This window comes from Ictidomys tridecemlineatus, unplaced genomic scaffold (genome assembly GCF_052094955.1).
Source record: "Ictidomys tridecemlineatus isolate mIctTri1 unplaced genomic scaffold, mIctTri1.hap1 Scaffold_54, whole genome shotgun sequence".
NCBI lineage: Eukaryota > Metazoa > Chordata > Mammalia > Rodentia > Sciuridae > Ictidomys > Ictidomys tridecemlineatus.
The window spans coordinates 2,018,073-2,161,089 of NW_027523576.1; the positions used below are offsets into that span (position 1 = coordinate 2,018,073).

At 47.7% G+C, this 143,017-nt stretch overlaps 1 protein-coding gene and 1 pseudogene across 2 annotated transcripts; both read right to left on the bottom strand.

Annotated features, from left to right (window-relative positions):
* Positions 1-16,398: 16,398 nt before the first annotated feature.
* LOC144373987 (uncharacterized) lies at positions 16,399-78,032 on the bottom strand. The gene is made up of 6 exons (XM_078036965.1): positions 77,954-78,032; positions 75,954-76,184; positions 19,504-19,598; positions 17,778-17,851; positions 17,045-17,247; positions 16,399-16,923 (listed from the first exon to the last, which is right to left on the bottom strand). Exons 1-6 carry the CDS (start codon positions 78,030-78,032, stop codon positions 16,880-16,882), a joined length of 726 nt encoding a protein of 241 aa, XP_077893091.1. The 3' UTR covers positions 16,399-16,879.
* A 17,632-nt stretch (positions 78,033-95,664) lies between these two features.
* Positions 95,665-136,797, bottom strand: LOC144373957 (endothelin-converting enzyme 1-like; annotated as a pseudogene). The gene is made up of 17 exons (XR_013433508.1): positions 136,287-136,797; positions 131,450-131,661; positions 123,012-123,133; positions 121,849-121,995; positions 120,769-120,834; positions 119,627-119,818; positions 113,369-113,511; positions 111,805-111,918; positions 108,137-108,247; positions 106,383-106,481; positions 105,605-105,682; positions 103,820-103,923; positions 100,530-100,640; positions 99,833-99,900; positions 99,242-99,415; positions 98,730-98,825; positions 95,665-97,991 (listed from the first exon to the last, which is right to left on the bottom strand). The product of XR_013433508.1 is annotated as an endothelin-converting enzyme 1-like (transcript).
* Positions 136,798-143,017: the final 6,220 nt, after the last annotated feature.

A 143,017-nucleotide genomic window follows, 5' to 3' on the forward strand; every position in this document is an offset into this window, starting at 1 on the left:
AAAACCATATGGTTTTATTTTAGCTTCCAGTTGCTCATTTTGTACCCTATTTCTTTCATTCCTATTAGAATATATCTTTGGTTTAATCTTTGTGGATATGTATGTATCTATCTTATCTATAACTGGTACCTTCCACACCATTAATCCATCTGTCTACCTGCTGACCTATTTATCTATCATCTATTTGTGTATCAATAGATAAATGGACAGTAGGCGACAGATACACAAAGACAGAGATCATAAAATCAGGAACTACTCTTTACTTATCTGATTTTCCTTCCAACACCAAACATGGTGCTGAATTAACATCATGCATTTCAATAAATATGTGCTGAATGCAATTGAACTAAGAGAAAGAAATTCACCTGTTGCAGCAAGGAGGAAGGGGAAACTGAGGGACAGGAATAAAGGGTAATTTCTGAAATCACTTAAATAATGAAGACTCATTTGAATGGCCAAATAGGCTAAGTGGTAAATTAAATTTTCTCTGGCCCTTTGTTCATATATATATCTCACTGTATTATCTACTGTTGCATAAGCCACCTCAATTGTGTAGATAAAAACAGCTGTGTGGGTAAAACAATAATTTAGTATATTGGGTTGTGCAATTTAATTCCTAGTGTTTATAAGGCCTAAAGTTACTGTAGCTCTGTTTGTTATATCAGAATCAAACAAAAACATGAAGACCTGTTGGATTTTCACCCAGTTCAACCGGAAACCTTTCATTTCTAGACAGAATTTAAAGAGTCAAGGAGGAGGCAAAAATAATATTTGTTTTTAATTATGCCATTCATCTCTTACCTGTCAAACATGAATTTTGCCCCTCCTCCTTGAAGTGATTGACAGCCATGGGAGCCACATTGGTGCTGCCCTGGGATTCTGGAGAGAGTCCTGGTAATAACCTGCACTGAAATGAAATGTTAGTTGGTACAAGCCAACTAACACTACAAACTACACAGTCTAAGTCTCAGGACTCAGCCTACTTCTCCTTTCACTTAAGAAGATGGACAAATGGGTGCTGTTGCAAGAACCACACCTGTAATATATATCCAGCCATCTCTGGGGGCTACCCCAACCAAACCCCAGGTACCATGGAGGGAGGTCAGATTTCATAAAGTAAGAGAAGCACACTCTACAATGAGCCCTCACTTTTCTAAGATCCTGGTAAACTAATTATTCCAAATAACCTGATCACACATCTACTCTGGGTCCCAGGATCCCCTTTCCATTAAAAAGGAAAACTAGTCAGACCACCATTGTATCTCCTTCCTCAAGGACCTATCAACCCCAGACTGGGAAGATTTGTTTTCTCTAACCTCCCCAACAGCATCTTTCTAAGGGAAAATAGAGGTGTCATTAGCTGGGGGAGCAGGTTCAGGACTTCTCAGGCTGGACTAGGGAGAGCCAAAGAGAAGGCAGTGACAAAATTAAAAAATTGAACCTCTTCTCAACTTAAAAAAAAGGAAAACTTGATTAATAGATCCTTGGTAGGCTGGGTCTCACTGCTGTTATGAAGCATGCAATTCTATGGTATATTACTATTAAATAGCACACTGCAAGGATATCTGATCAGCAATAATTGGTAATAGAGTATCAATCAGCAAAATAGTAAAGTTCTTTCATTGAATCCTCTATCCCAGATGCATTTACTTCTAAGATCTGTAGCAAAAAAAAAAAAAAGCAAACATTTTAACAAGGTATGAGCAGATGTTCTTCCTTTCCCTCCACTTCCCTTCTCACTTGCCCCTCAGTCTAACACCTTGGGAAGGAAGCCCTGGAAATGACTTTCCTTTGCTGTTTGGTGGAAACCCAAAGGTCGAGTGGAGCAGAACAAGTGTATAAAAAATATACATGTGCTAGGGACTGGAGATCGTTTAATTACTGCAAGAAGTAGGAGCAGGCAGGCGGGAAGAGCCATCCAAGAGGGAGAGGGAAGAGGAGCAGAGAGATTATACTTCCATGGACCCAGATCCTGAGAGAGACCTCCCAGTCACCCCAGTTACAGAAACAGAGCCCTGTTACCCTAGGTACAGAAACAATATCCCATTAGGTAGTTCTGTGTTCTTAAAGGTTTCTATAGCAAAAGGAAAAGAACATCTTGCTCCAGTCATGACTCTTCTTGGCATGGTTGTTTTACAAAATGAAATCACAAAACAAAATGGAGTCACTTTTGCTTTTACTATCACAGTTCATGTAGGCCATATCTTTGCATCTATTTTTTCTCAATGACCCTCTGAAAATAAATCCTCTGTATTCTGATTTGGCAAAACGTTGGTTTAGTCATGGAACACAATTAAGGCTCACCTATGGCATCAATGTGGCTGGCTGGTTCTAGAGATGAAGGCTGAGATAGGATGGCTTTTAGGGCCTGGTTACTCTAAGTGTGGTCCATGGACTTGCCGTGTTGAGATCACCTAGAAACTTACTAGGAAAATAATTTCCCAAGCCCCTCCCCACGCACACTGAATTAGAGTATCTATGTGGCCCAGGAATCCATTTTAACAAGCTCTTGACATGATTCTGATACCCACCAAAGTTGGGAAACACTGTCCCATGTGAGATTCTGGTCCTTTTACTGGATACTATGGTGCATAAGGAATCTGGAAGCTGGGAAATGAACTCTGGAAAATGGCTTGGGGCCTGGATTGACATAGGCCTGTACAGAGTCCCCACAGCTCATGATGACACTCAGCTTTGCTAGGCCCATTTCTTCATCTGTAATGAAGTATTACATGTCTAGCAAATCATAAGCACTCAATAAATAGAAGTTCATTTGTTAATGTTAGGTGGTCTATGTACTTAATAGCTGGAAAATGCATATATGGGCCCTAAATTATACACATTAGTTGTCTAGAGTGACCACAAAGGTAATTAATGGCCTTTCTTTTTGTTGATCTTCCAGGTTAGTGAAAATGAGACAAATGGATCCCTGGGTATTAGCCTCGGCAGATGCCTTGATGCTGGTATCAGGGCAAGAGATACCAGGGCCTGAACCTTCCTGGTGGTAGTAGTTTCCTATTGTTGCTATAACAAACTTCCAAACAAACCACATAAAATTACTATCTTGCAATTCTGGAGGTTAGCAGTCCAAAATGGCTGTGTGCTAGAATCAAACTGTTGGCAGGGATGGTTAGAAGGAAAAATGGAGGAAAATTCATTTTCTTTTTCCAGCTTCTAGAGGATTCAACACTCCTTGGCTCATCAAAGTGAACAATCATTTTCCTTCATCCAACCTCTGCTCCTTTGTCATGTCTCCTCCTCTGGCGCTTCTATTTCACTCTTCTATCTTTTAAGGACCCTTGTGGTGACATTGGCCCCATGCAGTATAGGTTCCAGGGACTGGACAAGGACATTTGGGGGAGATCATTATTGTGCTTACTGTATTGTTCTTAACCCTATGAAGCATTCAAGGAGATTCCCAGGATGGATTTTGGAGTACTGCAAAGGATCCAGGAGTTTAACTAATCAAATCATCTTCTTTTGCAGTTAACAAACATTTGGAGATTTGCTCTGGAGATTCATCAGAAGCTAAGCAACCCGAGACCTTGGTTTTAAACCTAGATTTATGGAATCTAGCTCCATGGTGCCACCCAGATTTCCTCGAAAATAAAAGGTGACCCCAAAGGCTGAATCATCCCAAGGATTCTTCTCTAAAACTGTCTCTCTACTCCTTAAAGTCCCTGTGCATGGATGGAATATTTGCAAATCAAAAGCCTGGTCTCTCATTAGTCACTGCCACTTCTCATGAAGCAGGAGACAGCGAGATTTCTCACACACAGCAATCATTTCTTTCTCTGGTAAAGACAGTGATCTTGGGAAGAGCAATTATCTCAGCAGAATTACCAACCTTGCAGTGTGACCTTATCGACTGTTTGAAATTACATGGTGTGCATTTGCTGCTATTTTAACGTCTGCCTTCTTCTGTTTCCCCCTGCCCTAGCCCAGTGCTGAATCCCCCACACTCCCACCCTCTTTCTTTTTTTTTAATCTTGGGAAATAACTTTCTTATTTTTAGTGGTTTGATGCCACTTGTGAGAATATGATAATGAGGATCAGAGTAAGGATTGTCACACTGAGCTGGGGCTCAGCCATCACCCACTGGTTTTTTCAACTGAGTGTTAGAGCTTTTGTCTCTGCAACAAAGACATGGATGATGAAAGCCCCCAAGGCTGCTGGCTTCATGAACTGCCTGGCTATTCTCAGCTCCCCAATATTGTTCAACTAGACTGAGTGATCTTGAAAGTCAATTATCAAATGGTATGGGCTGATATTCTAGAGCTCAAGAGTAAGACAAAATTGGAAAGAGAGAGAGAGAGAGAGAGAGAGAGAGAGAGAGAGAGAGAGAGAGAGAGAGAGATATGAGAGCTTCTGAATGGCTGAACCCATGAAGTTTAGAGTCTGCCCCCAGGAGAGTCTGGAAGCTCCGTGTCCCCTCCCCCAATCATCACGCTGTTCATTACTTCATCTGTATCCTTTGTAATGTCTTTTATAATAAGCCAGTGAATGTGACTAAGTATTTCCCCAAGCTCTGGGAACTCTGAGTCAGAAACACAGGTGAAACAAACTGGGGCTGGTGATTGGCATCTGGAGTAGGGGTGGAGTGACAAGTTTGGGGAACTGAGCCATCCACCTGTGGGATCTAATGTTGTCTCCCAGTAGACGGTGTCAGAATTAAATTCTGGTATTGCAGCCTTGATTGCTAGCTGGATGAGCAAAACCCCACCACACTCAGTGTCATATGCATGTTGTGAAAGATGAGACTGAGTTTGGTTCTTTTCCTTATATTTTCAGAATTATGTTATCATAGTAGTTAATGATAGATCGCAGACAGACATGAGCAATGGGAACATCAGGTTAATGGATGATTTTACAGATTGGGCTATTGGGAGCTGCCACATAGGGGTGAGCGCGGACCCTTACCTTTGAGCAATGGAGGTGTGAGACTGGTTTCCTGCATGCAGAAACAGGTGAATCTCACCTCACTCTGAAGGGGAATAAAGCTCTGGGAGTAGGCGTCACACAATGAGACTGGGCTATACCCCCCACAAACCCAATCTCTTGCTTCATTTGGGTGGAACTTTCTTGAGTGTCTTTCCCCTCAATAAATAGGGCTTCAGGTGTGCTCGCTCTCTCTTTTGCCAGCTTCCCTTGACTCCCTTGTGGGAGCTGGGGCAGAGGAGCCATGGCTAAACCCCAAGAAAAAGGTACTTTCTGTCCCTGAGTGATTATTTCGTGCCAGCCCAATTCACCTGGAGTGACCCTGACTAATTTAGTCACATGTCACGGCACTGGGCCTACTGTGCTGACCTCCCCCCACCCCACCCCCACACACACATGCTTTTTTTTGTAAAAAGCACTTTACCGGACACCACTCGGGACCCTAGCTGACTTAAGTCAATAGGATATGTTGCCTTCCTCAGCAAACAACCTGTTATCTGCAGGAGAAATGCAGACCAAACACTCTTCCAAGACAGTAAGAAGAACAGAGAGTACTCTAAAGGGAGACTTTTGTGACCTTTACACAGACCAGATTCCAGGACTCAAGGAGATGGGATAATTAGAAGCAAAGTCTCCAACCATAAAAATCTGTAAGGACAAGTTCCAATTAGAACAAGTCATCATGGGCCCAGCTGACTCAGAGTTGCCTTGAGTTTTCAGCAGATCTTTTTTTTTTTTATTGATTGTTCAAAACATTACAGAGCTCAAGACATATCATCTTTCATACATTCGACTCAATTGGGTTTTGAACTCCCCAAATACATAATACAGACTCACTTCTGTTACATACTCACATTTTTACATAATGGCATATTAGTGACTGTTGTATTCTGCTACCTTTCCTATCCCCTACTATCCCCCCTCCCCTCCCCTCCCCTTCCATCTTCCCTCTCTACCTCCTCTGCTGTTGTTCAATTCTCTCCCCCTTTTTTCCCCCCTTCAGCAGATCTTATAATATCAAAATCTCCCCTTCATGGGATGAGACCCTATGCAATGGGAACTTGAAGTTCTGACTCGATCCTGCTGTCAGTCAAAAATTACATGGTACTCCTGGGAGGGAGTCTCTGGAAACTTCCCTGAGACCCCCAATAAAACTGACCTATTAGAGAGACACACTGTCTCTCTCTTTGAGAGGAAATGCTCTCTCCCTTTCACCCTTGAGTGTCCCTTTATCCCTTTTCCTTTCCCTTCAAATAAACTCCTGCCTACTATTATGTACAACTTGCTCAAAATTCCTCAGACAAGATTAAGAACTGATGGTTGGTGGTTGCAGACCCCGATGGTCAATTCAACTTTGCAGGCACAGGCAGATCTTGCTGTATATTGGTTAACATTTCTTGAGCTGTTATCGTATGCCCGAACTTTTACATACACGGTGACATTTAATCCCCCCAAACAATACTGGATGATAGTTGCCATTATCAATCCTCATCTTTAGATATAGAAACTGACAGCTCATTAAGTTAAGGAGACTGTTGAAGATCTATTGAGCAGTAATGGCAGAGCTCTTCTAGCTGCAGATTACTGTGCATTATTGGGACATCCCTTTGAAGAGCTGTAGGGGAGAGGACCTTTTCCACTGGGTTTCCCTTCCTGTCCCTCCGTGGTCTTCCAATATGCCCTTGGTTTCCTCAAGTCCCTGACACAGTTGGAGAAAAACCAGGGCAAGGTGTGAAGGACAGCTCCAGGTCTCTGCTTTTTATCACACAACAACCTCTAAAAGGAGGGAGGTCCAGCATCTTGTCAAAATGAAGTGACTCAAAGAGGTGGAGATCTTTTATCTGGTTTTCTGTGACTTCTGATGTTGGGGCAGCCACATTGCTTCTCCAGGACAGAATTCTTCCCACCTGATGGCTTCTCTCTCGCACAGTCAGATCCATGCACATGGCTGAGATCAGAGGAAGTGAGGTGAGAAGGAAGCTATCAGGAATCATGGTGGGCATGGTGGCACGTGCCTATAACCCCAGTGACTCTAGAGGTTGAGCAGGATTGCAAGTTGAAGGCCAACCTCAGCAATTTAATGAGACCCTCTTTCAAAGTAAAAAACAAAAGGGGTGAGTGGGGCCATCGCTCTGTGGTGAGTTGCACCTGAGTTCAATCCTAATACAAGAAAAAAAAGACTCTCATGAATTTGGTTTTCAATCTCAAAAGAAGGATCCTCCTAGAGGCTGTGATCATTGTTTTAGAGAAAAAACTCAGTGGCCAGGAGCTATAGATGGACCATGTTAGCTTTCCCCTCATGATGAACTTTATAAAGACTTATTGTTTTTCAGGACCTTCCTTTGGGGAAACTCTGGATCCTTGACCCCATCACCCTCTCATCATTGAACAGGAAGTAGGAGATGGGCTAGGATGGGAAGTTCAAATCTTTGAAGGAAAGAGACCTGTGTGCATGGCTATAAGTGTGAAACCTGACTTTGCAGAATGTAATGGTTGTGTGATCTTGGGTGAGTCACTTAACTTCTCTGTGCTTTAATTTTCTGTATCTGTAAAATGAGAGGAATTATGATGGCTTCTTAACCTGTGGGGTTTTTGGAAATATTAAATAAGTTAATATTTGTAAATTGCTTAGACCAGTGTCTGACACACAGCAGTCACTATGTATAAGTTTATTAATAATGACACTTTAGGGTGGAGGTACCTTCCATACCAGGAGAAGAACCCAACACATTCCTCCTTAGGAAGGCTATTATTAGAGCCAACCAAAGACACAAAAATTTCCTGTGAATTAGGGAACCATGGTAGCTAAGCAGTAAGTCAGAATGTAAATATATATACTCTAGGATAAGATAAGTCTGAGTTTAAATCACACTTCACCACTTACTGTCTGTGTTACCTTGAGCAAGTTACTTTACCTCTCTGAGCGTCACTTCTCTCATTTGTAAGAGGAGATGAGGATACCTCGTGTACACGGTTATCCCCCAGATGGTGATATATGTATGAAAGTAACTATGACTCAGCCAGCCCTCAATCAGGGGGTGCTGTTGTCACCACTGTCCTCATCTTTTCTGCCTAGAAATAAGAAGAAAAACACAGTAAGAATTAAGAGTGTGAGTGTAAGCAAAGACTCCAGGTAGCACATCAACATTAAAGGGCTGGGGGTGAACTTGAAGGTTGAAAACTGCATTCAATATCATAATATAGATTAATAGTTAGAAAGAGAAAAAATCACTATTATTTTTAAAAAATAGACCAAATAAAGTGATGAACTTATCTCTCTGCAGAAAATGACTCCTTGGAAAATTGCCAGATAGGAAAGTCAAGGTGAGGGGACGGGCTGGGAAGAGTTTAATTTTCAAAAGGTGTCATATCTCTCTGAAGCAGGCACTTAAAAAGATCAAAAACTAAGGCATATGGTGGCTATGATTTTGTTTTAAATCTCAATAAATTTTTAAGGCCAAAGTATTTAATGGATTAAAGAGGGACATTTTCTGATTCAATGTAGAATACATGAAAAAAAATGAATATGATCAGTTTTATTTATTTATTTATTCATTCATTCATTCATTCATTCTAATTTGTTATATATGACAGAAGAATGCATTTAAGTTCATATTACACATATAGAGGACAATTTTTCACATCTCTGGTTGTACACAAATTAGAGTCACAGCTATACATGTACTTAAGGTAATGATGTCCATCTCACTCCACCATCTTTCCTACCCCTGTACCCCCTCCTTCCCTTCCCTTCCACTCCCTCCCTTTTGCCCAATCCAAAGTTCCTCCATTCCTCCCATGCTCCGCACCCCACCCCCCATCATGGATCAGCATTATGCATCAGAGAAAACATTCAGCCTTTGGTTTCTGGGGATTGGCTTGCTGCATTATTGCATTTTCAGGTATATTATGATAATATTCACTTAGCATAATATTAGCATAATATACCTGAAAATGCAATAATTTTATTCTCTTTTAATGCTGAGTAATATTCTATTGTGTATATATACCAGTTTCTTTATCTATTCATCTGTTGAAGGACATCTAGGTTGGCTCCTCAATTTAGCTATTATGAATTGTGCTGCTATAAAAATTGATGTGGCTGTGTTACTGTAGTATGCTGTTTTTAAGTCCTTTGGGTATAAACTGAGGAATGAGATAGTTGGGTGAAATGGTGGTTTCATTCCAAGTTTTCCAAGGAATCTCCATACTGCTTTCCAAATTGAAAACCCCAATAGATTTATATGTAAAAATATTAATTTCTGATCATTATATATATTTAAATATTGAGTGTTCATTTACAGAGGCAGAAAATGAACCCAGTCATTGGTAGGTAAAACTAGTCAAATTCAGCAGTGTTGACATGATCCCCCTAGAAGTTTTAAAATTTCATTACAGGTTGACTGCTCAGTGGTTTTAAGTACATTTCTCCCATTTGCTTTCCTTCCTTCTGAAGTTGATGCCAATCTTGAACAGGGTGGCAAACGGTGCTAATGCTAAGGTAGATGTAGCATTCATGAGGAACAGGCATGTAGACCCACATAAGCTTGGGCCTTAGACTGCTGTCTAAAGAGATCGTCATTTCTCCAGTGGTTCTTGGACAGGTTCCTTCTACCCTGGCAATCTGTTGATACATCTATGTCCTCAACCAATCCCTGGGAGGGCTATCCACGTCACCTCTGATATGGTGTCCCTTCCTCTCTCTGAATCCCCTGGTAGTCCCCCTACATTCCTTCTCCCCCTCTTCACTATTTGTTTCCAGTATGGGAATGGGACACGAGAACTTTTAATTGCCCTCTTTGTAGGATGACCAGCCTTTACCAATAAAAATAAAGAGGCTTAGCTACAATCCAATTCCACAGAAATAATAAGTACTTTTTTGGCATTAGTATGTCCCAAATACTGCCTGTGACATGTTCATGCTTGAAATTATTCATTGTTTACCTCAAATTCAAACAAAAGAGTCATCCTGCATTGTCATCTTGCATCTCCACCTCCTGGACTATGACAAAGCCATGGGACACCAGGGAACTATTTCCAGCACTCCTCAGCGTAGGCACACCCTCCCAACACCTAATCTTAAGGCTGCTACATGGTGCCAGAGGCCTCCCTTATATAGACCTCAGTGGAGACCAGCCACATGGGAAAAGGAAAGGCTACGTATTTAGAGCTCACCAAAGCAAGGGAGCCAGTCAGTGTCATTTGTGTTTTTGCAGAAACTCAAAAGCAGAAACAAGAGTGGGAAAATCCTTATTGGAAAAAAAAGGAAGACTGCAGGTGTACCCTGGGAGGCTATTCGCATGGGAAGCTGTAGGTGGTGTAACTAGAAGTAGGCATCCTATGCCATCCGTGAAGGGTTCATATTTGACTCATTTGGTTGGTCCAAAAATAGAAGCAGAGACAAAAATTAGGAAAGAGGTCAATTAATAATTAAGTCCTGGCCACTTGAGGTCAGTTGTTACATGATACTGTAGTTTGGATCTTCAATATAACCCAAAGGCCCCATATATTAAAGGCTTAGTCCCCGAGAAGGTGCTTTTTAGAAAGTAGTGGAAGCTTTACGAGGTGGGACCTAATGGGAGGTCTTTAGGTTATTGAGGATGTGTCCTTGAAGAGGATGGTGAGACTCTGGTCCCCCAGCACTCTCCTTTGCTTCCTGAACATGAAATAAGCAGTTATTTTCTGCCATGTGCTACCTGCTACCTCACCATAGGCCCAAAACTAATGGGGTCAATAGATAGATCATGAACTGGGACCTCCAAACCTGAAAGCCAAAATAATCTTTTCTCTATAGGACAATTATCTCAGGTATTTTGTTATAGTAACAGAAAGTTGGCTATCTTAGAGGAGTTATTATTTTTGTTTCTGGTCCCAATTGCTAGAAATAGTAGTCTGACCTCCTGCGAGACTGCAGATAGCAGGCTGATTTCCTGGGATGGCTCCTATAGATAATGGGTTTGTTTTCTGGATGGGTTGCTGCCAATTGTGGGCCAGAGTTGTATTTTCACTCATGATCTGGCTATTATTGATTTGTATATTCAGTCCCTCAGCTACAAAGATTTGTTACCTCCCTAGCCTTCCCTAAATTCTCTCCCCACTTAGATTCCAAACAAAATGAAGCATAGTTGCCTAATCTCCAGCTCTTCTGTCTTCCTACAGCTTTATAGGGTGGAGGTAGGAAGGGATAGGAAGAAAATGGAAAGCCCTGATCCCCTACACATTCTAATCTCTCCTTACAAAACAACTTCTCTTCCTTTTTTTCTCCAGAGATTTTGGGGGAGTTTGTGGCACTGGGATGTGCCACAAGGACATTGTATCAGCAGGGTTCAATCAGAGAAGCAGAACCAGTGGGAAGTGCGGAATTAGTTTCAGAGACTTGACTCTGCCATCGTGGGGGCTGGTCGAATGGTCTCTGTGATGCTATCTTGGCCTCTGGTGATAGAGCTCAAGGTCTCCTGGGAAGGCAGCAGAGAGGGGAGGATGGATGTCAAGTGGGAGGAGGCAAGGACAAGCGGAACCCTTGGGACCCTCTGGAAGAATGGAGCCCAGCTCTGTTCTCTCTGTCCTGCAGGAGGAGCTGGTGTCCTGTCTCAGAACTAAGCACAGGCCTGGCCTGGGACACACAGGCTGAAGAAGTTTTCAGGGGAAAGTGGTTAGCGACAATGGGCTGAGCTGCAAAAGCACCTGCTGCAACCCTTTAAGAGTGAAGAATAACAGGGCTGAGGCTTCACCTGTGCCCTTAGGTCTCAAGCAAAATGACTCCCCTCCCCCACTCTAACTGGAAACACTCAGGCAAAGGAACTCTGGGAAATTTATGTGACCCTGGCTGACTCAATGCCTGACAAAGATGCCACAGCAATTGTTTGAAACCGTAGATGAGCCCTGTACAGTGAGCCACAAGGTTTGCAATTAAAATATACAGAGCAATTTTTTTTTTCTAACTAAAGGTTTCTCCTTATTTATGCTGCATTGGAGCCCCACAAATTCTTCTGGAAGGCAACATCTGTATAGTGTATATGGAGGGACCTCTCATACACTTGTGGGTGTTTAATTAGAATGCAACAGTGAGATGATTAATTAATTAATTTTAGGGAACTTGGAGGAAATGTGTTTTTCCACTAGGCTGAGCATAAAGGGCATAGGAATTCACAAGTGACTGGAGGAGGTTTCTACAGGACATCTATGGCCTTGAGACCAGTTGCAGAAACCAGCTTTCAGGAGAGCAGAAGTGCTAGGAGGCATGTGCAACAGGGATGTGGCTGTGCCACTGCGGGGGCTGGCTGAACCTGTCTCTGTAAGGCTGTTGTTCTCAGATCTGATGCGGCAGGTCTGGGAGATACCCTGTTTCTTTTGTGACTCCCTGAGAAGGTGGACACTGATACAGACCGTTTCCCCTCTCTTCCTTTTAAAAATAGACTATTTAAATTTCTTTCCTTTGTGTCTTTCTCTTTTCTACTTTTTCCCATCCTGATCCTATCTTGATATTTCACAACAGAGTTAAATGGTAAATTTAATCAGCATAGAAGGTGCCCCCCGCCTCTCTCTCTCTCTTTTCATGTATATATTTGAAAGAAAAGAGATACATGAGGGTGGGAGGTAATAGAAAATAGATGTCTATTATCAAGTTTTCCAGATGGATGAGCTATATCAGAAGCTGAGATTCAGATCCAGGATATCTAAATGACCCTGTGTGTAGATATTCTTTTCACCTTGACCCAGTTCTAGAGGACACAGAGCACTGGTAAGAGAGTTATGTGTTGAGGTCCCAGTTCTAGTCTGTCACGCCATGGATTCTGGCCAAGTCTCTTCTCATCTATAAAAAACATTTTCTTCATTTCTCAGAAAAGTTTGTAGATACAAAGGTCATTTTTAACTTGAAAGAGCTAGTTCAAAGATTGCCACCCTTCACTACTGTTGAGGATCTGTTGTAATATATATGAATATAGTTGTCAAGGCTTCCCCTGGTAAAAGTTCTTTGCTTGGCCAAACTTTGGTTAAGCTCCTGACCCTTCTCCTAGGTCCATCTGTGCACGTCCTCATATAAAATACAGTTTTAGCAAACAAAAATATAAAATAAAATGCCAGTCCTCACTATCTCACCCTCCTCCCTATCTGATCAGGTTTTTAGTCCTCTACCATCTCCCAAGTGATCACCCTGGCCCATCTACAAGAATACTCCTATTAGGTCAGTTTAGCCAGAATTCCCCTTACCCCAGATGTTACCTCCTAGTCATTTTCCATTCACTGACACACTAGCTCCTTGGCTATAAACTCCCATGCGGTATTTGGAGTTAAAGTTTCCCCCATTGCAGGACCCCACTGCAGGGGTCCCTACACTTACCTTGATGTCCTGAGTAATCTTCCTTGCCAGGTTTCAATAAGTATCATTGAATATTTTTTCTCTAATATCCCTTGGATTCTTACTCCAAGAAACCCTTCCTATGAAGCCAAAATGGGCCCATGATCTGTGCAAGTTAGTTTTTACATGTGGATAATTTTAAAATTGCCTAACATTTCAGTGGCCTTTAAGAGGGAGTTTTAGACTTGTACTTGGCTGTGTGCTGATGTTCTGGTGTCCTGGGAGCTCCCAGAATGGAGTCACCATTCCATTCTGAATCAGGTCCACTGGACCAGTGGTAAGCAGCCCCATAATCACATTTGGTATTTTGTTTAAATCTTTGTTCAAAGATTTCACTCCCACACTGGGACAAGACTGGCCTTCTTCCTAACTTTCCCCAGAGCAGTAGATATTGTTAAATATCTGACTTTCTAAGCATTTAGGGACCTTACAAAGGAAGCCAGGTTGGGCCTGTATCTAGGTCTCTAACACCAGACTCAGAGTAAGTCCTTAATATTTCTATGCTGAATGAACGAAAGGTTAACAGTAGGGTAAAGTATGTCCTCTATGTCAAAGATGAAGACCTAATGAGCAGATCAAATAAATCCTTCAGTAATTCTCAGGAGGAAAAAAAGCTGCCTAGGTATTCTGAATTCATCAAATTTTAATATTAAAATTTTATGACTAAAAAAAGAATAGGCATTATAGAAAAAAAGGAAAACTACAAAGAAAATTTCAAAATATCCATAATTTCACCAGCTACCATATCCGTGTTTACAGTTTTATTTATAATTATTTTCAAAATGGGCATTTTCTACCTTTTTGTTTAATATTATATTTGCTAAATTGTGTTTTTTTTAAAGAAAGGATTTGTACTGACCATGTGTCAATGTTCCAACTCTGTCAGAATTTGTTAGAGCTGAAATCACCTCTTGTTTCTGAATTCTGCCAGTGAAAAAGTCTCCAGCAGATGATGTTAGCAGCACCCCACTCCTTTATCCAGGAAGAGGAAGGATTCTGAACTCAGGGGTTCTGAGACTCCAGGGATCTCTGATTTGAAGATGGGTTGGTGTGGTATGCTTTAAATAAATATTCCCTGATTTTATTCATGAGCCCTTGATCTCTCTACAGCTACTAAAATGTATCCCTTTGGTCCCCTATCCCTCCTCTTCCCACCATACATCCTTGATGCATCTGGCTGACCACCTGAAGCTCTCACACCCACAAGACACCAGATCCTGATAGTGAGGGTTTAAATTTCTAAAACAATAATTACACCCTCCATTTCTTTTGTAATTTATATTTTACCCAATGACTACTGTTCTGTTTTGGATCTGGAATGTCCTCCAAAATTTCATGTGCCCAGAGGTGGTGCTTTGGGGAAACGTTTAGATCATGAGGGCTCTGATGTCATTAGTGGATTTGTCCATCCATCTCTTAATGGCTGAATGGACTATGGGGACGTGAGACCTAGTCAGAGAAAGCAGGTCACTAGGGGCATGCCCTAAAAGTGTTTATCTTCTCCTCAGACCCTTTCTCCCCCCACCTCTCTGCTTCCTGGCTGCCGAAAGCTAAGCAGATGTCCTCTACCATGCCCTCCCACCATGAAGGTCTGCCTAATTCAAGCCCAGAGCAATGGAAACAGCCAACCATGAACTGAACCTCTGAATTCATGGGGCCAAATGAACTTTTCTTCCTCCAATTACTGTCGTCAAGTACATTGGTCATAGAAAACCAAAGCTAACTAACACAACTATTCAAGGACGGAGGACAAAAGACAGAAGTTACCTTTGTTATAAGTGGGTGTTTCCACGTATAAGGAAACTGCAAGAAAGAGAGAAAGCAGGGTGGGGAGGGAAGGCAGGGAGGGAATATCCTTACAGAATACTGAGCTGGAAGGGCCCCGTGAAACTGTTCCATTTAGGGTGAACTGAAAAGTCCATCAATTAGATGCACCCTGATCTGTGAGGCGATAGCTAGGACATCAGCTATTGGACCCTTCTGGGAGATGGAGGTAAAGGGGCAAGTCCTCTTCCATCAGAGGGACCTCCCCTGTCCCACCTGTTACTCTGGGCCCCCCTGCCTTGGCAAATGGGCACTGTCAGGCAATTTAGCTGAGCCCTGTTATAGTGTATCTTTAAAACTCCAGCCAGCACCTTTCCTTATCATTATCTACAGTAGTCCATAGAGATGAACTTCTACTTTGGGGAGGAATTTGACTGTTTTGCCAAATGCAATTAGCTTTCTGATTTATAATGTGCACACTATTATCCTGATAACCTGAGGTATAGTCTTTACAACCCAAATCCATCTACCACACTGTCCCCCCAGAGTCATATTTCAGTGTCACCCAGCAGAGGTCACTTCCGTTTGTGCTGCCCCATGAGGCAGAGGTAGCCACAGGCACTGAACAATATTAGCTCTGAACTCTGGAATGACTAATTTCCCCCTTATCCTGGCTGCCATGCCAATGAACAGAACTTATTCCTATAAATTGACAAAAATAAAGTTTTCCTTGAAACAGGCAGCCACCTTTGGAGGCACTCAACCTGGGCTGGAAAAGTGTGTGGGCTGTGCTCACATCCTGTGTAACTTATGGGGAATTTTCTGTGAGTATTCTGTCTACAGGATGTAGCCCTGGGTGGCCTTGAGCTGATTACCTGGAATGCCTGATGAATAAATAGTCCCCAAATAGCACTGTGTGGCCTTTGACAGGTTTTAAAACTTTCTTAATTGTTGAGGCATCAAAAAATAAGAACTTACCTAAAAAGAGCCAAGGGAACTGATTATAAAGAAAAATAACAATACTGGAGGCACAGAGACCATTCTCAGGCCAACTGCTTTCCAGGTCCCATCCAGCTCTAGGTTTAAAGAGCTCAGTAAATGTTCACTTATGTCATACCATGTGATCTTGGTCCTATATTCCACTTTGGAAGAGTATGGTTATGCCCATTTTGATCTCATTTCTTCTTCATCCCTGTCTCCCTTTGAAGGTTCTTAGCATGTGTTCAAAGATTTCTTAATGGAATTCCAAGTCCCCCAGTGAGACAGGAGAATCACAGTGGCTTTTATCTGCCAGCATGGCACTTCCAGAGACTTACAGAAGAGACAAATAACACCAATGAAGAGAAACACAAATGGCATCATGTTTATTTCAAGATGTGTGTTCAGATATATGCACATGGCCCTTTCCCTGACACAATTTACATACACACACACAGAATCATACAATTACGTAAATTCACAAGTAAGCAGGGCAGTGGACGGAGGGAGGATTCAGCACCTTCTCATCACCACCACCCCACATCATGATCTTGACCCACTAGGTGCTGCAAACCCTCTGGATTTGCTATTGGGGGAAAATGACTACTTTTATGCAGGTGAATAGATGAACAATGGGGACTCGGTGGAAGCCTGTAGCAGTGAGATGCTACATCAGTCCCTGAGCATCCTTCCTCAGTCAGATCCTAGAACCAAGGCTTTACATCCAACAGGGATGCTGGAGGAAAGCATTCACACTGGGCAGGTGAAACACCGCCTGAGACCTGGCTGATAGAACTGTAAAGGAGCCAGTGCTTGGGGAGTCTCACCTTGCCTAGAGACTCAGCAGCCTTTGAGTAGCACCACCAGCACACGCTCGCCATCTGCTGGGCATGAAGGGGAAGTTCCATCAAACTCTGGTCCTGCTGGTGGCACAGCTTGCCCAGCAGGGCAGGATTCAGCCCTCTCTGTTCCTGCACACTTTGTGTTCCCAAAGTGCCTACCTACCTGTTTGCTTGTTAGCCCAGGAATAAGGTGGCACAGCTTTCGAGTGGTCAAAGGAGGACTTTCCAAATATGCTCAGCTCAATCCTAAGCACATGCAGATCTTGTTTATTGAAAAGCAGATTCTTAATCCATGTGCTTGCTGCGTGAGGTGGGGCACAGATTTTGCTTGTTGAACAAGCTCCCAGTGATGCTGATGCTGCTGGTCTGTGGACCATATTTTGAGTCGCAAGACTTTTAGCTCCTTGTTGGAACCCCAGTGACTCAACATCCCTATCACTACTCGGTGACCTGTCAAAGCTTAGCTTTCTTGCTGCTGGGAAGCCTTTTGTTCTACTTCCAGTTGAATCTGAGAACAGCTAGCAATAATGAAATAACTACCACTTAGATACCAGTAATATGCACCTGTCTCAGAGCTAAACACTCAGACATTGTCTAATTCAATCTTTCCCCAAAGTTTCCTTTTATAAAGTAAGTGTTCCTATCCCCATTACATAGATAAGAAAATTGAGATCCAAAAAAGGTATGTCACATGGCCAGTAACTGGCAGATCTCATGTCCAAACTGAGGTCTGAGCTCCTCTGATTCCAAAGCCTGTGCCTAACCAGCCAGTCCCCAGCCTCCCATCAGAAAGCTTGGTGACTTTGTCTTGATTTAGTTCTGCTTGTTATATGAGGGTCTTTCCACCAACCCTCCCTCTTCAGCCTTAATTGTCCCACTTCCTGCTATACCCTCACCCTGAGCTTGCTCGGTTGTAGTCCACTGGCTGGCAGAAGTAGTTACAGTCAGCCAGAAGCAAGGTGGCCATGAACTGGAAGGGAAAGGGAAAAAGCAAATTATCGAGTCATAAGGCCACTTCACCATGAGATCAGACACCAGGGCCCATGAGGCTGATTCTGGATTTGGTCATGTTCCCCACAGCACTGTCCCCCTCCAACCCCTAGTGATACTGGGTTAGATTTTGCTAACCCATACTATTCCCTGAAGTGGATAGATCAGAGACAGCATTTGCACACATCTCATTAGTCTCTATTTTTTTTTATGTGAGTAAACCATAGACCACAGATATGACTCCCCACATGTGAGATACTAAGTTAGGCAGTGAAGGGCCAGGGTGAACCCAAGGCCATCCACACATGTGCCCTGCCTCCAAGGAGCTCAGAGCCCCACAAAGAATGGAGGAAATAATCCTAATCTTTAAGGTTGTTACTACAGAAAGACAGAGGGTGTTCTGGAAGTCAGCAGAGATGCAAGAGTGAAGAGGCCTTTGGCAAATGGAGGGGAAGGAGAGATGGTTTTATGGTGGTGCTTGGCCTTGGGTCCTAACCCTGTGTGCTGGTGAGAGGATCAGTGGGAGGATTCCTACCCAGAGGAAGCAACTACAGCGACTGAGGGAGAGTCGTGTGGTCTAGTGAAGGGCCTGAGAGTTGTGTTAAGGAGCTTAGATTTGATTACTTATTGACTCATTTGGTAGTGTTGTACTAATCACTTCTCCACACCATTCACAGGGACAAAACAAGGCAGATAAAAAATCCCCTGCCTCCAGGCTTTAAATTCTGGTCTTACAGGCAAAGGCAGCTCCTAAGTGCTTTAAGAAGGAAGTTGATAAGGGTGTGGCAGTGTTTGAAGTATGGGGGTGGGAGGCAGCAGAATATACTGTCATCACAATTTACAAGTTTCCCAGGACAAGTCTCCTGTCTGGCAAGTTATTTCTCACTTAATACCAGACATTCGGCTGGGCCTGCCTTTACAAACAGGAGTAGGACCCAGCCCTTTCCTTTGATGGACTTGCCATTGGGGAGGAGACAAACATGCCAGCCAGGCTCTCAGGGTGGGAGAAGAAGCACTGATCTGTGGTGTTGTGAATTTGTGTGGTGTAAATACTGCCGGGGATGACTTAAAGCTATTTAGCAAGACATCCCTGAACATGGACTTGGGAAGAGACCCACCAACCAGTGCTCCGCAGCTGGTGGAGTGGGCTCCAGCGGCCCGCTGCTGAGGTTAGAGGCCTGTAGCGAGAGTGTGGAAACCCAGCAGGAAGCTAATAGCCAGGCCTGGGAGAGAGAGGAAAGGCTTGCAGAGAGGAGACCACTGACCTGAGTTTAAAGGCTGTGTGGGCATTTGTCAGGGGGCCAGGGGAGAAGGGCAGCTGGGGTTGAAAGACTGGTAGAAAGACAGCGATGAGCCCAGATCTGGGGGCCTGACCACACCCCTGTATGAGGAGGGAGGCCGGTGAGGACCTCTGCTCCTCTATTTAAGAAAATAGAGGACAGAAGTTGGTAACAGGGATGGAGAAGTGAAAGACCAACAGAATCCCAGCCCCTGCCTATGTCCCCGCCTAGGCTTTGGAACTTTTTGTGTCAGAAGCTCATGGCTTTATTTATCCTTTGGGCTCCCCAAGGAGTAACAGATGCTGGAACTCTGCAGAAAGCGCTGATCAGACTTACCTCATAAAACATATACCTTGAAAGAAGCACCAGGTCCAAGTTGTAGGCAATAAAGGGTTCTGTCAGCTCCAGAGAGTCCCATCAGGATGTGGAGCAGGAGCCCACCATCACCTGAAGGAGGCAGAGAACAACAAAGAGGGTGACAGGGAGCAGCCTGGGCACCAGGAACCAGGAATTTGTTTGTGAATCTCAAGAAGCAAAGGGGAGAGGTCACAGGCAGACTGGCCACCCACCTGCCCCGAGCCCTCCCATCAGCCAGCTCCAAGGCCCATTCATCCCCACCTCTTGTTTCCCAAGCATCTGACATTAAGGCTGTGGCAGGTGAGAAAAATGAAACCTTTCATTACACGATACCATCTCCTACCTCCACGACCTAAAGCCCAGGTATTTTTATTCCAGAGCTTTCCAGGGTACTGTCATCGTGAACACCTGTAAGTAGAAGCAAAATCTGGGTCTTGTCCAAAATCACCACCCCTTCTACTTACTATTACCCACTGAGGGCCTGTAGAACCTGGTTCCTCAGTCTCCCCAGCCTGACCACCAGCCTCAGGGTCACCCCTCCATTCTTGCCTTCAAATGTTGACTATGACCACCCACCATTCACCACTGGGGAGACCCCATGGGCCACACTGGTATCACACCTCACACCCTTCCCTCCTTTATTTGGAATTTCTGGCCCCCGGCTGTGGCCTCTGAATTGCAGGGCCCAAGGGACAGAGATGAAGATACTGTGCATCAAGCCACAGACCGAGGGCACGAAGGTCTCCTAGTTTCCCTTTTCCTCTTCTCTCTTGCTCTGTGGGTCCAGATCTTTCTGAGCATCCCTGGCTTCTCCCACCTCTCACTGAGCCCAGCCACACCCAGCCCTTCAGAGCCTAACTTACTCCTGAGGCTCCTCCCAGGCTCCTCGGGGTCTCCTCTGGTCAGTGACTGAAGATGCTCTGGCTTCTCGGGGTCTTGCAGGCTGCTGCCGTCTGAGTGAAGAGTCCTCTGGGCTCCAGGGTACAGAGCTGACCTAAGGGCAGCCTCACCTGCCAGAAGCTCTCTACTCCTGTGCTCTGACCTGCTGTTAGCCCCAGCCCCTACACACACACACAAACACACACACACACACACACACACACACACACACACACACACACATGCACAACCACACACATCCATGTCCATTCCCTCCTGGCTGGGCACTCTGCCCTTCTCACAGCCCAAGGGAGAAAGAGAATAAAAGGCACCCAGGAGTGGGAGGTAGCCACTAATAGGGCAAGGGATGATGGCGGCAGCTCTCAAGAGGGGACAGGAGGAACTCAGGTGGTCAGTACTATGGGGAGGTGACCTCAGAACACATGGCCTCACACTCCTCCCTCTTACCAAAGACACTTCTATCCGAGGAACACTATGCACTGGGACGTCACCTGCATCCCCAGGTTCGGCCACCCCCTATCACCTAAAGTTTAAGTCTTCCTCCTTTTTCTGTCACCCTTTTCCATATGGTGAAGTGTTATCACCTTTCTGAGCCTTCTGAGTCCTCTGCAAGCCCCCTCCCCACCGCACTCTCCACTCGCTGATGGTCTAAAGGAGTACTGGGGTGACTGGAAACCCCAGGAACAACCCTCTCCCTCCCAGCCCCCTCCACCAAACTGCACCACTGAGAAATGATTAAAATGATTTGTCCAAATAGCCTCTCTCAGGTAACACCCTTCCCTGGCTTTATAAGAGATGAGGGAAAGAAACCATTTTAGAAGCCAGACTGCTGAATAAAGGAGTCCCAGCAGCCCCCACGTGAAATCGGACTCCACAATAATTCAAGGGCAGCTCCTAGAACCAGCTTCTTTAGAATACAGTGCCTTGTTTTCACCTTCTTTTAAATTTTTTTTCAGTTGTAGATGGACACGATACCTTTGTTTTGTTTATTTATTTTTAGTAGTTGGACACAATACCTTTATTTTAATTATTTATTTTTTATTTGGTGCTGAGGATGGACCCCAGAGCCTCACACATGTTAGGCAAGTGCTGTACCACTGAGCTACAACCCCAGCCCCTTGGTTTCCCCTTCTGACATGATGGCACCCTGTGGTCCTGCTAAGACTTATAAAGTCATTTGTATGTAAGCCCCAGATCACAAGCTCAGAGCCAGAAGGATTAAGAGACTGGAAAACTCAGCAGAGATAATGGTTGTGTGCAAGCACACCTGGTCACACCTGTAAGCTATATGTGTGTGCCTATACACGTGCTGAGACAGACCTCACTCCAACTGCCCTTGACAGTGTCAGGGAAGATTCCCAGCCAGGATCAGGCAGAAGACAAGGCCTTCCTTGTGAACTCCTCTCCCAATATGTCTGTCCTGTTTCCTAGAGTATCAAGCCAAATCTATTCCAATGGGGCTTCTGGGTTATCCATGCTCCAGGCAGACCCTCCTCATCCAAGATCCACACGCCATTTACTACTCCCATCATCCTGGTCTCCTCTCTCCCGGCCCAGCACACCCTCATATACCCATTCCTGCATCCCTGATATTCCTAGCTTCTTCCTTCACTTCCTGCTCAAACAGAAGTCCCACTTCTGACACCAAGTCTCCCTCTCCTCCTTTCCTCTTTGCCCTCCATGGTGTGCACTGTCTGTTACCACCGACTTCAGCCTGAGAGTTTGGTCTTGCAAAGCAAATTGCAAGTCCTTTCAGGTAATGATAGCTTGCCACCTGGACAGACAGGTGGAACCACAGGAACCTTCTAGCATGACTAGAAGGAGGTTGGGGAGGTGTGAACTGTCCAGCTCCAGGTTCTGGCTGTGGCCCCTGCCAGCTCTCAGGGGCCACTAACAACAACCTTGACATGCATGTGGCCCCTTAGGATTCTTATGGGAGACCCTGGGAAGTCCCTGCAATGCCATCTTGTCCCTAAGAAGCAGGTCAGAGAACAGGACCGGGAACTTTAGGTGAAACCCACAGCAGTCCAGGGTTCTCTGCTCCAGCCCAGCCTGGGAAACTCTTAGGAAGAAAGCATTCGCTGACCACCCTCTCACCCAGCAGACACCCTCTGGACTTACAGATCATATAGACTAGGAAGGAGTTTGCTATAAACATCCCACAACCATAAATTAAGATTGGACCTGGATGCCTCCAGAGTTCGTCTTCCCCAGCAAAACAGCAAAAGGCACAGAAGCCGCCCCACCCCATCCTTGCCCAACCAACCACATTCACAGAACTCGCTGCAGCACAAATCCCTGGCCATCTGCTGAGTGAACAAGCCCCCTGTGGGGTCCTGAAGTTAAATAGGATACCTACCGGAGGGCCAGGAATTATATGTGCAAAAACTGGTACTGCAAGGAATCACACACTTCCACACCCATAACAACAGCCAGTGTTGATTACATCATCACCCTGTGTCATACATGATTCTAAACCCACATACACACTAGTGTATTTTATGCTCACAACAACCCTGCAAGGTAGGTACTATTGACACTCCCTTCTACTAATGAAGAAACCGAGGTACAGAAAGAGTAAGTAGCTTGTTCAGTATCACGCAGCTAATAAGTAAGGGCCAGGGTTCAAACTGAGGCAGTCTGGTTCCAGAGCCCATATGCTTAACAAGGATAGTACCCACTGAACTCTCTCTTCAATCTCTTGACATCATAATTTGTTTTATTTGGATTTAAAGAATCAAAGGGCAGTTTGATGCACATGAAAAGGAAGTCCCAATTTACCAGATCAAAGTAAAAATATTCTTGCTGGTTCTTACTACAATGTTATAAAGTAGCAATAAAAATCTTTCCTTCCTTCTGCCCACCCCCCCAGATCCTCCCTCTCTCCCTCTTTCTTTCCTGATGTCCATCCATTCACCTAGAACAGAGAGGGGTTTGCAGACCCTTGGGATCGAGCAGTTCCTATGTAGGGAATGAGAGGTCTAGAAAATTGGCCAGTACCCAGCCCCATAGGAACTTTAAACAAAGTCCCTACTCTCCATTGGATTTTAGAAGAGCATCACTACTCTGTAAACAATGTTGAAAACAGCCACTCTTGATAATGAAAATGAGCTGGGCGGTATCTGGCTCGCATTGATAAGTGCCAACAAGGAGGAAAGTAGTCCTCACCAGGCCCTTCTCTTTCTCCACCCAGGAGTGCCACCAGGGCACCACCCTCTGCCCCCACAGATCCTCTTGATCAAAACCCAGGGAAGTGTCTATCAAAATCAGGAAGGGCTGTGCCTCTCAGGGTTAAAGGTGCAGCCTCTATGGTCTCATAATTTTCAGGTATTGATCTCATCTTTAACTTCACTATATTCTTCACTCAATGTGTTCCTCTCACATAATTTAGTTCTTCCTTTGTTTCATTATTATTGTTGTAAGCTGCATCAAAATATTTAGAAAGGGACATGTGGGTAGCTGTCAAAATAAATAAACACGTAGCTCTACAAGTATATTTTGAGCACCTACTAAATTTTGCTGTGGATCAAGTGGCTTATCCAGAGCCAAACCAGTAAGAGGGGTGAGGTCAGGTCATGTACAGACACCAGCTCCTCCAACAGCCCCCAGTACCCAGCTCTCTTGTGAATAGTCTGCTGAATGGTTCTGCTCATTTCATAAAAGTCCCTTAAGCAAATTTCCAATCACAACTCTGGACAGCTATTTCCCAGACTGAGGAAGTTACCCCTGAGTAGAATCTTCCAGAAGACCAGAGGAGGAGAACTGTGTGTGTGTGTATGTGTGTGCACGCGTGCGCGCGCGTGTGTGTGCGCATTTATGTTTGCAACAAAATTTTCTTCAAATAACTATGCTTATTTCTCTCTATGTACCTTGATCAGTTCCAATCCCCCAGCTGTACCCTCTTCTCTCCATTTCTTGATGGTGATGTCTTTCTTTAGAAATCAGTGAAAATGGGCAATAGAGCTAGAACCTGAGGGTCCTGGATGGTCCTGCTGGGAAGCAGGGGAGTGGAGGTCTGGCGCCGTGGGAAAAGGAAAGGGTGCTCTTTGGGTGCCAGGGTGGGAGCCACCCACTGTGGGGTCCCGGGAGGGGTGTTTCAGGATGCAAGAAGCAAGCCTGATCTCCTCTCTGCCCCGATGCAGCCCCAGTCTGCCAGTCAGCCGCTTTCTCCCTGGACCGCAGTAAACCTGGCAGATTGCACATCATCACAGGCCTCCTTCACCAGGTGCGGGGAGGAAGCAGCCTCAGACTTTAGTGGGTCACAATCCGAGAGCAGAAAGCTCATCTTGGGTCTGTTCCTGTTTTGCCTCTAGATGCTCCCAGCTCTTGATGCAGCGTGGGGAAGGTGCAGGGACCAGGCTGCGGGCACCCTCCCCCCCCCACCCAGTTAGCCAAGATGAGAGAGTGACTGTAAGGACTGCAGATAAGTGCCTCCCCCAGCATCCCGGCCAGCCTCACAGATGCCACAGTGGTCTTTGTGTGAGGTGGGCTATTACTAACCAGGATAACTAAATCATTCATTTCATTAGCAACAGAGTTTTGCAGATAATTGTGCAAGAGGCAATTATCAGTCATGCACATTCCAGGAAGGAGTGTGATTGGCTGATTTTCAACAGAGCTGCCAGGGGAAATATGAGACATGGCTGAAACCACCGTGGGGCTCTCACCCCAAGATGAGCTGCTCTTCAAAGCTTGTGGCTTTATGGCTTTGAGCTGAGAGAGGAAGAGTGACAGACAGGAAAGCTGAGAGATGCAGAGAGAGAGAGAGAGAGAGGGAGAGAGAGGAGATCAGGCTTGCTTCTGGCACAAACGTTCCCAGGTGACCTTGATATTTCTTTCCTGTCTAGAAGAATAACCAACAACCAAAACCCATCATCCTTCATCTCTGCCCCTGTGGCTTTCACAGGCCTGCCTTAGCCATCTTCCTAAAACACTGATTTGATGAGGGAATAGAAAAACATGTTAATTGTCTGTAGGCTTCAAGTGCAGCACAGAACAGTGCCCAAATTCTCCTTGATTACATCAACATATAATGGGATAAATAAAATGAAGTATATTCGTACACTGGAAGACTACTCAGTCATTAAAAAGGAATGAAGAGCTGATACATGCTACCATGTGGATGAACTTGGAAAATACTCTGCTAAATGAAAGAAGTCAACCACAAAAATCACATATTATATGATTCCATTTATACAAAGTGTCCAGAATGAACAGATCTAAAGAGACAGAAAGTAGATTAGTGGTTTCCAGGAACTGGAGGGAAGAAGAAGGGAGGAAATTGGGTGTGACTGCTAGTGGGCATGAGGTTTGTTTTTGAAGTGATGAAGACGTTCTAGTATTGGTTAGTGATGATGGTCACATCAATCCGAATATACAAAAAGCCACTGAATTACATACTATAAAAGATGATCTTTATGGTTTATGAATTAAAAATGTCTTCTCTGAACCCAAGGCACAGGGCACAGTGAGGGCTGCACTTAGCAGAGCAGGGAGAGCTCTCTGTTCCTGGGCACAGGCTCGCAGCACTGTCCCCAAAATAGGACTCAACAGACCCCAATGAAGCTCAAGTCTCGGGGTCCCTTCCAGAGGATCGTGGAGCCAGTCAGCACACAAAACTAGCACTTATTGCAAGTTGGAAGGAGAGAGAAAGCACTCATTCTCTCTAACACTCCTCCCATGCGTTGGATAATCAGATTAGCTCAGAATCCTGAATGGCCCTTCTCCCCAGGCCTGTCCTCAATCACTCATGAGTGAAGGTCCTGGGGCTCTCAGTGTATTGCCACACAGACTGGCAAGTTTCCCCCAAGGGCTGGGCCAAGAAAATGCCCAATGAGATGTTTCTTTATTATTTGAACTCACTCCCACATCTCCAAATCCTGTCACTGTCTGATAAATCACTTGTCCAAAACGAATATTTTCTTAAGCATAGATTCCATGCTTACCTGTAAATTTCACAGTATTATATAAATGCTATTGGAGCATCTCTGAAACCACAACTATGATTATCCTCAAGGCACATTGGATGCAATTCCAGGAACTGTTGCTCTGTGCTGCAGGGAACAGACATTTACAGAGGGATGAAGCATACATTGGTGGCTCTGGTGAATAGGATAATATGGACTGGTGTGTGTGGTTTTAGATAAATGTGCTAAATGATTGGTTCTCGTTCCTCACAGCCACCCCTCGAGTGCCTCTCTGGCTCCGTTGCTCCATCTGAAGAGTGAGGGAAAATACTCGCTGGCAGAATTCTCTAGAACATGACTCACTTCTTCCATCACTGAAACTTTACCGTTGAGAAATGTTCTGATTATTATGATTTTCTTCTGCCTATTTATTTTATTTATTCTTATTTTATTTGGCTGTTTATTGAACTGAATTGGGAACAGAAGGAAAACTACCAATAAAGTCACTTTATCATTTTTGAGTATTTCTAAAGACCAATCTGGGGAAGAAAGGAGTTCAGCATCAAGAACAAAGTTTGGGGTCGTCTGTGGACTTGGGTCCCTACAACCCTGGCTGGTGGGACAGGAGCAGGCCCATGTTCTCTACCGATGAAAGGAAGTATCTAGAACAGGTGACCTGCTCTAGGCTCCAGGCTGTCTTGCATCAGGGAAGCATTTGTTGACTCCACACCTACCAACAAAGAGGACAAAGTTTCGGAGCACTGAGTGGCTGTCCTCTCATGTGTCACCTGTATGTAGAGGCAGCAGCAGGCTTACTGCTGAGATTTGTTGGGTACGTGCAGAAGAGGTGTGAGGATCTCATCTTCACCGAGGTCCCAGTTGCTTTGGTGGATAACACTATCTACACATGTCTGAGGAGGGCAAGCTGGGTGGGGACATGGGTGCATGTGGCCCAGGGATGCTGGGGGCTTAGTCAGGTTGCCTAGGACAACCCAGAAAACCCAGGTTCACAGAGGACCTCTGCCAGGGCTATAGGGCGAGTAGCATCACAGGGTATTTCTGAGCTGTATGGCCATCTTCTTCCAATGGTCAAGCCAGGGCTGCTTAGCACCAGAACTTTCTCTCCCTCCCTAAAAGTACCCATTAAAATGCAATCCTCTGTGTCCTCCTCCCCCAGCCTCCCACCATTCTGCTTTCTGCTCTATGAGCTTGATGACTCCAGGTACTTCACCTAGCTGGAACCACATGGTGCTTACCCTTTAATACCTGGCTTATTTAACTTAGCAAATATCCTCAAAGTCCATCCATGTTGTATAGAGTGTCAGTATGTCCCTTCTTTTTAAGACTGAAAAATATTCCATTGTATGTACACACACACACACACACACACACACACACACACACACACACACACACCATGTACACAACACTTTCTTAATCCTTTCATCTATTGATGGATATTCGGTTGATTCCATATCTTCACTAATATGAATAAAGCTGCAAAGGACATAGGAGTGGACATCTCTCTTTGTCATCATTTCCTTTGGCTATTACCCAAAATTGGATTGTTGGATCATGATAGTTCTGGCTTTAATATTTTGAAGAGACTCCATAGTGTTCTCCATGATAGTTGTACCAATTTGCATTCCCACCAACAGAACCCAAGGGTTCCCTTCTCTCTGTGTCCACTCCAATTTTTGTTAGTTTCTGTCTTTGATGATGGTCATTCTCGTAGATGGAAGGTGACAACTCATGTGGTTTTGATTTGCAGATCTCTGATGATTAGTGATGTTGACTGTTTTGTTGTTGTAGTTCATTGATCTCTTGGCTACTGTAAGTCTTCTTTTGAGAAATATCTAATAAGGTTCTGTGCTCATTTTTTAATCAGATTATGTTTTCTTACTATTGAGTTGTTCAATTCCTTTTATATTTTAGATACTAATCCATTATTAAACGTCCGCTTTAGAAATATTTTCCTTTATTTTTCAGGTTGTCTCTTTCACTCTGTTGGTTGCTTTTTTTAAATTTTGTTTTATTGTTTATTTATTTATTTTTTTCTGTGCAGAATTTTTTTTAGTTTGATGCAATCCCATTGGATCTGTAGATCACTTTGGGTGATGGAGACATTTTTCACAGTATTATTACTTCCAATGACACAGGACACTTTCCCATTTGTGTTTTATAATAATTTTCAGTATACAGATCCTTCACTTCCTTGGTTAAATTTATTCCTAAGTATTTTATTTACTCAGGTCTTCTCCCTTTTATTCTTGGGCTAGGTAAAGGTTCATCTACTTCCTTTATCTTTTCAAACAACCAAATCTTAGCTTCATTGTTCTTTCCCATTGTTTTCTACTTTTTTCAATGATCTCTTTTCTGATATTTATTATTTCCTTCCCTTGGCTAACTTAGGGCTGGGTTTTTCTCTTTTTCCTTGTTTCTGTAGGTGTATGATTAAGTTGCTTGTTAGTGATGCTTTTGTTGCATCTCATAAGTTTTGGTGTGTTCTGTTTTTATTTTCTTTGTCTTAAAATGTCATTTTTTATTCCCCTTTTGATTTCCCTTTTTAAATTATTTACCTATTTTTTTTTTTTGGATGTGCAGTGCTTAGAATCAAACCTGGTCCTCACTAGGCAAGCACCACCCCTGATCCACACCCCCAGACCTCCTTTTGATTTCTTCTTTGCCCCACTGGTAGTCCAGAAGGACATCTTTTGATTTCCACGTTTGTGGACTTTAACTTTTCTGCCATTATTGACTTCTAGTTTCATTCCAATGTGGTTGGGAAAAATACTTGATAGGATTTCAATCTTCCTAAATGGGTTAAGAATTGTTTTGTGGTCTCATATATGATCTATCCTGGAGAATGTTCTGTGTGCACTAGAAAAGAATATGTGTTCTGCTGTGGTTGAATAGAACGCTCTGAGTTTGCTAGGTCCATTTGATCTATAATGTTAACTCCATGCTTTCTTTATTGATTTTCTGTCTGGATATTCTATCCATTATTGAAACTGGAGAGTTGAAGTCTCCTATTATTATTGCATTGCTATCTATCTCTTTCTTCTATTCTGCTAATATATTCTTTATATATTTAGTGACTCCAATGTTGGGCACATATATTTATGACTTTATCATTCTATAATGACTTTTTTTTTCTCTTGCAACAGTTTTTGTCTTAAAATCTGTTTTCTCTGATGTAAGTGCACTCACTTCTGTTCTCTTTTGGTTACTATTTCGTGGAATATCCTTTTCCATTTCTTCACTTTCAGCCAGTTGTGTATCCTCAAGACTGAAGTGAGTCTCTTGTAGGAATCATACTGTTGGATCCTGTTTTTTAAATATCCACTCAGCCCTTCTGTCAAACTTCTGAGGCTAGATCAGCAGGAACTGTCCAGCACTGAGACTGACTGGGGCTCTCCTTCACCCCCACACAGAGCACCTCTCTCCATAGTGAATGGCACAAGCTATGGAGAGGTTACAAGGATAATGTGAATCCACCTTCCCTTCCTCTCTAATGTGTCTCTTCCTATCCAGGCCTTGTAATCCCTCACCTGGATTCTTAGCTCTTGTGAAGGAATTTCTGTGTCTGGATGGTTGTTCAAATTCAAGTTTCAGTGATGGAAAGAGTGCTGCAAAGTCATCATCACCATCTTGCTGAGACCATTCCTTGTTGCCTGGCATGATCACCCACATGATCCCACTACCTAGAACCACACATACTTGGTAGACACTCCAGTAAAGTTTGCTGATTGAATGAATCCAGGTGATGACTCTATTTATTGTCTTACCTTGGATTTGTACTGGGTCATGCTGCTGGGCGTTCAGCAAGCTTAGCTGGGAGCAGCCAATGCCTTTCCCTCTATGGCCACTAGGGGGGCAGATGTGTCATGTGTTCAGACAACACCAGTTGGTTTGGCGCCGCCTATAAAGTCACCTTGGGTGTCTGGGCAGAACAGAATACTAAATGGCTCTGTCAGGATCCGTCTACCTCACAGGTCACCATAGAGGTACGAGGTGCAGAAAGGGCATAAAATGCAAGTCCTGTATGCTCATGCTGAGTGCGAAGGGTGAAACTAGAGTGGGCTCCCTTTCTCTGTTGCCCCTGCAGTGGGGATCCCAAGTCATGTCACCTTTGGGGAAGATAGTCTTGGGATCTGCTTCCTCCATTTCACTCCCCAAAGTGAAAGAGGCAAGGATTCCTTACTAAAAAATTGCCAAAAAGTAGCAACAGGCCTGAGCAGTGGAACAGAAGGAAAAGGACCCCTTTGGGGGCCCATGAGTGGGTAGGGGTCAGGATAGGCAGGGCCAGGGCCAAGCTGAGCTTGTGTGTGAATCCTTGTCCCATCTCAGCTGATCCTCCAGGCACCTCTGGGAGGTGAGAATCATTAGTCCAAATTTTCACATCAGGAAACTGAGGGTCAGACTGGTTAGGAAACTAGTCCAGAGTCTCACAGCTGACATGGGACCAAGCCAGGCCTCCAGCACAGGGTAGGCTGGTTTCACAGTTTCTGCCCTGCTCCCCATAGGTCTGCCAATCAAGAGGAGACCAAGGCTTTGGAAATGAGCAAACTCTGGTGGTCTGGGGGAAGGTAGTGGAACCCCCAGGGGAGATACTGGTTCACTGCTAAACATCCCTCAAATCTCATGTAATTCTCATAGACAGTCAGCAGAGGTGGGCAACTTAATCAAGGAAATAAGGAAAGTCAAGGAAACAGGAGTGGTCAGGTAAAGTGCACTGCCCAGGGCTGACCACTCATAAGCAATAAAATCTAGTGACTTTTTTTACTGGGGGTCAAGCAATGGAGGAGAACACATGCCATCCATCTCCTGAGTCCCAGGGGCACTAGACATGCTCAGGACTTCTCTGTTTCTTACTCTAGTTCCTCCTGTGTACGGTGGGAGGCAGTCACCTCCACTACCCTTCACCCGGTCTTCAAGATGCCAATTAGCCTGCTCCACTCAGGCCTCGAATGAAAAGGTTAGAGACATAAAGAAAACCAAACTGTGGGCCTAAAAAAAGAAGGGTGTAAATTCTGAGTTTTTTTTTTTTTCAAGGATTTTGATAGAACATGAGGGCTTTTTGGTGGTGGGGTTTTTTTTGTTTGTTTGTTTTGTTTTGTTTTTTGCAGTGGGGAGGCGCAGGGTACTGGGGATTGAACTCAGGGGCACTTGACCACTAAACCACATCCCCAGCCCTATTTTGTATTTTTAAAAATTTTTTAAAATTTTTTTAATATTTATTTTTTAGTTGTAGTTGGGCATAATATCTTTATTTTATTTATTTATTTTTATGTGGTGCTGAGCACTGAACCCAGGGCCTCACACATTCTAGGTGAGTGCTCTATCACTGAGCCACAACCCCAGCCCCCCTATTTTGTATTTTATTTAAAGACAGGGTCTCACTGTGTTGCTTAGCACCTCACTTTTGCTGAGTCTGGCTTTGAACTCATGATCCTCAGCCTCCTGAGCTTCTGGGATTACAGGAGTGCAGCACTGCACCCGGTGAAGAATGAGTTTTCATAGAACAAATGCTAAGTATTTTCCTTTTTTCTTCTTTCCTCCTCAACCCCTACTCATTTTGATTCCAGGAAACAAACAGAATCAGCCGAGCGCTGGCCCCATGCTAGGCAGGGGTGAGGCCAGGGGTGGGGAAGCTGGGCCCCCGGATGGGAAGAGCAGCAGCACACAGGTTAGGTGAGAGTGAGGGTCATGCTGGGACACGTTCTTTCCACTTGGTAGCTATGAGTGACCTCAATATTGGGATGAGGCTGTCTGAGGAAAAGTCTCCCATGTCCACCATGGGCTCCTGGTCGGAGAAAGTGACAGGGCACCTGGAGCCACAGAGTCCTCACTTTCTTAGGGCCAGGTTTATGTTTCCAGGTGATGAGATGGCGATGGGGCTTCATCTCCCTGTGCCAGTTCCCTTCCTGTGGGCTCACATGGGGAAGAGACAGGTGGCAAGGGACCGTGTCCTCCTGCCCCATTAACTGACAAGCATCTCTCCTGGATAAGAAAACATGGATTTCTTTATCTGAAGCACATGCTCGGACCCCTGCCTGCTCAAGCCAGCACCATTGCTTCTCCTACTGCACCTGCAAGAAAGCTTTCTTCAGCTGATTCTCCTTCTCTAAGGCTCTCAGAGGTCTCCAAGAGTCCTCCTGATCACAGAGGTCAGCAGCTCCCAGCCCTATTCTCCCTAATTAACTGGAAAAGGGAAGATCAGTTCATTACGGATCAGATGGTCAGGAGCACACAGGTATCCCACTTCTCGGATCCGGGTCTTGCTCCTGAGACAGAGGTTACTGCATTTTAAGGATGGGTTTTCATTTTAAACTTTAACACAAAATTTTCCTTTGTGTAATGGCTCGGATGGGAGGTGTCTCCCAAAAGTTGCTGACACGTAGTGGGTGCCCCCGACACAGCAGTGCTCAGGAACCTCCACAGGTGCAGGCTGTTGTTGCTCCCAAGTGTGATGATCTGTGATCCTCTTTCTCTTGCAAGAGGATTCTCTGACCCTGACAGAAGCAGCGCCAGCCCCTGATGTGGGGAAGAGGGGAAGAGAATGCAGATAGGAACAGGGTAGAGCCATCAGGGTGACCCCTTGAAGGCCCTTCAGCATATGAAATCAGTAGCCAATTAGAAAACTAAGCTTCAGGTGGCTTCTGATGGGGCTGGACGCAGATGATAGGTACTCTGCTTCCTGTGTGTTATGGCTTGGGTGTGAGGGGTCCCCCAAAGGCTCCCAGGCGAGGCAGTGTGAGAGGGTTCAGAGGGAAATTACGGGGTTGTAAGAGCCTTAACCCAGTCAGTGTGTTAATCCCCTGGTGGGATTCACCGAGTGGGTACTAGAGGCAGGCGGGGGTGTCTAGAGGAGGTGGGAATTGGAGGGAGTGGCTTTGGTATATATTTGTATCTGGAGAGTGGAGATCTTGCTCTCTCTGCTTCCTGGTCATCATGGGAGCTGCCTTCCTCTGCCCTACTCTTGTGCCTTGGTGGTCAACCTCGCCTGGAGCCCCGAATGGAATGGAACCTGGTGTCTATGGACTGAGACCTCTATAACGGTGAGCCTCCAAGTAAACTTTTCCTCCTCTACAATTGTTCTGGTCAGGATCTTTTAGTCACAGCAGGAAAAAAAAAAACCTGACTAAAACACTTTGTGACCCAAAGCTCCAGACCACTGCCACCAAAACTCTGTCTACCCCAGAGGTCATGGAGGGCAAAGAGCACCAGGCCTGATACCATGAGAGGGGTTCCAGACAGGGGAAGGGAGCTCACAGCAGAACCTGGGCATCTTCCCAGGGGCTCTGTGGATGGTGCCCCTGGTGCTGGGCATCAGCTGCCTCAGCAGGCGGCCCTGGGGCTGTGCTGTGGAGAGCCAGGGCTGAGAGGTGGATGTTGTTCCTCCAAGGGCTCCTGTGTTGAAAACTCAGACCCCAGGTGACAGTATTGAGAGGGGTCTGGTGGGAGGTCCAGGGTCAAAAGTGATTAAGGGATCTCCCATGGAATTCTGATTACTTTGTTTTTCCCCATTGATTCTTTTTAATTATACATGACAATAGAATCCACTTTGACATGATTATAAAAGCATGGGATATATCTTGTTCTAATTCCAAACCCAGTACCTCTTCTTTTCCTTCCCTCTCTCCACCCCTGGCTCCCTTCCCTATATTGATCTTTCTGCCATTTACCCATAGTTTGTTTTTAATTAATTTCTTATGGATGTACTCACTGTCTGATTAGTACTTGTGAGAGGATTGTTATAAAAGCTGAGCATGACCCCCATCCTACCTCTGTCTGGCTCGTTTTGAGATGTGATCCTCCCCTGCTCCCACCCCACATATGCTCCCATGGCCTGCCAAGGGGACTTCACCAGAGTCTGCTTTGTGCTGCTTGGACTTTCAACTCTAAAACTGTGGACTTAGTAAACCTCTCTTCTTTATAAAATTATCCTTCCTCAGGTATTTTATTCTGGCAATGAAAAGCTGACCAATACAACCAAGTTCTAGAGGTGAAACTTATTTGCCTGGCCCAGAGTGTACCTGGGATGCATGGAGTTTTGATGAAGCATACAAGCTCTACACTTCTTCACCCCAAAGTCAGAGAGAAAGAGGTCCAACCAGTCTCCAGACCTAAGCAAACCATTTCTCCTAAGGAGCCTCATCTATAGCAATAGGAAATGCCCATGGGTGACCTGCTCAAGTGATTCTATGACATTTAGCACTGGTATGTAAGTTGTCCACAAAATGACCCCAACTATGATAGGCTACTTTGGAAGTCTGAAACTCATCAACACTTGACAAGCACACTTTGAATGTATCCAAGGAGAGAATGGCAGGTTCCTTGAGTCATGAAAACTTAAGTGAGTCTCATCCTCAGGGATTTCTTAGAGTGGCCATTGTGTGAGCTCACCCAACGTCTTGTTCTCTCTCCTCCCTGCCTCAGGTGCATAACCCTCCTCACCCTAGAATGTTCAGGTGGGAGGAGGCCTTGTTTAATTCCCTCATATCCCATGCACACCCAGACAGGGCAGGGGCCAGGCTCAAAAGTTCACACAGGACTCAGAGGCGGAGAAGAGACGGGAGCATAATCCTGCTCTCCCCAGACACACTCTTCTGACCTGTCAATTCCCATCTTTCCTTTTCTGTCTCCCTTTACTGCCACCTCTACCTCCTGACCTCCACTGAAGTGGTCTTTCCTCTTCCTTCCAAAAAGCATGAGAATGGAAGGACATAAAGAAGCAGACAAATAAAAAGATGGGGAGAGGAATCAAATTAACATTTTATATGATAAAATGTGCCATTCCACATCAGAGCAAATCCCTAAAAGATGGAAAATGTATTGCCTTTCTGTTCTGCATGAAATGATTGAGGGCGCTGTGGAAGGAAGAGTGAAGACGTTCCAGACCCTCCGCCACTGTTTGTCTCCTGCATCACATGTGTGTGCAGATATATACTCATGAAGCACGAGGCTGGGGGAAGTCAATTGACCTATGTCTTCCCCAGAGAGAGACCTTCAGAGTATCACTCATGGAAGCAAAGGACTTATAACTGTTGCAGGAAGGTATAAGCCCAGCCTCCAGGGTCACATAATAAAACTCCATTATAAACAGATTTTAGGAAGACAAAGCCCGGAGAAGTGAAGACACTTGCCTAAAGCCATCAGAGGAAGTTAGTTCCAAATCCTAGGATAGAAATCTGCTCTCCATGTACTGTCCAATGGAGTGATTAGTACAGTTTAGGTATGATTTTTCCCGTGTTTTCCACTGGTGGGCACCAAAATCTTTAAAATAAAATGAAAACAGAATGGAAAAGACAGAGTAGAATAGAATAGAATGAGGTAGATGAAATTAGAAGGCAGGATAAGTGTTATTTCCCAAAGCATGTGTTTCACATGTATGCCCATGTGGGCACATGGACACACATGTATATTCACTCACATGTACACAGGTGTGTGCCCTCTGCGTCAATGGATCTGCATCACAAAACATTTGAAGGCTACTAGTTTAGCCTGGAGGTAAAGTATATAGCCCTGGTTCAAATCCTGGTTCTCAGTAAACTTTTGGACAATTGATTTTACCTTTCTGAAATTTGGCTTTCTATAAATTGAGGATAGTGATAGAGTCTATCTAACAAGATGCAGGAAGTGGACAGACACAATCCATGTAAGGTGTGAATCCAGTTCAGGACACCATGACATTGTGACACTGTAAATGCCAACTATTAAATACACACAGGCTGGTGTAGATGTGCGTGTGGGCATAGACATGGGATGTCCAGGTAGGTGTGAACATAGGGGTAGGTGTAGGGAATGTATCTACACATGCATATAAAGGATCCAAACTCCAAGGGAAATAAAAGACCCCAGCAGTCGGCCCCCATAAAGACGCCAGCTATGTGGGAGGAATCAGTGATACTAAAAGAGACACCTGTCCACGAGTAGGGTACGCACCTGAAACCCATCATTCCACCATCCGTGTTCAAGTGCTGCCTGGTGCCTGCTTATATAAGCGTGTTTAAAGGGTTGGTTCCCTCCACAGGAGAATGGGCAGTTTGGGGGTCACCTGATCAAGAAGGGGAGAAGGGGAGATCCTGAAGATGAATCTCGCCTCCTTACTTACTCTGCAGGGCTTAGGGGTCACTGTCTTCCTCCATTAGCTGCTTTCTCCCAGGACAGCTGGAGAAACGAGGGACTGGGGAATTTGCTGCCTCGGGAGACCCGCAAGGGGGAGAGCTGAAGGGCAAGGATGCTGCTGCTGTCGCTGCTCCGTGGTATTTATCTATTTTCTGTTCGCGAGTAAATTCTCAGCCCCCTGAGGAAGGATGGAGTTGGGGGAAGGATGCGGAGCTTGGAATCTTTTGCATCCAGGGACGTGAGTGGGATTTTATATTTAGCAGATGACTCACCTCCAAGCTCATTAGTCACTGCCTCCCAGCTCCATTCTGGCAGGCGGGATGCTGGGGAGCTCAGTGGGGTGAGATCAGACAGGATGTTGGGAGAAAGAGTGAGAGAGCTCCGGGGGGAAGAGACTGGGAGACCCAAAGGAGAGGAAGGGAGATTAGGGCCCCAGAGCTGAAAGCACAGAGAAAGTCAGACTCAGCAGAGAAGTTCCAGGGCAGCAGGGGACACGGGCTCAGCATGGCCTCATGCACCCCGCCCCAGGGGAGGGAGAGAAGATGAGGGCAAGGCCCAGGACACCTGGATCGTTTCCAGCTCTCCAAGTGGTCATCTCTCGCTCTGCAGGATGTTCATGTGCTCAGGCCTCCTCTATGGGCTGCCCACAGCAATGACTGTCTAGTGGACAGTCTAGCACAGTGTAGTGACCAGAGCAGAGTGTCCCTAGGCTGTATCTGGGTCAGAGGCTTAAACAGGGCAGATAAAGACAGCATTGTGAAGGATGCTCTGTGTCATGAGAGGGAAAGGAGCCTGTGGGGTTTAGGGCCAAGGATCTCAGCATGGACTCGGGCCACCTGTGTCAGAAGACCTGGAGAATTCCAGCACCTTGAAGTGCCAGCCCCCATCCAGGCCTTGTTCCACCTGACTTCCTCTGGGCGGGTCCAGAGACGCTGCCCTCACGGAGTGTAGGTGCTTCTCAGGCATATTCAGGGGCAAACCCCGGGTCTCCCGCTGCATTGCAGCCTCCAGAGGCTCAACTTCTGGTGGACGTGGGATGGGAGCAAGTTGATGGGCTTCTCTGAGCCTCAGTTTACCATGAGAAATGTGAGGTGCCCACTTGAAAAGGATTGTTTTGATTTTTTCAATAAAGGAAAGGAATATAAAGTTAGCTTATTGTGTTTTTTTTTCTCCAGAAGAAATCTACATACTTCCTCATAGAACGGGGTCAGGCCACGGGAGAGAAAAAACAAACTTGACCAGATCCCCAGCTCCAGCAATGGCAGGTGTTGTCCTGAAGCAGACTCCCTTTCTCACTACGACCCTCATGGTAGGTATCTCACTGCCAAGGACAGGAGACAGAGGCTGAGCCGTATCCATGGCTGGGCAGCCATCACTAACTGTCAGGACTCGAATTCAGGCCCAGAGCCCATGTGACAGCCCTTCCAACCCTCACTTCCTTCTGTACTAGGATCCTCGAGGTCACTTAACAGACCTACCAGGCCCTTACAAATATAGTCAGGTATCAGCTTTGCCCTCAGGCCAGCCCCCTCTTCGTTCTCCCTTTTATCCATCATGCCCCTAATTTTGAAAAGGCTCCTTTAGGTTCTCCCTGGACTTTTGGCCCATTTCCTTTAATTCCTGGAGCTTTGTAAAGCTTTATAAAGTTTCTTCCTGACATTCGTGGTTTTCCTGGACTCTGGGCTCCTGAGACCCAGGGTTGTGACTTTTCACTTTTCTGCATTTGTCATAACTTAAAGATCTGTACCTAGAGAAATAGCCCTCATTGACAGGTAGACCAGCCATGCAATGAGCATTCTGGAAGGGCCCCAGCTAGAGCTACACATCCCACCTCAAGGAGCAAGGACCCAGTGCTGCCCTGGAATAATTTCCTTCTCTGCAAGTCTTTGCTGCCTTCTGCTGTCCGTAGAGGTGACTGGCATGAGCAGCTTGCCAGGCACAGCCCTGGGCTGGGTGCTGAGGACAGGAGGTCCTGCAGAAATAGAAAAGCACAGTCCCTGCCCTCAACCAAGTGCATGCAGTTCTTTCTCTCTCCCTTTCCCTTTCCACCAACTAGACTGCAAGCCCCTGGAGGAGGGGGCCATGTGCTGAGCCCCAACCCCCAACCCACACTGCCTGCTGGTGCTGAGGACATATATATGATAGACCAGATGTCGTGAGATAAGCAAATAATCCCAGAGCAGATGTGAGAGATGATGGAGGGCTGGAAGACTCCTCAGAGAACCCTGTCCACATTCCTCATCCCCAACCTCAGTTATTTGATCTAGAAAATGATGAAAATAATAGCTACCTCACAAAAACAGGAGGATTCAGTGATCAGCCAAGTGCTGGCTCACAAGACACATACATAAAATGGCAACTGATGAACAAGATTTACTTTATGTTAGTTCAAGCTACATGTGTACCAAAAACTGAAGGTGGGAGTGTATTAAAGGTTACAGCCCCCTACGATATGCCATGGTGCTTTGGCCATGTCACCCTGTAATGTTCACATCAATCCCATTTTACTGAAGAAAAGATAGAAACTCAGAGAGGTCAAGTTATCTACCCAGAATGACACAACTGGCAAGTGATCAAGCCTTACCTTAAACAGATGCTTATCTGTCCCCATAGTTGGAACTCATTCCTTTAAATAACAATGCTTCCACACTCAGGGAGATTTAAGGAAGAAGATTTTTATTTTTCCACATGAGGTGTGGAAAGTTATAGGAGGGTCACAGAGAGAGGAAGGAATGATGAGCTACAAAGCAACCTTGGGACAGTGGCTTATCCCTAGAGAGGAGGCTGAGCTGTGTACAATTATCACAAGAAAAGCAGAGGCCATGTCAAGGCTAAGCACATCCACAGGTCATCAGGAAAAGATTCTCATCATAACAAGCATGGGCAATGCCCAGGAAGGCCCTTTCACGTTAGAGATACCACTGGCTAGGGGACAGAGTAGGGCAGGGGTCCCATAGGAGGCAGGTGTGGGCAGCACCCCAACTTTTACTCCATGTGCATGAGTGTAAGTTGCATATGCCCCATTCACAGAGCTATCTAGTGTCATGAACATGAAGTCCCTGGAGCAAAAAGCATCACAGCCCTTCCTCCCTGATACATACAGGTCCCTTGGATCAAAGATTCAAGAGGGAAAGAATGTCCCCTCCCCACTTGCATCTCTCTTGATGCCTAAAAAGCCATTACTGTCTGGAAGCATTGCACATCCAGTTGAGATTTCTCCTACTGAAATCATTGCAATGAAACACAGGAGAAGACAGATTCCCAACTCCTTTATTCCAGGTGCAGGGGCCTGCTGAGTCTGGCCGGTTGGTCCATCGCCTCGCACTGACAATCACGGCCTGGCACTGCAGAAGATTTCTCCATACCCTCTGACTTCCCCACTGGACTGAGTCCCCTAGAGGAGCTTGGGACATGGTGCTTCTCTATGATTTGGACGTGCCCATCAGACCACCTGACACACAGTAAGCAGTTAATTATACTTAATTAGAGCCTATTAAGGGGACTGCCTTTTAGCATTCTAGAAGAACTGGAAGACAGTGTAACATTTTCCTATCCTTTATTGTTTGTCATTTCTAATTTGTGAGTCATTAATCATTGAAAATCCAGACTTAAAAGCAGAATGGGCCCAGGGGACTGGGTGCTAGATATCTTGGTTCTCTGTCTTCTGTTTTGTGATGTTCTGAATAAGAGCAGGAATGGGAGGAATTTGAGCACCTCAGTTCTTTTCTATCACTCTGAGGTTTTGGTTGCACGCTGCGACTTGGCAAACATGGAGCGGATGGAGGGCAGTTCTGTCTTAGGACTGTAGTGGGGCTGTGATTCTAGGAGCCACTCTCCCTCCTGGTGCAGTTTTGTCACCTGCCCTCATCTGGATTTGCCCCCTTGAGTTTTCAAATTCCTGGGATTGAGAAGGTGGTTTTCTTGCAACTCTGCTGCCAACACCTTCTTTCTTGAGTTTAGGTCTATGCATCTTTTTTTAAAAAAATATTTTTAATTGTAGGTGGACATAATACCTTTATTTAATTCATTTATATGTGGTGCTGAGGATCAAATCCAGTGCCTCACACATGCAAGGCAAGCACTTTACCATTGAATCACAATCTCAGCCAAGCATTGCCATCTATATGTCCGTGGTTATCTGACAATTCATCAAAATGTCCTCTGCCTTAAAAAACTGTAGGGGCTTACAATGCTCAAGGAACAATTTTGTTTGTTTGCTTCTCCAAGTTTTTCTCTACTCAACAACAGGAAATTCTGCCAGATGTAATCTACCCCCAACACACTGAAGGCAGAATGGATCCTCCCACAAGGCTTGGGGACCAGATAGTCAGATCTGGGGTAGGGAGTCAGAATCTTCCTCCTCTGTCCCTCTCCTGTGTGGCTGAGGCCACAGGATCCAGTCTTTCTGCTCTTAACAACCTTCCCTGGTCCAGCAGAGCCAGGAACAACAGGTAGAACCCCTTCCCCACACACCTGCATGGACCACTTACATGAGCAGCCTCCCTGGGGAAACTTGGGATATTTTTCCACTATTCACCAGTTTAAATGTCAAAGAGAACATCGTTTGGACATGCAGTTTTTCAAACAAATTGTCTTGAGGACAGTCCAAATTTGACTTGATTTTGTTTCTCACATATTTTATGACTATAACTTATTCTGATATTCTGGAATTATGAATGACAAAAACCACCTCAAGCAGGACACACTCAACTTCAAGATCTTCACCTACACTATCCCTAACTCTCATAATAACACCACAGGATAAATAGGATCTTTTTTATTTCTGTAGACCAGTTTTCTGTCCTTCTAAAGTTTTGGGGCCCCCAAAGCTATATCCATGTGAGTGAATGTGTGTGTGTGTGTGGATGTGTGTGAAACTGTGCAAAAGACAGTAAGAGCAGAATGCAGACCTAATCTAATCATGTGACTGATTTAACCAAGGACAAAGAAATAGATCATATGGCAAAGTATCAACAGGGTGGATTAGATGAGCCATTAAGCAACTGACGTGTTTCTTGGCAACTGAAAAGCATGGTGCCAAAAACAAAAATAAATTGACTTGTGCCCATAGAACTGGTTGTGCAAACAGGCATGGTCACGAGTACGAATGGGTAACTGAGGATGAAACAAGGGGTGGGTTGTGGTCCTTTATGAAAGGGGCTCCATACACCTTTTTTTTTTTTTTTTTGCAGCATGGCTCTCAGTTTGTAAACCCATTTAGCTACCTGGGCACACCCTAGGTGGCCTTTCTGATTTCTTTCCCACACCTCACCTGCCCCTGTGTCACTGACAGCTTTCCTGCTGAATAATGAGGCCCGTGCACTCACCTCCAGGTTTGGACACAGACATTTATGGGGATGGAGGATGGAAGACTCTAACTGGCAGACATCTAAACTCTTCTAAACAAGTAATTTGTCAATGACTACGTCCTCTCATTCTGCTTCCCCAAATTAGGAGAGGTTTTTACAAATGGGTGGATGGAAAAAGAACAAATGGGAAAAATAAATGAGTAAATAAAGAAATGTACATATAGACACAAAGCATGAATGAGCACTTCTCTCAAGCTATCCATCTGCTTATGATATTGAAGACCAGCATCTGGGCCCTTGTATGGAAATATTATCTTAGATGATTTGTTAAAGAACTCCTGCTGAAAAACCTAGCCAAAGAAATTGTACTTAGGGAAGAGAACATAAGGAACAGGGACATATGTACTCCTCTGGATGTTATGATGCCCTCTCCAAGTGAATGTTAAAAGCAAGGGCCCTTCAGGAGCTTCACAGAACTGTCACCCTAAACTGTGTCTTAATGCTAGACTTCAGCTTTAATAGAGATTTGTTGTGTGACAAAGTTAGTTCTGCATGTGCTGTAAAATTATGGTTGAGAAAATTGTCCACTTTGTTATTCAAAGACAGCTATGAACATTTTTGTTATGTAACTTTTATCCTCTTTCCTGTTTTATCTTGGCTGGTAAGAAGCTCAGTGACTAACAAGATGATCAATCATAGTGAATAGATTGGCCTACAGCAACAGCACAACTTTCAGTCACAATAAATAGATATATTTACTCTTACTTAGACCTATACCTTTATCTACATCATGTAAAACCTTATTTTTGCCTGTCTCAGATAAGAAAAATAAATGAATAAAAGCATAGTGTTTATGTAATGCCAGCATGTTTATTTCTAATGCAGGCTAAGATGAATGAAAAACAAAATAAGACTAATCTTCAAAGCACTTGTGTAGGCTCTGGGAATCAAATTCATTTGACTGATTGGTCTTGCACACCCAGCCATGAACACGTGCATCCACCATGGTGCCCATAATATCCAGTGAGGCACACTCACTGTGAGCCCACCCACCCGCACTGCCACCCTCATCCTCACTCAACATTCTCTGACTCAGACCTTAATCCAAGACCCAGCATGTAGATAGATGAGCAGATGATTTACCTACATGCAGTCAAGATCTAACTGGTTCTGTTTAGTTTCAATCCTGACTCTCTCTCTACCTGTGATTATTGCTATCTTCAGTGAGTATGGAAAGTATCACAAGGAAGACCCTGGCTTTCCCCTGCTTCTCCTGCTGTATCATATCCACATTTTAAAACCATCTTGAGCCTGGTGTGGTGGTGCATGCCAGTAATCCCAGCAGCTCAGGAGGCTAAGGCAGGAGGATGGCAGATTCAAAGCCAGCCTCAGCAAAAGCAAGACACTAAGTAACTCAGTGAGACCCTGTCTCTAAATAAAATTCAAAATAGGGCTGGGGATGTGGCTCAGTGGTCAAGTGCCCCTGATTTCAATCACTGGTACTCGTCAAAAAGAAAAACATGTAGATGTGGGAAGAAAGACCTGATGATAACTTGAAAGGCAAATAACAGAGACAGGTGGCTGAGAGAGCCTGGTGTGGAGCATCTTGGATTTAAGGGGAAGAATAAAGCCAGCGTGTCTCGCCCTAAGGCAAGGACTCCAATAAATTTCATCCTGGCTTCCTGCCTATCTGGCTCTCCCAGGACAGCTCCAGACCCCTGAGTATTTGCCTAGAGCAGGCTTTCTCCAGCATTTGCTGGATCTTCCTTTCTTGTAGGGGCTGTCCTGTGCAGTGTAGGATATTGGTCAGGATCTCTGGCCAAAGCCCACTAGATGCCAACCACGCCTGCCCCAGCTGTGACAGCCAAAGATGTCTGTAGACCTTGAGAAATCCACCAGGTTGAGAACCACCAGTCCAGGGCATGGGGGAACACCACAGAGCATGGGAGTCCATAAGCAGAGGCTGTCAAGGGTCCGTGGAGGTTGCTAGATCACTATTGCAGGGCACATGGTTTGGCCCAGAGAAGCATATGGACTGTAAGAGGATTTCAAGGAGCCAGGTCAGTGACCAATTCCCAGCCCTTCATCCTGAGTGCCATCTTCCCAGAATAACCTTCCAGCCCCCTACCCTGAGAAATGGGTTGGAAATCAATGGTGTAGGCCCTTTCCATTTTCTGGGTGTTTTGTTGTTTGGGCCCTCATGATTTGGCACTGGTTGACAAACAGACCCAGCTGGGGTGAAATTTACTCTTTTCCTCAGCTGAAGGGGGCTAGCTTTGTGATGAGTGTTAGAAATAAACAAGATGGCCCCAGGAGTGATCTTCACCCTGCCGCCAAGCACTTGACACATGTACTTCCTTGGCTCACTTGTCTGCTGGCTGCAGATGAATGATATCTATGAGAACAGATGTCTTGGGGGCTATCAGGAACATACCTCTTGGATGTCTCCAAAGGAGAGTTACTGACAAGCTCTGTAATCTAATTTCTCATGAGTTCTGAATACCAGCTCTTCCCAGACCCCATTGACCTTTGTAAGTGAAGCAGGAAATTCATGTCCCCAGGAAGTAAAACAAGAACTATTTGCCCCTGGCCCCACTCCATGAGGTCATGCCTTGGGTCCTCTGGAGTTGAGGTCAACCTGACTCCTGATGGACAGCCATGACTGACCAGCAGTCAGAGGCTTCCTGCTGGGGAATGGCTGGTAACCAGGGCTCATCTGTTGAACCAAGCCCTTAGGCAGCCCTGGAATCCCCTCACACAGGCAGAATCTACACTTCCAGGCGTGGTCCTCACCTCTTCCACTCCCAGAGAGACATCTCAGGATATTTGTGTGAAATACAAATTTGAAAAGTGACACCTGAGAAGTAAACCTTCCTGCTTCCGAGGGAACCCTGTGGAGGCCTCCCTGTCACCTCATTCCCCATATATAGCCTTCAGCCCAGAAGTAGCCACCTCCATTCCTGAGGGTTGGTTAGACACAATTCTGCAACCTTAGGCCTCACAGAGTATCTGAACTACAGTCTGCATTTGAACAAGATCCCCAGTGACTGGGTGCCCAGTGAGACCTGAGGGTATGTCCCTAGAAGCCCAGAATACTGTCCCCAAGACACCTGACCATGAAGAATATGCCTTCTGGATTTACCACCCTCACCTCCTATAACCTGATAAGTCTGTCTGTCCTGGTCATAAATGGTCACTGGAGAAGATACCTCTACTGCCCTGTCAGCCTGTTCCAACAGCCTCATATTCCCACCAGCCAGGTAGGCCTCCCTGTGGCCTGCCCTCCATCTTACCTACAAATAATTTCTGCTAAATTATGCTTGCTTCATCCTCAGTGCCTCACTACTTCAATAACACTTCATCTGCTTAATGACAGTGAGTCACTGGCTGTTTCATGGCTCACTTCTGGTTATATTCAGAGAGGATCCCTGAGCTGCTTTGCTGTAGGATGGCAGGAGGCTGGTCCTAGGCACACAACCAGGCACAGAGCCGTTAGAGAATCAAAGTCGGTTTGTAGAAAAGGTGAGGGACAGGATGCCAGGACCTTGCATCTCCACATCTGGTCCTATACCTGCTTTCAGAGAAGACACTTGGGAATCTAGAACAGTGGTTCAAGTGCACTTGAGATTACAATATGAAGATTCTGTGTCATATGGAGGAGCCAACCGCTCAAGGAGAAATGGAGGGTGGATGGAAAGTAAGCTGGCAGGAGAAAGCTCTGGAATCTTTTCCTGGACATGCCCCCTTCTCCCCTCCCTCCAGGGAGTGAGCAGACCCAGGCTGCTCCAGGGTTCTCCAGTTTGTTGCAGGCAGAGCCCTCTGAGGACATGTGGATAAGTTCTCCTGTGGGCCCTGGGCTCCATGCCTGGGAGTTTTCTCTAGACCTTACCAATTCTGAGCAGGGCTTAATAATTCCCATTGGCAAAATGGGAAGAAATAACTCTGCTCTTTATAATAACATGAATATCTTTGAGGAAACCCTACCTAAAAGAGCCGACAAGATCAGTGAGGGGAAACATGAATGTGTTCCTCCCACAGCCCAGGTGGGCTGCTTACGGTTCCATCTCAAGCAGAGTCTTCACCTTCATGAAGTCACATTCTCCAGAGTTCCTCCCTCCTGCTTCTACCTGTGGGGGCCTTGATATAGTTTTAGGGACCAGCTCAACTTCAGACTCATCCAGATAACTCTCCCAGGCTCTTCCACAAGAATGACACTTTGCCTTCCTGGGAACTTCATTCGTGACTCTGGTGTAGCCCTTTCCAGGGTTCTGGCCTCTGTTTGCATTCTTTGTGCCAGTTATTATTACTCCTGAGCTCATTCCTTACAAGTGTGGTGCCTCAGCAGGTGACTTAATCTCTCTGAGACTTGAGTTATTTGACCATAAAAAGGGTTTAACAGTAATAATGCCTGTCCCTTAGATGTGGTAGAGAAATAAATGAGACGATGTCTGCCAAGTACTTTGTGTACTGGCATAAACGTGAACTCAGCCAATCACGAGGACCATCCTGCAATGTTGCTACTAATGGTAGTGACTGTAATGGTGGTAAACCATGATGGCCACCAGTCTGAGCTCCAGGAGGGACAGAAACATTTTTAAATCACTTTGACCCTTGCAGTGTCTAATGAGATGCCTTTCTTATAGTAAGTGACCACATCATACTATGAAGATTAAATGATATAATAAGATAAATGAAAGCAATTAGCACGACGCTCCCCCACACTGTGCCATTTAGCTCTCACCAAGGAGCTCATGAAATTTATTATTTTTTCTCAAAAAATCATTCGTCAATCTATCTGCCTTCCTCCCTGCCTGCCTGCCTATCTGTAGTTCAACAACCTAAATCAAGGATACTAGTTTAAAAATGCTTAAGGTTTAGGGGTTGGGGAATCCCAGGAACTAATGTGATTTCTAAAGAGGCATTAACTTTATAAACAGTGGGTTGATTGATTGAGTCAATCCCAGCCGTGTAGCTATAGTTTTCTGATTTGAATCAAATCCTCCATAGCTAGGAGTTCATGTCACCTACAGAAACACTAAATGTAGCTGAGCGTGGTGGCACATGCCCATTAATCCCAGTGGCTTGGGAGGCTGAGGCAGGAGGATCACCAGTTTAAAGCCAGCCTCAGCAAAAGCAAGGCGCTAAGCAACTCAGAGACCGTTTCTAAATAAAATTCAAAATAGGGCTGGGGATGTGGCTCAGCGGTTCCCTCCCCCTCCACCTTTAGAAACACTAAAGGTAGATTGATGAAGAGGCAGACATACTATAGGAATGTTTGGAGGATATGGTGGTGACATGAAAGAACTTTGGGAGACTTGCTGTAGGGACAGAGCAACCCCAGGAGAGCCCAACCTGACACCAGGGAAGGGAGTGAAGGCATCAGGTTGTTTCAGGGGCCTTAGGAGCCTGGACCTGGGGGAGAAGCTGAATGTTCGAATCTCTTTCCCATCGTGCCTTCTCCAGCTGGAGATCCACAGCGCCTGGAGGTGGAAAGAAGCACTGGTTTGTGTTCTCCACCTTGGAGAAAGCTAAGCTTAAACCAAAGAGCAGATGCATACCTGAGGCAGCGCACACACAGGCCCACTCACCCCCGGGCTCCAGAATCCGTCCCTGCTGTTCTCTCCTTGCAAGCAAATATTCTGAGTGGTGGTGCTTATGCCAATAAAAATAAACAATTCCATGACAGAGTCAGAGGAAAGCGTGACTGGCAGGCAGGGGAGCAACAGAGAAAAGACAGCTGGGACTCTCCCCCTCTCCTGTCCCTTCTCCTCCCCAGAGGCCTGTCTGCCATCATCTGCCACTGCCAATAACTAGTGCCAAGGTGTGCTGCTGTCAACACCTTCCGCTACCCGCAGGTGCTTCTTGGAGTCTAGACCTCCTAGGTTCTGGAGCTGCATGGTTGGCTAAGACCCTGGACAGGTCTCTGGGTCTCAGTTCCTACCTGTGCAATGGGCCATGGGGAAGGCCCAGGGGAAGGAAGTGATGGCTCTGGGGTAGACACCAGGTAGGCATTCAGTTGACTGCTGTTAGGGTGCTCTCATTGGAATAACAGCCACGACGTGGACTTGCCCTACGTTAACTGTGGCATGGGTTGGTTGGATGCTCACTGAGCCCGTCTCAACTTCCTGGTATGAAGCTAAACTGCTTTTCTCAGCCCCCTGGCTTCTAAGTGCACTCTATGGTTGTTGTCGCCACTGGGACGGGAGCAGCAATGATGTGAGTCCTCCCAGGTGAAGCACCTAAGAGTGGGTGTCTGTTCTCCATCCTTCCTATCACAAGACAGAGCCCCCACTCCCCTGTGTAACTGCTATACCCCCGTGCTCCCCAGCCTCACATTGGGTTGTGATGAGGGTCAGACCTGAATTTTTCTTGACTCCACAATTTCAAAGTTACCTATCCATAGCAACTGGAGTTACTTAGATGGCTGGTATAGGCACAACCCTCCCTTCTTGGAAGAATAAATACATAGTCCTCAATTACTACTCTTTATCCTTTTAGTGCAAAGAGTACTGAGATCTAAGTTGAGAGACGTAGGTCCTAGTTCAGGCTCTAGAACTAACCAGCTGTTGATTTTGAGGGAGTCTTATTTGGACTCTCAGTTCCTAATTTATAGGATAAGAGTGTTGAACTGGCCATGCATGAAGATGAGCCAGGGGGCTGGCTCAGTTCCACTGACTAATCCACCTGGCACTGAAATGTGGGTGAGTGGTATCTCTCAGGTTTGAAGAGTGCTGACCTTCTGCTAGACGGTCCTCAATAGGTCCTTCTTCCTTGTGTGTGAAGAAGTTAAAAATGGCAGAAGTAAGGTAAACCCCCAAATTCCCAACGGTCGTTTAGTCAGTGTTTGCTGAGCAATTGCACATTGATGATTATGGAAACAAATGAAATGGATGTGGAATTTCTGATGATTTGTCACTACACTCCTATCCCACCCTTCTCTCAGGCCACCATGTTGCCTGACTCTGGGCTGCATCATTCATATCCCAGTCCTGCCTTACTGTCCTCCCCTGCAGTTGGGCAGTGCACAGCTGGTGCAGCAGTGGGAGGTGGCCTTGGCTCATCTGTGTCCTCAATGAACATACTTTGCATTCTCACACCTCTTTGTCTTTGTCTGTGTGGCTGCCATTGCATAGAACAACTTCCTTCTCTTCTCTACCTGCAGGACTCCAGTGTGCTTTTAGGCCAGCTTGAAACATCTCTTTCCCTGGGAACCCTTCCCTAATCATCACTCTTTGTAGAAGATACAAGTGTTCATTCCCCCTAGATAGCTTCAGTCCCTTCCCTGTTTGGTGACTTATTTACATGCTTCTCTCCACCACTGGATTGTAAGTTCATCAAACACCATGATCTTGTCTTTGTTACTTTAAATTCCCAGCACCCTGTTATGGTTTAGATGTGGTGTCCCCCACAAAACTCATGTGTAAGACAGTACAAGAAGGTTCAAAGGAGAAATGACTGGGTTATCAGAGTCTTAACCCAATCAGTGATTTAATCCCCTAATAGAGATTAATTGAGCAGTAACTGAAGTGATAAGGTGTGGCTGGAGGAGGTGGGAATCGGGGCCAAAGAGCATCCAGGGACATTTCTCCATCCCCACACCAGATGGAGCCAGGGAAGAAACTGAAAAACTGGAAGCAAAGGAAGAACTTTGGTGTCCTCTTGCTGATGGCAGGGGAATCCCGTGCTGCAGCTATAATCATTAGGACAGGGAGGGCCAGCAATGGCAGGTGGGCAAAGCCTGGTCTCTGATGGTTTACAGAATCATGTCCACACACTTCGTTTCCTGTCCACACACATTTACTTTTACTCAGCCTTACTAGAGTCTCAATCATTACTGAGATTTGAGCTTCCTGATTTTTCCACAAGGCTCAGATGTCCTACCCACCCATCCACTCACTCAACCCTCCAAGTCAGTGAGTGAGGTAGGCTGTATGCAGAGATCTCCTGGGCCAATGGAACTGATAAGCATGTCAATAACAGTCAAGAATTTCCCTTCTAGAAATGTTTTGAGGGTCTCACCCCCACATACAAACTTTACTAATCAGGTCAGCCTGGTTCCCATGACTCCAGGTGATGCTGCAGAGCTCACAGACCAAGCCTGATCTTGAGGGAAGAACCTCACTGTAGCTCCCTCTGGTGGTTGTGGGCAACACTACACTCACATAGCACACCAAAAGACTTGTACTGGTTACATGATTGTCTGTCCCCGTAGACTGGGCTTCCCAGGATGGGCAGTATCTCATTATCTCAGTCTCCCCAGAGCCAACACAGAGCCTGTATAGCGTAGAATTTAATCTTTCCCCAAAGAGGTCTGATTTTACCTGTAGGTCCTTGGAAATTTATAAGCCCTGGGAATTTGCCTGGGGCCCCTGGGCCAGGCAGAGAGTAACAATGCCATTCATCAATGTGAGGTCAAGTAAAGGCTTTGGAGTCACATGGTATCAACTCACACTCTGGGGGGCTAGAGACTTAGATGAGTGACATGAAAGTCACCTGTGCTGAAATAATGGAGCTCCAATAAAAATTCTGGACACCAAGGTTGGAGTAAGTTTCCCTCTCTGCCAGTATTCCATGGGTACTACTGCCACACACTGATGTTAGGAAAGGAACGTTGACCTAACCCCAGGGGAAAAAAACACTCAGAAGCTCCACATTCGGGACTCTTCGTGAACTCCACACTATATTCCTCTGCCCCTGGCTGATTTCAATCTGTTTCCTTTCCCTGCAATAAACTCTAGTCAGGAGTAGAACTGCTGTCTTGTGAATTATTTTAGCAAATGATTGAAACTAATGGAGGTCTTGGGGACCCCTGAACTTGATTTTGGCATCAGAAGTGAGGGTGGAAGTGTATAAACTGAATTCCCTCAAATTGTTACAGAGCTTTTCATCTCATTAGAGATGATGAAGCTGTGTCCACTGAACTTTCCCTTTCCTGAGCAATCTCCTAGGAAGCCTCACTTAACCCAGAGGAGTTGGACAGTAGGTACTTGGGTGGTTGAGGATCATTCTTCTGGCTTTCTGTCAACCTCCAGATTCTTACAAGGGTTCCTCCCCAAGAGGAGAGACCTAGCCACAGAGCATAGCTTCCCTAGAAGCTTCCGAATCTTCCTTGTGATTGTGGAGGATTTGAGGCCTTGTCTTGGGGCCTGTCTTCAATTGTCCCTAAGCTTGATGATCACAGATGATGTCATTGTAGAAGCTGTGACCTGACCCTGAGGTGGTAAGCAGCAGAAGCCACCATTTTGTGCTGAGTCCTCATGGGCTCCCTCTCATCTGAGACGTAAGAATATTGATGATAATCATAACAGTAATAGTTTCAACTAAAATTGAACACCTTCTACCATTTTAATTCCTCTGCCTTCATTATCTTACTTAATTTTCATAATTCCATTAGGTAGGTATGTTATGATTCCTGTCCTACTTGTCCAAGGTCACAGAACAGGTAAATGTCAGAACTGAGGTCCCAGCCAGGGCCCTTTGATTATGTGGCCATGCTCTTAGTTATTGGGCTTGTCCAGCCCTTAGACTCCAGGGCCAAGACTGGTATGTCTGTGCTGTCCGCGGGGCTGTAGGCCTCTTGTGGGAAAGCAGGGTGTGTGTCCAAGGACTACCTCAGGGACGGAACTAACTAAGCTCTTTCACACAGGATACCTAACTAATCCCCCAATGACACTATGGCATGATAATCCCAATGTAGACTGAGGAACTTAAGTCTGTTGTGAAAATACGAACCCCCAAACCTTCTCCATCCTCTCAAGTCAGATAACTCATATTTATTTAGTAGTTTTGATATATTAGGGTGAGTTGTAAAATATTGTCAACATGAGACAATTTTGATCAACAAAAATGATGATTTCATATGACTCATCTTAAAATAATATTCTAGGTTAAGTACAGTCCAAAAAAGCTGAGGGACAGAATAAATGGGAAATACTCTGATCAGTTGGTGAGCCTTGGGGGCTCCCCGATGTTCAGTCACCTGTATGTTACTCCTTTGAAGGTGTTGACAGTGGCTGGGGCTCCATGATTCTCCTTGTGAGCCTGCACCACTCCAAAGAAGGCTTCAAACATGCCAAGTCTAAGAGCCCAGAAACACTGGCACAAGTGTATGGTTTATTAGAACTCCTATAACTCAAAGACTCAAGTTAGGTTTCAACTCTGCCATTCAATATGTTTATGTCCTTCAGCAATTGACTTAACCTCTTTAAGCTTCAAAATAAAAAAATTGAAAAAAATAATGCCACTTTGTTCCTAGGACATTGTAAGGAATGGTTGACACTAAGGGTATGCAAATGTTTTGAGCAACAGGATTGTGTCTAAACATTCTGTCTCAAGTCCCCTCTGTGTGGAGCAATCTTGGGTCATGACATTCGTTACTCACAGGTGGTCATTGCCAATATTCCCTCAGCACTTGTCCACCTGACCCAGTTTTTGACGGTAACTTTTCAGGAAAGCCTTCCATTCAAGTACCACATCACCTGGTCATTTGTCCAGCCGGCCTGCTGTCCTGCTGCGTGTATGCTGAGCAGAGCCGGGTACAGCCTGGAGGGATTGCAGAGACTGAATCCAGAGCTCAGCACTGCAGCTCCACTTCCTCCTCTCCCACCCATGTTCTGGGAGAAGGGGAGGGGGTGGAAACAGACACCAGCACCCTTCTTCCCTGGTCTCAGTCCTGGGGAAAAGAAAGAACCAGCTCAATCTCCAGGAGCCAAAGGAACAGCTTGCACTACCTGATCAGGCTAGTGCCAGGAGGGGATCTGAGTCACTCTCTGACAGCACAGAGGGTGTTGTGCCAGCCCATCCACAAGGCCTCCCTCTGCTAGGGCATGACAACTGACACCATAGCAGGGAGACACAGCTTCCAAGCAGAGGGCTCTGGCTAGGCGTCCAGGCCACCTGGCACTTGGGAGCACACAGACACAAAGACCTCCTTTTCTTAGGACATCCCATGCTGCAGAGATCCCTGATTTCTCTTCCATCCTTGATCGCCTGCATGCTGCTGCTAAATGACCACGCACCTTTCCTCCTCACCTGCCTCCCATGGACCCCATTGTCCACGGGGGAGAGATCACACAGCCTGATGTTCGCAGCTTCATAACCAGCTTCCTAGCTGTGTCTTCCTCAGGCCTGCTCCTCCCCAAGCATGTTCACATGCATCCTGTCTATTTCACATGGACCAATTTGCTCCTGTTTTCTCTTTTCTTTGGTGTCTTAGCCATGCTTGAAGTTCCAGCTTATAGGCCACCATCCCCCCAAACTCCCTTCCTTCACTATTCACTCAACAGACATTTATGAAGCACCTAATATGTGCCAGGTACTGTTCTGGATGCCAGGACACACTAGAGAATAAACAGATGGGATCCTTTTTCTTATGGGATTCCTATTCCAGGGGAAAAGACAGAAAATAAACAATTGCACAAAGAACTAAGATTCTAGTCAAAGATAAGAGAATCAACCAGTGTGATGTGTTAGAGAGTGAGAGGGGAGAAGAGGAACCATTAGGATGTCCCTCTGAGGAAGTGACATTTAAACTGAGACCTCCATGACAGAGTCAATCACACCAAGACTGGGCAGGAGAACATTCTAGAAGGAAGGAACAAATGTAAAGACCTGGATACAGGAGTCGTTGCTGCTGTGTGTGGGAGCCTGCCTTATCTGATTTCAGGTGCACTGCCTATAAACAGGGTGAGTTAGCTTGTCTTGCCGAGGATAAACAGATTGACACCACTGGTAACTTAACTGGGGAATAGTTCATGTGCTTTCTCACATGGGCTCCAAATCTCCTTCTCAAATTAACAGTAAGTTCCTTGAAGGGAGGAACTGTGTCTTGGAACTGGAGGACCTTGATCTGCCCACAGCAGATGGTCATTCAATATTTGTGCCTTTCATTGATTTTACTTGCTGGCCTGTGGAAGGTCACCCAGGTGGTTCACCACCTGGAATCTCCAGGCTCTCCATCTGCAAAATGAAAGATCTTCTACAGATGGTTTCCCACCCAGCCTTGATCTTGACCAGCCTGTACATGTTCCTGTACATGTCCTCAGCCCAGGTGACATGTTGCCCCCAACTCATCCCCCTTCTGGCCACTGCCACAGCCCCTGGTACTTGATCAGTACATGATACCTGCCTGACCAGCCACAGGAGGAAGGCATGACCCACAAGTTTCTGAGAGATGCCTGAGTGGGGAATTCCTATTTTCTCTTTCAGTCTCCTCCTTCGTGTTGGGTTGATGTCAAGAAGGACTGCCACCCTCCCCGTGAGTCCTAGGTGAAGCTATCTTCACACAGACCACCAGGAACAGTAACACACTACCCCTCCCCCACACACACTCTCTGGGACCCCAAAGTGTGGTCTCACCTGGAGGCAGAGGGCATGATGAGTCACCTGCTTCCAAGTGATCTTCAAGGTATATGAGAGGCTGTTGCTGTCCCTCAGAAGGACTTCATGTGTCTTCTGGGTCACCACAATCCTGAGGGACGGGTCATCAGTCCTTGGAGAGAGCTGTGCCAAGGGATGCCAGCATAGGAGAACAGGAAGCCGCCGCCACACCAAGACACTGGCAGGCCCAGATGGCACTCACTAGAGAGGGAGGCCTGCCAGCAGCCGAGCCCTGCCCCCAGCCTCAAGGGCAGCCCAGGAAGAGCCTGATCCTCTGTTCTGGACCTTGTCTGTGTCTGGTGGTGACTGAATTCCAAATCTCCTCAGAGGGAAGGCACAACTCCTTCAATGTCACAGCTCAGAAGGAAGGGACAGCTCCTGTCATCAGTCATGGCTCAGAATCCAGATGCTCCGTCTGACCAGTCACTTCTTGGGTGACCTTGAGCACGTCCTTTAACTGTGCTGAAATGGGCTGAACTGCCCCATGCCGTTCACTTTTCCAGAAAGTGATGAGATCATTTAATAATCAGGTGTTAAGGATGGCCATTTACCATCTGTCTACCAAATCATGATAGTTCCTAGCCAAACAAATCAGGCTGGAAAAGGTAAACTGGTGAATGAAAACTGAATGGGTAGCCGGGGGGCCTCTGGGCTTTCAGAGTATTGTGTACAACAGTGAAAAGAGCCACAGATGCACAAGGGTTCAAATCCCATCGATTCTCCTTACCTGTAGGGCCATTTGTGCATCAGCTTTCTTATTAGTATGGTGCTGACATCAAAGTCTAGCTCACAGGTATATCTAAACAGCAAGTTAACCGAAATAGGTATGTCCCATACACAATAGTCATTACTGTCATTATTTGCCAACAACGCCCACCATTGATTGGGGCAGGGAGAGTTGATTGAATATTTTGATTGAATATTTTCCAGCTTCCTGATAATACCCCTCCCCCGGGCCTCTGCATTTTTCTAGAGAAAGATTCTTTTTCATGTCATCAGTACCATGCTCACAAGCTCTGAGAAGCCAGTAGGAAAGGTTTCTAAGCCACAGCACAAAGAGAACAGGGACCTACTCAAGGCCCCAGGACCAGCTGAGGGAGGGTAAGAGAATTCAGGTTTCCTGAATGTGACCATGTCAAGCCAGGACACTGAACTACACTTCAGGCTGAGAAGGGTTGGTCCAGCCCTGAGCTAAAAGGACTCCTGGCAGCAGCTTCTTAGGGACAGGGCTGAAGCAGCAGCAGCCTGACACGGGCTCCTTCCAGAGCCTGCCCTGCTGGCCTGGGCCTCCCTGCCAGCTCTGCTGCACAGTCATTCCCCATCCGGAGAGGCAGTGCTGGTGGTTACGAAAGCAAACACTTCTGGATTTCAAGGTCTCTTAGTTTTAAATCCACAACCTTCAATGCACTTAAAATACTGCTCTCCATTTCACAGGAGCCTTTCTGGAAGGGGACGGAGGAGGACTGTGCCTGCTGTACCATGTGTCTCGCCTCCAAAAGCCTTCTTGGAAAGGTCACCTCGCCACCTAACACTGGCCACAGGCTAGGTGCCTCTTCCTTCCCCTTCTTTTTGCTGTTTTAATTTCATTCATTTGCTTTTTTGAAAAAAAAAATCCATGTGGCTTTGTGAGTTTATTCAGCCTCAGCCTCACTGTGCTGCATACCTAGGGGCTGAGTAGAGGCACAATCCCAGTGATCAACATTCGGCAGGAGGGAGAAGACAAGGCCAGACAAAAAGAGGTCAAGAGGCAGGAAGAGAACCAAGAGCAGGTTTGTCACCAAAATTAGGAATGGAGGCTCATAAAAAAGGGCATCAACAACTCAACTCACTTCAATAACTGAGGTTTCAAGCCTATTCTTACCAGCAAAGTGGTCAACCAGCACCTCCCAGAGAAATATAATGGAAGCCACACATGTAACATTAAAATGTTCTAAAGGTCCCCTCATAAAGGTAAAAAGATACAAATAAGCTAATTTTGATAGTATGTTTTAGTTAACCCAGTATATCCAAAACCCAAGCATTTTTTTAACATGCAATTAATATAAAATTATTAATGAGAAGTTTTACATTTTTATACTAAATCCTTGAAATTCATATATACTTTACACTTATGGTGCATCTCAGTTCAGAAAAGTCACATCCCAAATGCCCAACAGCCTTTTTTGGCTAATGACTACAATTGTGGGTAGCCCCAGGTATTGGCCATTCTAGGAAAACTGAGACTCTAACATGAGTGAGGAGCAGACCTGGGATTTGAGGAGTAGGGGAAACCTGTGGCACATTCCAACCAAACACATTAGGAAAAACTAGATTAAGGTGCCCAGGGGCACCCTAGGACACACCTAGTTTAGCCGAACCTGGAGACTCAGAAAATCTCCCAAATCAAGCACTCAAAAGATTAGACAATAATAACAATGATAATTATGATTGTTATAAATTATAAGACAGATAATGAGAGCAAGCAGATCAGAAGACGGGAAGGGAAAGGAAAAGTACTGGGGAATGAGAAGGATCAAATTTTGTGTATATGTGAATATAGCATAATGAATCCCACTATTATGTACAATTATAATGCACAAAAAAAAATAAAAAGAGATCAGAGAAGCCTAAGAAAGGATTGCTGAGAACATACCATAGCCCATGGCAATCAGAAGAGAGTAGATCCTGCTAACCAGGTGTTGGGAGCCGCTCTGGAAATACATGCCCTTAAGTCCTGAGCAAGAGATACTGAACAATTACTGTGCCCCACAATAACTTGGGCTTTACCTCCCTCCCTTCAGATAATGAGGCGTGGCTCCAGGAGTAGGCGTCACCCGATGGGGTTGAGTTACACTCACCTGTTCCTTTGTAATCCTACCCCTTTGCCCTTTTTGGTATAGAATATTCCATGGACCCTCCCCTTGTGTGTACCCTACATAAAAATAAAGAATTCCAGTGGCTTGCTCTCTCTCTCTTTCCATGGACCCCTAAGGTCAGAGCCATTCCCGGATTTTGAAAAGGTACTTCTGTGTGTTTGGTTGCCTGCTTCACCATTCTCTTGCGTTATTGGAATAGTCAGATTTTGTGAACTCAGCATTAGGTACCCAGCTAGGATAAACGACAACAGCCAAGAAAGGCCGATGCAGATTTTCAAAGGCTTTAGAATCAGTGATGGGGAGAGAGTAGAAGATGGCTGTGAAGTGAATAAGAAAGAACAACGTAAGACAATAGCTCAAAAGAACACCAATGGTCATAATTAGGATTGTTCACTTCAGTACTTACTATGTATTTAGCTAGGAGAAACTTTTCCATTTAAAATTTAAGAGAGAGGGGGCTGGGGATGTGGCTCAAGCGGTAGCGCGCTCTCCTGGCATGCGTGCGGCCCAGGTTCGATTCTCAGCACCACATACCAACAAAGATGTTGTGTCCGCCGAGAACTAAAAAATATATATTAAAAAAAATTTCTCTCTCTCTCTCTCCTCTCTCACTCTCTCTTTAAAAAAAATAAAAAAAAATAAAATTTAAGAGAGGAAACTAAATTTGTTCATAGGTAAGAGGTTTATCCAAGGAGGAAAATTCAGGAAATTCAAGTAAGAGAGAAAATTTGATGAAAAAATCTAATAGAAGCATCCTAAAGTGGAAGGTCAATAGTTCCCATAAAGCAGCTGAACTCACAATATGTGGGCAAGAAGTTAAGATGTCAGGACTCTTGTCCATTAAGGCAAAAAGGAAAAGTGAGGGTGGGGATGGAGAGAGCCTTCAGGTGGGGGAAAGCTGCTTCAGGAGTCCGATCATGTCATTCTCCTGCCCCAACTCTTCCATGGCGCCTTGATGACAACCCCAGCTCCTTAAAATGGCAGTATGACGGTCCATGAATGGTGGATCTCAGCCCTCGTGTCCTTAGTTACCCTCAGCCTTTCCCCACCTTTTCCACCTCTGGTTGACTCGTAGCTCTTCTTCCCTAAGCCCACCTCTACTACTCAGTCCAAGCCACCCTGCCTGTCAAAATCCAGAGATCTACAATAACATTGCCTCATCTAGAAAGCCAACCTTGAACTTTCCTAGGTGAATAATCTATTGTTTCCCGCCATAGGCTTCCATTACAACTGCCACCAACACCCAACGGGCAGGTCATAGCCTTCACTGTGTTCCCTGGGTGCTTTCACGGGGCTTGGCTTATATTTAATAAATGCCACTTTGCGACAGCAGGAACCCTATGTTTTTGCTCACTGCTGTAAACTCTGTGGGGGTTTATAGTCCTAGATTAGGCACACAGTGAGTATTCGGTAAATATTTTTTTGATGGATGGATGGAAGGATGGATGAATGGACATCTGTCTATGCAATTAGGCCAAGTATCTAAATCTTCAAAAATTGGAATCATATTAAAATTTTTTTTGTTTTTATTCTTCATCAAATAGTATGGAACTCTATCCATAAGAAACATTTAAAATAATGATGATGATATTAACTGGGTCACTGATGGGAAATAATAATAATTTAGATTTGCATGTTACCTTTCTTCCAAGGAGAAGATCAAATGCTTTAGAAACAGAGGTTGCAAATTAATGGCTTCAAAAGTGTTGCATTTAGAAGCTTTTTTGTAGGTCCTGGGTCCTCCAATCCTCCTCATTGTCAGCTTACACCTTATTAACACTCAATTATCAGCTTATCCCAGTAATGTTAGCTACCCAGTCCCTGAAGGTATATAACTATTCAGAAACCATTGCTTCCTCTTTACAGATGAGGAAACAGAAGGGTGATGGCTGAAGTGAATTATTCTAACATAACAAAAGTCCTTGGAAAAGAGAAGACCATGTCCAGGTAACCATTACCTAAGCACTGCAGCCCTGCTCTGAGTGACCAGGCAATAAGAACAGGCATACACCTTCCAAAGGTTGTAACAAACTTGGATTTCTTAAACCAGCTTCTCCTTAGCCTAAGTTACATATTGATTCTAGTAAATTTAGGGAAAAGGGCATTCTATCCTAGTAAGCTCCCTGAACTTCAGTGGCAGCCTTTTCCAAAGAGAAGTCCTTACAGAACAAATGACAATTTCCCCAAATAAGCGCCCAGTGTCTAGATTTGTATATTCATAGAGGGCAAGAGGCTGAGTTGGCATGTCCATATATCAAAGTAAAGCCCATTGAGAGTTCAAAATAACTATAATTTTGCCTTCAGAGCATCCCCATAAATTCCTGATCTAGAAAAACCAAATCAAATCCCTCTCCATCCTCCATTCCCAGGTAGCACCTGCCCTGGATTCCTAACCCCAACCACGCCTGACATGAACACAATAGTCCACATCCTGCTTGCTCTCTGACTGTCTTCAGGGAATCAGGGTTCTTTCCTGTTTCTGACTGTTGTCTTGATGAAATACCCAATGGTCACAAAAACAGCCTCTGGGAGACACAGAACTCTCAGATGCAGCTGGTGAGTTATTGTGATGTGCTGGTCACAGACACTCCAACTTCACTAGTGCTAGGAATCTTTGATTCACCAAGAGGTCTGAACAACCCAAGAATGGTTAAGTGAAATAGGAGAGTTAAGTTAATGCTTTGTAACAGAGTGTGGGTTGCAGAAAAGACCCTTCAGGTCGGGAGATGGTGGGCAGACTCACTTTGAAGAGAGAACTCCTTGCAGTAGAGGCGCAGGGATGAGTCACAGTGTGCCTGCTAAAGAGTCATTTGAAGAGATGAACTCTGGCAATCTGGGACCCCAACTGATCAGTACTTATTGAGCACCTTTATCACATCATGAAATGTGCTAGGGTGTGGTGATGAAGACCCCATGATTCATCACACAGAGCTCACCAAGTGATAGGACACGTAGACATACCTGCAATCCAAGGCCCTGTATGATATGAAAGACAAACTAATTGCAGAGGGGACCAAAAGAACTGATTATTTTCTTCAATCGAGTTGAGTTTATGGACTTTGGGAATTAAATCATCTTTTTCCAAGAAGATTAGGACACAAGGAGTGAGAGATAACCTTGGTGAAGATGGCTTGGGCTGAAAAATTATCTATATCAATGCATAAAAACATTTTAGGAGTTTCTTTTCAGGAACCAAGAGAGAGAAAATGCATTCATCCAGGAAGTAATTACTATTGAACTGAAGCAAATATTGACTCATGGCAGATAATTGAACACCCAAAAGTGTGTAGATGAATACATGAGAATACAATCTCTTTAGGGATTGGAGAATTGTCTGGAAGACTCACGGGCTCCTAATATGGCTTATTTGGATTTAAATGTAAATAATACCAATCAGGATTTCAAAAGATGAGCTAATAATTGACCACCTTCCTCTGTTAATAGTCCTCTATTCAAAGAACTCAAAGTATTTTCCTTTTAATCTTTGTATCCCTGCAACCTAACTCAATGCTAGGAAAATAGTAAGTGTTCAATAAATGTTGAATGAATAAATGCCAGGGTGAATGAACAAGAAAGCAGATGAACATGCAGAAGAGCATATAAAGTGGGTTCTAGTCATCCTGCCTATATCCATTAATGCTTCTCTAGCTTTTGGGCAAGACATTTAGCTTTGGGGTAAGACTGTCCCTGAGCCCCAGTTGCCTCATCTCTACATGAAGAGGACAATAGAGACCTCTCAGGACTCTAGGATTAACTGACATGAGAAAACACTTTGGAAAGCACTGAAGAAATTTCCTTTCTAAATCATCGTGTCATTTGCACAATAAAGGAACACGTATTATTGGGGGACCAGAGAGTCACCTTCAAACCACCTCTGTCCAGTTTGCCCTGAATGAGAACTGTCCAGTAAAATCCATTACTGGAAGAGAACGTGCCTTCACCATCGCTTCCTATGCAGGGCAGCAATCATAAAATTCCTAATGCAGATCCATCACCAGAGATGTCAGCATGGCCATTCCTGCCACATGGAGCCCAGGAGTTTCTCAGTCTTCAACTTACAGGCAGTAAGTTCTATTGTTCTCGAACTGAATTTCCTGAGCCCTAGAATTAAGATGCCAGCTGGAGAGGCAGGCTTGTTTATGTGGAAAAGATGCTGATTTATCAACAACCTTTACACACACACACGCACCCAAGCATGCACTGCTAACACTTGCCTGCCCCTGACAGGGGAACTGGGCCATGTGGTGACAATATTAATTAGACAATTGTTGCTGAAGAATGAATCTGTAAAACTCTCCACCTGCTTTTCCACGATACTGTGTTTGCACACAACAAGTTTTGGCGGGTCCAAATGGTATGGCTATAGCTTTCTTCAGGATAGTTATTCCAGAAGAAAGAGTAAGGATACAGAGAGCACAAAGATGGACTTCTGGGTTGGAACCTGACCTCTGGACCCTTTTTTGCCAGTCACTCATTGTACAGAGGGTGCAGTAAAAGCCTAAATGCCATTTTCAGGGTTCTGTAGCAGTTTTATTAGGGAAGTAAGCATCTGCAAGAACATCCTAGAACTCAGGCTTGGCCTTCACATGATCTGCGTCCAAACCCCTGGTCTGCCTTGAGCTAGCTGTGTGATCTTGAACCCTGTAGCTGTTTCCCCCTCTCCTTAGTTTCCTGTGGACTAGCCATGTCAATCACCTCATATCCTCAGGACAGGTATTTTCTCAAAATCATTGCTTTGCTTGGATATATACCATCACCTGGAATCCTCCACTTTCCCACTTATCCAAATTAGATCCATCCGAAAATTCTCAGCTCACATCTTCCATCTCCACAACATCCTCCAATATCTACCAGCTGAATATGACTACTCCTTTTGGTGAAGTGTCTAACAATATTGCCAGGGATCTTCCCAATGTGTGTGGCAAAACTCCTTGAAGGTTGCAATTGTTTTTTGTACATCTTTATATTAAAAAAAAACACTTTTTCAACTGAAGGACTATTACTTCCTGGTCTATGCCATATGTCTTCTTTTCAACTTTACACAACAAGCTGCAAATGATCAGAATTCAGTTTTTCTAGCAGTGGAACTGACCAGTATATTTTAGGAATATGCCAAAAAATAATCTTGCCAGGCATGGTGGCACATGCCTGTAATCCCAGCAGCTCAGGAGGCTGAGGCAGGAGAATCACCAGTTTAAAGCCAGCCTCAGCAAAAGTAAAGCATTAAGCAACTCGATGAGACCCTGTCTCTAAATAAAATACAAAGTATGGCTGGGGATGTGGCTCAGTAGTCAGGTGCCTCTGATTTCGATCCAAGGTACCCCCTCCAAAAATTAATAAAGATCTTACCTGTGTCTGGTAGTGATTGAAAAGTCACTTAACAAACAAACAAACAAACAACAACAACAACAACAACAAAAAAACCCACACACCAGAATCAATCCACTCTCAAATGAGCAACTCATTTAGTGGGCAAATTGTTGGGGTTATTTTAAATATTTTATTCTAATTTGTCATATATGACAGCAAAATACATTACAATTCATATTACATATATAGACAAAACCCAACTCAAAATAGATCAAGGACTTGGGAATTAAACCAGAGATCCTGCATCTAATAGAAGAAAAAGTAGGCCCTAACCTCCAACATATTGGATTAGGCCCCTACTCCTTAACAAGACTCCTATAGAGCAAGAATTAAAATCAAAAATTAATAAATGGAATGGATTCAAACTAAAAAGCTTCTCAGCAAAAGAAACAATCAGTGAGAGCCTACAGCTTCAGAGCCCACAGCCTACAGAGAGCGCCTACAGCTTAGGAGCAAATTTTTACCACTTGCACATCAAATAGAGCACTAATTTCGAGGGTACTTAAAGAACTCAAAAAAGCTAACCTCCAAAAAACAAATAAACAATCAATAAATGGGCCAAGGAACTGAACAGATACCTCTCAGAAAGTGATATACAATCAATCAACAAATATATGAAAAAATGTTCAACATCTCTAGCAATTAGAGAAATGCAAATCAAAACTACTCTAAGATTTCATCTCACTCCAGTCAGGGCAAGTTCTTTTTGATGCCTGCCATGTAGCAGGATCCATGCCGACCTCTGCATTCACTTACAGTCACTGCTCAGATCATGAGCTAGTTTCCAAGGAACACCTACATCAGAGTTTCTAAAGAAGCTGACATGAAAGGCAGCTTCTGTCTCAACTCTAGAACTCCCAAAGCAATGCCTTAAAGACTGATACCTATGATCTGGGTTTTAGCAAGCTCCCCTCACGAGTCTCAGGTAGATTGACATTTAAGAGGTAATGCTCCAGGACAGAGATCTTACGGTGGCCATGTGGCTCTAAACTCACATCTGCTGTAGCACATAACTAAGAGGGCTGTTCACCCAGTGTCTGGAGAGGAGAAGGAAAATGAGCAAGAGATGGCACAGTGCTTTCCAGAGGATGAGAAAGAACAGGCGTCATTGAGCCTGGAGAAGAAATGGTTATGGAGGTCCGCATTGACATTCTCCCAGTCCCCAGAGCCTCCTAAGGATTATGATAGTCCTAGTTCTCATCTGTGGTGGGGGCCATGCAGGGGACTGTGGAAGTGTGTGTGCCACTCATGGAGTGGTCAGTGTTCCACAGGCACTAAATGCAAGAGTCGGGTGCAGAAAACAGAACTGATTTCCATCCAGAAGCTTCCATCTGAAGGCCCCAGGAGGTTAAAAATGCATGAACAAGTGATGCACTTCTGTAGGCTCCTTTTCCCTCTGAGATTTAGAGAATCCTTCTTTACACTAGGCTCCAATGTAAACAGCTGTTGATATTTAAAAAAAATGTCTGTCAGAAAGATGACTACAGAAATTAAGAGGTGTGCATGAACTAGGGGCTTGGCAGTCTTGACCTGGCTGGCGTCTCCATAAAGTGCAGCAGCATGGCATCAAGGGAAAGGGGCTGGATGTGGGGTCCAACAGCTGTGATTTGGGTCCTGGCTTTTATGGCTACAAAGGTATCACTGGAGTCCAACATCTTAGCACCCGGTCTCCAGTCTCCTCATCTGTGCCACTGCCACCGTCAAACCCACCTTGCTCATATCCCAGAATTGTTATGAAAAGCCCAGTAGGAGAACCTGCATCCAAGTACTTGCACGGCTGGGGAAATAGCTAAGATGGCAGAGTGCTTGCCTTGCATGTACATGACCCTGAGTTCAATCCCCAGCACCACAAAAACAAAAGGAAAGTACTTTGTAATACATAAATTGTTTAAGAAAATCTTTTAAAATTTTGTTAATATAATTCCATAAGCATTTCATTGGTGCTATATTTTCTGAGTTCCTTTTTTAATTGTGTGGAAATAATTCAGATGGAATTCATGTTTTATGAAGATAGTATTGCTTCCTGAATCATCTTTTATTGAGCCAAGTGATAGGGGAATTTTTTTTTTTTTTGAGGAAATGTGGGGAGATCCAGTGTATGCCTTGGAACCTTTAGGATTTGACCCATGTGTTTAGTTTAATTTACCTGTTAACTCTTAAAAATCAGAAAGGCAGCTTAGGGTGGTGCTTTCCACTTGTAATCCCAGTGGCTCGGGAAAGTCAGGCAGGAGGATCACAAGTTCAAAGCCAGCCTCAGCAACTTAGTTAGGCCATAAGCAACTCAGCAGTGGGACCCAGTCTCTAAGTAAAAAATGTAAAAAAAAAAAAAAAAGGGCTGAGGATGCGGTTCAGTGGTTGAGCGGCCCTGGGTTCCATCCCCAGTACCAAAAGAAAAAAATAAAAAAGACAAAAGAAACACATAAAAAAAGACAAAAAAAAAAAGGCATGACAACTGGAAGGGCACAAGTGAAGGGGGAACCCCTGACAGGAGGAAGGGATGGCCAAAGTGCCTCAGCTGACCATCACATCAGGGCACCGGGGAGAAGGACTGGTGATGGTTCCCTGGGGACTGTGGAAGAGCATGTGCTGAGCATGTGCAAGGCCCTGAGTGCCACGGTGGCACCAAAAAAACCCAAAAAGTGCCTTGTAACTCCACTCAGCCCAGATGGACTCTGGGACTTGAATTGGGAGAGGACTCACCACCTGGTTTTGTTCTGTACGGATTCCAGAAGCCATATTTCTAATAGGAGAAAATACCCTCTGGTAGAGTCTCATTGGAGACCTCAGCTACAGCTTAGAAACTGGCCAAGTGCTCTCCCTTTCCTGGCCAGGGCGACATTCACGGCCTTTTCCTCAATGCCCTGGAGAACTGAGGGGGCCCAGGACAAGAGGACAGGTGCAAGAGGAGCCGAGAGGAGTGCTTTTCCTTCTTAGGATGTGTGGGTCCTGCTTCTCACTTAGCTCTGGCTTATCGCCAGAAGTCTTGAGTTTCCGAGGAAACTAGGCACTCATGATTTCACCTCGAAAATCAAAGCTTTGAGGCCCTCGTTATATTATCATCGCTATTACTTTCATGGTGATGAAGTTGCATTTCAAGCATTTTCAGACTTGTTCTTTTCAGTTATATATGACAGTAGAGTATATTTTGACATATCAGACCTACATGCAGTAAAACTTCCCATTCTGGTGGTTGTACAAGAAGTGGAGTTTCACTGGTCATGTATTCATATGTGAGCATATGAAAGTTATATCCAGTTCATCCCACTGCCTTTCCTATTTCCGTCCCACTCTCTTCCCTTCATTCCCAGTTGTCCAATCCAATGAACTTTTTTTATTGTGCACCAGGTAGAAGCGTTTGGGGCACATTATTTTATTCCTCCTTGACAACACTTTGGGGTGGATGCTCTTATAATTTCCTTATTATAGATGATTAACAGAGAGTTGGAGAGATCAAGTAGCCTTCATCAAGGACCAGGACTAACACTCAGATCTGCTACACACGTTACCTCTTGTGCAAGAAGTGCTGTGAAACTGAGAGAACTCAGAACTGGTGTATGAGACCTGCTTCTCAAAAGAAAGGAACAATACAGTCAGCCATTAAATATTCACAAGTTCTGTATCCACAGGTTCCCTTACTGCAAATTCAACCAACCATGGATGAAATATTTGAAAAAAAATTTGCCTCTGTACTGAACATGTACTTTTCCTTTTTTTTTTTTTTGAGAGAGAAAGAGAGAATTTTTTTATATTTATTTTTTAGTTTTCAGTGGACACAACATCTTTATTTCATTTTTATGTGGTGCTAAGGATGGAACCCAGCGCCCCGCACATGCCATGTGAGCGTGCTACCGCTTGAGCCACATCCCCATCTCCAGACTTTTTCTTATCACTAGTCCATAAACAATATAGTGCAGCTACTATCTATATAACATTTGCATTGTAGTAGCTATTAGAAGTAATCTAGAGATGATTTAACATGCATGGATGGTGTACATGGATTGTATACAGTTGCTAGGCCATGTCACATTAGCAACTTGATCATCAAGGATTTGGGCATCTGATGAGGGTCCCAGATACCAGTCTCTCTTGGATATTGTGGATGACTGAATATATTTACATCTTAGTTCTTCCTTCAGCAGTGCAAAAGGAGAAGGAGTCCCCCCTGTGAGGTCATGCATTATCCACGGCCCACTCTACTTTCCAAGTAGGCACTTTATGACTAACATTTTAAGAAAAGTCCACTCTTGCTCAGTAGAGGAAGTAAATAAATTAACTAAGTTTGGGGGATTGCTTTGCTCTAAGTTTTTATATTTTATAGCATATCCCTAAAAAAAGAAAGATTGCCAGGCATAGTGGCACACACCAGTAACCCCAGCAGCTTGGGAGGCTGAGATAGGAGGATCCCAAGTTCAAAGACAGTCTCAGCAAAAGTGAGGTGCTAAACAACTCAGTGAGACCCTGTCTCTAAATAAAATACAAAATAGGGTGGGGATGTGGCTCAGCGGCCGAGTGCCCCTGGGTTCAATCCCTGGTACCCCCCCCCCAAAAAAAGGGTCAGGGTAAGGAAAGAAGGAAGAAAGAAAGAAAATCAATCTTTTAGGTGGTTCAATTCATCAGGGGGAAGAGGCAGTGGCCTGTCACACTAAAGATTAAGACATGTATGTCCAAGGGATTTGTGATCATTCATTCGTCCATCCACATAACCCTGCTAGTGAACAGTTAAATAAAACAAAGTTGAAAGACACAACCCATCCTGCTCAGACCTCACCCAGAGAAACTATCAAAGCCAAGATAAAACCAAACGCTGCTGTAATTCATTCTCTTCTTCTACATGGCTCTTTATTACCTTTCCAGAGCACCCTGCTCTGCACCCCACCAATTCTCAGGATGGAGGCACCAGGTGTCCTTCACCTCATCACAGTGTCTGGTCAAGGGCAAGGCCACAGGGTGCAGCACGGATGGAAAGCTAAGGCTTTGAGTCCGTGTCTGGAATCCAAATTCAACTCTGCCACTTCTAGCTGTGTGATGCAAGGAAGTCTCTGGGACCCCAAACAGGAGCTTTCCCAGCTATAAAGAAACACCTCATAAAGTGTAAAAGAGAAAGCTATGAGAAACACCCGAGCAGAACCATGACAGGGCAGAGACTAAGAGCCCAGAGACATGCACTGCAGTGGGGCTGTGCCACGTGCCAGCCACAGGACCTCCAACAAGGTGTTTCATCAAGACTCAGTGTTCTTGTCTGTAAGGACTGGAGATTTGACCCGTGGTCCTGATGAGGCTGTGCTCCTCCCATTCTAGACTGACCTTTGCAGGTGGTCCCAGGTGGAGCTGGACAGCCTGGGCCCCCTCCCCAGGGAAGGAAGCAGCAAAGTATCTGAGCCCTCAGTCCCCCAACAACAATACTCACTATGCTTATGAGCCTCTCTAGATGGGGAAGAGGTTCCTTCTGACTTCGAACTACAAGGGTAGAATGGCTGAACCAATCAGTGAGCCTAGGAAAAGGACCTGCACAGTGTGAGCTGGTCCCTTCCTGGTTTTCCCTTTCAGATCAGCTCAGCTATAGGACTGATGAGCTCCTACTCTTTGTCAGGCCCCATGTGAGGCTCTGGGGAACCAGCACCAAATAGAACAGACACAGATCCAAACAAATAAGCTTTTAGAAAGGCATACTATCGTGTCAAATAGTAAAAAGCAACATTCAAAAAATGAGATAAAGTAGAAGACAGTGACAGAGAGAGCAGCTCTTTCAGACAATGGCTGGAGAGGCCTCTCCAAGGAGACAGCAGCTGAGCAGTGACCTGAATAGTGCCAGAGAGGGGACAGCATGTACAACGGTCCTGAGGCTAGAGCGACCACAATGCTCAAGTAACCCCAGGAAGGGCCCCATAGCTGTGTGAGCAAGGGTGAGGGGGTGGGTGGGGGTGGAAGGAGGTGAGCACTGGGCGGGCACATCATGGACAGCCTGCAAGGCAGAAATAGAAAGCTTGGAGATTTCTTCTAATAAGAAACCATGAGGAGACTCATACTTTTAAAACATCACTCTAGCTGCTGGGTGGAGAAACTTTGGTAGCGAGAGAGCAGCAAAGAAAGCAGAAGGGAAAGTGTTCAGGTTATCCATAGGGAAATGAGGATGGCTGGAATCGCCAATGTGGTGGAGGGCTCGAGTATGATTGGAAGTGAGCTAGGATTTGTTGGAAGGTATTCAATGAAACTTCACGTCCAGCTGGAAGGAAAGTGAGAGAGACCGGGTGGTGAGAGTATTCAAGGGCCTTTGCCTGAATAGGTGCCACTGTTAGGCCACTTGGGGGCCTTGGGGTTTAGGACCTGGGAAGCGGCAGGTTTGGCCCTAGATGTCTGGTGGCAACTGAGGACTCAGATACCTTGCTTCTTCCTTCCCTGGGGAGGGGCCTGGGATGTCCAGCTCCACCTGGGACCACCTGCAAAGGTCAGTCTAGAATGGGAGGAGCAGACAGCCTCATCAAGACCACAGGTCAAATCTCCAGTCCTGCAGCTGTGAGCTCCTACTTCTCAATTACTCCAAACTGGAAAGGAAAAATCATTTAGAAGTTCCCCCAAAGCTACAACACTACTGATGAGTTATAACATGGAAGTTCTCAACCTGTAGCTGGAGTTCATAAGTAAGGAACCTGTGAAAATATTTGCACACTTGGAATTTCTGCAAACGAAATCAATCCCACATCTCTTCCAGCTCTGTAATTACCTTCACTCCTTCCAGACGGGCTGGAAATTGTCAGACAGAAGGAAGTCCTATCTGAGAAGGCCTAGGGATCAAGGCCACCGTAAAAGCTTCTTGATGCCTCTCACCCAGTGCGACCCACCCAACCCCACCACCCACTGACAACCCAGCACCAGAATGAAATAACACCCAGCAACCTGGAGAGATCTAATCAGAAATGGATATGGTAACCAAAAGGCAGGAGACATGGAACACTGAGAGAGCTGACAGTTATTGACCCAGGCCCTGCTCAAAGTGATTTATAATCATCCCATTTCATCTGTGTGCTCTAATGTCACATCTTATAGATGAGAAAAATTAAAGGCTGGGGAAATTAAGCAACTTGCCCAAGATCCCCTGTTAGGAAGGAGCAGCATCTGAAGTCTAGCCCAGGCCTTTCAATTCCAAGGCCCAGGCCCTGAGCCACACGCTTCTTATCATATCTACTAGAAGCTTCTGTTTCCCAATGCACCCTCGTCACTCTTAGCAAGATGTCTCTGCTTCCTCCGCTGTGGTACGTGTCCACCCGCACCCGACTGTCAGTCTCTATTTTGCACGGAGACTGGTGGGTCTTGACAAATGGAAAGGGATTGTGCAATTAGACACTGTCAGGAGCAATTGCTGCTGTGGGGGGAGCGGGGAGAGCGTGTGGCTTAGTGTCTGCTCTAAGTTTGACAGGGCCCTGGTGTGACTCACAGGCTCACAGGGGGGTGGGGATTACTGAGAGCAGCAGCACAGGAGGCTGCCTGTCAATGTCCCAGCCAGGAGCTGCCTGCAAATGCTTCTGGCTCCGTTGAGATGGCTAAACTTGAGCCCATCCCAGCAATCAGGCACATTAGCCCAATCCTTCCAGCCCCAAACTAAAAGGTTCTGGTCCCTGCATAAGTAAGAATTCTAATGCAATCTGAAAATACACACTGACCTTAGGTGATGCAGCCTGTCTCCTGAGAAGATTTGGGGGAAAGGAATGGAACAAGGAGATTTAAATAGCAGATAATTACAAACATGTTGTTTTTTGGCTTAGAAGGTATTGTATGGCTTTTCATTATTATAATTATTGTTGTTGTTGTTGTTTGGAGAGTTGCTTTAGTTTTCAGATTAAATCTCAAGTTTTCAAGTCTAAGTCTTTTCTTTGTTTACAATCCTTCAGGAGTGTTCCATTGCAATGGGGGAGGCTGTCACCACCTGGACCCTGCTCTCTAGCTATACCCAGTGAAATGGGCTACAGTAGCAATATTTTTGGAGTTCCCAGAATGCTCTGCCTTCCCCTCTTGCTGTGCTTTAGGTGAGTGTCCACAGGGGGGCACTGTTGGAAGGTGCTGTGAACCTTTGTGAAGTGGGGCCCTGTGGAGGGTCTTTAGGTCACTGGAGGTGTGTCCTTGAAGGGGATTGTAGGACCTGCACCCCTCTCCTTCCTCTTTCTCTCTCTTTGCTTTCCTGGCATATAAGATAAGCAGTCTGCGTGGCCATGTGCTCTGGTCATTAATTATGGATTGGAACCTCCAAAACCCTGGGCCAAAATAAGCGTTTTTCTCTTTATCAGTTAATTGTGTCAGGGATTTTGTTATAGTAATGACGAACTGACAATACATATCTTCTTCCGGTAATTCAACTACTCTTTCCTAGTGGGAACCTCTATGGCCCAGGAGCACTGTTCCTTGTCTGTATCTGCCCAAGGAGAGGCCAGGAATCAGGACCTGCCAAAGTCTCTCCTTCCCTTCCCCTCAACTGGGAGGCCTGGTGATCTGGGTGAAAGTATCTAATCACAATACTTGCTATCTGGAGGCTGCAAGAGAGGTGTTGATCTTTACCTAGATCCCCAAGGTCAACGGAACACATGGACGGAATACTTTAAGAACTGTTTCCCCACCCCATGACCCACAGTGGAGAAATCCTGCCTCAGTGGGCTAACCTAGAAGACAGCAGGTCTGAAACAGACAGAGAAAGATGCCTGGTAATTGTATCTGGCCACCTGGAGCCAGTCATGCTTGTAGTCCCTGAACTTTAGAGAATATAAGTAACATATTTAAAATGTTTTTTTTCCTTTCTCTTTAACTATTTTGGGTTCATTTTCTATTATTTGCAATGAAAATAAATGAATAGTTTACAAAAGCACTTGTCTTTTCCATTTTCAGTGGTGCTTTTGCATGAGCTATTCCTGGTCCCCATGGTTTGGGTCCTTGTCCACCAGATCTGGCCAGGGCTCAGGTCAAGTGTCCTCGCCTCTGAGAAGCCTTCTGTGCATGCTGTCTCCACAGACAGCTAGGAGGTCACAATGTGGCATTCCCAAAGCACTGTGAGGTCACACTGTGCAGTAATCCCTGGTGGGTCCAGATACCTCCCTGATCTGGTTTAAGTGTAAAGTTTCATATGCTAGAAGTTTGGTTCAGGTGGCCATGTGGGAGACTGTAGGGGAAGCCTAGTAGAAGGTGTAAATCACATCGATCAAAGATGGAATTTCCCCTAAACTTATGGTCTGCCCAGAGACAGAATGGGGAGAGGGAATGGGGAGAAAGCTGGATTGCTGAGGGCCACCCCTTATGTAGTGCTACCTTAAGAGTAGCTCTGCATGCAAAGTCATACTTGAGAAGGAGAGATAGCTAGGTACCTGGTGGTGACAAAGACCAGGCTCAGTGAGTTTGGTGGAGGGGGCTTCTGGGGAGAAGTGGAGGCTCCTGGGTAACATCAGCTCTTCATGAGGAAGAATCGCATTCAGTCATCCCTGATGATTGTGGAAGAGAAGGTGGGAAGGTAGAAGGAGGCCTTGCTGGCAGAGTTCCATTCTAGTAGCACTAGGAAAGAATGAATCCTTGGGAGGAACTCAAAGATGGAAGCTCCTCCTCCCATATTCCTGGGCACCAGCAGCCTCAGCAACATGGGGCTCCAGTCCCGAACCTCCCTAAGACCAAAACCAGCCTTACGGTTAAGATTGATTGCTCAGCAGAATACCACAGACACTAGGATGGCAGTATGTAAAAACGTGGATGTGTAACAGATGTGATTCTGCAATCTGTATACGGGGTAAAAATGGGAGTTCATAACCCACTTGAAACAAATGTATGAAATATGATATGTCAAGAGCTTTGTAATGTTTTGAACAACCAATAAAAAAAAGATTGATTGCTCAAAAGCCTCACTCTTCCTATTGACACAATTTCTATGTCCAATATGGGCCAACAGTGCTAAGAAGGAAACCAGATATCCAGGGAGAATGAGTGAGCTATGCTGAAGCCCTGACTAGCCTGCACCACTTCAGTCATTAAAAATTCATGAAGTGCCCTTCTGCAAAAAAAAGAGCTATACCAATTCCCCTAAAGGGAGAATGTCAATATGGCTTTTTTGGTCCTGCCAAGTGTTTATTAATGCACTGATTAGGTGAGAAGTAGTCACTTCCCTGTGTTTAAAGAGAAGAGTGAGAGAATACAGTAATCCTAGCTTCCCTCTTTCTCCATAAGGCAAAATTTTAAATAATAAGCAGATCTACAACAGATGGACTGGTTTTTAGCACTCCTGAGGGGGAGAGGATGGAGCCAGTCTGTCTCTGTCTCTCTCTAAATCTAGAGAGAATGTGAGCCAGCGTGAGTGAGAGGGTGTCTGCCTATGTGTATGTGAGAATTAGGGAGAGGAAGAGGGAAAGGGGAGAGAGGCTGAGGAGGGGAAACAGGCAAAGGAGAGAGAGAGGAAGGAGGACCACGAGAAGGAGAAAAAGAAACAGAACCATAACCCAGGAGAGACCATAAAGAATTTGAGAACAACCAGGCCCAACAAGAGAGACGTCAGACATAGAGTGGGGTGGTTGGAAAGAGGGAAGGAGGGCAAAAAAAATCTAGAAAACAAAGCAAAAAAAAAATTTTTTTTTATACAGGAAGTCACCGATTCTGAATCAATAACTAACCACTTAATTCGTTAGTTGAATAGAGCACTTTATAAATGGAGGCCTTCAGGAAAATGAGCTCATTAAAAGGTGCCGGGCGGGATTCAGGACAACTGAGACCTACTCCCAGCCCTGCTGCCCGTGGACTGGATGGCCCTGGCAAGCCCCCCTCATCTGAGGCCCTTCTACAGTCTGTCAAGGGTGGGAGATGCACTAACAGAGGTCGAAATTTCTTTCCAATTCTGTCGATGAGGCTATGAACAAAGAGAACCATCCTGAAGCTCACGCCTTTAAAGAAATGGAGGCAGTGGGATGGCTCTGGGACCATGCTTGCCGTTCTCTCCCTGATCAGGACCATGGCAGTCCTGACCCTAGTGAGCCTCTGGTTGCCAGAGTCATGGAGATGGAGCTTTGGGGACACCATGGCAAGGGCCCTGTGGGTTCCTTACTATGTGACTCCCTGCTAGGCCAGTACATGCTCTCCCTGGAAGGTTCTCTTCTCACTTACAGGTCACGTTGACCTCTCCCCCAGCCTCTCCTTCCCACATGTCCTCACCAAAATGCCCGGTCTTCCTGCATCTAGCAAGGCTGCATGCACTGTGCTGTGTTTTTGCACTGATACTTCTTGTTTGGGGTTTCTCGTTTTTTTCTTACTATTGTGTTGTTCTGAAGGCACAAAAAATTTTCAAATGCCACCCATGAACAACCGTGACCAGCATGCACCTCCATTTCCAGATATCTAATTGGTTGATCTTGCTTCATTAAAGCGTTTGGAGAGAAGACAGAGGATGATAGTTAAGAAGGTCTCTGCAGCCAGCCCACCTAGATTTGAATCCTTGCTCTTCCCCCATGAACCTTGGGCAAGTTACATAAGCTCTTGTGTCTTGGCTTTTTTCATCTGTGAAATGGAAATGTTCAGAGGACCTCCCTCTTGGGGCTACTGTGAGGGTGAAAGGTGTGGCAGGTAAAGCTGAAGAAGTGTGCCCGTCATATTCTGAGTACTTAACAAATGTCAGTCCTAAGGACTAAATTCTGACTAAATTCTTTTGTATCCCAAGACAGCACCATCAAAGATATCACTTCTTAGCCTCCTCTTTGTACCATAAGCTATACTTCCACTTGAATCACTATTAATGGTAAGAACTGACACTTCCAAGTTTATTCTCTTTTGTGGTCAAATTATTTGCATTGACCTCCACATTTAGCACAGATCCATAAATGCTCTGAAATGAATGGAATGCAGATTTTTGACATTACCCTGCACCTTTCTTGCCAGTAGGCAGCCACCAAGCTCCCCTCTGCTTCGTTCCTGGTTCAAGAGTGAGTCATACACATCCTCTCTAACTTGGGTTCTCATTTTTGCTATAATCCATTGTTACTCTGCATATTTTTTCTCTCTCTGCTCTCTGCCTGCAAGTTTCTGGCTGCTTTCTTTCACAAGAACTTTTCACATACCACACAGCCAAAGCTCTGCTTCTTTTTCCATTTTGTTAACCCTTCCAAGAATCCACCCTAAAGAAGGAGTGGAGAAATAGCTACCTTCTGACCACGCATACTCAGCAAGTGTGGCTTGGAGTCCCAGTCCATCATTAATGTCCTCTTGAATCCAGCCAAGTGTATCTATGTTTCTTATGGAAACAGGGGACCTTGGTTCCTCTAACTAAACAATTTTGACCAACTGAGGTTGAAGACTCTCTGTGCATCTGGGTTTTCTTCCAATTTCCAATCCATCAGGTGGAAGGAATTTTGTAAACTCATAGACAAACCCCTGTCACCTTCATGTCAAGTCCCTCTGGCCCAAGCAGCCCTTCTAGACCTGCCTGGTGCTTACCTCCCCTGGCACTCAGAGCTGTTTCTCCTCTTCTCCCTGCCAGGCTCCCTTCTCCAACCCCACCCTTGATCCACATGGGATTACCTGGCAGCTTGAAAATGTACCAAGGTGTCTCAAACTTCTGGCTTTTCACATGTGCTCCGGGCCCCCCAGGTCTGCCAGAATCACTCCTGATTGCATCTTGGCTTTCCGCCTCCTAGAGGTCTTCTTGGTTCCCTTCCCTTCTGCCCTCTTTCACACTTCACAGCCCTCAGAGCAGGCACTCTCCTCTCTCTTCCCCAGCCCATGTGCGCCCTCTTCTTGTCACACACTAAATCAGAGTGGTTTCTGGTATTCCCTACTCCTTATTCAGCATTCTGAGAGCAGAGCCGATCTCTTCTGTCTCTAAATTCTCAGGCCCCTCCACAGTCACAGACTCTCAGTGAAGAATTTCCCGACTTGACTTCAAACAAAACTGAGTTGAAAAGAAGTAAATAGATCCCTTGAATTTCTTTTGCCTATCTAATTGGAAATTAAAGGGATGCAAATGGGAAAAGAAGAACTCAAACTATCATTATTTGCCAACAACATGATTCTATACTTAGAGGATCCAAAAACCTCCACAATCACCAACCCTTATGCCACAGTGGGATCAGCAGTCTCGGAGTGTCCCAGTCTAGCCCTGCGAATGCTCACGGTGCAGCCACACACCACTTCCCAATGGAGCCCCAGAACCCCCCAGCTTTCCGGACACTCAGGTCCAGGTGGATTCAGAGCCTCGGAATCACCACCACCCTCAAATCCTACCCAGCGCGCTGCCAAGGGTCTGCACGCCAAGCAGGGTGAAAGGACTTCCGGATGCCCCAAATCAGGCCGCACCAACGGTCCCCAAGCCGAACCGGCCACCGCGAGTCCTCCCCACCCAGCCCGGGCCGGCTGCCCAGAACCAAGCTCCGCGCCACCGGCCTCAGGCCATGAAGCCAGCGCGGGGCGTGGGGACCGGGGCGAGCCTAGCCCTGCCCGGGCGCCCCTTGGCTCCACGCTACCGAGGGCCAAGTGGGGGCTGCACTGCAGCGGGCGCCCAGGCCCCGCGAGTCGGGCGGGTCCGGGTGCCATCCGCGGTGGCCGGCGGAGACCGTCGAGGCTGGACCCGAACAGTGCGCAGGCCTCACTCACCACAGCGCGCGTGCTCGGCTTCGGCCCGGCTCCGGCTCCCGGCTCGCGGCTTCCGGCTGGCTGCTCCGGCTGGCGGCTCGGGCTGGCGGCTCGGGCTGGCGGCTCGGGCTGGTGGCTCCAGCTCCGACTCGGGCTCTGGCTCCCAGCGCGCTGCGCAGCTCAGACGGCGCGGCTGGCTGGCCAGGCCGAGCGCCTGGCTCCCAGCTGGCAAGCGCGAGGCTCTGGCGCACACTCCCGGGAAGGCGGGGCCCGCCGCGAGCCAATGGCGGGGCGCAGGAGCCCGGGCCCGGGCGGCGCAGCCAATCACACGCGGAGGCGGACTGCCCCTCCCGCCCCCCCCTCCACCCGCGAGCCCCTTAACCCTTGGCGCGCTGGGAGCTCCAGGCCATGGCTGCCTGGGGACTTCTGAGAGGCCAGCGCGGGCTCCAGCCTCGGGCTTCGGGTTCAGAGTCCAGACCCGCCGAGACTGGCTTTGAGGGCAGGAGGAGTCGGGGAGAGGCTGTGTGGTATCCCGTCCGGGGCACGGGAGTCTTGGCGACCTTTGTCTCCTGCCTGGCGCCTGCACTGGAGTATGACCCAGGGCTCTGCAGCTGCGTGTGTGTGTGTGTGTGTGTGTGTGTGTGTGTGTGTGTGTGTGAGAGAGAGAGAGAGAGAGAGAGAGAGAGAGAGAGAGAGAAGGGGGGAAGGGATGGATTCTGCATGCCTGTGTGTTTATGTGTGAAGGAAAGATGGCTATATTTGGGGATTGTTACTGCACGTGTGTGTGTGTGTGTGTGTGTGTGTGTGTGTGTGTGTGTGTGTGTGTGTGAGAGAGAGAGAGAGAGAGAGAGAGAGAGAGAGAGAGAGAGAGGGAGAGAGAGAGAGAGAGGGAGAGAGAGAGAGGGACGAGTGTGTGTGGGAGGAAAGCAGAGAGGAGCGCGGGATCTCCAGGTGGGTGCATTGGTAGATTCAGCAGAGAAACTGTCTCTACATGTATATTGTGGAGGTGCGGGTGAAGCAGGAAAAATAAAACAGAAAATATGCCGCTCTGTATGTTTTTATGATGTGTAATTTGTACATTTGCATTATGTTGTGTATGCACAAGGGTGTAGTGGAAAGAGACTTTGTGTCTCTTTTATAATCAAGAAGAGAGCAAATCCCTGTGGGTTTTTTTTTTTTTTTTGGTGTCTCTTGTGCATGTGTGTATGTGCGCACAGGAGAGGGATGTGGTTAGGATTTGCTACAACTTTGTGTGTGGCCCAATTTGTGAGACAAAGGGAGAAAAACACTGTGTGTGCCGTGAAAGCATTGAGCATTTATTGTGTCTGTTTCACCATCCTCTCCTAGAGATGGAGAGCTACTCCAGCCTCTGGTCACAGCGATTGCTCAGTCAGAGAGCATCAGGGCTCAAATGTTTGTGTTAAGGACCTAATGTGGAGCTGGCATGATGAGTACCTGTTAAGGAAAGCAAAGGCAGCCTGGAGGAATTGGGACTTGGGTTTTGAAGCATGACTAAGAGTTTGTGAGCTCCCAAGGAAAGACCTGGGAAGTCTTGCCTACTCCCCACAGGGGACGAAGGGTTGAACTGGCTGAGGATGACAGTGGACTGAGGAGAAAAGAGAACCTACCACTGGGAGGGAACAGTAGAAGCAGTTGGCTGGACCCTTGTCCAGGAACTAGCTCAGAGTGATCCTGGGAATACCAGGGAGAGAAGAGCTAGGTGCAGAGTCCTGGGCAGCTAGTATGAGGACCCGCAGGGCGGGGAGGGGCTCTGAGCAAATAACTCTCTGCAGCACTGGCCCCCTTTGTTTGACAGTGCTCAGAATTCTTCACTGTAGAGGGAAGGACACAGGGAGGACAGCCAGGAGGCGTGTGGAGTGCCACAGGTAGGGAGCAAGGTGAAGAGCAGAGGGCCACCCAAGCCACTCACTGGGCTGGAAGCAGAACCAGGGCCTCCCAACACCAAGCCAAGTCTGTTCCATCCCCCAGGCTGCCCTGGGAGACGCAGCCCCTGGTCTTACGTGGCTCAAGGGGAAGCACTTGAAGTTTGCTGCCAACTCCAATGCTTACCTCTGTCTCCTTGGGGTCCTCAGAGGTCATCTCCCCCAAGCTCTCTGGGAACACCAGCTGTAGTAAGCGTTGAGCATTTAATGTGTGCCAGACATTTTTCATTTGGTAGGTGCTTTGCGGCATTTTCTTAGTAATTCTGACAATTCTATATTACAGATGTTATGATTCCCGTAATATCCCATGGCCACCCACGTCCACACTGCGGGTGGGAAAATCAGTATTCAGAGAGGAAAAGTGATTTGTTCCAGGAGGCACAGCTATTCTGAAGGGATTATCATCTGCTGGCCTCCTGCTTCTGCTCAACATTCATGCCCTCTCTGACCGACACATGGTGATTGTGGTTGGGAGAACATGTTTCCCTGGTTAGACTCCTAGAGATGGAGAGCTACTCCAGCCTCTGGTCACAGCGATTGAGAGCATCAGGGCTCAAATTGGAAGAAAAGCCAATTTAATCTGGCCAACCAAAAACAAAGAACTCTTTTGCCTATATAACTACAAAGTACAGGGGAAAGCTAGCTTTAGGCATGGCTCCTTGAGGAGCTCAGACGACGCCATTAGGATTCAATATCCTTCGCTCCATCTCTCAGAACAGTTTCCTTTTCTCCTGGCCTGTTTTTGGCAGTTCTTGCCTCATGATGACAAGGTGGCTGCCAGCAATACCAGGCTCACATCCTACTGCCTCAGCACCTCCAACAGAAATAGGGATTCATTGTTCCCAATAGTTTCAACCACATTCCCCAATCCAAGACTCATTGGCTCTCATTGAGACATGTGTCAGTTCTTTGGTCAATCACCAGGACCAAGGGTTCTGATAGGTCAGACCACTCAGAGTGGGACCCTCTGAGGTGACCTAGCCTGTGCTCTGGTTGGGGTCCAGTTTATAGCTTTCCCAGCCTTAACACTCACCAGGATTCAAAAGGAATAGCCCAAGAATTTGCAAAGAGGCTTAATGGTCAGTACATGGTGACAGCTGATATTGGTGTCATTCTAACTCTGCTCGGCCTCTGTTACCCTGTACGGAATAGGTGCTCGGGACTGTCTAGCACACAGTGGGTCCTCAAGGCCTCCCTTTTGGTTGGCTGATTTTTTTTTAACCGATGCCACATGTGTGCCAAGTCAGTCATCTCCTGGCCAACCTGGGCATCCCAAGGCGTGCAGACAGAGTGAGACAGAGAAGAGATTTTAATTTTGCTTTGTTTTCATAACTTAAATGAAACTACAGTCAAGGGCTCCTGGGGAAATCACTGAACTGTCCAGGGACTGGCACTAGCTTGGCTGAGAGGACATAGTCAGGAAGACACAAGGAGGAGTCCATGAAGAGGCTGGCAGGGGAGGGCACCGGCTTCAGACCAACTGGCCTCTGCTCAGGGCAGTCAGGATGGGGCTCCCAGACTGATCGAGACCTTAGTTGAATTGCTTCACCCTCTGGACCTCAATTCCTCTCCTCTGTGCATAGGACATGATGATAGTTCCAATGTTCCCAGGAAGTTGCAAGGTGGAAAGATCCAGCACAGTTCTGGACACACAGGAGACTGTCAATAAATGGGGATCCCCCTCCATCTTCAGCTCTTCCTTATCTCTCATACAGCTGAAGCTCTTTGGGGAGGGGAAATGCCACACGGCTCTGTGGTAGCAGCACAGAGCTCTAAATCATGGGCCAGAAGGGCACAGCAGTTAAGAGTCCCGACCTCGGAGCTAGGTTACTTGGGTTCCCATCTCAGCTTACTAGCCGTGTGATCTGAACTTCAGCTTCTATCTGTAGTGTAGTCATGATGATACCAGCCTTGATCTCCTAAGACTTTATAAATGAAAAAGTGGAAAGCACCCGTTGGGGGTGAAGGTCAGTGGTAGAGTGTGTGCTTAGACTGCAGGAGGCTCTGGGTTCCATCCCCAGCACCAAAATAAATCAGAGCTCCCGATAGATAGGAAGCTCTCAAGAAACCAGAATGCAAGCCAGCTCTTGTGTTCAAGAAGTCTCCTGCTATACTTGGTCTGGTCAGCCTCATAGCTGCCCCGTGACAGGACCTGCCACCATGACTTGAGGTCTGCAAGGACTAGAATCTCTGGATTACCATTCCTGGCTGACCCTCACTCCACTCCTGGCCTGGAGGTGAGGAGAAACCTGACTGCAGAGGTGGCTCAGTGTACTGGGTACCATAGTTTAAATAAGCCTCCAATGTTCTGGAAATTTCATCTCCAGAAATCTTGATAATGGTAATTAGAGGTGGAGATCAATAGATGGAGATCCTTTGTCTTGCAGTGATTAGAATTAGATGAGGTCACAAGGTTGGGGCCCCTAGGATGGCAGTTGTGGCTTTATTAAAAGAGGAACAGAGACCGGAGTTAGCCTGCTTGCTCTGCCTTACTGTGTAAGGCACTCCGCCATGTTCTCCTGCAGCAGGAGGCCCTCACCAGATGCCGATGCCAGGCTCTTGGACTATAAGAAATACATTTATTTTTCTTATAAATTACCCAGTTGGTGACACTCAGTTGCAGCAATAGAAAATGGACCAGGACAGTGGACTTTGAGGTCAGACTCAAAGTAGGTCTGAATCTGTTCCACCACTTACTGGCTCCTTTACCCTCCAGATCCCAGTTTTCCACTAGGAATGACAATGTCCCTCTCACAGAGCTGATTTGAGGATTACAGAGGATCCCACATGCAAAGCCCTGACAAAGGAGCCAGGCCCCCCCAGAGTGGAGGCTCAGGGGAGAGTGGTTTCCTGCCCCACCTTCTGGGCTGGCGCTCTGCCCCTTCCTGGCTCTGGCACTGCCCACTGATTTCAAAAGTGGCTGCTGCAGCTGTTGTTTCTGAAAATACATTCCCTGGCTGCTTTCTGTCTTTTCATCCAAGTCTTTCCCAAATCCTTCAACAGTCTCAAATTGGAGGTTTCAAAACACACACACACAAAAAAAAAAAAAAAAAAAAAACCTCAAACTCTGACCTCTGTGTCCCACCAAGTTGGCAAATGTCCCAGAGGATCTTGACCACTAGTCACTGAGTTAGACATTCGGTTCCCTCAGTCAAATTCACTCATATCTGACAAGATCAATAAGGGAAACGGGCAGCAATGATCAAAAGGGCCCACACTGGCTCTGGAGGCAGCTCTCGCAGCAGGATCTCACACCAAACAAAAGTGCATGCAGGGGGTGTTCCATAAAAGTTCCTCTACTCACAGGCAGCCCTCATGCCCAGAGACACTGATAAAAAGAATGGTTCCCATGACAATGGGCTGCAAATGTTCTATATAAATGAATCTGTGCGCTCCTGTGTGTGTACATAATCACACAGAGAGGCACGGAAATAAACTCTTGGCATGATTTTTTCCTATTCCAAACACAAAATAACTCGCAAGGATTGATGGCTGGAAGGAAGCACAAAGCTTTTTGAACCAGCATTTTTCCAATGGACTGGCTCCCATTGATGCCCAACCATTTTAATGTGGGTCTGTTTTGGTTCCTGCACCCAGAATATAGTAGATTGTCAATAAATATTTGTTGAAGGAATGAATAAATGATGGATAAATGGAAGAAAAGAAAAGGAAGGAGTGAGTGAGGGAGAAGAAAAGCCTGGAATATCAGGGCTGGAAAGGCTCCTACTGAGTATCCAATCCCATCTTACTCCCTGTGTCTCTGTTGGAGAAACTGAGGCTCAGAAAAGAAAGATTCTTCCTCTCTTCTGCCCCAACAGAATTATTGGCAGAGGATAGTAGCATAGACCCAGGCCTAGAAATTCATGAAATACTTAATAAATATGAGTTAAATTTCTATAATAATACACATGTATTGAACAATTATTATCTGTCAGCCCTGCATTAACTACATGCAGACAGCATCTCATTTAAAATTTGCACCCACGCAAGGGATAGGTTAAAATTCCCATTGAAGCCAGGAGTGGTGGTGCATGCCTATAATCCCAGCAGCTCAGGAGGCTGAGGCAAAGGGATCAGGAGTTCAAAGCCAGTCTTAGCAACTTAGCAAGACCCTAAGCAACTTAGCAGACTCTTTCTCTAAATAAAATACAAAAAGGCTGGGGATGTGGCTCAATAGTAAAAGTGCTCTTGGGTCCAATCCCTGGCACACACACACACACAAAAAAAAAATGCATTTAACATAGATGCAAACTGTTTATCCGAGAGGTGACACCGCTTGACCCAAATTATAGAGTCAGTATGCAGTCGAAGGGGGAAATTAAACTCAGGACCTCTCTCTAAATCCACTGCCAAGGATAATTAGCTGCCTTCTTGCAGATGTTGAGGGCTCCAGGGGTAAAATAATTCGCCTAAGACAGGAAGCTGTGGAGGAAGGACTTGAACTCACATTTTCGGACACACAGTTCAGGATTCCTTCCAGTTTCCTTCCTGCTTTCGAGAGTCAGCCATCTGACTGGGCAAAGGAAGGGGACCCCCTCCTGGCTGTCTTTGCCTCCCAGGACTCAGTTCCCCCAAGGATTCTGCTGATTCTAAGCGTCTCTTTGGGTTCTTGTGCCACCTGGTGGTAATATCTTAAACTGCATCAGACCTCACTAATGAACCAGCCCAAGCCCTCTTTGGAACCAGGTGTTTGCTCTAGTTCTCTGGAAGGAAATAGAACTGGTGCTTAGGTCCAAGTGTAGGCTCCTTGCTGTCCTGGATGGACGTGCCACACTCTCCTTTTTTCTCAGCTTCCTGACTGGCCTCCCTGACTCCATTCCAGCCTCCTCCAGTCTGTTCTCTGCATAACCAGCCAGATAACCCAAAATGAACCACGCTATTCACTCCACTCCCTGCTTATACTCCCCATAGTGGATTTTTTTTTTTTGGTGATGGTGGTGCTGGGGATTGAACTCACGGCCTAGTGCATGCAAGGCAAGTGCTTTACCAACCAGCTATATCCTCAGCCCCTACACTCTCTCTAGAGTCCATTTTCTTAGGATGAAGTCCATCCTCCTTATGGCCTGCAGGACACAGTCAATGGTCGTCCCCACCTCTCTCTCTCCCTGCCTCCACCCTGTCTCTCTCTGATCTTCAGCCTCCTCATCTTCTTCCAATTGCTTGTGTCTGTCCGAGCCACTTCCTAAGTCAGCCTTTACACACACAGCCCCACACCTAGCCAATTCCCTACCCTGTACCTGGAAAATTGCTAAGTTCCTGTTTGTGAAGCTGAAATACGACTGCCTCAGAGATGCATTGTTTTGAACCTCGGCCTGACCTTTGCTAGGCAAGTACTCTACCCTGAGCTGCACCCCCAGCCCAAGAACACACTTTTATATTCCCCTGCAATGCCACTCCCAGAGTGCTCTTTGGACTTGCAGTTACTTATGCAATGACTGCCTTTATTGTAGTTAACAAGAACCCCATCTCACTCAATCTCACTCAATGGGGCACTCCTAGTACCAGGCACAATTCCTAGACATGTAGCTTCTCAATATTTGTTAAATGAATGAATGGATTAAAATGAAGCAAAGGAAAAACCTGATACTTAGTAAGCTCGATATGCCACAAAGTACTCTAAATTATGTGTGTGTGTGTGAGTCTGTGTGTGTGCACGCGCGCGTGCGCACAACTGGGGAATGAACCCAGGGGTGCTCTACCACTGGCCTGCATCACCAGAACACCCCTCTTTTTTTGAGTCAGGGTCTCTATAAGTTGCCCAGGCTGGCTTTGAACAAGTGATCCTTCTGCCTCAGCCTCCTGAGTTACTGGGATTACAGGCACAAGCCACTGTGCCAAAAGAAAAGCCCTTATAACCATTACCTCACATGAGCTATGACATGGCCATTATTAGCTTCATCTTACAGGTGCAGAAACAGTCTGAAAATTTAAACTGGTGGGGCATAATGACACATTCCTGTAGTTCTAGCCAATCAGAGGATTGAGGCAGGAGGATCATTTGAGCCTGACCAGGCACTGTGGCGAACACCTGTGTTCACAGCAATTTGGGAAGTTGAGGCAGGAGGATTGCAAGTTCAAAGCCAGCCTTGGCAATTTATTGAGGCCTTAAGCAATTTAGCGAGACCCTGTCTCAACATGAAACATAAAAAAGGTTGGGGATATGACTCAGTGGTTAAACGCCCCTTGGTTCAATCCAAACCCTGGTACAAAAACAAACCAACCAACAACAACAACAAAAATCGTAATGCATCCATTGCTGGGCATGGTGGATCATGCATGTAATCCCAGTGTCATGAGAGGCTGAGGTAGGAGGATCAAAAGTTCAAAGCCAGCCTCAGCAATTTAACAGGTCCCTAAGCCACTTAGCAAGACCCTGTCTCAAAATAAAAAATGAAAAAAGGGCTGGGGATGTTGCTCAGTGGTTAAGTGTTCCTGGGTTCAATTCCTAGTACTTAACAAAACAAATAAATAAATAAAAACAAAAACCTTACTATAAGGCTATTAAAAAAAAGAATGCATACAAAAACTATTGACATCTGAATAATGTCTGTATTCTGCTTAACAGTATTATACTGGTACAGTTTTTTGAGGTGATTATATCCGGTTTTGACATTGGCTATATTTATGCAGGATAGGTAAAGGGTACATAGGAATCTTTATGCAAGTTTCTGCAACTTCCTGTGAGTCTATAATTATTTTATTTTTTTTAAATTTGTTTATTGGTGCGTTATAATCATACATAATAGTGGGATTCACTGTTACATGTTCATACATGCACACTATAATTATTTTAAAATAAGGATTCTTTAAAATGAAAGCACAATTTTTCTGTATCCTGATTGTGGTTACATGATTCTATACATGTCTCAAATCTCATTAAACTGTACATACAAAAAGTCAATATTATCATACATAAATTTCTAAAAAATGTGGTCAAACAAAGACTTCTTCAGATTAACAAAAGCTGAGAGAATTCATTACTACCAGACCTGTACTCTATGAAATCTTCTTTTAAAAAAGTTTTTAATTGTAGATGGACACAATACCTTTGTTTTATTTATTTTTATGTGGTGCTGAGGATTGAACCCAGTGCCTTACTCAAGCCACTAGGACACCTCTACCTTAAAAATTCATAAACCAAAAGCACACTGCATTTCCAGAGGGATTTCAGAGGTCACTGTCACCATCAGGACTTGAAAGATGCAGGAGTGGTGATTCCCACCACATCCCATCCCCCCCATCTGTTTGGTCTGTGCAGAAGGCTCAGGGGGATGAGTGTGGGTTATTATAAGTTCAGTGACTCTATTGCAGCCACCATCTAGATACGGTGTCATGATCTGGTCCCACGGTCCCAAACCATCATGTGACACACTCACACCCATCGTAAGCCACCATGTGACATGCTCACCTCCATCCCACACCATCAAATGACACACTCCAATCCCCAATTCTGGCACGCAGCTACTGATCTGCAACTTGCCTTCCTTCCCCTTCCCTGTCCATCATGGCCATCACAAGGGACTTTCTTAGATCTGGAAAGGACAGCAAGACACCTTCATTGTCCTGCCTTAGGAGTGTATCAATTCTCTAGATCAACGTCCCAACTTAGTTCACAGAGATCTCGATGACCTTCCTCTTCCATGAGGTACCACCTGGCCCATTACATGGACGTCGTCACGCTGAAGTGGTGACTGTCCTACACTCGGTGATCCATGTGCATGTGAAAGGTAGGGGGAGGAAGTCCAGCTGGAATTCAGAGCCTTCTACCTCAGCAAAATATCTAGGGGTCCAGCAGTGTGGGTATGCTGAGATACCCTTCTACAGTTGCTCCATCTGGTACCCCTATGTCCAAGAAAGCAGCATGGTGCCATTGGGCACCTCTGCACTTGAAAGATATTGTATTCTTCATTTGGATGTGTTGCTCTGACCCATTTACTGGGTGATCAAAAAAAAACTGCTCTATCTATCTATCTATCTATCTATCTATAATATATAGATATAGATATAGATCTATATCTATATCTATCTATATCTATCTATCTATCTATCTATCTATCTATCTATATATATATTTCAGTACCAGGGATTGAAACTAGGGGTGATCTACCACTGAGCCACATCTCCAGCCCTTTTTTATTTATTTTGAGGCAGAGTCTTGCTAAATTACTAAAACTGGCCATGAACTTGTGATGCTTCTGCCTCAGCCTCTTCAGGTGTGTACCATCAGGCCTTGTTGAAAAACTGCTAGCTTTTTTTTTTTTAGTACTGAGGATTAAACTCAGGGGCACTCAACTGCCGGGCCCCATCCCCAGCCCTATTTTGTATTTTATTTAGAGACAGGGTCTCACTGAGTGGCTTAGTGCCTTGCTTTTGCTGAGATTGGCTTTGAACTCACGATCCTCCTGCCTCAGCCTCCCATGATTCTGGGATTACTGGCATGTACCCCTGTGCCTGCCAAACTTATATGTCACTTTTTCTATATAGCAGGAAGAGAATGTAGAATGTTGGCAATTTTGAGGTCATATAAATGATTATTTGGGTAATGAATAGATCCAGAATTGTGTGTGTGTGTGTGTGTGTGTGTACATGTGCTGGGGATGGAACCCAGTAGGTCTGACCACTGGGCTGCATCCTCTTTACAATCTGAATGAGCCCCAGGGACAAACGCTATCTTGTTAGGGACATCTGTACAGGGGCAGCGACCTCCAGCCTTCTTTCCTGAGATAGATAAGGGGATTTCAAGGTGGGTGTGGAGGAGGCCCCAATCCCATTTGCAGCCTCCTCTTCGCATAGATCAGGGAACTCCGGGGGCTCCCGGTGCTTGGGTGGGCAGAAGCCACCAGCTTTCTCCTAGGTAATGAGCCCGACACACCCCAAACCCCACTGTTTTGGAGGCACCTTCTCTGAGCCCAGCAAGCCCCAGAGGTAAGCCCTCCTGCAGGACTGCTTCTGTGACTCTTGCAGAAAGCCACGCCTCATCCTGGGGTGGACGTCACATCTGGGATGTGACCATGCCTGGGCCACCCTGGCCATCAGCTGCCCTGGGTGACAGGTGTGTGCTGTTGGTGGCTTCTTTTCCTTCTGTTCAGAGGCTGACCACAGCTGATATGACATCTGACACTAGAGCCCTGCGTCTTGCTGAGGTGGACATTAGGGTTTTGATTGATGTTGCCTAATGCAGACTGGAGAGTGGCCAGGGGGCTCTGCACTCTCCAGGTGCTTTGAGCAGAGGAACACCCCAAAGAGGAAACCCATGACCTCCACAAGAGGCTTTGCAGAGATCCAGGAAACCCAAGGGTCTTCCTCTTCACTCAACCCTTTCAAGTCTCCCTCTGCAAGCTTTGGTTTTGACCGACCGCTAGACTCCTGCATCCAGCCACCACTCATTGATCCACTCTCAAACATGTAGACTGCCTCAAATAGTCATTTGCCTACACTCATAAAAATCAGTTCGTCTCCTTGTGTTTTAGAATTAAAATGTGGCCACTCCCTGGATCCTGAATTTGAACTTAATATAAACTACAATTTGGGACCACATGTTCCTCCAGCAGGACACTCAAGAGAATGTGGCATTCTGATTTTGAGGATGCCGATCACTTGGTTCACAATTTACATTTGTTGGAAAAAATCTGCAAGTTTGTGCATTCCCATTACCACTTAATATGAGTGTTAAGTTCAGGTTTACTCCATTCTGTGTACCCTATTCACCCAAAGGGGAAAACCTCTCCCGTAATGGCGACAATTTATTTTGAAGGTTACAGGGACTGTGATTTACCACTTCAACTGCATTTTTTTCTGAAGCTTCCCTCTCCAACAAATCCATTCCAGTCAGAACAGCCATTAGCAGTTATGCAGTAAATGAGGGCAGAGGCAAGACCTGAACCCAGGACTTCTGAACCCAGGACTTCCATCTCCAGAGCCCATGTGCTGATTCCCTAGAACATTTCAATTCTTTTTTCTTTTTGGAGACGTATTGAGGACTAAATCCTGGGGTGCTTTACCATTAAGCCACATCCCCAATCCTTTTTACTTTTATATTTTTGAGACAGGGACTCACCAAGTTGCTGAGGCTAGCCTCGAACTTGAGATCCTCCTGCCTCAGCCTCCTGAGTGGCTGGGATTACAGGCGTGTGCCACATCAGACTAGAGCACTTCTAATAGTGAGAAGATGTGCTTTCTGCCGTGGATAGGCCCATCTGTGTCCCATCTCACTCCTGATTAGTCAATGACATAACCTTCTGCTGGACAGCTATGTATAACCAAGGACGGATTGGCGCTGCCGTCCCGGCTCCCACTGCCTCACACCAGCCCTGCGATCCTTCATTTTTCACAGAACCAGCAGCCAAGCCCAGGCCCGGCCCAGCCCCAGGCACTGCCCAGTGTGTCCGGTCCCAAGCAGGTCCCAACAGAACGAACGGGCAGATATTCACTACTGGAAAACAGGAAAAACAGCAGACAGATGTAGCTCCACTAGCAAGACCCTGGGGTCATTCCAGCCCCCCCCCCCCAGTTTAAAAATAAATAAAAGCAGAAGAGAGCAAATGCCAAGGAGCTTGCATTGTTCAGCCTGGAAATGGAAACTAGGACCAGGGTGTGGCCTAGGGGCAGAGTTTCCACCCAGCAGGCGTGAGGCCTTGGATCTGAGCCCCAGCCCTTCAAACGGAAACCAACATTGACACAGACAAATTAGAATAGAACCAGCAAATAGCAGAGGAGGGCTCTGGGCTGCAGGTGTAGCTCAGGTCCAGACCTGCCTAGCATGCAGGAGGGCGGGATCCATCTCCAGCACCTCCCCCTGCTGGCCCACAAGGTGGTGCAGGTCGAGTCTGAGTATTTCAAACCATTGGAAGTGAGTGGGGGAGGGAGGGACTGGCCTCCAATGATCAGCAATGAGCTTGCATTCTGTAAGAGCACCCTTAGCCTTGGGTGGCAAGGCAGCAGGGTCCCTGGGCCCAGAGTTAGAAGTCCTCCTGGACTGGGGGCAGAGTCCTGGACTCTGCACTCGGGTCACCCAGATTGCTTTGAACCCTGGGCTTCTTCAGAGAAATTGACTACAGATGTGTCCTGGGGTGTTCCCAGCCTTGGAGAGGATGGAGAGTCAGGCTCCTGATGACCCAGTGACCCAGTGAGCTCCTAGCACGTGCCAAGTACTTTCCATACAGTTTTCAAATCTCCATGCCAGACTGGACCGACTGGTCATTCTTAGCTCAGAGACACTGGTGTTCACAAGAGAAGCCATGTGCCCAGTGAGACCCAGACTAAGAGCTCTGGGTGGGACGGGCAGGAAGATTTTCAGCAGTCCCCTAGTATCCACAGGATATTAATTTTTTTTTTCTTTTTTGGTACTGGGGATTGAACCCAGGGAGTCTCTACCACTGAGCCACACCCCTAGCCCTTTTGCTTTTATTGGGAGACTGGGTCTGACTAATTGCTGAGGCTGTCCTTGAACTTGAGATACTCCTGTGTCGGCCTCCTGGGTCACTGGGATTACAGGCGTGTGCCACCACACTCATCCCTCCTTTTATCTTTTAATTTTGAGCCTGATATAAGAGGTTGAGCCTGGTATAAGGGACTGAGCCGGGCACTTTACCACTGAGCTACAGCCCTGCTCCGAGGAATAGAATACGCAGGAGGATGTCAACCTGGGCCATGGTGAGGAGCCTAACACACCTGGCAGGCTGGGCTTCCTGCCCCTTGAGAGCCACTGTCATGTAGGAAGCTCAGCCCTCCTGAGATCACCAGGCTGAGAAGGAGGCCCTGGTGGGCATCAGGCCACATACAGAAGAGGACCAGAGGGCGCTGAGGTACATACCAGCCACTCAGGAGGCTGAGGCAGGAGGAACACAGGTTGGAGGTCAGCCTTAGCAACTTAGCAAAACCCTGTCTCAAAAAATAAATAAATAAAAAAGGACTGGGGATGCAGCTCAGTCATAAAGCACCCCTGGGTTCACCTCATACCAAAAAGAGACCTCCTGAGGGGAGGTCCTACTCGTGGGAGCAGAGACGTTGTTCCTGATGTGCCTCTCAAATTCCCGAGCCAGGAACACTGAGCAACGGTTCCAGATCTACACGGCCCAGCTCAGGTGTGTCCTACGGCCCTGGACACCTGGAACATCCCAAGTCCTAATCTAAGCCAAAGTCCCATCTTGGCCTCAAAGAACTGGTGGGGCTGGGGCGGTGTCTAGGAGGTACAGATGAAGAGTGCTCACCCAGCCCTGCGAGGCCCTGGGCTTTGGTCCCAGTTCTACAAAAATCCATTAAACAAAACCAGGCGCCAGGTGGATCTTAACAACTGGATCCCACACTTCCTGCTGAGAAGCCTCCAATCCCTCTATGTGTTTCTGTTACTCTTGGAACAAATCCGAGCCCTTTCCCATGGCCTCTGAGGCTTTGCAGAGAGACCTGTCACCTCTCAATGCACCACCCAGGGACAAAAGTAGCTCCAGAATATGCCAGGCCTTTCTTGCCCGGGGCTCCTCTCCTTCCCGCAGCCTTGCCTGGAGAGGGTGGGTCACTTACCAGGTTGAGATGACTTCCTAGGTCCACTAGGGCCTCCTGCCTGACCCTAGGCTTTTCTTTTTTCTGTCCTAGTTCCTGAGCCGGTTTTGACCACCTCTGGCCCCAGCTCTGGGAACACGGCAGGTGCCGAAATCCAGGTGCCTGGGCCTCAGCAGATGCTCACTGAGCGAATGCAGCTGCGCTGATAGGGACTCTCAGTGTGCTCCTGACAGGCAGGGCCTGGTGTGGGTGGAGAGGAGACAAGGTAAAGGTTATTTCCAGGGGATCTGCTCAGCAAACTTGCTTAAGAAGATTGTTAACAAATATGAGCTGGGGCCTGAAGCCAGAGAGCAGCTTTGACCACCAGCCCTCGGAAGGCCGATTTTTCATGTCTGAAGCCGCAGAGGGTGAAAGGAGATTTGGGAGCAAGAAATGGGGGTCAAAGCATGGATCCCTATCATCATGGCTGCCATCACCTAGAGTCTTTCAGTGTCAGGGTTCTTCCTACAGGGGCATTTCCCAGGCAACGCTGAGCCCCAGACAGCACCAGGGCCCTTTATCCTAAAAAAAGCATCGTCTAAGGAACAGTGACATTTTAAAGAATGTTAGATAACAGTCAGGCATGGTGGTACATGCCTGTAATCCTAGAAACTAGGGAGGGTGAAGCAGGAGGATTGCAGGTTGGAGGCCGGCCTCAACACTTGAATTTAGCAAGACCACAGCAATGTGTTAAGACCTTGTTTAAAAATAAAAAATAAAAAGGACTGGGGATAAAGCTCAGTGGTAAAGGGCCTCTGAGTTAAATCCTCCATACAAATAAAAGTGGGTCAGATAACAGTTTTAAGTGGTGGCTCTTTTGGACTAATTTATGCTCTAGGCCCTAACACACTAGACTGAAAATCAAAATGTAGTAACCCATACTATACTCAAACAAAAATTAAGCTGATATAGTATCTTTGTAGGAATCAGGATAGAAAGAAGACAAAACTTGAATTCCCAAAGAGTCCATTTCAATGGCATGACAAGTTTTTTTTTTTTTTTTAAGATGGACACAACACAATGCCTTTATTTATTTATTTATTTATTTATTTTATGTGGTGCTGAGAATCGAACCCGGGTCCTGCCGGGTGCAAAACGGGCGCTCTGAGACACAATTCTAGCCCCACATGACAAGTTTTAATCCTTATCTTTTTTGTGCAATCAAAAATTTAATAAGAGGGATGTGGATGTTGTTTTGTGGAACAGTGCTTGCCTGGCATGCATGAAACCGTGGGTTCATTCCCTGCTTAAAAAAGAAAAATTACTAAAAAACATACTATTTTTTAAAAATGTGTACTGTAGATGGATCCCAGCAGTGCTTTACCACTGAGCCACATACCCAGCTCTTTTTATTTATAATTTATTTATTAAAATAAATGACACAGGCTTTGTGCCACCTGAGTCTTTTTTTTAATATTTATTTTTTAGTTTTTCGGTGGACACAACATCTTTGTTTGTATGTGGTGTTGAGGATCGAACCCGGGCCGCACTCATGCCAGGGGAGCGTGCTACCGCTTGAGCCACATCCCCAGCCCTCTTTTTATTTTTTATTTTGAGACAGGGTCTCACTAACTTGCCCAGGCTGGCCTTGAACCTGCTATCCTCCTGCCTCAGCCTCCCAAATTGCTGGGATAATAGGCTTGTGACACTGTGCCAGACCAGCAAACTACTCTTTTTACTATTTTTTACTATTTACTTATTTTAACTAGATTAACTTCTTGCTTCATGAAGCCCCATAGGATGGAAGAAAACTAAGTCCAGTATTTAAAATATGTTTCACTTGATTCCAGATGTAAAGATAATTTAAAATTAAAAAGAATTTCTGAAAAATCAGTCTGTTTAGAATCATAAAAAATTGAACACATGTATATGGAACACATTTAAATGAGCATGTAAATAATTAAATTATTATTAAGTTTAATTTTTTTTTCTTTTGGGTACTAGGGATTGAACTCAGGGGCACTCGACCACTGAGCCACATCCCCAGTCCTGTTTTGTATTTTATTAGAGACAGGGTCTTACTGAGTTGTTTAGTGCTAAATTGCTGAGGCTGGCTTTGAACTTGCGTTCTTCCAGAATGCTAGGCAAGCATTCTAGAACTGAGCCACACCCCGGGTCCACCTCCCTGTCTGTACCTGTGTTTTGGAGACTGTAATTGGCCCTCTCCCAGCCCATTTCTTGAGGAGTATTCCCATTTTAAGCTGCCCTCCTTTGTGAATGGTGGTCAGAGGATAGGGGAAAATTTTTTATTTCTCATTTATTTCTGGATTTCTCTTTTTCTTTCTTTATTGGTGATTCTGGGGGTTGAATCCAGCACCTTCAGCATGCTAGGCAGGCGCTCTACCGCTGAGCTGCATCCCGTGCCCCATGGTACCTTGGTTTATAAAAGAACGAAATTTTGGTATTGCCAAATGTGTTTATCTTCTTTATGTTTTTCTTTTTGTGGTTTTTAAAAGGTGGCTTTGCTGGTATGAGGTTGTGACTCAGTGGTACAGCGCTTGCCTAGCTCATGTGAGGCTCTGGGTTCCATCCTCAGCACCACATGAAAGAAATAAAGGGGAACTGGGGTTGTGGCTCAGGGGTGGAGCACTCGCCTAGCATGTGCAAGGCCCGGGTTCAATTCTCAGCACCATATAAAAATAAAAAAATTAAAAATAAAGGTATTTTATTTAAAAAAAGAAAAAGAAATACAGGTATTGTGTGTCCAATTACAATAACAATAAATGCTAAAAATAGGTGGCTTTGCTAATCCAAAGTTATAAACAGATTGTTATATTTTATCTAATACATTTATAATTTTAGTCTGTTTAGGTTTCTAATGCATAGAGAACTTCCTGATGTACACAGTAGGAAGGAATTCCATCTAAATTCAGTTTTTCTCAAATGGATCTCCCAACACCATTTATTAAATGGTTCATTTCTCCACTCACGAAGTGCTTCCTCTATCTTACACTAATTCCTATATATGTGCAGGGTTGTCTCTGGCTTCTGGTCTATTCCAGTTTGGTACCTGTTCCTAACCTACAGCAGCTCTCATTTACCATTGCTTTATAAATATTTGCATATGGAATATAGCTCCTTCGTTGTTTCAATTTTTTTTTTCAGAATTGTCTTGATTGTGCTTTTTCCCTTTCATGTGAAGCAGCTCGTCAAATTCTATGCAAAATTATCTTGGGGTTTTGGCTGAGAGTACGCTGAAATCACACATTAATTTTGGGAGAACTGGCATTGAATATTACATTGGAATTTTCCGCCCACCGGCAGGGTGCTCAAGGGCATTCTCTGATGGTCTTTGGTAGTTTCTCAGTTTTCTCTTCTGAGGTTTTCCAAGTTCTGGTTGGGCTCTTCAGTGGACCAAACTCTTTTGAAGTTTAAAGTCTGTCCTAACCCCCTGCTCCCGCACCCTTTCAGAGGCCTCTGCAGGCCCTTCTGCTTACACGATTGTTACAGATTGCTTACTTTTTCCAGCTGTTCCCAAGTTACATCCTGTGTGTTTCCACATGTGTCAGGAGAAGTCTGAAGGGCCAGGCTGGGGTTTCAAGTCCTGCTTGGAGGGGAGAACAAGGTTGGGCGAGGATCTAGGAAGATGAGAATGGCAAGGGGCGCTGGGACCCCAGCCTGGGGAGGAAGGAGCCTGTCCTTAGTCCCTGGGAGGTGGCCTGTCTGGAGGGAGGGCATCTGCAGGCCCAGGGCTGGGGGAAGGGTGGCTAAAAGCTCCCTTCTTGGGAAAAGGATGGGCAGCAGCCAGCTCCTCCATCCTGTGCCTTCATGTGTGTGTGTGTGTGTGTGTGTGTGTGTGTGTGTGTGTGTGTGTGTGTACGCGCATGCGTGTTCTGCACACGTGGAATCCCTGGGGCATTTTGTTTCTAGCGGCTTCTCACGTTTTCCAAGCGAGCAGCCTGGGTTCGGAACCCAACTCAGCCACTTCCTGCCCTGCAACTCAGTGTCCCTGAATGACACCTCCTCTGAGCATCAGGGCTGAGAAATTCTCTGTCCCACAGACTGTGAGCTCCAGGGGAGGCAGGTGAGAATTCTTGCACATGGATGCACTCCAATAGGCACATGACTCATGGCGGGTCTAAACAGAATTCATGCATCCATCCTGCTGGGGAGGGGTGTGCCCTCTGTGCAGAGAACATTCCAGCCTGAAGGACAAAAGGGACCCAGAGCCTCAGTGGGAAAGGGCTTGTTTGGGCTCCAGAAAGAAGCTGGAGGCCTGGGGTGTGGCTCAGTGGGGCGCTTGCAGCCTGAGGCCTGGTTAATCCTGGCACTGCCCCAGACAAAACAGGACACAACAGGGTCAAACACAAGAGGTGGGAGCCAGTGACAGAGAGGGACCTGCTCTTTTAACAGGCTGCTCTCCTGAGGACAAGAGGTGGAGGGGAGGGGGCTCTCCCAGCTGCCCCGGAGAGAGACACTGGGGCCTATGGGCCTCGCAGGCCCCTTCACACCTCATGGGGACAATCTGAGCTCAAAGCATATCACTCTCTCTGGCATCCTCACTGTCGCCCATACCTGACAGTTACAAAGACAGAAGAAGAGAGTACATTGTAGGTCTTATAGCCAGAGAAACAGAGAAATGACCTACTCCTTTTAAAGACAGGTAGAGTCAGGCTGGGCTTGGTGACCCACACCCGTAACCCCAGAGACTTGGGAGGCCAACACCTGAATTGTCGTGTAGGCCACCGTGTTTGTGGTACCTAGTTACAACAGTCCTAGTAAACTAATACCCTCTGGAAGGAGAGGAAAGCCTGTGTGAGCCCCCCCCCATGCAGACCTGAAGCTTCCTAGAGGAGGTGATGGTGAATGGGGCACTGAAGGATGGTAGGAGTTCACCAGGTGGGGAAGTCAGAACATTCCAGGCAGCAGGAAGAACACATGTAAAAGCCAGCAGAGGCTGTTTTTTGGACCTCTTTGAATTTCCTGCCTGCCCTGCCCAAGCATCTGAGATCCAGAAACTCTTTTGCTCTGAGATAATGGAAAGATGACGTTGACCAGGGAGCCCCTTGGGCCCAGGCCATGAGATGCATCATTCTCACGGGTAGGGGGTGCACACAAGCCTGCCCATGAAGCCTGGCTGGCTGTGGGGGTGCTGGCTAGGTGGGTGCAGGCAGGAGGAAGCTCCAGCTGTTCCTCAGGGTCCAAAGCCTCTTCCTAGTGAGGCTAGGGTGGGCCGCTCTGGGCTGGCTGGGGCTTTCTTGTGGTTCCAAAGGATGCACAGCACCCTGGAAGGACACTCAGACACAAGTGGCTCTTGATACAAGTACTTTATTTTAATTACAATAGTGACACACAAAACTACAGTAGCACGAAACATAATACAAAAAATAGATTCTCACCTCCAAACCCCACACCCAAGTGCCCACAGAGAAGCAAGCCCGAGGCTCCCCTGGTCTTGGGAGTGCAGCTGCCCATTTCCCCTTGGCCTTGACACTGTGGAGGGGCAATGGGAGTGGGGACGCTGCCTCTGCGTGGGCCTGGACTTCTCCCCCTGCCCCGCACATCCTGACGGGGAGTGCCATCTCCATTCCCTCTGGCTAGACTCCAGCCCAAGACACTTGTATCTGGCTGGTAGCACTGACAGTTTCCTGGACCACCCTTCCTTGGGGAAGGCAGGAGGGTGGGGCAGCGGAGGCACAGGGAGGCGCAGGGATGGAAAAGGCCCACCTCCCAGGTGGCTGGCTCTAGCTCCTTCCCTGGTTCCTTCTTCTCTTTCTCCCAAAGAGCTCCCAGGCCTTGAACTTGTTTGTGAGGAACAGGAGCCTCACCTGGAGTCCACTCACAAGCCTCCTGCTGACCTGAGCTGTCTGTGCCTCTTGGACAAGGCTTCCTCAGTAAGGGGCGCGCCAAGTCTCTCACAGGAGCTGCTGTGCGGCTGCAGTTGGGTCCACCTACCTGGTGGAGCCTGAGCATCCGCTGTTGGGAGGAGCTGTGGCCTCTAGGAAGGGGTGACCTTCTTGGTCTCTTGACTCCACGGGCCAGACTGCGCTGAGGAACCCTTCCCTTAGCCTCCTGTCTAAGGAGGGGAGCCTGTCCAGCTGCAGGGGCCGTCCTGATCTAAACCAGGGGGCCTTGATGGCTGGAGCGCAGGGTGAGGGCAGCAGCATCTACCTTCTACTACCCAGGGCCACAGTCCTGCAGGCCATAGCTCCTGGGGGCTGATGGGTGGCCCTGTGTGCATCAGGAGTGGGAGTATGGCCTTGGGTTCCAATCAGGACACTTGGGGGCTCCACTGAGGAGGCCAGGAGCCACTGGGGCAAGGGTCATCTCCTCAGCACGGCCCAGGCCGCAGCCTCAGATAAGGCACTAGAAAACTGGTCTGGAAGCTGACCAGGCTGGGGGCTGAGGATGGAGCTCAGGGGAGGATCTGGACCCTTCTGGAGACAAGAATGGCAGTCTCTTTCCCCCTTCCCTTGGGGGAGAGGGATCCTGCAAGGCAGAGCCCAGAATGGCTGGGGTGGGGGGTTGCTACAGAGAAGCAACAGGTCCCACGGGGTGACCCGAAGAGGAAGGGCCAAAAGAGAAGGTCTATGGGCAGCTGCGTGCATCTGGTGCTGGAGGGCCCTGTGCTCCAGATCCAGGGCGCTTGGGTGCCCTCAGACTATGCTGGGGACCCTGACCTGGCTTCATCTGCCATAGCCATCAGTCCCCTGCTGTGACTGTGGGGATGAGGTCTTCCTTGCTGGGGTTTCCATGGTTGAACTCTGGGGGCAGGGGCAGCAAGCTGAGAGCAGCTGGCCATAAACTGGGCCTCTGCCTGGCTCCCACATTTCCTGTCTGTGGGTAGCCATGCAGTAGTCACCACAGTCAGAGGATTTGCTTAGTGGCCTGGGGCAGGTGTGTGTGTGTCCCTGCCTCAGCCCAGCCTTGCAGTGAGGGGGTAAATCAGTGAGGCTTCCTTGTCCACAGGTTATTTAGGAAAAAAAAAAAAGGAAACATAATAAATATAACAATCCTTCACGCAAAAAAAAAGTGTTTTAAATGCATTTTTCCCTGAAGATTTCCAGTGTATTCCACAATGTTTAAAAAATAGTTTCCCCAAAAAATATATCTTAAAGCACTTGACACAGTGGTAATTGTGGTCTATGTGGTGCTGGATGTGGGTGAGGGGGCTGTGTCCCCTGGCCCTTGTCGCTGTGGGGACCAGGCCTGGTGAGCCACCAGCCGGATACCCCAATGTCCGCTGGAGCTGGTGCACGCTGGGATGCCGGTCTGCACAGGGGAGCAACTCAGGTATGCGGAGGACCCGCACCTGGCCCAGTGCCGGCTGCAAACCCTCCAGTTCGGGGAAGGGGCCCTGGGCGGCCAAGGGGCTGGAAGGAGGGGCAGACTCGGCAGCCTCCCCTTGGGGCTCGTCCTCAGCCCCTTCCTCTCCTCTGCTTGGCTCTCTGTGCTCTGCCCTTTACCAGACTTCACATTTGTGACGAGGGTTCATGGGTGACCCAAGGGGGCAGTGGAAGTGTTCTGAGAACTCTTTGGAATTGGAGAGGGAGCTGATGACCCTGAAGCGGGAGGGGCTGTGGGGGTCAGTGATGAGGCCTTCGTGGGAGCTCTTGGGCGTACGGACAGAGCACCATACCTTTGAGGGAACAAGGGGGAGAAGCTGGGGTCACTGTGCAGGGGTGGAATGAGCCCTCGCCTGGTGCTCACACCCTAAGGAGTCAGGAAGGCCCGTGGGTGGGTCAGAGGGGAGGCTGGTGTGCGCCCATGCCCCTCTCTGACGCAGGTGTCACCGAGCTGTGTCTCTTCAGCCAGAGCCAGGTCTCTGTCTGATGCCAACGTACCAGGCTGGGATTCTGCCCAAACTCTACAAATCTTGGATTTAGTCCAGATCTCCTCTTTCCTGGGCAGGACACTCTCTCGAGAAGCAGCTCTGGGAATCAACTGAAGGCCAACTCAAGTGCCGACCTGGTGGGTCTTGATTTCTTTCTCCCCCAGTTCTGGGGACTGAACCCAGGACTGCTCTCTCACTGAGCTACATCCCAACCCTTTTCATTTTCTATTTTGAGATAGAGTCTTGCTAAGTTGCTGAGGCTGACCTCGAACTTGTGATCCTCCTGTCTCAGCTTCCCAAGGAGCTGGGATTATAGGCATGCATTACCGTGTCTGGCTATGTTAAGAAGTTTCTAGAACCCCAGAACCAGGAGGGGCCTACTCCACCACATACAGGATACTAGTATTCTTTCTTGGCCCTTCCTTGAATCTCTCTAATGACAGGAAGCTCACCTCCTCACAGGGTAATGACCTGAAGATGGTCTGATGGGTTAGGGAGCTGGTGATCGGAGGGGACCTGTACCTGTTCCCCTAATGAACTCACCTGTGCCAACCCCAGGAAGAAGAGCTGGTCATTGGTGAGACCCAGCATGGGCAAGGTCTGCTCCTCCCGATTCTTCTTTACCCAATTCTGGTAAGCCTGGGAGGAGAGAAGGCCAGAGGTTGAGGGCAGCCAAGATACAGGGGCGAGGGGCTAGTTTCTGGGGTCTGGGCCTCGGCTCAGCCTGGAGGATCCCTCCTCTTTCTCTGCTCCCTCCCTAAAGGGGAGTGCAATTGACCCCAAGGCCTAAAACGCCATACAATGCCGATGGCTCTCCAATGTGCACTTTGGCGCCAGCCTCTTCCCTGATCTGGATATTCAACTGCCTTAGCAGGACACCCAAGGTCACATCCAACTCAGCATGGCACAGAAGGAATAAGTCACATACACGTACCCTCACCAAACCTGCCACCATACGATGGCACCACCACCCTCCTAGTTACTCAGGCTCAAAACCCAGAGTGCCCCCCAACTCTTCCAGCCAAGTCAAACACCCCAAATCTGACCCTCCTCACCCTTCACCCTGTTCCACATGGCCTCTTGCCTGGTTAACCACACAACAGCTTCCAACGGGTCGAGAGGGTGGGGGAAAGTGGCCAAGCAGGCGGCTGAGCGGCTGTGCAAAGGCTCGAGGTGGATCTCCACTGGCCAAGGGCCTTGGATCCCAATGAATGGAGGCCAGCAAGGGGCTAGTGGAGTTGACAGAATCAGGAGCACATGAAGGCCTGGTCTCCAGGGTCTCTGCCACTTCCTTCTTGTCCCCAAGAGGGGGCAGTTGAGGAAGACCCTGGACATTAGCTGCTGAGGAGGGTGTGACTTCTACGTCTCTGATTCCCACTTTGCACCGAGCACCCAGCACCCTGCAGAAGGTGCTCGCTATAGTCTTCACACGATCCTCTCCACCCCTACCTGGATCTGTTGCACCCATTTTGCAGATAAGGAGGCTTGGAGAATGACGTAACTTGCCGAGTTGAGAGCATTTGGCAAGCGGCTGAGCCAGGGTTTAGACTCTGGTCCTTCTCTCCAAAGCTAAGTCCCAGGGAGCAGAGGCAGCAGGGCTAAGAAGCTGATGGGCTCTGTCTGGAGGGACCCCAAGGAACCTGTACCTTGATCATCAAAAGCGTGAGTCAGCTCATGGCCCACGACGACACCAATGCCACCAAAGTTTAAGGCCCTGGAGGGAGAAATGCAAAGTGAGAACAAGGCCTCTGGCTCCTGCCCTGTCATGTGGCCCTCACTTCTTGGGCCTGAGATGTAGCAGAGTCTCTCGGGGCTCTGTGGGACACAGCCCTGGAGACAGTGGGAGGCTGAGCAGTCTAAGGGAGCCAGCTGTGCCCTGTGGGTGACATGCACGTGCTGGACACTCTAGAGGATCACTGTCCCCTCCCACAGACTAGCAGTTAAGCTTTAAAGCAAACGGAGCCTGGGAATGGGCCAGCACCTCTTCCCAAGCTCCACACGGTCATCCCAGGAGTCTAGCTTCTAAGACAGCGCCCTCACCCGCCAACTCCCTGGCTGTGACTGCTCTAAGCCACTGTCACAGCAGTATTTCCCACATGGGGCTCTTGACTGCACAACTGTGCCACGTTACCCGGTTGCAGGAGCTTTCAGCCCCAGAGACCCCTGGAGGGAAGGCAGGGGACGGGGGCTGCTGCGCTCTGCACCCACGACGCTGCAATCCTAGGCCACCTGGCCACCGGGGCGCAGATGGCTCAGTAAGATGGCTGTCAGGGTCAGCTGCAGACACAGGGCTGGCTAAGGGGTGGGAGACCCATCGGGGCATCAGCACCGGAGATGGCCTACTTGGGCGAGGAGCGGGTGTAGAAGGGCGCCTGCAGGATCCCAGCTGGAAACACGATCTCGTTCTTGGTAGGCGAGTAGTAAGCCTTCACCATGGGCGGGGTCATGCTCCACCTGCAAGCAACAGGTGCGAGAGAGCCCAGGCGGTGGGCGGAGTGGAACTCCAGTGGGTTCTCCTTGACCCCGGGCCCAAGTCAGCACAAGGACATCGGGCAGCACTGTTTCTGAGGGGGAAACTAGAAAATACCTGAATGTCTATAAATCAGAGATGTCACCTCAGAGGGTGCCACACCGAGGCGCTCACAGACAGCAAGAGGGACAATCAGATATTGAACTGAGGTTATTTTTGAGGCTTGAAATGTGTCTAGAAACTGTTCTAAGGTGTGGTCTGTGGACAGTCCCTAAGATCCTCTGGTTTATGATGTCAAAACTATCCTCATTATAACATTGAGACACTTTGCCTCTGCCACGTGTTGAGATGTGCATCATGGTACAAAAGCAACTGTGGATGACACTGCTGCTGCCTAGGCAGGGAGCCAGGCAAGTCCTAGCGGCCACCTCTCCTTCCCCAGAAGGTGCTCCAACCAAAACAAACCAGCCAGTCATTTTCATTGACAACACCCAGGAAAAAGTAGCCTAACTATTAATTCCATTAAATCTCGGCCCCCAAGTACCAGTCTTTAATATCCCGTGTGACCAATGGGGAAATACCCACGTGGTGCTTTAGGCCTCTCTCATCCTCTTCGGATGACTGACTAGCCATGGAATTTTGGACTTGGGCAACTAGGCAGACATGTTCTTGAAAATGAAAAGGGAAGCTTAGCACCTCAGGAGAAATAATTCACATTTTGTCATTTATTACCAATGATAAAAATCTGAGGTTTCAAAAAAACTAAAGTTTTAAAGAAAAATTAAAATTTTGGAAAACTTGTATTGACCATCATGAATTTGATAGTACTTTAAGACTTTTCTCAGGAGGTCAACTATGATGTTAACTAATGTGAAAAATTTTTTTTTTGGCTACAGTATATGAGAGTGGAAAATCTGTAAATCTTAGTGGAACCACAATTTTTTTTTCTTTTCTGTTTTTTTTTTTTTTCATACTGGGGACTGAACCCAGGGTGTGTAACCACTGAGCCACATCCTCAGCCCTATTTAATATAGTATTTAGAGACAGGGTCTTGCTGAGTTGCTTAGGGCCTTGCTAAGTTGCTGAGGCTGGCTTTGAACTCATGATCCCTCTGACTCAGCCTCCTTAGCTGCTATGATTGCAGGCGTGTGCTACCATGCCTGGCAAAACGCTATTTTCCAAAGGACCAATGCATGAGGCCATGATTATGTAAAAAATCCAAAAAGTGCAAGACAGATCAATGATTTTAGTGTACAGGGTACGAAAAGTTCATGGATAAGTTTTCAGATTTTTCATATTGTATTTTTTTTGGGGGGGGGCAAGGAGGCTAATGGGGATTGAACTCAGGGCACATGACCACTGAGCCCCAGCCCAGCTCTATATTGTATTGTATTTAGAGACAGGGTCTCACTGAGTTGCTTAGTACCTCACTTTTGCTGAGGCTGGCTTTGAACTTCTGCCCATGCCTCCTGAGCCACTGGGATTACAGGTGTGCACCACCACGACTGGTTCAGATTTTCCACACTGCATTAATCTTTCCTTCCTTGGGGACTGAACCCAGGGGTGCTCTATCACTGGGCTTCATCCCTTGCCCTTATTTTTCACTTTGCTAAATTGCCTAGGCTGGCCTTGAACTTTGGCTCCTTCTGCCTCAGCCACCTGCGTAGCTTGGGTTGTAGATGAATACTGCTGTGTCTGGCTAGAAGACAAGTTTAAGTAAAAAATTTTAATCTAAAATTTAAAAAGCCAGGTAAATAGGCAGTAGTGTCTGTGCCATATTCTGAAGGCGAAGGCCCACCTACCTTCTTGTTTGTTAGGGGGACCCTGGTTGACAATGGAAAACTTGGAGGAAAAGGATGTTTGAACCTCATTTGCCCACAAGAGGGCGCCAGAGGCAAAGAGGACTCGTTCTGACTTTTGGTAAGATTTATCCTGTTTCAGGAGTGGAGGGACTAGTACCGGGCTGACTACATCTAACTTTCCTGGGGAGACCATTTTAAAAAGAAGGGTCTTTCTCCAGATTATTCTGACTTAAGAAATTAGGCTATGGCCAGGTGCAGTGGTGCTCAACTGTAATCCAGCAATTTTGGAGGTAGAGGCAGGAGGATCACATGTTCAAGGCCAACTTCAGCAACCTAGTGAGGCTCTCAGCAACTTAGTCAAACCCTGTCTCAAGATAAAAAATAAAACAGGGCTGGGAATTTAGCCCAGTGATAAAGCCCTCCTGGGTCCAATCCCCAGGAACTCCCTACCCCCGTTGCAAAAGCCCCCACAACCAAACACCATCATAACAACAACAACAACAAAAAACGTCAGGAGGCAACCCCCACACCCACACTCACATTTTTCGCAGTGCTGGGGAGGGAACTCAGGGTCTCAAGTACTAGGCTGTACTCTACCACTGAGCTACACCCTCATCCTAGGAGAATATTTTTGAAACTGCTCCCTAAGGGACACTGATGCACAGTGGGATTTGCAGTGTGTTCATGTGCTTGGTTATCAGGGCCCATCTAGAACCTTCCCCAGCTCTCAGGGAAACAGTGGGAGAAACCACCGCTCCTGTTTGTGAGGAGTTATGAGACATTCACCCATGTGGAGGGCCTCCTCTCAGGGCCTGGCTCTCCCCAGTTCCCACACTGGATTGCTTCAATGACCCCAGAACCAGTTCCCTTCCCTTCTACTTCGAAGTTAATGAAATGAAGGCTCTGAATGCGGAGGCCATGAAGCTGGGATGTGGTGCCAGGCCTTCACTCTGCCAACAGGCTGGGCACTGAGGCACACAGACTGGGGCCAGGATGGGCTCTACTCTGGCTTTTTTTGCAGAGGGTTCTGGGGATTGAACTCAGAGGCACTCGACCACTGGGCCACATCCCCAGTCCTCTTTTGTATTTTATTTAGAAACAGGGTCTCACTGAGTTATTTAGCGCCTCTCCGTTGCTGAGGCTGGCTTTGAACTTGCGATCCCCTTGCCTCAGCCTCTTGAGCTGCTGGGATTACAGACATGTGCCACCGCACCCAGCAGCTTTTAGTTTCTTAATTTGAAAAGAGGGCCTCTGTGATAGTAACACCTGGCACCTGACAGTGGGTGGGGAAGGCAAGTTCAGCGGGGTGCATCCCCATGGTGGGGAACCAAGGCCTTCCTGGCCGGGCCTGGGGGACTCACTGGTCTCTGTTGGGGGCTTTCCTGAGCTGGTCAGCAGTGACCCTCCATGAGAAGTTGAAAAATTGCATGGCGTTCTCGAAGTAGAGGTCTGGAACTGCCGTGTACTGAAGAAAGAAGCAGAGACACAGGATGGGAGCACGCCCAGAGGAAACTCAGAAACTCAGACCCCTCCAGGTGAAGGGATGGGTCGGCAGGCCCAGGGCCAGAGTGTGGGCTCGGAGCTGTAGGCTCCGCCCCTCTAGAGGCCTCTAACCTGCTGGGCCCAGCAACAACTGTCTCCTTCAGGCGCCTGACAGTGTCACAGTGCTGCAGGATGCCTCGGCAGTAGTTCCCATGGGCAAGAAGTATCTCCATCACTGTCCTGCAGGACTGTGACGATGGGTGTGTTCTCCGTGTGTTCTATACCCACCCTGGCCAATATGGTAGACTCTGGTGACAGGTGGCTACCGAGCATCTCAAATGTGATAGTGTAATTAAATTTTAATTAAGTTTTGATGAATTAAATAGCCCCCCCCCATGGCTGGTAGCTAACAAATTGGACATCACAGATTTAATGAACCACGCTGGAATCTAGCTCTGAAATGTCAGGGGACAGGTGTTATCACACCCCTACCCCTGGGCAAGGCCTCTCAGCTCCTGACAGGTGCAAAGCCCTCCTCCAGGTCCACTCTGTACCCAAGGGCTTCGATAAAACACTGGGCCCTCAGGGGCAGGCCCCTTCCTGTGGGCCCTGCCTGAGCTATCTCAAGGAGACTCTGGGTCTCGCACCATGATGACCCTGGGGTGTCTGAAATTATTCTCAAGAAACATGGCTGTGGAATGAGTCTCCTATTCTCAGAAGTAATTTTAATAGTCTTAGGTTTTAAATAGAACCATGATGAAAGGTTATTATAATTTCAAAAATGCCTGAATTTCAGAAATTTCACTCATGAGAAGATAGGAAACTATCATTTGGGGCAAAATCACAACCCACTTAATGGGGTGATGTGCTGAAGGTTCTGGCAGCAGGGAGGCAGCAATCCCCCTCTGCCTCAGTGGAGTGTCACCGTGCATTTGGGATGGCTGCCTCCTCGTTCCCATCCCCATCTCAAGGTCAAAATTTGAGGTCCAAGTTTTCTCTGAGGAGGTCAGGGTACAACCCTGAAGACAGGTGGCCGCTCTGGAGCAGGAGCAGGGGTGTGAGGGGCTTCACATTTCTACCCACGATGCTGGCCAGCTGACCCCAGCCCTGTGGGCTCTGGGATCAGGGTCAGGTGGTGCTGCACCTTTTAGGATCTGCTTCCCCAAGACCTTTTTCTTTTTAAAATTTTTTAGTTGTAGATGGACATAATATCTTTCTATCTTTCTTTCTTTCTCTCTCTCTCTCTCTCTCTCTCTCACACACACACACACACACATGCAGTAACAATCCCCAAATATAGCCATCTGTCTTTCCTTCACACATAAACACACAGGCATGCAGAATCCATCCCTTCCCCCTTTTCTCTCTCTCTCTCTCTCTCTCTCTGTCTCTCTTTCTTTCTTTAATGTGGTTCTGAGGATCGAACCCAGGCAAGCACTCTGCCACTGAGCCAACCTCAGCCCCCCTGCCCCCCCTTTTATGTAGTGCTTGGGTTGAACCAGTTGGAGTCATGATGCGAGGCCAGCGTTCTCCCACTGAGCTAATCCCCTGATGGCTTTCATGATGCCAGGTCAGCCTCCCTGCCTCCAGAAGCCCTGGGTGTCCCGCCCACTTTGGCCCCTCCCCAAGTGGGCACTTGGGATGGCAGGGCGTAAGCCACTCACGTCATTGAACACTTTGTCCAGTTCCTTGGGGTCCATAATGAAGTTGGGGTAGCCTATCATGTTGTAGATGGCGTTCACCTAGAAGGGAGGGACACAGAACTGAGCACCTGCGATGCTGGCCAGCTGGCCCCAGCTCTGTGGGCTCTGGGCTCAGGGTCAGGTCAAGGGGCGGGGGATCAGGCACCTCCCCACTTAGGACTTTCACATCTCTTTTTGGAAACATTCCCTCCTTGCCTATCTTTTTAAAAAAATATATATTTATTTTAAGGTGGACACAATATCTTTTTTTTTTTTACTTTTATATGGTGCTGAGGATCGAACCCAGTGCCTCACACAGGCGAGGCGAGTGCTCTACCGCTGAGCCACCACCCCAGCCCCCAGTTAATCTTTTGGGTTTCTGATTAAATGTTGCTTCCCCAAGGGAAGCTGCTATGGTCCAAATGTGTCCCCAAAGTTCAAGGGTTGGAACCTTTGGCAGGTGATGAGTTTCCGGGGCTCCGTCCCCCACCGCTGGGAAACTGGGAGCTGTGGAGGGAGCGGGCACCACAGTGGCTTGGTCCACCTCTCTTGCGCGTGCTCTCCTGCCTGTCCACCTTCAGCCAAGAGATGTGTGACACTGGGCTTCAGGCTGTCCCCTCAGCCTGCTAGACTGGTCACAAGGCAGGACAGCATCCATGCGTGCCCAGGGGACAGGCTGGCCTCTCCTAGCCCTGCTCTCTCTCTGCTGCTCTCGCCCAGTGCAGGAAGCCTGGGTGCCCGAGCCCCTGGGCGGCCTTACCTTCTCCTTGGCTGACTTCTGGGTGTCCTCATCCATCCACTTCAGTGTGCTCAGGCTCTCCTCAAAGGCCTTCTTGATCTCCAGGATTATCTCGCTGGCCTGAGGAGACAGATGTTGCACCCTCAGCTCTGGGCACTGGCCCCCTGGATGCAACCAGTGCCCCAGGCAGGATGACACTGGACCCGAGGTCAAACTGAGGTGGGCTCAAGGCCTCGGGTTCTGCAGAGCAGGCTGAGAGGGTGGCCATGGCTGTGCTTCCAGACAATGTTCCTAACATGGATATCCCTTGAGACAAGACGGGCCTTCCGTGCACTGGTCTCTGTGTTCAAATGAGCTTGGATGTGCCTTGGGGAAGCAGAAAGGTCCGCAGCAGGACTTTTCGGAGCCTTTAGCATGGTGGAGTGCTCTTTTGGAGCCATCCAGAAGACATGGCCTCTCCCAGGCTGATGGGATCCTTTTTGATGGAATAGAGCTTTAACACCCAGAGAACTTGATCTGAGGAGCACTCAGAAAGGCCACACTCAGGCGCAAATGGCAGCTGTTGAGGGTGACGATGCACGGGCAGACCCAGGGGCCAAAGATAGAAGATGGAAGGATTCTGGGGAAGGGGAAGGCAAGAGCCGTGGGGCTGGGGCCAGACAGACCTGGATTCAGATTCTGCCTCAGCAGATGTGATAAATAATCACTGCCATTGACTGTAGCTTATTTTGGGCCAGGTGTTCTTTACGTGTAGCATCTCATTTTGTTATGGCCAGGCTGTGTGGGCAATGACCACACAGACTCCATTTTGCCCTGAGACTCCACATCATGTAAGAAACACTTCTCCCGTGGAAAAGCTCCGCCTCTGCACCCATCAGCGAGTGGTTGCCTAGCATAGCACGTTAGGCGACACAGATGGCAATTCTTATATAACGTGAAAGTGTCCCCTCTTCAGTTCCCATTTTTCTTGGACAATCTACCCTGTCAGAGGTGGACTGTCTAGATGTTAGTAGCCATTCTTTAACTTGTCCTCGACTAGGGACATTTTGGCCCACCCTCTTTACTGCTTATGATTTTAGATCTTATGATGTTTGTTTATGGTTTTGGGTCATAGCAACAGCCACTTATGCGTTAATATGGTTTTGGACTACAAAAGGTGTGCTCGAACCCTGGGAGCGGGTGGAAGGGTGTGGACTAGCAGCCTGGCCCTTGGCCTGTCTCTTGCTTTAAGATCCACTTGGTGATTTATTGCAATCTCACCTTAACAATTTAACAACCCTCTGCAGATGGGACAGCCCTACTTTCATGTCCCAGGTGAAGGGAGAACACCGCTCAAGTCACCCAGCCAAGTGACAGAGCCAGAATCTGAGCTAGGGGCTGGCTGTCTCCCCAGCACTCAGCCATGATGATCCTCTACCTGCCCGAATAATTCTGTCACCCTCAGAGTAAGAAAAATGTCACTTCCAGGTCAACATTACCTGGTGGGGTCCTTCACAGCCCCAGGAGGTAGAGATGGCTGTGGTAGCCTGTGGGGTCACTGGGAAGATCAAATTAAATAACACAAACTGGCCTGGCGCTCAACCACGGAAGTCATTAGTAAGTCATTCCCTGCAGCCTGAGAAGACGGCCTCTGAGTTAAAGAAGGCCCCAGGATCCTGTGGCCTGGAGCAGGAAAGGCCCAGGGCAGAGCAGAGTGTGGGCTGTCAGGCTGGCGGCAGGGTGGGGGGTGGTCCAGCAGATGCGATGCCCACTCTGTCCACAGGGGAGGTACTTACTATGTTCTTGCTGTCCTCGGTGAAGGTCACTTTGACAAACATGGGGTCCAGGGCAAAGCCCAGGTTGTTTTCCGTGTCACTCATGCAAAACTTCCAGCGAGGAAGGCAGGTCTGAAAAACACGAGCGCAGAGGGTCACTGGGCCCAGTCCTCCTTCTCCCAAGGCCTGGCTGGGAGGTGGCACCATAGGAGGCCTGTGCTTCCCCCCAGAACTCCAGGGAGACAAACCTCTTCTGGCCACAGAAGTTACTTTAGGCCACAGACACCCCTCATGGCCACCATCTACTGTCTCCTGAGTACCAGCCTTTGTGCTTGGCACTTCACGAAGGTCTGCCACTGAGCACCCCTAGTGGGCAGCGATGGGCCACTGGACAGACAAGAAGCAGAAATTCAGTAAGGGCAGTCACTGGTCCAGTAGGTGACAGTGGGTAGGGGTGCCACAGGGATGGGAACTCTGACATGCCTGGTCCTCCATCTGGGGCTCCCGCCAACTCCACCTGGTCCTGCCTCCTGGAGGACACAAGGAATCTTGGAGGCACAGAACCTCAGGAAGCTGCCTGTCCACCTGAGCAACGGCAACCTTCCCAGAAGGCCAGGGGCCCAGCCCCATTTACAGCCTCCTAGAGAGAGAAGGCCACAGTGACATCACAAAACTTCAATGTCGGCTTTTTTTTTTTAATGTGCTAAGGATGCCAGGCAAGTGCCTCACCACTGAACCGCATGCCCACCCCAACTCCAGCTCTTTCCTTATATTTTATTTTGAGATAGGGTCTCTCAATGCTCATTGCCCAGAATGGCCTTGAATTTGCAATCCTCCTGCCTCAGCCTCCCCAGCAGCTTGGATCACAGGTGTGTCACTGTGCCGGGCTTAAGTTGGTTCTTCCTCAGTCTCACCCACAAGCAGTGCTAGCCCACAGGACACCTCAGTATTAACCAGAAATGGTCCTTGAGCTGCAGCTCCCCAGAGCATGGGCTGATAAAGAGCACCGGGAGGGTTTCAGCCTCGCTGTCCCTCTGCCCGGCCATCCCTCCATGGACAGTGTGTATGACCAGGTGTGATGACCCTGCTTATGGAAACCAGTCCGGCTGCAGGGTCCTCTTAACCCTGAGGAACAGGCGTGACAACCAGCTCGGGGCAGCCTGCTTCACACCAGCCCTACTGTGAACAACCCAAATGCCCATCGGCAGACAGATGGATAAACAATGTGTTGTTTTTCTACAGCGACATACCACTTGGCAGCACGGAGGAACCAGCTACTCAGAGATGCCACAACATGACGAATTCCACAGACTCACTAAGCCAGGCGCGGCCAGGCAGACAGTGTAGGACTCGGCTGCCCATCTTCAGCACCTTGGGGAGACGCAGGAAGGGGCCCGAGGGCATGCCGGGTAACTGGGTCCACAGAAACCTTGTTTGTCCTGACCGGGCTGGTGGTCACACGCACGACTTCATTGTCACAAATCAACCAACTGTATCCTTCACCCACACTCTATGCACATGTTTGTGCATATTGTTTTTAAGTGCTGGGGGTTGAACCCAGGGCTTCACACATGCTAGGCGGGCTTGCTTTCTTTTTTTCTTAGTGGGGTGCTATGGATGGAACCCAGGGCCACCCTAACACCACACTAGTCTATGTCTCAAATTTTTATTTTGAGACAGGGTCTCCCTGGAATTACCAGAGTGTGCCACCATGGCCAGGAATACTGAATACTCTATTGTATGTAAATTATGACTTAAAACATTTTTTTTCTAGTCAAGAAGGAAGGGAAGGCCATTCGAGTCTAAGTGTAGCCCCTGGATTCTGCTTAGCTGTCCCAACCTGTGTCCGTTTCAATGGCTGCTTTCTGCTCCCCTCTCCCTCCTGCCCGCCGCCCTGCCAGCCACTGGGCAGCCCACAGCTGGACACAGACTTGGCCTGGATATGCTGAGGCCAAGCACATACTGGGTCACAGCTAGGGAGTCTCCAACTTTGAGGCTGGGCAGAGGCTCTGACGGCTGGATCACGGGCAGATTCTTATTGTCTTCTGCCCGGTGTCTCTGGAGAAGCCCATTCACTTTACACACACGCATTTGTGTCCTGAGTGACTCCCCTGCTCGGGGACTGTGCCAGGTCTCAGGAATTTAGAGCTGAATCAACGGCGGGCCTGCCCTTGAGGACTCTGTGGAAATGCCCAGAATATCCAGCAGGAGACAGAGGTGCAGTAATGATGTCAACAGCCGTGACAGCACCGAGCGCCTGAGAGCCCAGGGTGTGCAGGCCGCACACCTAGAATGCTCCAGGGAGACTAAGGGAGAGAAACGAGGCACAGAGAGGTTAAGTCACTGGCCCAAAGGGAGCACCCAGGGAGTAAGTGCTGCGGTGGGCTTGAGCCCAGAGAGTCTGGCTCCAGTGATTTCCCGCAAAAAGGCCACTCTGACTGCCTACGACAAAGGTTTTGGAATGAGGAGAAAACTCTTTGAAACAAGAAAGGGTCAGGCAGGTTCATCTGACGTGGGGGCCACCCCCGGGCAGAAAAGGAGGGCCAATAGGCCCCTGAGGAGGCTGTGCGACGTGTAGCCTCTTCACCATAACCCGAGGAGCACCAGCAGGGAGTGGAGAGGGGTCCCTCCTTCCCACCAAGATCTGCGGATTGTAGGCAGGTAGCACGAGGACAGCCAGCCAGGCGTGCAGCAGAAGCTTCCGCCTTTGGAACCGACTTTACGGCCCGAAGAAACGGAGCCCAGGGATCACCTTTTCACAGACGGGAAGACCAAGTCCCTGCCCCATTTAAGTGACCCGCCCAAGGCTGTGTGGTAAGAAGCAGAACCTCCCATTCAAATCTCTGCCCAGCCTCCCCTGCTCTGCAGCCGGGGCACTCCCAGCCATTCTCTGAGCCTTAGGTACATGAGGGCAGGTCAGCCCTGGCACCTCCCAGGCAGGCAGGGCTCCTGGGCACAGACCCATCCCACCCATCTTGGTATTCCCACACTGGGCTTGAGGCCTGGCCCACGGTGACAGTGCAGGAGTAACTGTTTGTTGGATGCGTAAATGAGATGGGGAGGCCTCATTCTTGGCATCAGAATTCTTGGCATCAGCTTCCCAGGTGAGAGGGAGGGAGGGAGGGAGGCCTGGAAGCCTCTTACAAAAGGAGCCGCAGAGGTTTGGGGGCACTTAAGATGGGTGGAGCCTACTGGATCTGGGGCCTGGGACTCCTGCTCCCTGAGAGAACCTGGATCTGGACTGGGTTCCCCTGACCACAAACAGGGAGGATAAGAATCAGGGAACCCTCGTGAGCAGGTGTTTGATGTGTTTGATGCTTCTGGGGAAGAAGTCCCCACCTTTAGAGTCACAGTTACATAAGGAGAGCGCTGACATCTCCACGGGGAAGCAGCTGGAGGCATAGAATAGAAACTACCTTCTCTGCAAACCAGCTGAGTTGCTAAGACTCCTCTTTGTGCTTTGGCTTGGCATAACCACCTCCTTCCAGAGCCTCTGCCCACCCTGGGGGCCTAAGTCCCCATCAGTGTTCCCATGACCCCAGATGGACCCTCAGTGGCCTCTTCATTCTCCTCCTAGACTCAACCCTCATAAGTGCCACAGCCCTGAGGGTACAGTGGTCTTACCAGCCCCAGGGCAGAGCACACAGTAGGTGCTCAGCATGAACCCAGGAATCACTGTCGCAGCTCACCTTCTTGGTCCCATACATGACTTCCATAAATTCTCGTCAGCGTCCTGAAAGCGCTGGTCGAGGAAGGAGCTCATTTTCCGCACCAGGTTCCAGATCATGTAGTTGTTCACCAGGCTGGGGAAGAGGATGCTGGCTCAGAAATGCCTGGGGCTCCCAAACAGCCTCACCCCGGCCTCCTTCCTAGCCTACCTGGGGCTCGGTTGGTGGCTGCCTTCCAAGCACATGGAATGTAACTCTCCGAGGAATGCCTGGCGCTCCGCCTAGAACCCCCCAGTGTCTGGTGCAATCACTTGCATACCAGCAGTGCTCAATACATGCTGCTGCTTAGCTGCTTTGTGTCTGAAGCTGTGAAGCCACTGCCTAGAGACTTGCCTGGTGGTGTATGCAACAGTGGGGAGGAGGCTGCCATTCCCTGCTGAAGGCCAGACAGGAAGTAGAGGCCTTAGAGCAGCAGGGGCAGGAAAGGAAGCTCTGGCCAGCCAGGTTTCATGAAGACAATTCCCATGTTCCACCCACAGGGCACAGGGAACCTATCTGTGGCTGACCAACTGACCATGCTGAGTCAAGTTTGCAAAGATGTTACCTTAGTACAAAGATGTTCGCTATATTCAACATCTAGCCTCAACCGGAATCACCCTGAAAGTCTGACTACGGGGGAGGGTATGGCAAAGATTGCATGTACAGTTGATGGAATACTATGCAACTATAAAAATGATCCTCACAGAGGGTTTGGGATGGCACTGGGAAATATTCATAATGAAAGTCAAGGCAAGGCTTGGAGCGGTGGTGCATGTCAGTAATCCCAGTGGCTCGGGAGGCTAAGGCAGGAGGACAGTGAGTTCAAAGCCAGCCTCAGCAACAGCAAGGCCCTAAGCAACTCAGTGAGACCCTGTCTCTAAATAAAATACAAAAAGTTTGGGGATATGGCTCGGTGGTTAAGTGCCCTGGGTTTAATCCTCAGTACTCCTACTACTAAAATAAAAATGAAAAGTCAAGGGAAAAGTAGATTATCCATCTAGTCACATTAAGGAGAAAGAAGAACTATGGATTGGAATCCTCTCTTCCCTCACACCTTCTCTCCCTGATATGCACACACACAAACACCCCCCAAAATGATCAAGAGTAGTATTTTGAATAATTTTACATTTTTCCTATTTTCTGTATTTTTCAACATTTCTATAAGCCTTTGAAATAAAAAAATAAAATAAAATAAAAAACCCTTAAGTATTAACCAAAAAATTATGGGTGGTATTGGCAGCGTCCCATTCCATGCCAGGAACGTGTTAAAACATGAATCAATTTGTGTGATTCTCACGAATCACCTGCTTGGCAGGTGCTATCTGCATCTCCACTTTATGGGTGACAGTATGACCCCAACAAAGGACAAGGGACATGCCCACAGCTACACAGCTGGCTGAGGGCAGCAGGATTTGAAGCTGCCCAGGGGACCAGCACCCTCTGCTGCCTCTCGGGGAAGCCCACCAGGGTGCGGCGCCCTGCGTCCGGCTGCCCTGCCCCTCCTGCCCCTTCTGCCCCTCCTGCCCAGCAGGGCTGCCGGCCTCACCATCTGTCTGTGGCGTTGATGAGGGCAGAGACCTGCTCCAGGTAGTCCTTGTCATAGACCACGATGGGCTCCGATGCGTTGATCTCCACGGGGTGGAAGATGGCGTTGAGGAAGGGCATCCAGTTGATGGCCGGTGCCAAGGTCTGCAAGGGAAGGGGACAGTGTGAGGCTGGAGGGTGGCTTCTCCTCAGCCCCGTCTTTGGGTGTCCCTCGGAAGGTGTCATTGTGCCTCTGCCCTGGGACCATGGTGCAGATGGAGCTCCAGGCAGAGGCTGGCTGGCTAGTGAGCGCTGCTGTGGACAGCGTCCCCAGGAGCCAGAGGCAAACCACATCTGAAGCGGAACCAGGGTGGAATGAGAGGCTGCAGCAGCAGCAGGCACATCAGCCACCACCATCACTATGCCCTTCCCATGCGGCATGTGCCACTGCCCAACTGACCAAGCAGTGGCCACAATTATCCCCATTTATAGAGGAAGACATGGAGCCTCAGACCCCTAACAATTAAGAATCAGGAGATAGGCTAGGTAGCTTTCCTGGTGTAGCTTTCTTGCTTATGAGCTGTGCAACCTTTGATAAGTTAATGTGCCCATCTGTGCCTCAGCACCTCATGTGAAAAACAGGGATCATCATGACAATGAGTCCCGTATATCTGGTAACTGGGAGGGTCACACACAGAAGCCAGCACTGTCCCACTCAACAAGGGTGTCAGCAGCAGCAGTCTGCTGCAGAGGATCCAACATTCAGGAGGGCCAGTGTTGTGGGGTAAACTGTAGTCCACAGGTTAGGCTGCCGAGGGGGGAGCTGGGACAGCAAAGTCGGTGATGACTGCAGCAAGAAGGGAGAAACCTGCAGCTCAGCCCTGCACACACCAGGCCCATGGCTCTTTGTGCTTGTTTGTTTTGGGGAGTTATTGGGGTCTGAACTCAGGGCCACTTTACCACTGAGCCACACCCCCAGCCCTTTTTATTTTGAGGCAGCTAAGTTGCTTGGGGCCTCACTAAGTTGCTGAGGCTGGCCTTGAACTCTTGTTCCTCCTGCCTCAGCCTCCCAAGCCTCTGGGATTATAGTAGGCATGCACCATCATGCCCAGCGGCAGCTCTGTTTTTTTTTTTAAGTATTTTTTTAGGTGGACATGATGCCTTTATTTTTATTTATTTATCTTTATGTGGTGCTGAGGATTGAATCCAGTGCCTAACCCGCATTAGGAGAGCGCTCCACCACTGAACCACAACCTCAGCCCCAGCAGCTCTGTTTTAAGGACCTAAAATGAGAACCTGTACCCAGGGCTTTCCAAAGAGACACTTGGCTTTTCATAACTATCAGCTCCCAACAGATCTCACTTTCCCTTTGGCACCCCAAGGTGCCCTGCTCAGAGGTGTCTCCCCCAACATCTCCACATCACGGCCAGCATCTCCTGCAGCAGCAGCCTCCAGCCATGCGAGCTATCCCTCTTGAGGTTGCAGATTTTTGTTATGAAGTCCTACAACATTTTAAAAATAAATTGTGGTAAAATATGCTGCACATTTGTAATCCCAGAAACCCAGGAGGCTGAGGCAGGAGGATCTCAAATCAAGGCCAGCCTCAGCAACCTAGCAGGACCCTGTCTCAAAATGAAAAATAAAAAGGGCTGGGGATTTGGCTCACCCAGCTGCAGATGACTTTTGCAAGACTGTGCTTTCCACTTCCGACCCCTACCTGTCTCTGAGTCCGACGCTGGCCCGAGCGGCCCGGCTTAAGTGCAAACACATAGAGATTCGGGCTTCAATGCTGGCGTGTGTCCCTTGGTGTCACTTCCTCAAGCAGAGCTGCGCAATGTGTCTGCTCTGGCCCTGTATTCCCCACACGTTCAGTTATTTTTAGTGTGTAGTTTTACAGAACATGAGGCTTTGGGCTGCATATCTAGTCTTTTAGCAAAGATACCTCTACATGTCAATCACTTGGATGGGCACCTGAATTAGCCAGCAAATCCAGAAATTACGATCATCGCTTAAGACCTTCCAAAAGTGGCCCTGGGCCTGTCAGATTTCAAACTCCACTCTCTATTCTCTTGAAAGGGCAAAATGTAAGACAAATACGGGAAGTGAGAAATGCATTCCCTTCATACAGAAAAACCGTACCCACAAAGCCACCTAAGATCCATCCCCGCCTGCTGGGAGAGGCAGTCAGTCACAAGACCCCCAATTCACAGAGGCTGAGTTTGCTGATCAGGGAAGGTGACTTTCCTGAGGTTATATGGTTTACTGTGGGGGTTAAATAAAACTCAAGGCACTCGTCTCTGGGTGTATTTGGCGGGGTGCTGGGGATTGAACTCAGGGCCTTGAGCAGGCTAAGCACAGGCTTTACCACTGGGCTCCACCACAAGGCCATTGTTCCTGGGTTTATTTTTTTATTTTTTATTTTTTTGGGGGGTTGTAGATGGACATAATACCTTCCTCTATTTATATGTGGTGCTGAGACTTGAACCCAGTGCCTCACACATGCAAGGCAAGCGCTCTACCACTGAGCCACAACCCCAGCCCCTGCTCCTGGGTTTAAGTGGACATCTAATCCATTGGGGAACAAACATCTCAAAGGACAGATGAGGCTGGGGACAGGGCGGGGGCAGCTCCCAAAGGCGGTATGGTGCTGGTACAAGTCATCAACCAGTTCTCATTAGGGGGCTGACTGGCGTCATCCCTGGGTGAATGTTCCCACCAACACCGATGGCAAACCCCCATGAGGCTGGAAAGAGAAGCGCACAGTGGGCCCCGAGCCGGCAGGTGACAGCACAGCCCCTTGACATGAGCTGGGTGACATGAGCTGGTGACATTGAGCTGGGCGTGAGGAGGCCTATATCAGAGTCCCCAGCAGGAACCAGCTCTGGGCACTGTCTATCCTTTCCCTAAGATGGGGTCAGTGACCCTGCCCCCAGAGCTGACTGCCGCAGGCCTCTCAGCCTGGCCCGGAGCCTCCCCTCTCCCTGGCAGGAGACCCTCAGGCCAATCTCTACATTTCTGTGGCCACAGAATTCAGAGGTGTGTGATGAGACCTTCAAACTGGGTCCCACAATCAGGGTCACCTGAATGCATGGCCTGGTGGCAAAGACCCTGGGAAAGTGGGTTAGTTTACCGAATGTCACCAGTTATAGGGCTCACGAGAGCTTTATGAACTGAGGTGGCGGATCCCTGGTGCAGGGTGAGGCATCAGGTGGGGAAAACCCTACTACTCATCACAAACCTGCTCGTTCTGGGAGAGCAGAGTACTGACAGGGCAATTCTCACAACTCGGAGATAAAGAGGCTTGTGCTGACAGCAGGATGTCCACATTTCAGTGTCTTGTTTTAGTGAACTCCTGAGACGCAGGTGCCAAGATCCATCTCCATGGATGTGGCAGTTTTGTTTGTTTGTTTGGTTGGTTGGTGCTGGCGAATTAAACTCAGGGTGCTCGACCACTGAGCCACACCCCCAGCCCTATTTTGTATTTTCTTTAGAGACAGGGTCTCACTGAGTTGCTTAGCACCTTGCTTTTTGCTGAGGCTGGCTTTGAACTCACTATCCTCCTGCCTCAGCCTCCCGAGCCACTGGGATTACAGGTGCGCCTGGCTAATGCAGCAGTTTTAATGGACTAGGACACTCTGCCCTGACTCAAATCCCCTAGAGGCAGGCCCAAGAGCTGCTTCCCATGCCCACAGCCTAGGAGGACCGCTGCGCACCAACCAACTCAGGCCTGAGGAGTGGGAAAGATGAGGGTGCTTTTGGGCTTCATTTTTATAGGAGAAATGGCAGAGGATGGGGCCGAGGCCCAAACAGCCTGCGGGACGGGAGGTCCTAGAAAAGAATGAGAAGGCCCCCCTCCACCCCTAGAGCAGCAGAAGGTGGTCTGACTCATGGCTCTGGATCCGAACTCCACTTGGGGCTAGCCTGGAACACCATTCTGTTCCAGCAGGTCTAGCCTTGAACCATATGTAAGCCTGGAGTCCCTCTCCTTGATTCATCTTGAGTAGGAGAAGAAAACAAATCTCCAGCTACCAGAGAAGAAGACACTCTGTCCCAGGGTGAAATGATTCAAGTTAATTTAGTGATAGGGACCTGAGAAATATCACTGATCACAAAAGCACAGCACTACTGATATTGACTTCTGGGATGCTACTTTTCGATGGCGCATGCCAGTTTACAAAACAAAATCTCATCTTCTGCGTCACGTTATGTCCTCATAACCCGCGAGCAGGCCAGGCAGGTTTCGGGGGCGTCCAGGACTTCTCTAAATGTTAGCCTGTGTGTTTTTTTCATGCACACATGTCCATTTTTCCTGGGTGACATTCCGTAGTTTTTGAGCTGTTCTCAAAAGACTCCATGACTTAAGAGTTAAGAGCCCCTGTCCCTCGTGAAGGCAGGGGCAGTGTCTCATTTGTCTCTGTTCCGGCACAGAACAGGTGTGAGCAGATGAGCAAGGGCTTTTTACCTGGAAGGAAACCAAGGCTCAGGGTGGGCTCCTCATCTGCCAAGGCCACACGGCTCAAGGTGTGACCTTCTGACTCCAGGCCCCCAGCAGGCACTGTGTGGTCTTCAGCCCCTGCTGAAGTTATGACCTTTCCTTTCATCCATGAAACAAGAGAGCGAAAGCAATGGGGAGATGCTGCCCCGGGGCAGAACCTGCTGGCCACGCCAGATTGATGTCCATTCTCTGAGTACCACGTCAGAGCCGTGAGGCGAGCGCTCAGGCCGGGCCCCCTGCACCTGGGGGGCGAACTGCATCTCCTTCCACCTCCCGGCCTTAGAGCGGAAAAACAGTGCCAGATGGTGCCCGACACAGGCTGCCGATCTCCATAACAACCCGTGCAAACCACTCACCCTGCCACCAACCTCCCTGGGAACCCGAGGGGCAGCTGTGCCACCAGAAGGCTGGGCTTTCTTGCCTCAGCCCAGGTCTTTGCATGGGCTGCACCTGTGCCTGAGAGACCCCATCCCCCGCAGCCCTCAGGATAAAGTGCGTCTCAAAGTCCAAGATCTGCTGCATCGGGGGCCAGGTGGTGCCCTAACCCCCGGGCCCAGCAGCCTCCCAGCTGGACCATGTAGTGCAGGTATCTAGTCAGCCAGGGACTCAACACTCCCAAACTGCTGCCCATTAGGCCAGGGTGGAGCAGGGCTGGCTGTAGCCCTGTGCCTGGGGCCAGAGGGACACACACTTCACCCAGGAAACCCAATGGAAGCACGACTTCCAGAATGAAGTCCACGAGGCCCTGCACACACCAACGTCCCTGCGGGGCAGGTGTACACTCAGCTTCCCCAGCCCTTCCCCACCGGGCCTCAGCGCCCTGCTTCTCTCGCCCACAGCACTAGGCAGGGAGACTGGGATTGTTTCTTAGTGTCCCCACCAGACCAGAAGCACAGGAAAGCGGGGCCCAAGTGGCCCCTGATACATCTGTCAGATGGAGGAGGAAAAAAGGGCAGGAACTTCCTCTTCGAAGGAAGAGGGAAAGGATGGGAGAGAAGCCGGGAGAAGACCGACCAGCAGTGGAACCCACCGCAGGCGCAGGGTCCGCCCCAGCAGAACAGCAAGGGCCACCAGGCGCTCCTGCCTGAGGGCAAGGAACAGGGAGATCTGTGGGAACACTCTGCTCATTCCTCGGAGACCACCAGGGCCCAGGACAAGCGGGTCAGCAACAGCACACGGGCCAGAAAGAAGGAAGCAGTAGGAAGTCCACCCCAGGCCCTGGAGGCCTCAGCAGCCACCAGGGGGCAGCCTCGGCAAGGCTGACCTACGGAGGGGACAGCAGGTCTCCGGTGAGTCACACCAGTTTCACAGAAAGTACAGGTCTGACTCCCAGTTACGCCTCTGGATATTGCCTAGGGACATGGTCAAAAGCTGAGCCAAGCCTGAGTCCCAGGGCCAACACCCCTGCCCTCAGGAGCCTCCGGGCCCTGACCATGTCTCTTCATCTCCTGTTCAGCAAAGGGAGAAGCAACGTCGGAATCCACACCCCACCTTTACTCAGTGCTCAGTGCTGGATGACTGGGAGCTGCTAGGGAAATGCTGTCACACGAAGCAGCCCGGCGAGGGAAGAAGCCTAGCTCTGGAGTCCCTTTGCACTCTGTGGCCACCAGCAGGTAATCTTACTTGTCTGAGCCCCAGTCTATCTGTAACCTGGGCATAAACACCTCCTTCCAAGGGTGGCTTTAAGGTCATGATGAAGTGGGTATGACCCCTCCCCTGAAGAGCCCTGTCCGACTCTGTGTACTCCAGTGGCCCTGCCCCTGCAGTAGCTGGCGCACAGGGTACCTGCAGCTCGGCGGCCGTCACTTTGTGGTAAATGAGCTCCTCGTCCCGACGCTTCTCCTGGGGGATGGTGATATTGGTCAGCGCTGTCTGAAAGTCCAGGATCTGCTGCATCTGGGGCCAGATGGTGTCCTCATCTCCCCGGCCCAACAGCTTCCCCAGCTGGACCATGTAGTTCAGGTATCCCGGCAGCACCTGTGGGACCCAGCACCCCAAAACTGTCTGTCAGTGGTTGCCACCTGCCGCCCAGTGGGCCAGGTGAGGCCGGCCCAGCTGCGGCCCTGTGCACGGGGCCCAGGAAACATGCTGGAAAACAGCTCTGGAGAGGATTCTGGCGCTGTGTGTATTCACTGGTGTCCGTGGCGCTCCTGGTAAAGCCCACCGCCTCTGGGCACACATAGGTCCCTGAGGCTGGCCCCTGCTGCTCTGGCCCTGCCTTCACGGGTCGTCCTCAGCCATCTTCCTGTTCTGGAAATGCACCTTTTCTGAACCACCCTCTGCCACCACATCCCTAGAGCTGAATCAAGTCCTTTCTCGGCTCCCTCTGCCCTGATCACAATGTATACAGTTGGCATCTAGTTGGGTGGTCAGTTAAGTAATGTCTCCCTCTCCTACTGGACCTCGAGCCCCGTGGATAGGCGAGTGAACCTCAGGTGGGCCAGGCAGGGGAAGGGAGAGCTGTGAGGGGTTGGAGGTGATCTGGTTGTGGCTCTGGATCTCCCCACTTACTGGCTGTGTGACTTTGAACAGGTCACTTCTGTCTCTGAGACTTATTTCTTCCTCTGTATAGGGCAAGGTAAAATGAATATCCATTTGACAGATAAAGCAAATGATGTTCAGAGAGGCTGAGTGAATTTGGGGTGACTGGGAGCGTTAGAGGTGAGGTATATAAAAGGTCTGAGACCCTCAGATGGTGGGGGCTGCTACTGCACCTCTCTACAATGGGGACAAATGACACCTAACCCCTGCTCTTTGTGCCCACAGTGCCTGCATATGAACTAGCGAGCCTGGGGGCATCCCTCCCCTGACTGGGCTGCCTGTTGCCCATCAGGAAAGTGATACCCCTGTGTTCCCCCAGCTTCTAAGACCTGCCCAGGTATGCTGTGGGGGACATGGTGGGAGAACCACTGCAAAGTCCCACTCACCTTCTCGTTTTCAGTCTTGTTCAGGTAGTAATCTCTGGAGGGCAAGCCCAGGCCAGACTGGTCCACCTAAAGAGGGAGGCAGAGTGAGAGGAAGGCCCTGCTGCAGGCTTGTGTGTCTCCTGTGGCCTCTGCCTGCCCCAGGACTTCTCACACCAGGCACTGAGGACCAGCTCAGGTCCGAGCAGGAGCACAAGCCGGTAGCCGAAGTCACAGATGGGATCACTCAGTGATAACACAGACACGTTCCTGTACACCTGTGGGGTCAGCTGCAGAGACCTGGGCCCTTCTGAGGGCTGGACAGAGCCTCCTTCCTCTTCAAACACCCCTTGGTCTCAGCAATGCACTCTACTTCTCTAAACCCTTCCCAAGTGACGAGGAGCCAACACAGGTGGCTTAACCTTAACCCAAGTTACTTAACCTTTCTGATCCCCAGGTCCCTCGCCCAGAAAGTTAGGGAGATAACACCTAACCTTCGGAGCTAGAATGAGGATTCAAGAGGACAGTGTCAGTACAGGGTTTTTGAGAGTGGGGCAGGCAGAGGAGGGTCACTTCCTGATGGCTACCATTGGAACCTTCTGGCCACACCTTGACTCAACCTGGGTAGCTGCTATTTTAGTTCATTAGGATGAAAAGGAAAGTGTACCTCAGTGAGGTTGATGCTTGTAAAGGTCACACAGTGAGTGAGTGGCGCAGTTGGGCTGAGAACTAAGCCTTTATGACCCCTAATCGGCTCTCCTGGGTGTGCTGATCCTCAGCCTTGGGCAGGCTCTGGTGGGAGAGATGGACCAAAAGCATTCCAAGCAGCACCACAGAGCCAGAGGCTAAGTGAGGGGACAAAGAGGTGGCTACAGCTGTGCCCAGGAGTTGATATCACTTGTCATTTCTGTGGCCCATGATGAGCTGCCCACCGAGATGGCTAGTCTGCCCTCTCATAGTCTCTTGCCTGTAAAAATCTCACTGCTTGGGGCTGCCAGAAATAATCCCGGCTTAGAAACCAGAGCCTGCTGCCACGGCCCAGGGCAGGTCTCCCTCCACCCGAGGAGGCCACACCCTTTGCTTCCCTGGCCCAGGCCTGCTCACCTGGATCACATTGCTATTGGAGTTCTTAGAGTCTGCACTGACATAGACGGAGAAGAAGGGTGAGGTTCGGTAGTGGGCAGTGACCACCTGCAGGGTGTCCTGGAAGTTGTCCTTGGTCCAGGGACTTGTGATATTCCAGCCTCCAAGCTGGGAGAAGGCAGAGCAGATAGGGAGGGGAAGGTGGTAAGGAGCCTGTGTGCAAATTCTGGTTCTGCAGCTGACTTGCTCTGTGACCCTGGAGCAGTCATCTGACCTCTGGGAGCGTCCAGAGCAAATAAAAGGGCTTCTGACCTGTGACCTGGAGACCCACGGAGGGAGCAAAGACTCAACCTTAACAAATGAGCTGTGAATCCCAGAGACTTTGCCCCCTGTGCTGTTCATTTGTTGGACAATCAATCACACGAACGTGATTACTATTAAGACATAAATCCAATTGTGACTACGGGAAATAAGGCTCTGTATTTTGAAAAAGGCTGATAAGCTAGGGTCTACCTTGGTCTCTCTCCAAGTTGGGACTTAAAAGAAATTCTCTTTGGTCCTCCAGGATTGGCACACACTGGCACATGGGGCCTGTGCCAGAGAGGAGGGACTGGGAGAGTCCCCATGCCTGCAGCAATAACTTCCCCGAACTGAGATAGGATGGCGAGCCCTTGAGCAAGCAAAGGGTGGCCAGAAAAGCCGCAGCCATCTCTGTCTGTGCCAGGCAGCCTGGCCGGAGGGAAGATTTCTCCTGGGCTCAGGAGCAAGGCGAGGCCTCCAGCCAGCAGGTCTGGCTCTGTTGCTGGCCTAAGACTCCCTGTTGGTTTCTCTGGAATAACACACACCTCTCGCACACTCAACCCACCTCCTGAGGAAAGGGAAGTGGCAATCCAGAGGAAGAGATTCCCAGTGAATATCGTCCCCAAGGCCCACGCAGATGCACTGAGACACTTAGATGTCCTCAACAGATGCTGACACACAACCCCACACATTACAACAGACAGTCCCCCCACGCACAGACGTGCATGCACACGCAGTGGCAGACAGACTGGCTGCGTGTTCCAGCTGGGTGCGGAGGCTGGAGGTGTGGGCTGGCTGAGCACCAGTGGGCCTGAGAGCTGCAGCCAGAGGGGCTGGCAGGAGGCGCGGCAGGAGGGAGGCCAGAGTGTGTCCCAGGGACTCACCTTCTCAATCAGCTCCATCAGGGGCTAGGCCCTGAGCTCCTCGATCCTGGTTTCATTCATACATGTGCGGTAGTATACTTGGGCCTTCCTTTCTGCCTCACTCAAGCTGGCTGTGGAATTTTCTAGAAGGATAAGAGATAGCAGATATTGAATAAGCCCCCATTTACCTGCTGGGGATCCCCAGGCAAGTTCCTTTTGGAGCCTCGGTGCTCCCCACTGTGAAGCCGTCAGGGCAGCTGCTGTCAGGGAGCAGCCAGCCCCAGCGGGTATGAGTGCCCCCATCCTAGTTGGGTGCAGATCAGGAGGGCATGCCCTGTCTCTGCCCATCTGCTGATCAGGCCTGAGGACCTGTCCCTGGCATGGCAGCCCGGGCCCACCCAGCAAGACAGTCTGCATCCCTGCCAGCCAACGTGTGGCAGGAACTCCCCTGCCTGGTGCTGGGACAGAGCCATGTCTCGGCTTCAGATCACAGCTCACTTTCCTTGTGAGAAACACTGGGGTTGAGTGAAGCCTGAAAGGCTTCATTCACTGTGAATGACTTTCTGCTTCCTCCTCGGGGGGCCAGGCGTAGTCAACAGACCTGCAGACGACTCCAAGGGCTGTTTTCCCCGTCCCTCCCCAACTCAGGCCAGCAGCACCTCATCCTCTTTGGTTCCCAGACCCCCACCCACCCACCCACCCACCCGCAGACTCCCTTCCTATCCCCCCTGTCCTTAGCCCCTGGTCCAGAGCCGCCTGCTGAAGGCCACCCTCCTGTGTGAACACAGCACGGAAGGTCCCCATCTGTACCTGACGAGTTTGAGTACTCAGGTCCCCAGGACCTACTATGTGCTGGGGCTTCTGGGTCTGCATGTTTGTCTCAGAGCTCCACTCCAGACCACGTAAGATTCCTGGCCCCTGCGTCCATCTGTCCAGCTTGCTCCCACCCTGGGCTGGCCACTTGTCCTTCTCTCAGATTAGTTGCTCTCTGACTTTAAACCTCTTCCTTTGCTTTCTCCCAAGATCTCTCCAAACCCACCTCCTCCATAGGCACCTTTCTCGCGGGCCTCTATCGACCCATCCATCCATGGGACACAGAGCAAAGGGTTGCTCTGTGCCAGGTACTGTGGGTACTCTGGGGCCAGACAACAATGTCCTCAACCCCAGGAGGCTTCGGCATGGGACCCTGCTAAAACCCCACTTGCTTCCATACTTTCTCAGTCTATTTTTTTTACCCAGAACCTCTCCTATGTTGCTCCTTCCAGAACATTCTCAGCACTCTGGGCACAAAATTAAGACCTGCTCTCTATCCCCAAAGAGCTTATAGTCTAGCGGGGACATAGATGTGCCAAGGAAGGAACACAGCACACAAAAGTGCTTTAACACTACAGAGGCTCTGGAACACAGAGAAGCACCCCCCTCTGCCTGGGGGTGGGGGGGCCTCCAGAGGAGGTTCTATTGGAGCTGGGTCTCAAAGAGAAACAAAGGCGGTCTCCAGGTAGAAACAGGGCAAAGGGCACTGGGTGGAGGGAGTGGACAGCGTGGGGCCAAGGAAGGAAGCAGGAAGGGCTTGCTGCTAGAAGGAAAGTGTGTGGCATTCGCTGGGTGCCAAGGGCACGAGTCACTTCCTGGCCAGTCTTTAATCAGCTTCTCCAGTTCTCAACCCAGAAGGCTCCCCATCCCTCCATTCTGGCATAAATAGCACCATGGTTATCACTGGTCAGAGGGCATCAAGCCCAGTCTAGCTGAGATCTGGGAGGTAGCCCCGGAAAGGCCACTCAGCGGGCTGGACTGAAGACAGGTCAGAGCCAAGAGAAGGCCCTGAATGAGAGATGGAGGTTAGGGGCTTGAACAAGGAGGGGCAAGCCTTGCCCTGGAGACCAAGGGCTGCTGCTGGGCTCTGGAGACACCTGTGTGAGGCTTCCTGGGGACAAAGGAGGGAAAGGGGGCCAAGCTAGGGTTGCTGCCACACCTCCGACTCAGGAAGCAGAGCATGGGGCGGCAGAGGGGAGTCCCTCACCCCAGTGGCCTCAGCTCTGTGGCAATGCTTTTCCCTTCCCAGCAGCTAGGCTCTTGGAAGGACAAGCAGGAGAACTGTCATCATTTGCCAGGCCCAGAAGCTGCACCTCACCATCCACATCTGGCTCCAGTCATGACCCTGAATGCCAGGGCCACTGTTAGGGGAGGTGCTCTGTGCACAGCTAGAGGGCCTGGCATCTCCCTCCTCCAGAGCCCAAGGCCACCCAGATAAGAGGCCCACGGAAGGCTCACCAGGAACAGCCTGGCTGTGCTAATCACAGCACATTATGAGTTCCAGCTTGAGGCTGCCTGTCCCTTCCTTCCCTAGCACTTGGAGGTCAACGACACTGCCTTCAAGCATGGCCTCCCTCTCTCCTTTGTTGAGAGGTTCCCCAACCAAGCTCAAAGTTCCTCCAGCAACCTGGGATCCTACTCACTGGCTTTCCCACAGCTGTGGGTTTTTGGTGGCCACCAGGCTGGGTGTGGAGATGCACAGATCTGTCCGAGGAAGCTGGCAGCCCAGTGGTGAACAGATGGCAACTAAAGTCACAAGAGTGTTTGATTCCACACAGGGGAGTATGAAGAGAAGGTGCCGGAAGCCATGAGAGGATGGTGGGAGAGGCCTGGGAAAGTGGCCAGAGGAAGCCCTGCTTGGGCAGGAGGAGGCTGACATGGAGCGGGAGTGGGGCTGTCTCGCCCCACATTGTGTCTTAGTCATCCCTGTGTCCCCAGAACCTGAACAGGCACAAAGTAGGCCTTCAGCAACATGTGCTCAAAGAAGGGAGCTCGGCGTCTGTGTTTAACAAGGCAGGATGTCACCTCAGGGGAGGAGGGTGATGGGGCTGGTGCCTCCCAGGATTTGCATGGAGAGGAAATGCAGGTGTGTGCTGTGCTGCGCCCCCTCCAGGGGCACCACGCCTGGACCCCGCTTCAGCTCTGGCTGGGGCAGGAGCCCTGGTGGATCCTCTTCCCACCTCTGCTTCCTGGGGCCCCCGGATTCTCCCACCCCTCTCCTTCCTCACTCAAGAGCTCCAGGGATAAGTGCTGAAGCAAGATGGCCAGGTGAAGGCCACTGGAGTAGATCAGGTGGGCCAAGATGGGGGCGTGGGCCAGCAGAGGAGGGGTGAGAGTGTCAGGAACGGTGCCAGGCTTCCTCAGCCTGGGCAAGCAACTGCCTTTACCAGAATGTGGAGCCCGGGAACCAGTGGTAAGTGAAGAGCGTCGGTCTGAAGTTCAGGTTCAGACACCTGGGGATCTCTACCACACCCCCGAGTGGACCTCTGCCCTGGGCCTCAGCCACTGACTCGTGCGACCTCCAGTAAGTTACCCAACCTCTCACCTATTAATTGGGTGTGGTACTAGTAAGAGCCGCAGTGGGAACTGTTAGGATGAGATGTACACACACGGCCACACCCACACAGGGGTGGCTGGTCCCCAGAGAGGCTTAAGTGGCCTGGGTTCAAATTCCAGGAAGCCCAAGCCGCTGTGGGCTCTGCCCTCCCAGGCAGGCACCTCCCCTCCCCTCCCTGGGCCTAACCTTCTCCCTGTCTCCGAAATGTGAGGATGATGCTGAATCCCCATGGGCTGTCCACGAGATCTCGGTGCAGGGCCTGGCCTGCAGCAGGCACCAGGAATGGCAACAACACATGGTATCCTTATGTTTTTTTTCCCTGCAGAACAAGGCGCCTTCTTTATCAGCTCCCGCTTTCCCTGAGACTTTGGGGAAGTTTCTGGAACTCAGGGCCCCAAGAAGGAAGTATCCAGGCAGTTGGAAACTCTGTGGTCTGGTCTCAGGCTGCCAAACAATTTCTATGCCCTTGGGACCCCAGAGTAGCCCTGTCCCCAGAATGTGCCCCGCACGGAGCCAGCATTTCAGAGACACAGCCTGTCACAGAGGGCAGGAGGATGAAACAGCAAATGCGGGAAACCTAAAAACAAAACCATGAGTGATGACACAGGGTGACCTGATTCGTTGCCAGATCAGTGACGTGGACACATCTCATGCTGCTGGAATAGCGTACATGTGTAGATTGGTGTTTGGGATAGAAGGAAGGAGGCTGAGAACTTTCCTTATGATCCCGGTATTGCTTGAATTGTTACAAGCTTGCATTACGTTTTTTTGTTATGCAAAAAAAAAATATATATATATATATGATATTGTAGATATTGTAGAGTAAACCTGGCAGTACCAGCTCAGGCCCTAAGAAGCCCTTGGAAGACTCAACAGAGGCAGTGGGTCGAAGGAGTCTTGAAGGGCCGGGTGGGGGCACTCTAGAGACTGGATCCAAGCACAGTGGGAAAGCCTCAGGCAAGGGCCAGGCTAAGGAGTGAGGGGCCTGTCTGTTGGCTTCCACGATGATGTGAGGTCACACTTTTTTTTTTTTTTTGGGTACCTGGGACTGAACCCAGGGTCGCTTAACCACTGAGCCTCATCCCCAGCCCTTTTTATTTTTCATTTTGAGACAGGATCTCACTAAGTGGCTTAGGGCCTCGCTAAAGTGCTGAGGCTGGCCTCGAACTTGTGATCCTCCTGCTTTGGCTTCCCAAGTGGCTGGGATTACAGGCCTGCGCCCCTGTAACTGGTGAGGCCACACTCTTGTCTCCCCTAAGTCCACAAGGTAGTGCTTGTATGTCTCTTGGGGGAGAGGCAAGAGTGCAGTGAGGCGCCTGTGTTCTGAACAGCTGAGGTCGCACCCTCCAGCCAGCAGGCTGCAAGGAGGACACACCACAGTGGCCCCGGGCCTAGTTCAGCCCACCTGCTCCAGGTCTCTGGATTTCCTGAGGGGCCTGGGGTGAATTCACCCATGAAAGAAACACACGGCTTGCCCAAGCTCACTTGGCACATGGATGGTAGTTGCTGTCCTCTGGACCAGTGGACGCTATCCTTGCCGGCACTGCAAATATCTTTTCCTCTGTCCATCTAGAAAGAAGTCTGCTCCGGGTGACCTCAGAGGAGCCTGAGCACTCTCTTTTGTTCCAGTGTCCACTCAGGTAACAAGGCCCCAGGTATCGAGGCCCACAGGTGAGGGGCTGTTCTAGACTAATCCCCAGGAGTAACCCTGATGGGGACGCGACCCCAGGATGTGCCTTCCAAGCCTCTGGTCAGTGTGATGCGAAGGTGATCCCAGTACTGAGTCATGCCTAGGCCAGGGCTTGGCTGGCCTGCAAAGCTTGGTCAAGCAGCCACTGCAGATGGGAACCGTGAGGCCGGAGGCTCTGCTCAGCCAAACTCTTGAGCAGCATCACTCAGGGCTTGTCGGTGGGGAATCTGACTTCAGGAGAGCCAGGAGACAAAGGACAGAAATTTTGAGGCCCCATAGCTGATCCCAGCTCTACCTTTTCCTGGGAAATACACTTCTTTTGTCTTTGTGAGTCTCGTCTGTAAAATGGGAATATACTGGTGCCTACTTGAATGTACCATGGGAATAAAATGAAGTAACCCAAGGCCTTGGTGGCGGGGACGTGCCTGTACTGCCTGCTCTGGAGCCAGGTCCGTGTCAGTGCTTCCCTGAGAAATAAAATAAGCAGAGATTCTTTCCCTTAGAGCATCCTGATTAACCACATGAGCTAGACGCCACTTCACAGGTGGAGAGCTGAGGCCTGAGAGGCTGGTGGCCCTCTGCAGTCACACAGCTTGTCAGGATGAAGTCCGGTTGGAACCCACCCCACCAAGAAGGGCGCCTATGCCCTGCTGAGCCCCCGGTGGGTGCCAGGCCCTGTGCGTGGCCCTCTGAACCACACGTGCCAGTCAGTGTCACAGCAGCCTCACTCCCGGTGGCACTGGCTCCTCCATTTCACAGAGACTGGAGCTACAGTGGAGAGAAGCAGGTCACTTGGCAATGGCCAAGATCGCAGGCCAAGGCCACCAGACTTGGCAGCTCTCTGGTCTGCCTCCTGATACCATCAGCCCCTGGCCCTGGGGTCAAGGGTTTGATGGCCTGGTGCTGGCTGTTCTGTGCCCAGCTCAGAGCAGCTTTCCATGTACAACGGGACTCTCAGGGACACGGTGATGTAAGGCTACGGCCCAGGCCTGGAGGCCACTCCTCATGAGCCCTGCCACCGTACAGGGAACAGGACAGGATGGATCCAATCTTGGCACAGGTCTAAGGTCCTCCCAGTAAGAATCAGCTCCAGGCCAGTGGGAGGCCAGCGCCCTTGACCACAAAGCAAAAGGAGTGGTTCTGGGCCTAATTGCCCATCTTTCTTCCTCCCCCCCTCGATGCTATCTGCCCCCCAGAGCACCAGCCCCACTCCATTCTGGAATGAAGGTATGTTCTTAGCAAAATTATTTCACATTTCTGAGCCTCAGTTTCCTCATCTGTAAAATGGGAACGATAATCCCTAAGTTCCAGGATGTTAATGAGAATTAAAGGGGCAGTAGATATAAACAGCCTAAAACATAACAGACACTCAAAAACTGCCAGTGTCCTTCCCACTCTCCTTCAGCCCTCAGTGTTCTGTGCTCCCTTCAACACAGTGACAAGGGAGCTATGTCTGTCCCTTATACCTGAGGAGAGGGCATGGGACAGGGGAAAGGGCACAGGACCAGGAATCAGGCCAACTATGAGCCTATCTTGAGGACCTCTCTGAACCTCAGTTTTTTCATCTATCAAATGAGGTGAACGATACCTCCCCAGCTTCCACCCTACAGGATAAAATGGGATGACAGTTCAAAAGCGTTCTGTGAACTGTACAGTCCTGTGTGGGGATTAACGTGAGGAATGAGAGTACTACCACCGCAAAGAGCAACCACCACATGCAGACTGAGGAGAGCTCTTTACTCATATTTTCCCATTAAATTTTATAACCTGGAGAAGCGCAGTTGCCAGTGTGTCAATGAAAAATCAGGCTCTGGGACTGGCCCAGACCCCGCAGTGAGAGTCGGCACTGAACCCAGCCCACCTCGATACGTGTCTGGACCACCCACTGCTTCGTTATGGTCCTGCCAAGGCCCCAGCTGTGTCACTGGGCTCTGGGGAAGGGACTGTCCTGAGTTGTAGCCTTGAAACCACAGACATATTTGCCACTTGAGCTTCCAGATCTGAAACAAAAGGCGGCACCCCCTTTGGAAGACACCTTTGGTGGCCTCAGATGGCCCGGGGCCATCTCAGGCTGGGACTTGGCCATCTTGGCCTGCAGATTCCTTCACTCCACGTTCAAGTACCACCCTGCTCCATCCCTGGGGGGCCAGCAGGAGGCTGTCGCTGCACTGGGTGCTGAGGGGCATCCCACCCAGGAAATGCCCGGGTCAAGGAGAAAGGACAGGCAGGTTTTACCTGGTGGCAGCTGTGCCCCAGCACGAGGCACGAGTGAGTCAAGGACTCCTTCACCTGTGTACATGTTCCCACCTTCACCAAGAGCCCCAGCTGCCTTGATTTCATAATTGTCAAATTAGAATCATTTCCTGTCTTGTAAGGAGATGACTGTCCTTTTGAGAAGATTTGTCCCCTCTCAGGTAGCTTCTTCATTTTACCTACCTTGGGTGTCTTGAGTGGTTTTCAAAAAGTTAATGAGCATTTGTCAAAGCCAAGGTCTGTCCAGCATGGCTGCATGGATTGTTTTTTTCATAATATGGCCCTTCCCAGCATTTAGGGTCCCAGGACAGGGGATAGCAGGGGGCAGCAGTAAAAGGTCCCTACTGCCAAGGGGTTTGAGTCAGGAGTGGGGTGCAGCCTGGCGCTGCAACTCCCTCTGGGTTCCATGGGGCTGATGGGAATTCAACAACATGAACCAGAAATCCAGCTGCACACAAGGCAGGTGGGGAATTGGAATCTGAGGATGAAACCATCAACCCCAAAGTCAAAAGTACTTTGGAGAGTCTGTGAGGCCACGGAAGACCCTGCCTACGTGGACAACTTAACTCTCCGATAAGCTGTTAGAACTTCCGTTGGGCCTTAAAGTCTGATGTGGTATGTCCAGCCTTGACTCCATTTGCTCACAGCTTTCAAAACTCAGTCAATGCTAGCCAAGGACGATGCTGCATCCTGAAGCCACAAAATAAAATGACCACAGCTATCAGCTCCTGTGTGCCTGGTATATGTCACAGACGAGCTGACGCATCACAGTGTGTTCTGTAGTGCTCAAAGCCCTGCATGATTGTAATCTCAACTACTTTGGAGGCTGAGGCAGGAGGATTGCAAATTTGAAGCCACCCTGGCCAATTTTGCAAGTACCCTGTTTCAAAACTTTGACAAAGCACCTGCCTAACATATGCAAGGCCCTGAGTTTGATTCCCAGCACCTCAAACAAAACGACTCTACAGTTTGGATGTTATTAATGCTGTTACACAAAGAAACTGAGACTAGAGACGAATAACTCACACAGCAGGGCCCCACAGCGAGTGACAGGGCAAAGCCCCTCCTGTGACCAGGCCTGGCTGGCAGGTGCAGTAGGTGGCGTCCCCTGCAGCCCATTCCTTAAGTGTCCCCATTGGTGCTTACCCAGCAGGTACTTGATGATGGCTTGACTGTGTTCCCAGAGGTTGCTGAAGGTCCCCCAGCGTGAGTGGCCATCAGGCACGGTGTTGGCCTTTATCCACCCCCACAGGAATAGATGAAGAAGTCCTGGCAGGGGTCCACCGTGGGGTCCATGGAGTTCAAGATGGAGCTGGTCACTGAGACGCAGGCCTCGCTCAGGCACACTGTGGGTGTTCCTGGAGGGGTAAGGGAAAAAAGTCAGTGATGGGCAGGGAGGAGGGTTCGGGAGGGCAGCGCAGGTAGCCTAGGGCCCCAGCACACAAGCTCCACCCTTGCCCTGACCGAACAGACTAGGAACTGGATGGTCACTAGACCCCAAACAAGAAAGGGTTCAGCAGCTTCATTATCTTCTGGTTTGTGAAATAAGACTTCTGCCCGTTGCCTAAAGTCCCTTCTGTGGCTTAAAAGAACCCAGAGCCCAGGTGCTTTTTTCTCTTTCTAGGGATTGAATCCAGGGGCTCTTCACCACTTTGAGACAGTTTTGCTAAACTGAGGGTGACGTCAAATGTCCTATTCTTTTACCTCAGCCTCCGACGTAATCTGGGATTACAGGAGGGCACCAGCACACCCAGGGGTGCTTTTCCCTTAATCAACCCTTCCTCCACAAAGATTCTCTAACTTCTTATTATTCCCTGATGCTTAACACACTTATCCACTCATTCACGCACTCAGCTACTCCACAAAATCAATACTGAGGCCCTTTGCTGAGTACAGAGTGTGTGCGAGGTGGAGAGACAGGAGGTAGTCCTTCCCTTTTCTGTTGGGGACACACATGTTACATAAGCAAAGTCAAAACACACCAGGAGAAACTGCCACTTATTTACAAAACTAAACTGAATGTTGACTAGGAGCCAACTGGGTGATGTGGATATATGGTACCAGGACTCAGGGACAGGGAAAGGACTGGGAGAAGCCATTCCCTCACCAGGCAGGAGAGCTGCTTGTCCCAATTGAGGGGGGGGTTGGTGGCTGAACAACCCTAAACCAAAACAATAAATAAATAAACAGAAACAACCTGAGAGGCTGGTTTGCCAAAGGTGTGAGCAAGGGCCAGACCCTGCCTCAAGGCTGTCTGATGAGCTCTTGCAAAGGACCAATCTGGCAGGTACCCAGAGGCTCATGGCCTGCCCACAGGAGCCACCCAGGCCACAGGGGGGACTGCTTCCTGAACAGGCTGGGCACCAGGACCACCACCCACGTTCACGGTCTTTCAACCCTTGCTCAGCGTCAGATGCGGGTGGGATATCCCTGAGGAAACTGAGGCTCTGAGAGAGCGACCAGATCAAGGTCATCCAGCCTCACAGGAGAGCTGAGAGCCAATGCTGGCCTGTTCTGGCCCAGCAGCCCCAAGGCCATGTTTTCCTGCTGTCCGTCTCCTCTTTGGTGGCCATAGCAGAGGCTGAAGTGGCCTGATTGGCAGGATTGGTTCCTTCAACACACAGGGAGGCAGTGAGGCTGGGTAGCTTTGGAGACTGGTAGATCTGGGTTCAAATCTGGTGCAGAGACCTCCTGTACAACCCTGGGTTGGGGGCGCAGCTTGGCAGTATGCATCTGCCACCGAAGGCCCTGGGTCAACCCCCAGCACTGCCAACGAAAACCAAAAACAAAACCTCTGAGCCTCAGTTTTTCCAGGGTCCATTTCACAGTGACGACAGGAAGACCTCACATGATCCCATCACACAGGGTACATCAGACAGGTCTGAGCTTCCAGGCTGATCTTTAGAGAGGAGGAAAGACTGCAGCCTTCAGCTCACTCAGAAACAATACCAGCAGGGCTGAGGGTCTTGAGCAGGTCCCCCGGGGGCTTATCCACCTCAGCTGACAAACCCCAAGTCCTTCAGGTGGATGAAGGGCTCAGAGGAGTCACACCACAGCAAGAAAATCAGGGTGACTTAATTTTGAGATTAGGCAGTAATTAAAAATTACTGAGCTACTGTGCGTGAACCCAGAGCTCTTCTACGGCAGGACCGAAGCTGCCATTTTCAATATTTCCAGATGAGCTCCGTCATGAGTTTCAGAGTTGCATGTCCCAGTCCCCAGCCACAGTGACGACAGGATTATTTATGGGGGAAGGCAGAAGAGAACTTGTGTGTGGCTTGACAAGGCCTATTCACTATTATGATAAAACTTCATATTTGGGAAAGAAAAAGAATACCTATTGTTGTTACAACCAAACCACAGGAAGTAAAGCTTGGCACGATCCTGGCTGGTGGAAAGACCCAGAAGGCAGACTGCTGAGGGGCTCAGGGTTGAAGACAAAAGCAGAAACCAGCACCTAGAGTCGGACCTGCAGGTGGTATCCTCAGCTGGCGCCTCCTCTGCAGACACTGCCCTAGGTTCCTGGCTGGGCCCGGGCAGTGACCTTTAAGTTATCTAACTATTCTAGGGTTTGACGATCTTTAAACAAATAGTCTTGGCCAAGCAGGTCTTAATGTATATTTGGTTAGTTAATTAATGGTTTCCCACCCTGTTCATCCAAGGCTTCCGTTCCTTAGGGAAACCTTTCCAGACCCTCTTCCCCTCTGGGTCCCTAACTGCCTGGGTGTTTGCCATCTCAGCGTGGGCTGTGCTGGGTCACGACCATATCTCCCTGTCCACCTCCTGCACTAGAAATGAGCTTGAGGGTGGGTTAGGTATCTCCCTTGCTCCTCTATGTCCCCTTCTTGTCACTGTGCTTGGCATCCGGCAGCTCTTCAATACACATATGTGGAATGAACAAGTGACTGAATGAAAGTGCCTTGCCCAGCGCCTGTCACCACCTGCAGCAGGGCTCATATTTCTTCCCTTTAGGATGTGTGGTCAGCTGAGAAGCAGGAACCAGACCCACATCGAAAGCGCTCATCTGGATAGTGCTATCAAAGATGGTTTGAAATATACTGATGACTTCACTGGCCAGACATCACTCACCGGTGGGTCTTATAGAATCACCAGAGGATCTGCTTTGACTGGCCTGATGTTTGTGCATCCGTGGCCAATGTCAGCACCTACTGCTGTGTAACGAGTTTACTGTCAACATCCGAGGTGGCCACTGCTTTCTCAGGTGGCCCAGGGTCACTGATCCTCTGCCCGGCTCATTCCTCTCCTGGGTCTAGGCCAGGGAAAATCTGTCTGAGGCCCTGAGAGCCAGGAACACAAGGCAGAAGCAGGATTCTTCAGTGTGGGCCCCACTTGGCAGAATTGTTTTGGGTTTGATCACTAGGAGCTGACCCTGGGGGTTCCCTTTTGGTTCCTGGTGAAGAAACTTTCTGTACAGAAACTCCTAAGGATGGTCGCAGGCAACACTGGCTGCTGAATCTGCCCCACTCCCCGTGTCCTGGGCCATGAGCTGAGCAACGGGGCTGGCCAGGCTCCACACTGACTGGCCAGTTGTTCTGGACTGACTTCGGTGAGGACAAGGTAAGGTGGCAGCTTCAGGGTGAGGAAGATCTGCATGTGCCCTGTTGACAGAGAGTTGCATGCACACACTCGCAACTCACACCTGCACAGTCAGGTACACACACTCAGCAGAGAAAGGCTTAATCCTCCTACTCTGTGGTTCACTCCAACTTCCAGTTCCTAGGCCAACATGATGAAGATTTGGGCCTACTTTTTCTTCCAGTAGGTGCAGGATCTCTAAGAAAATTTCATCTATTTGATTTACTGTTTGCACAGTTAAGTTATGCAGGCACGATTCCAGGCACATATGGTTAGAAGTCTGGAGATTAGTAATTAATGAATCAAACAGGCATTAAGCACCTGTTGGGCCAGGCACATTTGGTAAAAAGCCAATAAACCATTAAATAGTTAAATAATCAAGTGATTATTTCTTAAGTATTACACAGGCCCTTAGCTCAGTGCCTGACACAGAGTAAGCACCTGTCACGTTTGTGGAATGAATGAATGATATGGGTCCCATACAAGAGGGATGCAGGGGTGACTCAGATGAAGTCTCTGCCCTCTCCTCAGGCCCCCAAGGGCCCTCCTCACCCCAGCCCAATACGGCTACCTTCACAGGTCAGCAACTTCACAGTGGCAAAGGCTCAATACAGCCATGAACTCTCTGATGGGGTGAGTGACCAAGTTGGTGGATGGAACCCCTGGGGCTGCTCACCAGGTGGACTAGCAGAAAGCAGGATGTGGGGGTACAGGAGAGTGGGCCCTTGGCCTTGGTTGTAACCTGAATCCACCCTGTTGGGTTGTGTAAGGGCTGAGCAATGAGGCACTGACTGGATCTACGTACGCAGCTGGACATGAGATCCAGCCTCGAACTCCTGACCGCAGGACCTGAGAGGCCCCATGGCATCACCATGTGGGATGGAACAGACATACCCACTTACAGAGCGGTGCAAAGGCCTTGGGTCACAGAGCTGAGCTCCTCTGGGGTCCTGGTGTGCTCCGGAGTGCATCCTGATTACAAAGCCGGTGGGCAGGGCCTGGGCCCCAGAGCCCTCAGGAGCCAGCAGCCTGTGCACACTTCTCCACTCCACCTGACACTAGACCCCCACTGGCTGTGTAAGCTTGGCCAAGTTACTTGGTCTATGCCCATTTCCTCATACGGAAAAGGACCCAAAGCAACCACACCTTGCAGGGGTGCTCTGAGGAGGACAGGAGGTGACAGACTTAAATGACAGACGTTTGGCCCACAAGTGGTGTACAGTAAACAGAAGCCTTTGTTACTAGTCTGTTGGGACTGAGGATAGCAGGCAGTGGCAGCCTAACTGTCCCACGTCCTAACAACAGCAGTGCCCAGAACCGAGCTGAGAAAGTCCTCTCAGGCACCAGGTACTTCCTCAGAGCCATCTCCAAATTGGGCACTGCTTACCCATTTAAAGTAGAGAAGACGAAGGCTCTGGGAAGTGACGTGGCTTGTCCAACTGAGAACTTGCTGGTCCTTCTGGTTCCAAGACTTTCATACCATCCATGCCGCCCACCTCCCTGGGCTGAGATATGAGATACAGGACACATGAAGAGGTGTGATGGAGACTCAGACCCAACTGAAGTCCCACCTTTACAGGTGAGGACATTGAGAGACACACATATATCTATGCACATACAGCTACTTTTTGAAAATGATATGAATTAATACTTACATGAAAGTTTAGGAAAGATTTTAACCATCATGGAACTTATTTGGTTTGTATAGTTTTCATGGCAGGGGGTAGGAACCATCCAATCAGGCACATTTAAAGCTTCAACTCAGACACCACATCTATTCACATTCCAAAACACAGGACATGGGCTCTGCCCATTCAGAGAAACAGAAAGCCACATGTCTAAGGGCTGGATGCACAATAATCCCACAGGGGAGACAGTGGATAGTTGGGAATAGAAATACAACTTACCAGAGTTGGCTACCCATGACACTCTGTCTGTTTACCTTCAAGACCACAGCTGTGGGCCATGCCTGTGGACTTCCAAGCTAAGGAGATTACCACGGTACCTCGACCAGGAAGGATAACTCTTGACCTCTGGAGTCTTTACTGGTGAGATTCGGGCAGGTTTATTTCCATCTAATTTCACAACATCCTGAAAATTCAAATTTGTTTATATATATACACACACACACACACACAAATATAGACAATATATAAAAGGTGGTCTCATTTAGTGTTCACCACAGTGCTAAAGGACAGCTCACACTGTCCTCACTATGAATCACCATGCATCAGGGGCCTTTCAGATGCACTCAGGTTGTTCAGGGCTCTGATGTTGAAGATTGTTTTACATGCCATTTTTGAGCATTTTGGCTTAACGTTGCAACTGTACCTCAGCAACACAGATACATGTGCAACAGGTATGTTCATTTTCACACCTAAGACCCAGGCTTTGTGAAGTTAGGATATGAGATGGCTTTGTGTTCTTACCAACCCAGTGGAAGAGGAAGTCAGAGAGAGTTCTTAGGGTTTCAGTATAGGCTGAATCATGAGAATATTTTGGCTTCATGTAATTATATTATTGGTAACTGGCTGCTTATGTAGAAATTTGTCAGAAAAGTTCAGCACTAGTAAACTCAAAAGCTTCAGGGGCTGGCTAAGTGGATCACATAAAACCTTTCCTGCTGGACAGAGAACCAAAAGTGAAATCATTGTGACTAATTTGAAAACATATTCAATTAGAGAGGAAAATGAAAGCTGGGTATGAAGGCACATGCTCGTTATCATAGCTATTCAGGAGGGTAATGCAAGAGGATTGTGAGTTTGAGGCCAGTACTGGCAACTTAAAATAAAATAAAATTAAATTAAAAGGGATGGGGATGTGGCTTATTAGGAAGAGTGCTTGCCTAACATGCCCAAGACCTTGGGTTCAATCCCAGTACTGCAGACAAACAAAAAATGAAAACAAGAACTGTTCTGTCAAATAAGACACACAGGCAAGTTTCAGTGCAGAGCTATCTACATCTCTGACCTGTGTCCTCAAAGATTTATTTGAGAATATTTCAGTGTGTGCCCTTCAGTATAGAAAAGGAGCATCGATTCTCAGAGGTCACTGTGCCAGGGTGCTGTAAAGTACTTCTAGTTTTACTTAAATGTACATTCTTCTTAGTATATCATTTAAGGCTCTTGAGCTCTCTGGGTTTTACAATCATTATATAAATTTGATGCCTAAGATATATAATTACATCAAAGTCAAATGTGGTGTTTCCTTTTTTGGGAGAAAGAAAACCCAAATTTCTTTCAACTCAGTGGAGGGCACTGACCTAATTCTAACCTTAGCCCAAAGGTCCAAGTTCATGTATGCAAGAAGAGTTCTGTACACATTTTCCCTATGGCCACATCTTTTACTCAAGCTCCATATCTGACTCACCAGATGCTGCCAGCTGGTATCCTATTGTAACACAGTAAACACAGTATAACATAGTGGACAGCAAAGGTAACCTCTTCACAAACCTGTGCTTGTTTGGGTTGGGGTTGAAGATGCTAAGATCTACCAAAACATGATTTGGTCACTTATTGTTATTGTGTTGCTGTTGTCCGAGGACATTTCTCTCTCTATGTGGAGAAATGAAACAATTAATATAAGCATCATTATTGTATGACCAGAGCAATGAATGAAAAAGGGATTGAGCTAGATTTCGTTCGGACAGTTAATACTGACTCACTAGAAAACATTGAACAGGTTTCCTAAACTTTCTGTGTCTTCGTTTGCCTACGTTTTAAATGTCCTCTCTTGACCTCAGGTTATATCAATCAGGTCCTAATTTTTCAATTCCTCCACAGACCCCTCACTGGGACATCTAACAGTATGTTTTGAGTGCTTCCTCAGGCCAGAAACTGTTCCAGGAACAATCAAATACATCCTGAAGGTGACTTTATGGTCTTCCCTCCCTCACACCAGCTTCTCTCTCTTAGAAATCCTCAGTGGTGGCATAAACATCCATATCCCAGGGCAGAAGCCTGTGGGAGCCCACCTCAGCCTCTCTCTCTCTCCCTCAGCCCTCTGGTCAATGATGACCAAACCCTTTCAAGTGCATTGTCACTATCTTTTTTTCTCTCAGCACTAGAGAGTAACATCATGCTTTTATCAATAAAAAAAAACTGAATGATACTTCTGGAAAATTAATGGCCGATATCCATAGCATACTGTTCATATCTGGGAGGTAGATTATATTGTCAACTATACTGGCACTTGTTTTGAATGGCTGAATTTTTATATATCAATAGTAAGCTAAAACAGATCTAATACAAATTGATATAAGGTCTGATAAAATAAAATACAAATCAGTTAAAGTTAACACCATGAAATTAAAGAATTCTTGTTTATATGAGAATAATAGGCTGAAAGCTTTGGCAAGACTCAATAAAAATCAATCATTAAATAGTAAATGCTGTTTCATTTGGTGTTACAGATTCAGGGAAATCATAAAAAGACAGTGATCCCTGACAAGGGATAACACAAGGTAAGCCTTAAAATTGGACCAGTTCTATACAAGCCAGGCAGCATAGTAAGCAGGGAAACCTAAGCAGAGCTAGGACATAATAGTGTGGAGAAGGAGCTGGGACTTCAGCAAGGCCAAGGTGATTATATGATATAAGGTGCAGGATCAAAAGGGACAACTAAACAGAAAGAGAAGGTTCTAAAAATCAGCAAAAGAACCCTATGGTCTCTTTAGCTGAGTAGTAGAGAGTACATATGTGAAGAAACCACCCTAGGATGGAGAAAGAATAGAAGGACCAGAAAAAATGAGCATGGGGGCAAAAACACATGGGTAGAAAGTTTGTGTTCTGATAGGCCAGGGTGGGAACATCTTATAATTCACAGGAGACAGAATAGAGTACAAAATTTATTATCTAAATGCTGGAGAGAAAATTAGCTTTAGACTAAATGCTCTTCCAGTCCACTTAACAAACCTTAAAAGTAGGTATGAAAAGATTAAACATAACTGTGTCCAAGAAAAAAAGTACAAGTAATATTTGTAATAATATAAAACTATCTGAAACAGAAAGAAAAACCCAACATGTCAGGCATTCAATAAAAAAATACAAGTCCTGAAAGGAAAGAGAAAAATGAAAAAAAGTACCTACATGTTCAAGAAGCTACAGAAAACCATAATATGTTAAGAAAAGACAATAAGAAAGAAAAGGAAGATCACAAACATAACAAAGAATACCATAACAGAACAGTGTAAAAGCAACCAGTAGTAGAAACATCTAAAAGTAACCAAAGTAAAAAGAAATTAACTACAAAGGATGCAAGAAAAGAATGACAGGAGACTTCCTTTTAAAGGTGGCATTAAGGCAATACAGAAACAGTGAATCTTTTACTTTAAAGAATAAAAACACAAAAAAGAACTTCAAAATTTAACCTAGATTTCCATACCAAGAGTCAAAATATTCATACACGAAGGTAGTGTAACATAAGAATGAAAATTCTTCTTCACTCCTTACAGGGGGCGTATACAAGGTGGAGGTTGTTGCCAGGTGTGGTGGCACACTCCTGTAATCCAAGTGATTCTGAAGACTGAGGCCAGAGGATCAAAAGTTCAAAGCCAGCTTTAGCAACTAAGCAAGACCCTTTTTCAAAATAAATATCAAAAAGAGCTCAGGGTCAGGGATGATGGGGTTGTGGCAAAGTGGATGAACACTTGCCTTGCATGTGTGAGGCACTGGGTTCGATCCTTAGCACCACATAAAAATAAATAAAAATATTGTGTCCAACTACAAGTAAATATATATATATTTTAAAAACAACAACAACAACAACAACAACAACAACAAAACCCAATACCAACTCCACTCCCAACTTTGGTCCTCTGGAAATCAGTTAAGAAAAAAAAAGGCAAAAACATTTACTTATAAAAAGTTAGTGAACTTAGGATAAGAAGAATGGATGCCTATGGCATTCTGGCATGAAACTGATTTCTTTAAAAATCCTAAGATAGAATAGATTGCCAAGGTTGAGCATGCCTATGAACACCATCAGCTTTGATGCTCAGGGAGCTGATTTGTTGGAATCCAAGTACTAAATACTCATAAGCACAGAAGAAGGCAACTTAAAAGAATACATTCTATAAGAAAATAAGTGGGAGGAAAAGCTAAAGCTCTGTGCTCCCCCCCCACCAGTAGAAAAACAAAAAACAAAACAGCAAAGTATGGCCCATACTCGGGATCTGAAACACTGTAGGACTCTGTGGGCCCACATGTCAAATACCAAGAATCTTCTCTTTTGATCATAATAAGGATTGATGAGACATAGGTCTCAAGAAAGCTAGGCAAACTGGGTGTGGTGGCACATGCCTGTAATCCTAAAAGCTCAGGAGACCGAGACCCTAAGTAATATAGTGAGACCCTGTCTCACAATTAAAAAAAATAAGTAAAAAGGGCTGCGGATAGAACTAAGTAGTAAAGTGAACCCTATGTTCAATCCCCAGTACCAAAAGCAGAATGCTAGGTAAGCACTCTACCACTAAGCTAATATGCCCAGCTTTACTAAAGACAATTTAAAGTGGCTCTAACAAATATAACCAAAGAATTAAAGGAAAGTTATCTGAAGAATTAAATGAAACATTATGAAAATAAATTAACAATAAATCATGAAAAAAGAAATGCATCAAAAATAAACAACTGCAAAGGAGAAGGATGCCCATTCTCTCATCACATTTGCAACATAGTACTAGAAATCCTAGCCAGAGCAATTAGGTAAGAAAAAGAAATAAAGGGCATACAAAGTGGAAAGCCATCATCAAATTGTCACTGTTTGCAAATGACCTGATCTTATATATTTAAAAAACAAAAACAAAAAACATCCAGACTCTGCTAGAAAACAATTACAAGTAGTAAATTAACTCATCAAGTTGAAGGAGACAAAATCAACCTTAAAAACACACACACACACACACACACACACACCCTTCAGCAGCACTGTTATACATCAACAGTATCAAAATTACCTGAAATAAGAGTCAAGACAGCAATCCATACACCAAAGTACAAATGACATTTTTCACAGAACTTAAAAAAAAAAATACTAAAATTTACATGGGTTCACAAAATACCCCCAATAGCCAAAGCAACCTTGGGAAAAAACAAAAATACAGGAGGCATTTTAATACCTCACTTCAAAATATACTACAAAACTGCTGGGCATGATGACAGATGCCTTTAATCCCAGTGACTTGGGAGGTGAAGGCAGGAGGACTGCAAGTTCAAGGCCAGCCTCAGCAATATAGCAAGACCCTATCTCAAACTTTAAATAAACAAACAAACAAACAATAAAAGGGGATGGAGATGTGGCTCAGTGGTTACCTATTGCACTTGGGATCAATCCCCAGTACCCCTCTTCCCCCAAATACTACAAAGTAATGAAAACATCCTGGGATTGGCAAAAAAGAGACATAAAGACCAATGGAACAAAACATATTAGAAGTAAGCACAAGCATATATAGCCAACTGACTTTAGAGAAAGATTTGAAAAACACACATGGGAGAATGAATCGTGTTTTAAATAAATGATTCTGGGGAAATTGGGTATCCACATGCAGAAGAATAAAATGAGACCTCATTTCAAAAATCAACTGTACATAGACTAAAGATTTATGTAAGATCTGAAATTCTGAAACCACTAAAAGAAAACAGGAAAAATCCTTCAGGATACTGCTATGGCCAAGGATATTTTTAAGAAGCACACACACACACATACACACACACACACACAGACAGACACACACACACACACACACACACACACAAACAAAGCAAAACAAAACAAAAAACAACAGAAATAGTATAGGAAACAAAAGCAAAAAAAAAAGGTATCATATTAAACTACTAAATGTCTGTACAGCAAAAGAAGCAATAAAGAGTGAAGGTCTTAAAGAATGGAAACTTATACCTCTGAATAAGTTTAACACTGACCATGTTTTTTTACCTGGTTTATTCCACTTAAAATGCCCTTGAGCCAAAACCCAATGAAATTCAAATCCAGAAGGCCTAATAAGAAATCTCTCCATCTCAATTAGTTTAGTAAAAAATAATTTAAAAATAGTTTTTTATTTCACAGATATTATTTTTATATTGATTTGCTAGGTTTCTCCCTATTATTTAATATTGTGTTCAT

Bases quoted from the DNA above. Each gene is read 5' to 3' on its own strand.
- LOC144373987 (XM_078036965.1), bottom strand. From the start codon at position 78,032: ATGACCTCTGAGGACCCCAAGGAGACAGAGGTAAGCATTGGAGTTGGC. The intron at 17,248-17,777 runs GTGAGGGTATAG...TATGGTCCACAG, and splicing joins TACAACCGAGCAAGCTCAGG to ACCAGCAGCATCAGCATCAC. The intron at 16,924-17,044 runs GTAGGTAGGCAC...CTTCATGCCCAG, and splicing joins CTGGGCTAACAAGCAAACAG to CAGATGGCGAGCGTGTGCTG.